The sequence below is a fragment of the Pleurodeles waltl genome, chromosome 9, assembly GCF_031143425.1.
Source record: "Pleurodeles waltl isolate 20211129_DDA chromosome 9, aPleWal1.hap1.20221129, whole genome shotgun sequence".
In the NCBI taxonomy this organism is placed as follows: domain Eukaryota; kingdom Metazoa; phylum Chordata; class Amphibia; order Caudata; family Salamandridae; genus Pleurodeles; species Pleurodeles waltl.
In genome coordinates this window covers 757,467,018-757,611,196 of record NC_090448.1, presented here as the reverse complement: position 1 = coordinate 757,611,196, position 144,179 = coordinate 757,467,018, and the positions used below count along the sequence as shown (strand labels likewise).

The window sequence follows — 144,179 nt, the reverse complement described above, 5'->3', positions numbered from 1 at the left end:
TTACGGACCTGGAATGGGAGGGGTTTGCATGGTCCGGTGAAACAAAGCAGAGTTTATGGATATCTGTGGAGATATGGAGTAGCAGTGGCATTCCTCCAAGAGACCCACCTTCAGTGGGACTGCATTAAATAGCTAAAGAGAAGGTGGAGGGGACAGGTATTTGCCATTTCCTATTCTGGATATGCTCGAGGAGCCTTAATATGGGTGGCCCAGGAGTCCTATTTAAACTCATGTGGGTGCAGACTGACAGAGAAGGAAGATATGTTATTTTGGCAGGAACACTGGATGCGCATGTGCTATGTTTTATAAACGTCTATGATCCCAACATAGATGATGATGATGATGCCTTTTTGGGTACACAGTTGGTGGCAGCACAGGTGTCCCTGATGAGGGAGGTACACATTGCAGGTGACTTTAATTTTGTTCTGGACAGACAGTTGGACAGAACGCCACCTCGGCAGGACACAAATACCACCAACACCCCCCCCCCAGACTTCAGCATTGTTACAGACTCTTGACGGGTTTGGGGATCATGGACATGTGGTAGCTGTGACACCCAGACACACAAGCATATTCATGTTATACCCCAGCAGCGAGCACACACAGCCAGCTTGACTATTTCTTTATACACTTGGAAGCTATACGTAGGGTGGTAGACGTGCATTATCTAACATATTCAATATAAGACCAGTTGCCCCTGGTGCTCACATACTAATTGGAGCGGCAAACACCAAAAGGTACCATTGTGGTTACTCCGTGCTTACGCCTTGACTGATCAAATATTTCAAGGTGCGCTACTGGAAGCCTGCAGTTGTTATACGCCACACAATGGAAGATGATTTGACGCAACAGGAGACTGCACTAGAGGTGCTTGAGATAGCGATGTCCACTAATCAGCAGTCTTGCAGGACAGGGAAAGACAACACCATAGGGTCTGTGCGATGTGGGACCGTCTGGAGAAACACATTCAACATACTAGACAAAGGAGGTGGTATATGAAGGGTGACAAGGCATATCTGGCAGGGCTCCCATTGCTGTGCCTCTCACTACAGGACTGGAAGTGCAGTTGACTCAGCCATTTTCAAGGCATCCACACCCCCCATCAATTCCTGCTAAGTCATCTGGGGAAGCCGGATTCCCAGCAGACTTTTACAAGGCTTTTTCAAGGACTCTAGTGGATAGGTTGTTACTGATATACGCTGAAGCATTGAGTGCCACCTGGACTCTGAGAGAAGGACAAAGTGTCTTAATACCGAAACCAGGCAAGGACCCCAGGTGAGGCAGGCTCTCACCAACTGCTTTCCATGTTAAAAGTGGATCAGAAACTCCTTAGCCATGGCTTTGCGACCAGACTGTTGCCCTGTCTCACCAGCTTAGTCCATATGGATCAATCAGGGTTTAAACCGGATCGGAATATGCTACAAAACCTGCACCAACTGACACGTCTAACATGAACCTGAACTGGATGATGATCCCTATGCGCTTACCTTTTGAGACCTAGAACAAGCATTCAATTCAGTACAATGGGTTTATATATGGCAGGTCCTGGACAGGATGGGACTGGCTCAAAATATTATCTGGTGGGTTAAATTGCTTTATAGCAGCCCAACAGCGAGGGTGCAAACTGGGCGTTACATGTTGCCAGGGATTCTATTACAGAGTGGTACACACCAGGTGTGTCCATTATCTTGATATTCACTCTTGTAATGGAACCACTGGCTTGTTGTTTCCAGCAAGCATTACATGTCTGAGGTGTGCAGACTGGCTGCACTGTGCATGTCGTGTTGCTGTATGCTGACCATGCCATGGTTTATCTGCACCAGTCTGACAAATCGACCCCTATTGTGCTTAATGTCCTACATGAATTATGGGAATACATGGGACCACAGGTTAACCCCTTCGCTGCCAGGCCTTTTTTCGGCTATTTGGGGCAGTTCGCACTTAGGCCCTGTACTGCCATTTGTTAAAGTTTGTTTTGACCAATGACTTTGTGTTTCACCACTGCGCATATTAGTTGCTCAATGTTCACCAGTAGCACATGGTATGTTTTGTTCAGTTTAGCCGCCTATGGGCTTTGACATGGCATTAGCCATTGCTTTCTGTATTCAGTTTAGCCGCCTATGGGCTTTGACATTGCATTAGTCATTACATTCTGTATTCTGCCTATTGGCTTTGACATGCTGTATCCAGTCTAGCCGCCTATTGGCTTTGACATTGCATTCCTATTGGCTTTGACATGATGTATTCAATTTAGCTGCCTATTGACTTTGACATGCTATTAGATATTCTGCCTATGGGCTTTGACATGATATTATATATTGCATTTTGTATTCAGCTTAACTGCCTATTGGCTTTGACATGATATTATACATTACACTTTGTATTCAGCTCCGCTGCCTATTGGCTTTGACATGATATTATACATTGCATTTTGTATTCAGCTCAGCTGCCTATTGGCTTTGACATGACACTAGACATTGCATTTGATATTTAGGTTAGCTGCCTATTGCCTTTAACATGACATTGCATTTGATATTTAGGTTAGCTGCCCATTGCCTTTAACGTGGAGTTAGACATTGCAGTTGAGAATCCAAGCTGTATTTTTCCAAGCTGTGTTTTTGCACCAGAGAACCAAGATGTTTTTCTCACAGTAGACTAGACATGATAAGAGAGAGTACATGGGTGTTGTTTTTTCTTCGCTTGAGCTTGGGAACAGGAGTAGTCTTGGAGACCTGGCCAGTCTCCAAAAGGCTTGCTCAGTTTCCCAGGTCTGAGAGGAGGGGGCACACCTTTGTAACGAATGTAACAGGCTGCAGAGGGTCAGATTCGAATCTGCCGGACCTCGTGCTGGAGCTTGGCGCAGGCTGCCAGCAATCCCGTGTGGGAAGATGAATCTCTCTTTCTCGCGGCTGACAGGGGTCATCAGCTTGCAGACCTTAGAAAGATGAAGCTGTAGATAGTTCCCACACGGTGAAGTATTTGTTTTGCTTTGCATTCAATATCTTATAAATATAACCTGCTGTGTATATTGCAAACTGATATATTTTGTTTGATTAACGCGGACTTGAAAGCTACTAATTCGTCATTCATAAATATTGTGGTTGGGGAAGAATTAACAACAATAAAAGTCTTCTTTGACCTCAGCAGTGCATTTCTGTTGTGTTATGTTAGTGCTTAGAAACTAAATAAGAGGAAAGCACTACAATTGGTACCAGGAGTCGTGGGGTCGGTCATTAAGAGGTGATTAAGAGGGTGTTGACGAGTTGGTAGATTTCTAAGTGCACACTTTAAAAGTGTAATTGTTTTTTGTTGTTTGGAGAATTACAGAAATTGTTTTCTGTTTGGGGAATCACAGTAGCACGGCAGACCATGTCTGAGACGTGTTGATAAACTGCCTGATGGTGCTAAGAAAAACTGTGAATTGTTTTCTGTTTGGGGAATTACAGAAGAAAATGCATGTGTAGCTAAAATGCCTGTGAGAAATAATTCCTGTTGTACATATGTAGAAAACGTGTGTTTTGGAAGTAATGATGACAGAAAGGTCTGGATACCTTTATCTGCTTACAGAGAAATGCAGGAGAAATGTAGGAAGTTGGAACATGAAAATAGGAATTTACGTGAGCAAATTAGCCCGACTGAAAGTTATAAAAAGGCTGTTTTTGAAGAATCTTTCTTGTCCCATTCCAGTAATGAGGGGGTTAAGACAGCTCCGAGCTGCACTGAGTTTCCGTGTGAGCCAGGGTTTTTGGCAGCCAAAATGCATTCCTTAACTGATAAGATGGACGAGAGAGACCAGAATGTGATTTACGAGTTACCGTTGCAAAATGCACAAGTAAAACAAAGGATTTTAGAGCAAGACACCCCGAGTTTCATTAGCTTGTTTGATTTTTGGAAAAAGAATAGCCTTCATTTGAGTGAAATCCTAACACTTTTGTATATGGTCACTGTGAAAAATTATATGCAGCTGCACGCTTGTGATTTGGCAAATGAAATAATGCAGACTTTAGGTTTTTGCGCAGTGCAAGAAGGAAATACTTATGTACATTTAAATCAAGAACAAGGGAAGAAAATAGTGCCCCTAGATAGAATCATTCAATGGATCTGGTACTTGCAAGACAGGGCTAGAGTACCACAGGTAAAAGAGTTACCAATGAAATTGTGTGCACCATTTGAATTCGTGTCTACTGAAGATAAAAAGCATGTTTGTTTTACTAATGATTCATTGACTGAAATGTTGTTTTCTGGCACAGGAGAAGGAACAGCGTTGTATAATGTGTGTCAGATTTTAAAGCAAGAGCTACGTGAGATGTGTCATTTTTACGCTGATTTTTGGTTAGCCACATGGCTTGTACCTAACTGGTTCAATTACCTTGCAGATGTTAATGAGAAAAATTCAGAGAGAGAAGTGTTCACCCAGAATTCTGCCTTAGTGGGGATGGCTAAGTGGGTGCCCCAGAAATGTGAACAGCTGAGAGAAAAAGCCACTTACAGGTGGGCAGAGATGAGAGAGATGCACATTCCCCTAGATTTGATAAAAACTGTGCAGCACGCACAAAAGCAATCTGTCATGCAAGCAGTCACAGAGCAGTTGGGGAGAGGAAAGTTACCAGGACAGAAATGGCAAATTGATCAGGTTTTAGGGAGAGTGATTGCTGCAGATTACCAAGGAAAAATCGACATTATGCTGATACCTAGAAAAGAATCTGATTCATTCATACAAATTGGAGACAGAATGGCCCAAATTGACAAAAATGCAGTGAATGGAGGTTTGGTAAAGAAGGAGTCTGCCCCAGCCCTTCTGACAGTGCAAGAAAAGGGAAGCTGTGGCGCAGCAGATAAAAACCTCAGTGTTGATGTGTGGGCTGAAGCCCCAAGTGATCCTCCAGAACCTGCAGTGAATATAACAAAGGGCCCCAAAAACGTCCTGCTGATTATAAAACAGGGAAAGAAAGAGGAAGGGTGCAGTTTAAATGAAAAATGTTATTTGCAAGAAAAGTCATACTTGTTTCTTTTGCAGATCCTACCACGTTTTGCCACTGTCCCGGAGTGTGCTGTGTGGTCCCCCTTCCGGTGTGTGCGTGTGGGGTCGGGGAAGGGACCGAATCCCCAACCTGAACCTGGCTGAGTAAAGTGCCAGCACCATGGATCCATTTTGCGCAAACTGCGCCTTCAGTTCAAGTTCAACTTGTTTGATTGCATTCTTCCACTGGAACTAAGCTGTGTTTTTTTGTTTTTTTTCCCTCTCGTATGGAACTCTGACTTTTGCTTACCTTCCAGAAAACCTTTCAGGTGGACCGTGCACCTTTACATGAGTAGAACTCATGCCACATCAAATTGCTAACACTGTTGAATTAGAGACTCATTCAGAGTATAAAAATTGCCCAGTCTTTTCTATGTAGATGTATCTGATGTGAAAGGTTATGAAATCAATGTGTTAATTCACTTCTATTGCTTTACAGGGATTGCTTTGATCATTCAAATGTTTTTTTGTTTGAAACAAGAGATATGTGAAACAAAAATTCATTGGTCAAAGGGCGGAATGTACTGCCATTTGTTAAAGTTTGTTTTGACCAATGACTTTGTGTTTCACCACTGCGCATATTAGTTGCTCAATGTTCACCAGTAGCACATGGTATGTTTTGTTCAGTTTAGCCGCCTATGGGCTTTGACATGGCATTAGCCATTGCTTTCTGTATTCAGTTTAGCCGCCTATGGGCTTTGACATTGCATTAGTCATTACATTCTGCCTATTGGCTTTGACATGCTGTATCCAGTCTAGCCGCCTATTGGCTTTGACATTGCATTCCTATTGGCTTTGACATGATGTATTCAATTTAGCTGCCTATTGACTTTGACATGCTATTAGATATTCTGCCTATGGGCTTTGACATGATATTATATATTGCATTTTGTATTCAGCTTAACTGCCTATTGGCTTTGACATGATATTATACATTACACTTTGTATTCAGCTCCGCTGCCTATTGGCTTTGACATGATATTATACATTGCATTTTGTATTCAGCTCAGCTGCCTATTGGCTTTGACAGGACACTAGACATTGCATTTGATATTTAGGTTAGCTGCCTATTGCCTTTAACATGACATTGCATTTGATATTTAGGTTAGCTGCCCATTGCCTTTAACGTGGAGTTAGACATTGCAGTTGAGAATCCAAGCTGTATTTTTCCAAGCTGTGTTTTTGCACCAGAGAACCAAGATGTTTTTCTCACAGTAGACTAGACATGATAAGAGAGAGTACATGGGTGTTGTTTTTTCTTCGCTTGAGCTTGGGAACAGGAGTAGTCTTGGAGACCTGGCCAGTCTCCAAAAGGCTTGCTCAGTTTCCCAGGTCTGAGAGGAGGGGGCACACCTTTGTAACGAATGTAACAGGCTGCAGAGGGTCAGATTCGAATCTGCCGGACCTCGTGCTGGAGCTTGGCGCAGGCTGCCAGCAATCCCGTGTGGGTAGATGAATCTCTCTTTCTCGCGGCTGACAGGGGTCATCAGCTTGCAGACCTTAGAAAGATGAAGCTGTAGATAGTTCCCACACGGTGAAGTATTTGTTTTGCTTTGCATTCAATATCTTATAAATATAACCTGCTGTGTATATTGCAAACTGATATATTTTGTTTGATTAACGCGGACTTGAAAGCTACTAATTCGTCATTCATAAATATTGTGGTTGGGGAAGAATTAACAACAATAAAAGTCTTCTTTGACCTCAGAAGTGCATTTCTGTTGTGTTATGTTAGTGCTTAGAAACTAAATAAGAGGAAAGCACTACAGGCCCTCATAACTTTTTGTCCACATAAGCTAGCCAAGCCAAATTTGTGTCCTTTTTTTCCCCTGAAGGAGGCCAAGAAATTAGCCAAAATACAGTGAAAATTTGGTTTTTTATTTTTTTTAAAAACAAATGGGAAAAAGGGGCTGCAGAAGAAGGCTTGTGGTTTTTTCCCTGAAAATGGCATCAACAAAGGCTTTGCGGTGGTAAAATCACCAGCTTCCCAGCTTTCAGGAACAGGCAGACCTGAATCAGAAAACCCAATTTTTCAACACAAATTTGGCATTTTACTGGGACATACCCCATTTTTACGATTTTTTTGTGCTTTCAGCCTCCTTCCAGTCAGTGACAGAAATGGGCGTGAAACCAATGCTGGATCCCAGAAACCTAAACATTTCTGAAAAGTACACAAAATTCTGAATTCAGCAAGGGGTCATTCGTGTAGATCCTACAAGGGTTTCCTACAGAAAATAACAACTGAAAAAAAAATATTGAAATGGAGGTGAAAAAAACAGCAATTTTTCTCTACGTTTTACTCTAACTTTTTCCTGCAATGCCAGATTTTTGAAAGCAATATACCGTTACGTCAGTTGGACTCTTCTGGTTGCGGGGATATATAGGGCTTGTAGGTTCATCAAGAACTCTAGGTACCCAGAGCCAATAAATGAGCTGCACCCTGCAGTCGGTTTTCATTCTATACCGGGTATACAGCTATTCATTTGCTGAAATATAAAGAGTGAAAAATAGCCATCAAGAAAACCTTTGTATTTCCAAAATGGGCACAAGATAAGGTGTTGAGGAGCAGTGGTTATTTGCACATCTCTGAATTCCGGGGTGTCCATACTAGCATGTGAATTACAGGGCATTTCTCAAATAGACACACTCTCTTATATTTGGAAGGAAAAAATGTAGAGAAAGACCAGGGGCAATAACACTTGTTTTGCTATTCTATGTTCCCCCAAGTCTCCCGATAAAAATTATACCTCACTTGTGTGTGTAGGCCTAGCGCCCGCGACTGGAAATGCCCCAAAACACAACGTGGACACATCACAATTTTTGACAGAAAACAGAGGTGTTTTTTGCAAAGTGCCTACCTGTAGATTTTGGCCTCGAGCTCAGCCTGCACCTAGGGAAACCTACCAAACCTGTGCATTTTTTAAAACTAGAGACCTAGGGGAATCCAAGAGTGGGTGACTTGTGGGGCTCTGGCCAGGTTCTGTTACCCAGAATCCTTTGCAAACCTCAAAATTCGACCAAAAAAAAAAAAAAAAAACATTTTCCTCTCATTTCGGTGACAAAGTTCTGGAATCTGAGAGGAGTCACAAATTTCCTTCCACCCAGCGTTCCCCCCCAAGTCTCCCGATAAAAATGGTACCTCACTTGTGTGGGTAGGCCTAGCGCCCACGAAAGGAAATGGCCCAAAACACAACGTGGCGCCAAAAAAAAAAAAATCCCCGGTGCCTAGTGGTCTGTCCCCTTGGGGGCAGATTGACGTAAAATTGTCCGATCTGCCCCCTTTGGTCTAAATACAATTTGCCCCCCAGGGGAGCGACCCTTGCCTAATGGATCACTCCCTATCTCTAAAAAAATGAACAAAAAAAAAAATTGCCCTGGCGCCTAGAGGTTTCTGCCCCCCTAGGGGCAGATCGGTCTAATAACAATAGGCCGATCTGCCCCCGGGGGCAGAAATGGCCTAAAATAAATTTGCCCCCCTACCCCCCCCCCCCCCCCCCACCAACCCGGGAGCGAGCCTTGCCTACGGGGTCGCTCCCCTTGCGTGACATTGGCGGAAAAAAAAAATAATAATCCCCGGTGCCTAGTGGTTTCTACCCCCTTGGGGGCAGATTGGCGTAGCGAAAATCGTCCGACCTGAAATGGCCTAAATACAATTTTCCCCTCCAGGGGAGCGACCCTTGCCCAAGGGGTCGTTCCCCATCCGTAAAACAAAAAACAAGGGGGGCATATCGGCCTAATTAAAATAGGCTGATCTGCCCCCTAGGGGGGCAGAAATGGCCTAAAATAAATTTGTCCCCCAGGGGAGCAACCCTTGCCTAAGGGGTCACTCTCCCCTTACGTGAAATTGAGGTAAAAAAAAAAAAAAAAAAACTACCTGGTGTCTAGTGGTTTCTGTCCCCCTTGGGGGCAGATTGGCCTCATAAAAATAGGTCAAATGGCCTAAATGTAATTTGCCCCCTAGGGGAGCGACCCTTGCCTAAGGGGTCGCTCCCCAACCTAAAAAAATAAATATATATATATATATATATCTCCCTGGTGCCTAGAGGCTTTTGCCCCCCCCCCCCCCCCCGGGGGCAGAAAAGGCCTTAAAAGGCCCTTTGAAGCCTCTCCGGGCCTCCTCCACGTGATTGGAAGAGAAATGCTTTGCATTTCTCTTTCGATCGCGCTGGAAGCTGAGCTTCCAGCGTGATGGAGGAGGCCCTTCTGTGATTGTCAGCGCGTGATGCACGCTGACGTCACGGGGGGTCGGGTGAAGGGATTCCCCTCCCATCCACGACAGGGTGGGTGTGGGGGGGGGGGAAGGAGTTCGGGGGGAGCGCTAGCGCTCCCCCCAGTTCCCAGGAGGAGGTAATCTCGTCCAAGGCACCTGGGAACCGGTGCCTTGGGCGAGATCACCTCGTCCAGGGCACCGTAGCAGTTAACAGTGTCAAATTGACTCTCTTCCTACAGGGGCAACAGAAGGAGCTGCAGATGGACCACCTACAAGATGCGGCACTGCAGTGGAAGATGAATAGTCTTATACTTATCATCCATGGATGTACGAAATGAATATGGGATGCATGATCACTAACCTGCACCTCCTCATTGCTTTATGGAACAGACTGAAGTTAAAGGTTTTGCTTTTTTTTTTTTTTTGTAATCTATCTTACTAACTGGATAATTAATATTATAAAAAGGCTATAAATATGTTTGTTTTAAATTTCATAAATCATTAATAGTGGTTTATGTTGTGATGCATGCTGAATTAATATCCCAGGGTTTCAATCTTTTAATGTGCACCCTATTTAATATGGCATTGTATTAGAGTATAGTAATGTGTAGTTAGTAAAGTGCAACTGCACCTGCTGCACCATTCAAATCATGCCCCTTTTAACTGCAATGTAGCCACAAGGTAACAACAATTTTGGCTGCCTGTTTAGAAGTAACATATGGCAATATGTGGTGTTTAGAGGACTTCTGAAAACCTTTGGCCCAGTTTCCACTGTACCTGCTGCAGCATTCAAATCATGACCCTGGTGCCTGCAAGATAACTGCACTAGTGACTGCCTGTTAATAAATCACTGAGAGAATAACAGTTCCAAATAAAAATGAGGCCCAATTATACAAATTACTTTTCTTTAACAGTGAGTGATAATCTAAGAAACAAACACAGAAATAATTTTAGTATTTACAACTATTATTCATCAGAAATGTAATTAAATAATAAAAAACACAACATATTGAGCCCACTTGCTGCTTGCTTTACATCTGCACTCAATTGCAAGTCGGCCAACATAGTTGCACACATTTCAATGCAAATTGATTTGCATTCAGTTCATCTTTTTGTGTACACTACTAAGAAGTAACCATTCAACAAAAACTGGAAGTGTACTTCAGGTGCGCTCCACACAACAGCAAGAGCAGAACAGATCAGAAGTGACCTGCTAGCCATAAAAAGCAAGTAAATTCAAGCAACGGTGGCGCGACGTGTGAATGAACAAATGGGTCATTCAGGTAAGTAAGGGGCGAAGCAAGGGTGGATTCTGAGTCCCTCTAAGGAACTTTTTTTCAGTAAAGTAAGACTTTGCAAGTACACCACAAGAGTTGTGCAGGCAAAAACTTAAAAATGGTGGTCCTGCCTCAATGTATATACATCATGCAGGGAGCCATGTCTAGGATTCCACACTGGGTGTTCAACTGCTTATTATTAGAACTCCTCTGGGTGGGTAAATGCTGTAGAATAAGCCAACATACCCTTAAGAGGGAATGGGACAGGGGTGGGGATAGAGGTTCCAGATCTGGAATATTATTTGGCAGCACATCTGCAACATGCCACACATTGGCTGGGTGGTGGGGGGGGGGGGGGGGGGGATAAAGAGTGCACACCTTGACGGTACACATGATGGATACCAACTTGAAACCCTGCTGATGAGATGTATGGATAGACCAACTACCTTGCCACATCCGATACTCCTTCTGGGCTGTCTCTGGGATAGAGTAGTGCAGAAGGTGATTGGGCACACGCTGTATGCCCTGGACCTAGACTTATGGATAGGGAGACTCTTTGAACAAATAGCTAGGAAATGGCGATCGACAAGTGGCAGGCGGGGCATTGTATCATGCTGTCTGATTTATCCAGCAGGCCTCTTTGTAGTGCTGCAGGATGTGAATGAGACGTATAATCTGGGGAAAAGTTCAGCATGCCGCAATAGTGCCCAGGGCGAGGCAGTTATGACCACCCTTTCTGGAGGCCCCTGAGCGCGCACAACACACACTAGTGGGACAGGCTCAAAATACATGCAGGAGTACGCTTAGCGTCGCATAGTGCGAGATTTAAGATGACCCAATACTATATGGCATAACTCTTCCCTAAAAGGCTCCACACTGTATATCCCAACAAATCTCAGAACTGCGGCAGATCCGATGCCTCAGTGCAATCTTCCTGCTTATAGCACGGCACTGCGCAGACATAGTCTACTGGAGGGCTACATTGCAACTCATTCAGCACACAATGGGCTGGTGGTACAATACATGACCAACAGTGCAAAAGTAAGTAACCTGTCCATCTGATAGACACCCCTAATTGCAGATTCCTTACATTACAATAAACACCCAAGAGATACCATCCCCAGAGGCGGGTCTGTAAACTAAGATCATATTAGAAAGTCCTGCAGGCCAAATGGGCAAAGTGCATGTCTCTATGGACCAGACTATCTAGGCAGTAGTGTTTGGTAAACATGTGTAGAAATGCCCACGTTGCTGCCTGACAGATGTCAAGAACTGGAACCCAGCATGCTAATGCAATGGTTGTAGCTTTTGCTCTGGTATAATGATCATGCAAAGCCTCTGGGGGTTGCTTCTTAGCCAGTACGTAGTACAGTTTAATGCAGAGTATGACCCATCTAGAGCTGGTTCTGTCCTGCACTACCCAACCTTTTTTAGCCCCGACATAACCAACAAAACGTTGATCATTCACCAGGAACTCTGGTACGATCAAGGTAGAACACCAATGGTCTTTTTGGGTCCAGGCAGTGGAACCTCTCCTCTCCCTCAGAAGGATGCGGGGTGCATAAATATTAGGCAAGGTGATGGACTGGCCTACGTGTAAGGGTGTGACCACTTTGGCAAAAAGGAAGATCTAGTGCGAAGCACCACTTTGTCAGGGTAGATGGAAAGGTAGGGCAGCTTAGATGACAATGCCTCAGCTCACTCACCCTGCAGACCGATGTGATGGCCAGAAGGAAGGCTGTTTTTAATGTTAAAAGCCTGAGAGGACAATTGTGAAGAGGCTCAAGAGGAGCGTACATTAGGAATGTGAGAACCAAATTTAAATCCTCTTGGGGGATAATGAATGGGGATAAGGGAAACATATGGATAAGACCTGTAAGGAACGCAATAGGAGACTTAAACAAAGAAGGTTTATCAGACAGCCTAAAAAAAGGCAGAGATTGCTGATAAATGACTTTTTAGAGTGCCCATCCCAGAAAAATGATAAGCAACAAAACTTCAGAGAGGGGCAGAAAGGTGTCAGACTTGTTTGTGCACCATGCCACAGACTTCTTCTGACAGACATACCATTTTGGTGGAGGGACACATGGCTGACAAAATGACATTACAGACTTCGGGCAGAAGGTCAAAAGTTGTCAACTGCGCAGCTCAATCTCCAGGCAAGAAGGTAGAGACTGGACAAGTTCAGGTGGAGTACCCTCCCCTGCTGCTGCGACAGAAGATCCTCCCGAAAGAGCAGTCTGATCAGAGGATCGATGGCCATGCTCAGTAGCTCAGGATACTAGACTCTTCGTGCCCAGTTTGGAGCCATAAGAATTACTCAGGCCCGGCTATTCTTCAGAACCCTAGGCAGAAATGGTATGGACAGAAAGACGTACACAGGAAGCCTGAGTTCCATTCAAGATTAAAAGCGTTGCTGTGCAATTGACACCTTGGAAACTCCAACACACAATGCAATATAATACAATACTGACATTAAGCGTTCTCTGTGGAGGCAAACAGATCTAACCAATGCTCTCCCCACTGCTGAAAGAGACCCTGCGCCACCTTCGGATGGCGATGCCATTCGTGATGGACTAAGTACTGTCAGACAAGATTGTCAGCTCTGATGTTCAGAGAGCCTGTCAGATGTTGAACCACCAGGGAAATGCCCTGTTGTTCCAGAGATGCCCAGAGCCTCTTGACATAGGGTCCACAACCCCACCCCGCTCTACTTGTTGCAGTACAACATGGTGGTGCTGTCCGTAAACACCTGCACTACTTTTCCTTTGAGAGAGGGAAGAAATGCTTTCAATGCTAGTTTGATTGCCCAGATCTCCCAACAAGGTTTATGTGGAGTCCGGATTCCACCAGAGACCAGATGCCTCTGATCTCCTCCTCTCCCAGGCAGCCACCCCATTCCATGAGTGACACATCTGTCACAAATGTCAGATGTGTTTGGGGAAGGGAGAGGGATCTGCCTCTGATCCAATTGTGGTTTGTTAGTCACCACTGCTGTTCTCCTGCAGTTTCCTCCGAGATCTGTAGCATGTCAAAGAGATTCCCCTGATGCTTCGCCCACTGAAACTTCAAGTCCCACTGCAGAGCCCACATATGCCATCTTGCATGTGTCACTAGCAGGATCAAGGAAGCCAGGAGGTCCAGCAGCCTCAGAGTCATTCTCACTGAAATCTAGGCTAGATGCTCAAACATCGGTATCAAAGCCTGAATAGCACTGACTCAGCTTGGGAGGATAAAGCCGAAACTGCAATGTGTTCAGAACAGCTTCGTAGAAAGGGATCGCGTGTGTGTGTGTGCGTGGGGTGCGTGTGTGTGTGTGTGTGTGTGTGTGTGTGTGTGTGTGTGTGTGTGTGTGGTGGTGGTGGTGGTGGTGGTGGTGGTTGTTGGGGGGGGGGGGGGGGGGGGCCTGGAGGGGGGTGGCTCAGTTGGGACTGACATGTTTATAGTGAACTCCAGCGAATGCAGGAGGACCACTGTCATCGGGAAGTAGGAGACCACAGCTTGGGGAGAGTCCTCTTTTAACAGCCAGCCATCAAGATAACGGAAGACAAACTCCTGATCTGCGCAAGTGAGCTGCGACCACCGTCAACTTGGCGAACACCCAAGGGGAGTTGGTAAGGCCAAAGGGGAAAAAGGTGAACTGAAAGTGCTTGTGGCCTACTGTGAACCTCAAGAAACATCTGTGGGAGGGCAGGACGGGAATATGAAGGTAAGCTTTCCGCAAGTTCAACGCTACCATCCAGTTTCCTGGGTCCAGGGCTGAAAGAGCCAGAGTGAGCATTTTGAACTTCTTCTTGAGAAAGAGTGAGGGACCAGAGGTCTAGGATAAGGCGGAGGACCTTGTCCTTCTTGGGCACCAGAAGAAGCGGGAATAACAACCACAACCTACTTCTGGCACAGGGGCCCTCTCTATGGCTCCCTTGGCCAAGAAAGCTGTAACTCCCTCCAAGAGAAGTGCCAAGTGATCCTCCATCATCTGATCGTAGGACGGTGGCATGGATGGAGGGGTAGTCCCGAAGGGAAGAGAGTAGCTCTTCGGACTATCTGCAAAACCTACGTATCTGACGTGATGGCGGATCCTGCCTCGGACTGGTCCCTGGTGGGGAATCAGACTAGAAAAGGTTTGGAGGCAGCTGCGCAGGAGAGGGGGTGTTGGAAAGGTGTTGGGGGCAAAATGGCCAGACCACTGGCTCCCTGATCCACTAAGGGGAAGTGGGGGGGAAGGGGTGGATCCCATGTCCCTAGCCACGCAGAAGCTGAGCAGCATGCACAGCCTGGTGACTTTAGGGGAAACGGATATGGCTGAGCGCTTCTTTGATAGCCACAAAAGGAGTGAAAAGGAGACTGTGTTTGAGTGCTTCAAGGATTCTGGTGCTACAGCCAGGTCCTTGCAGTGGCCCCTCAGAGTCTGATTTCTCTTCAAAGAGACTGGTGCCATCAAAGGGCAGCTCCATAAGATTAGCATGGACATCCCTCACACAAAGCTTGACGTCCTCAACCAGGTGTGGCGCCTTAAAGGCCACTGTTGAAGCAACTGCTCTTCCCAGTGATTCAGTCATGTCCAGTCCACATCAGATCGTGAACTTTGATGCAACTTATGTAAGAGTCTGGCCTGGTTTACAGTGGGTACTTACACCTTATACCAGGTCCAGTTACCCTTATTAGTGAAATGCAGTCAGTGTCTAGAAGCCAGGCTGTCTAGAGGTAGCTGTAGACAGAGCAGCCAAGGCTAAACTAGGAGACATACAAAGCACTTGCAATACCACTTTAGTCATACAGTACTTACACACAAGAAAGGCAATACTCCGTGTTACCAAAAGTAAAGGTACTTTATTTTAGTGACACAAGGCCAAAAATATCTTACGGCTCTACTCCCTTAGGAGGTAAGTTTTATACACAAAATATACACTAGTAACCAAAATTGGGTAAGTAAACAGTCATAAGATAGTGCAAATAGTGAAAATCACCATAGGTTACAATGGGCTGGAGGGGGGGGGTATACAAACCATATACTAAAATAGTGGAATGTGAATGTCGGTTTCCCACCCAGGCAAGAGTAGTGTGTAGAGGGGCGCTGGGAGTGTAAAAATCACCAAAGATAAGTAAAGTACCCCACCCCAGAGCCCAGGAAAACAAGAGTAAAGTAGAGCAAGTTTCCTCAGGACACACTAGAAGTGCTAAAGAATTATGCAAAAACCAAGCAAGACTGCAAGACACCAACAATGGATTCCTGGACCTGAAGACCTGTGGAGAGAGGAGATCAAGTCTAAGATCAGCTGGAGTCCAGGAGCCCCTGCTAACCCGGATGAAGGTGAAAAAAGTGGATTCTGTTAGAAAGAAAGTCAGAATCTGCACCATAGAAGGCAGCTGCGGGTTCCTGCTTGGTGCAAGAGATGTCCCACATCGAGTAGAAGAATGCAGGCTGGTTTTCATCGTTGGATTCTGCCAAAAAGCCTTAGCTCACGCAAAAGACGCATTTGGTGGGAAAAGACGCTACCTGGGCCCAGGAGGGACCTGGGGGTCTTAACTCAGACTGAGGAGACAGAGAGGGCTCTCAGCACTTCAGAGAACCCTCAGAAGAACAGGCAGCACGGGGACAAAGGAGTTGCAAATCGTTGACGTCACAGCACTACACAAAGGGGTCCGTGCCGCCGGGGAACAACTCAGGGAGCCGAGTATCGCAGGATAGTGTGCTGAGGACCTGGGCTACACTGTGTATGAAGGATTCCTTGGAGAAGTGCACAGAAGCCCTAGGAGCTGCAAAACACGCAGTGCACAGGGGTACTGTCTGGCTTGGGGGAGGGGGGCAAACTCTTAATTCCACCAAATTTGGGCAGTTGGACCTTTGAACAGTCTAAGTCACTTCAGTCCACCACCTGTATTCCTGGATCCACGCTCGTCGTCAGGAGAGGGGACCCAGAGCACTGGTCATCACTGCAGATAGGTGCCTGCTGAAGTAGGGAAGTGACTTCTTCACTCCACAGGAGATTCCTTAGGTCCTTCTGGTGCAGGATGAAGACAGGCAGTCCTTGGACTGTGCACAACCTGGAAACTGTTGCAGCTGCTGGCAGGAGCTGAAGTTACAGAGTTGCAGTAGCCTTCTTGGATACTTTGTTGCAGTTGTAGAGTTCCTGGAGCAGTTCTGCAGTTGATCCGACGGTAGAAGGTGAAGCCGAGGTTGCAGAGGATTCCTGCTGGAGTCTTGCAATCCAAAACTGAAGAAAAACCCAGAGGAGAGACACTAAATAGCCATTGGGGGGGGATTGGTCATCTAACCAGGTAAGCACCTACCAGGAGGGGTCTCGGACATCACCTGCTGGCACTGACCACTCAGATGCTCCCAGAGTTCCCTGGCCATCCTGAAAACAAGGTGGCAGAACCCAGGGACACTCTGGAGGAGCCCTGGGCACTACCACAGTGGGTGGTGATGGACAGGGGAGTAGTCACTCCACTTTCCTTTATTCAGTTTCACGCCAGAGCAGGGACTGGGGGGGGGGGGGGGGGGGTCCCTGAACCGGTGTAGACTGACATATGAAAGAAGGGTACCATTTGTGCCCTTCAAAGTACTTCCAGAGGCTCTTGCAGGGAACCCCTCCCATGCCTGTAACACCCATTTCCAAAGGGAGAGGGTGTAACACCCCTCTCCTAAAGGAAATGCATTGTTCTGCCTTCCTGGGATTGAGCTGTTCAAGCCCCAGGAGGGCAGAAGCCTGTGTGAGGTGGCTGCAGTGAAAACCTCAAAGGCTGGTATGGCAGTACTGGGGGTCCATAGTGGAGCCCGCAGGGTGCATGGAATTGACCCCCCCAATTGGGGGTAAAATTTCCAGTTCCTAGACACCTCACATGGCCATATTCGGAGTTACCATTGTGAAGCTACATATATGTATTGACCTATATGTAGTGCACACTTATAATGGCGTCCCCGCACTCACGAAGTCTAGGAAAATGGGCCTGGACGTCATGGGGCACCTCTGCTAGTGCAGGGGTTCCCTCACACACAGGTACTATGCGCCTAGCCTTCAATGACTGGAGGTTAGACATATAGGTGACTTATAAGAGACCTGGTGCAGTGAAAATGGCTGTGTAATAGGGCATACACTATTTTACTTAGGCTGCAATGGCCGTCTGAAAGACGTTTTTGTATGAGCTCCTTATGGGTGGCAAAATAAATGATGCAGCCCATAAGGATCTCATGGAACCCCAATGCCCTGTGTACCATGTACTATGGACTTATAAGGAGGGTCCAGTATGGCAATTTGGAGTGGAATACTGGTTTACCAGTATGTAAGTACAAATTTGGAATCAGAGAGAGCATAAGCACTGGAGTTCTGAATAGCAAGACTCCAGTGACACAATCAAGAATGCTGACAAAACAGTAAAACATACTGACATGTAAGCCACAAACTTTGAACACTGGGGTTCTGACTAGCAGGATCTCAGTGACACAGTAAAAAACACTGACAAACAGGCTACAAATTGGGGTAACCATGCTAGAAAGAGGCTACTTTCTCACATAACTCTCCCCCCCCCCCCCCCCCAAAAAAAAAGAGAAAATAAAGCTAATTTTGGCCAGTTGAGACTTTATTGTTTAAGTGGTGATAAGTGGAGAGTAGATCTGTAATAGAGTGGTTACTCCCTTTATCATCCACTGTATGGTTACTTCCCTGTGGGGATGTGAACCACCCTGTTTGGAGATTTTATTTGTAAGGTTTAAAGTGGGGCAGTGGGACTGTTCCACTGACCCTATGGTAAGACAGGGCTGCTGTCCTAAGGATGAGAATGCTAGACAGGGATGCTGTTTCAGCAAGGCTATAGCTGGGCAAAATGTTTGTCCAAATGGTTGAAAGAGAGAACAGGGTTGCTGTTTCTCATGGGTTGGAGCGGGACATGGCTACTATCATATAGGCTCCACACAAGGACAGGTGTTTAGAGGTAGTGCAGGGCTTTCAGCAATTGCTTGGGAAATTATAGCCCAGACCTCCTCTGGGACCTGTGGCAGCATGTGCACAACCATATTCAACAGCATGTGAGAATAATGGCCCAAAAGGCAAGAGGTGTTCAGGCTGATGGAAAACATTTTCTTCCCAAATGCGTCCAGCCTCTTGGGTTCCCTAACCAGGGGTGCGGAAGGGAACGTGCCCTGGGAAGTGGAGGCTTGGATGACCAAACTCTCAGGGGTGGGTTGTTGCATCAGAAAACCTGGGTCACCCGGTGCAGGGCGATGGCCGTGGGCAATTGTCCTGTTCACGGAAGCGCCTGTGCTGGGTTTGGACCAGGCACCCAATAGGACATCGGTAGGGGCTTCATTGTAGGTGAGCAGTAATTCGGAGGAGAAAGCCCCAGGCTGAAGCACCTCTGTCAGGAGGTTAGTCCTGACTGCCACAGAAGCCAGCTCGAGGTCCAGGACCTCAGCTACACTCCACACCACCACTGAATATGAAGTTCCCTCCTCTGTAACCACAGAAGGGAGAGAGAGCATGCTAGTATTCTGGGGAGGAGTCCAGGCCACTGGCTTCACCCAGGTCCGTACGCCAGCCCATGGGGTCTTAGAGCTGGTGTTCTAGAGTGTCCAGCCACCCCTCCACTCCTACCATAACCTAGCCGATAGTAATAATGCTCAGTATCCGACACAAGGGTCAAGGTCCTTACAAGCGCCAAAGTCAGTGTCATACAATCCCCCCAATCCGGCTCAGAGTTGGGGTTGGAAATGGGGGAGGGGGTGGCGCCATCCAGGTGCACAGGTGGTGCCAGAACCAGTGCCGGGGAATGTCGAAGTGGCACGACTGGCACCAATTCAGATCCAGGAATGGATACCTGGCCAAAGCCACCGGTGCAGAACTTTAAGGGGGCCCTTCTGACGCCATGGGGGCCCAAAGGCATGCCAGTGGAGTCAGACTGCCCAAAAATGAGGTGCATGGCCTCAAAACTCTAAGATAAGCAGGTGTCACTCCGGCTCCCGGAAACTCTGTAAAGCACAAAGTTGGCGGAGACGATGGCTCCGCAGACGGAGCCCTCGACTGAAGACGCTCCTGCTCCCTTGACTCGTCAGCTGACAAACTAGGTGAAGTCGAAGAAAGTTTCACATTCTTATGCCTCAACTTACTCGAACGTCCCAGGGACTTAGAGTAGGACAAAGAAGATCGGGGGCTCCTCGAACGATCCAGAGACCTTCCTCTAGATGTAGATCGGGACTTACGCAGAGCCAAGCCCAGGCTACCATCAGCTTTAGAGACCGCTCCCTCAAGGCCTTCGGATTCATGGCCCAGTACTTGGAGCACAACTTCAAGTCGTGATCACGCTCCAGACACCAAAGGCACATGAGGTGCGGATCAGTCACGATGGCAGGATCTGCAGGGCTTGAACCCAGTCTTTCGAGAAGACATCCCTTGATGCACCAGGAGTGGTAAACACTCAAACAGCTTCGACAAAAGTCGAAAAAAGACCAGTGACTGAGGGGTACTTTTTCTTCGGCTTAGCGCTGGCTGGCACGGAAAGAAAAGAACTGGTGTTACCATTTGGGGGTGGTGCCAATATATGAGACCCGCAACATCATATCCGGCGTGGACGACACAGCCAACGGACGTGAAGCTGATCAATGCCACCTAACGGCACGCAGGGGGACTCTTCAAGATGAATTTCTGGATCCAGACTGCCACCTGGGAGGAATTTTAAGATAAGGAATCTGCAACTAGATGTCTCTCTCAGGTCAGAGAGATTCGAGAAAGGACAAGCAGGAGTGGGCTGGTGCTGAGGAGGCACATATGCGGAGAACCCACAGGAATGAGAGGGTGGCGGATGACTTGATATCTTGGAATACTATGACAGGCGCTATGGGATTCCCCTGACCAGACTGAGATGGATGAATAATTGTGCAACGGGCTGGGGGCAGCAGAGAATAAGGGAGACTGACGACACTCAAGGACTTCCCATACTACAAGGAATGAGCAAACAATAGATAGTTCCTAGTGCTGTATATTTCATTTTGACCTGAATGTTGCAGTAGGATTTTTCATTTTTATCTCTGGGAACATGACAATCACGTGTCCACTGAGCATCTGCATCTTTACCTAGATTGAGACTTTGCTAGCCCCTTCAACCTTGGAGACAAGCTCTAAAGTGTACGCCTGTTTTACTGAGAGGGACTACTGCCCTTTATACCGAGGCTGTGGTATACAAACAGTGAAGGCAACATTAATTTATACTCAAAGGTATCTGTACCTGATATACCTGGCATCCTTGGCATGGATGTCCCTTTCTTTTTGCCTTTGCCTCTTCTATTGTTGACTATGTGCTGGATTTCATTTTGCTGGTTTTGGTACTCTGGGCACTTTAACACGGCTGATCAGTGCTAGAGTGCATGTGCTCCCTGTGTAAATTGTTATTATGACTGGTTATCCATGATTGGCATATTTGATTTACTGGTAAGTCACTAGTATAGTGCACCATATGTGCCCACGGCCTGTAAATCAAAATCTACTAGTGGGTCTGCAGCACTGATTGTGCCACCAACAGGAATAGCCCTGTGAACATGTCTCAGACCTGCCATTGTAGTGCTTTGTGTGCGCAGTTTTAAACTGCTATGTCGACCTGGCATGTGCATCCACTTGTCAGGCCCAAAATCTTCCCTTTTAGTACATGTAAATCACCCCTAATGTAGGCCCCATGTAGCCCCATGGGCAGGGAGCAATGTATTTTTAAAAAATAGACCACTTACTGGTGTGTTTTACATGTCCCGATAGTGAACTACTGCCCAGTTTGTTTTTCACTATTGCAAGGCCCAGCTCTCCCATAGGTTAACATGGAGAGTACACTTAAGAGATTTTTCAAGGCAATTTCCCATTGGGAGCAAACCGAGTTATGGAGCTTTGGGTCTCACCTCACAATTTAAAAATACATATTTTAGTGAAAGTGTTTTTTATCTTGTGTATTTTAAAATGCCACTTTTAGAAAGTGGGCATTTTCTTGCTCAACCGTTCTGTGTCTCTGCCTGGCTGTGGAATACACTTCTGGGTAAGGATGACAGTTAGGCTGTTTGTGAATTCACTCTAGACAGTCACACAAAGGGAGCTGTGGTTTGCCCTGATTATCCTGCTGGGTTTTCCTGGGCTAGAGTGGTGGGAGGAGCAGACACTTGCACCTGAATAGGGCTGTACCAGTCTCTTAGATAATGCAGTCTCTAAATCCCTAGAGTGTGTCTGTGACCAGGGCAGGAAAGGTAGGGTCTTGTGCACTACAAAGACTTTCCTTTGAAGTTTGCCTACTTCAAAGGCAGAAATGAGTATAAGTATTGGACCCAATACCCCAGACTTTTAGAACACTGCTGGATGAAGAGGATACCGGCAAGGAGAAGAGCTGTGAGGAGGAGTGCTGCCCCTTTGCTGTGTGTGCTTTGCTGGTTTGGCCTGCAGTTGCTGCTTCTGCTTTGGAGAGGACAAAGACTGGACTTTGCTGTGTATCCTGTTTGTGAAGCTTTTCCAAGGGCTTGGACTGAGCTTGCCCCCTGTTAAGAAGTCTCAGGGACATCAAAGATGTCAACCCCTGGGCTGTCTTGCAGAGGACCCCAACTTGCCAATAGGTGCCCACTTCAGTTCCGTGCCCCTTGGGAGTGACCTCTGGCATTTAACAAGAAGAGGCAAGCACATCGACTCCCGATGACTCCAAAACGGGTGACGCAGCCAGACTCCATGCCGCTGTCTGCACCCGGAGCCATGGTCCCGACTGAAGTGCGAAGACCGTGACCAACACAGCAGGCCCAACACCACTGCAGCACCTCTGAAGTACTGCAACATTGTAAGTCCTGAGTGCTGTGCCACTGATGTCCGTGACATCCGACTCCGCTGCAGTGCCTGTGATACAGTGGTGTGACCACAATCCCAAGAGGTTGCCCCCATCGCGCTTTGTCCTGCCGGACTCACCAAATCTGCTGGATCATAACGAACCACCGCTCGCTGCCACCTCACCTCTGCTGCCTCCGTCAAGGAACAGACACCTCACCTTCCCTACGTAGCAGTAAGGAACGGATAGCTCACCTCCTGCAAAGCAGTATGGAACGGACACCACACCGGCTCCAGCAACACCTCACCAACTCCATGCCACGTCTTTGACTCTGCCTCATTTCTAAGGTACCGTACCTTGCGACTCAGTGACTGGCGGACTCCCTCGCGAATGGCAGGCTGTTGGAAACAACTGTGATAGCACCAGTTGGAACTAGTTTGTTTCTAGGTGCTTTATTGGGATTTAATATTTTAAAATTCATATCTTTGCTTGTGTATGTTGGATTTGTGTTGTTTTGGTCTTGTTTTACTTAGATAAATATTAGCGATTTCTCTAAACTGGTGTGGTGTCCATTTGCAGTGTTTTCACCGTTTGTGGGTACAAACACTTAACATATTGCCTCCGAGATAGGCTTGACTGCTCATACCAAGGGGGTGAGCAGGGGTTATCTTAGGAATGTGACTCCCTTACCGAGGGTCCCTACTTGGGCAGAGTGCAAACTGACTGCCAACTAGAGACCGCATTAATAACAGTACCCTTTGGGAAGGGTTGCATACCAGCTTCCATTTGCCAAAGTATGTGCAGTCTGCCTTACCTAGGATCTTATTGTCTCTAAATTGTATGGCATATTTGTTGTTGAGCAACTGTTTTCACTGGGGGAACTATGGATTGGTAAGGCATTGGCTTTAATGTAAACTGAGCTGGTATTTGTGCTGCTAGGCATTCCAGGTACATATGCTTCTCCCTAGTCTTTGTAGAATTATTCGCTCCTATCAGTGTTTAGTGAGACTCTCTAATGGGGTGCCAGTCATCCCCGTGCTGGTAACTACAGGTGCAGAATACTTATGTGGAACATTTATAGGTTTCTATTGTGCTTATGTGTGATATGTCCGCCTTATCTGTGACAATTCATTGTGAGTCAAAATCAAGCACTTTTGGATGTTATGATACAGATCACAGATAATGCCTCCATGTCATGCGGTTGCTGCTCTGGCCTGAAGCATGCCTACACTCGCTTCACTGTCAGACTAGAGCTCTTAGCTGCCTGGGTAAGTCAGCGCCTGAGCTCAAATGATTCAAGCAAGACTGAGTTTTGAGACTTGGTGGTCAATGTGACAGCAACTTAGTACCAATCAAATCAAAACACACCCACCTCAAGCTTCTGCAAGCAGTGGTAACAATAAGAATCACAAGGGCAACCTATAGAACGACAACCACTTTAAAGCACAGTGAGATTCCAGGCAGCTGCTCAAGAATAATGATAAGCGCATTAACAAGGAGAATGGGTGAAGCTCCTTCCAGTCACTGAATCTGAGACTGCTTCATCTCCTATGCCCCCCCTCTCTCCAAAGCTCCCCTCACCCTGTGTTGTGGTAGCCTCAGGGTGCTTCCAGTTGCCATCTATGGTTTTGGAAGAGTGACTCCGGACTTTTCGTAGTCCTTCCTTGTCCGAAATCAGTAGGAGGCAATACCACCTCTGCAGGGTTACCTGCTGTAAGTAACTCTAGACTGACCAGTGGGCTCTGAGGTACAGACACACCCATTATCATCACATGAGGGTCAATGAGGCCAGGCATTGATAAGAAACTAAACTGACAGCTAGCTCAGTGGCTATTGAACTAATGGCACTTCTGTAACTGTGTCTGGACCCCTACCTCCACCAGAGATATCCAAGTAATGGTAGGCACTTCTGCAATGGTGTGGGCGTGTGTGTGTGTGTGTGTGTACCAGAAACATGTGACTTCAGATCAACTGCTGAAGCCAAATCATTGCAATACAAGTATTGATACTGTTTGAGTTCTAAAGAGTAACCCTGCACAACATAGTGGGTATATTCTAATGCGCACTGTTAATTTTCTTGTGTGTATTAAATTACTTTTCTTTTATAAAGTATAGCACTGACTAGGCACTGATTTTAAACCTGGTATTATGGAATGCATAATCCATTTCTTCTTGAATAAGCCCTGCACCGCTCGATCTCGCTTTCGTGAGAGATTCAAGTGCTGGAGAGGAGTACGTGGTTTTCCAGTTTGAGGTCAAATAGTAATGTGGTGCCAGAACATGAGTGGTGAGCAATTCCAATTGATTCGACAGGAGACAGTGACTGTTGGTTACCAGGGGGCACTAGGGCACTCAGCAGTGACATTGATTGGCAAGCAGTGCTGGATTACTAGACCCCAGATTCACTGGACCCGTATAGCATCTGATAAATCCAGTAAATACTCCTAAGCTATACATAAAATGGCAGACAACACTGGGGAGGAATCTGAATTTCAGTACCTGATCATAGAGGAAATAAAGCAAGTATGTGCTGACACGGTTTGAAGGCCCTTAGCTAGAAGGACAGAGAACACTTGGTTAGCCACATAAGGACATGTTTTGCTGGAGAGGCCATTGCAGGACAGGGTGAGGAGGTGGTAGGAAACTCAGAGACCACTTTTATTATTGGCCCTGAAAGCCCCTACAGCTTGCTCTAAATCTGCTCCTAGGGTTTCCCCAAGCCTTGCCTCTAGGTTTTCCCCTAGATCTTCCCCTATAATTTTACCTCCCCCCATTTTTAGGATTACCAATTACCCTGAAGAGGGTTCAGTTTCTGGAAGAGATCAACCTAGCAGAGACCTTGAAACTCCAGGAAGCTAAGGGCAAAGCAGAGGTGAAGGCAAGGGAATCTGAGAGGGGGAAGATAAGGATGGCCCACCAAGCAGATGAAAGTTGGCAAGGGTATAGACAGGAAGAGTGGGCCTTAAAGGAGAGGTAAAGAGCCTGGAAGAGGACGAAATGGGAGTTTGGAAGGGCAGCAGCAAGAGAGTGATCGAGAATTGGAGAAGTAATGGATGGTCCAGGGTATCAGCTGAGAAAAAGGTCAGCTATGGGGATAGCAAGCATCCCCATGCAAGGAATCTATCACAAAGGTACCAAAGGAACTGATGCACATGTATCTCCCGTGCAGTCTGAATGATCAGTCCAGGGCAGCAACTCTGTTTAATTGCCTCCCTTCGGAAGGGACTAACGTCACTGAACGGATGCTAGATAATAACAATGTGAGTGCATAAAAAATGCTCCAATTAGAAAGATTGGGTTGAAGCCAGTCCAACATTTACGGAGGTACCGTGAGTACAAGAAGGCAGATGGAGCTCCATTTGGAGAACTGGATCCACGACCTAGTATGTGATTTGAGTGAGTAGGTAAGAGATGGAAATAAATGATTACCAGCTCTAAATCATTTAGCAATAGCAGAGCAACTCAATGAAGAGTGCTGTAACTCCCTCAGACAGCACTTGTCTGACCATACTGAGAAAAATCCAAAAAACGTGCAATGTTGGCTGGCAAGTGGCTTGCAAATAGAGTGAACAAGGGGTAGGAACACAGTTCCAAGCTCGAGGAAGAGGAGTACTCCTAGCAGCCTTGCCATAAAACAGTGGGCACGGGCCAGAATAGTTCAAATGGCTTCCAGCCAGGACAGAAGTCCAGAGGAACGTTATCTCTAGTTAGCACCAGAAGGGGAGGAAGGTAAGGAGGTTTCTTTCACTTCCAGGGTACAGGAGTGCCTTAAGTGTCATTGAGAGGGACACAAAGAAAGACTACCCAGTGAAAAATGTAGGGGCGTTTTCAGTGAGCGGCGCACATAAAAGGAGGCCCAACAGAGTTTTACTTTATTCCCCAGGTCTCTGGTGACTGACTCAGAGACCCTTAAGCCTGCCACCCAAATTCAAGGGAGTATATGTGTTATCAATGGGAAGAAGAAGGTTCCTGCCATGTCTGATACTGGCACCTACAGGACTATGGTTGAGTGGAAATACCTCAAACACAGAGAACAGTCCTTGTCTGAGGATTATGGCCTGGTAGCTAGAGGCGATGTCATGGAAACCCCTCTTGCCAGAGTGAAGGTAGAGTTGAATGACCAGAAGTCTATGATCGACATGGGACTAAGAGAAATCGGATGCCGAGTGCTTCCTCAGGAATGAGCTTGGTAAACCTAGTCTTGCACAAGGCTCTGAGGCCTATACTGCCTGGACTTAATCAGCTGTGCTAACCAGGTGAAAGACTGTAAACCAGCCTTCTAATGAGATGGGGAACCACTCTACAGGGAAGCCTACGAGGAGGCACTTGTGATGGGTCTCATCCCCACCCAGATGGTCTGTCCTGGGAGGAATTTTGTAAGGCACAGGGAGAGTGCCCAATGCTTGTGGATCTTCTTAAGGTTGCCTGCAGAAGGTCTCTACTAGATTAGTCTGGAAACACAAAGTGGCACAGGAGGATGGAAAAATGTAGTGAGTGCCTACTATGAGCCCGGCACCATCAAACACACACACACACCAAAAAAAAAAAAAAAAACCCACACAAACAACAAAAAAACTTGTAGTTCCTCTGATGCACAGAACGTTTCTATTGCAGGCAACCTCTGAGGTACCCTTAGCAGGACACCTGGGAATTAGAGACCAAAGACAGGCTAGCACCTCTAATATACAGGGAGTGCAGAATTATTAGGCAAGTTGTATTTTTGAGGATTAATTTTATTATTGAACAACAACCATGTTCTCAATGAACCCAAAAAACTCATTAATATCAAAGCTGAATATTTTTGGAAGTAGTTTTTAGTTTGTTTTTAGTTTTAGCTATGTTAGGGGGATATCTGTGTGTGCAGGTGACTATTACTGTGCATAATTATTAGGCAACTTAACAAAAAACAAATATATACCCATTTCAATTATTTATTATTACCAGTGAAACCAATATAACATCTCAACATTCACAAATATACATGTCTGACATTCAAAAACAAAACAAAAACAAATCAGTGACCAATATAGCCACCTTTCTTTGCAAGGACACTCAAAAGCCTGCCATCCATGGATTCTGTCAGTGTTTTGATCTGTTCACCATCAACATTGCGTGCAGCAGCAACCACAGCCTCCCTGACACTGTTCAGAGAGGTGTACTGTTTTCCCTCCTTGTAAATCTCACATTTGATGATGGACCACAGGTTCTCAATGGGGTTCAGATCAGGTGAACAAGGAGGCCATGTCATTAGATTTCCTTCTTTTATACCCTTTCTTGCCAGCCACGCTGTGGAGTACTTGGACGCGTGTGATGGAGCATTGTCCTGCATGAAAATCATGTTTTTCTTGAAGGATGCAGACTTCTTCCTGTACCACTGCTTGAAGAAGGTGTCTACCAGGAACTGGCAGTAGGACTGGGAGTTGAGCTTGACTCCATCCTCAACCCGAAAAGGCCCCACAAGCTCATCTTTGATGATACCAGCCCAAACCAGTACTCCACCTCCACCTTGCTGGCGTCTGAGTCGGACTGGAGCTCTCTGCCCTTTACCAATCCAGCCACGGGCCCATCCATCTGGCCTATCAAGACTCACTCTCATTTCATCAGTCCATAAAACCTTAGAAAATCAGTCTTGAGATATTTCTTGGCCCAGTCTTGACGTTTCAGCTTGTGTGTCTTGTTCAGTGGTGGTCGTCTTTCAGCCTTTCTTACCTTGGCCATGTCTCTGAGTATTGCACACCTTGTGCTTTTGGGCACTCCAGTGATGTTGCAGCTCTGAAATATGGCCAAACTGGTAGCAAGTGGCATCGTGGCAGCTGCACGCTTGACTTTTCTCAGTTCATGGGCAGTTATTTTGCGCCTTAGTTTTTCCACACGCTTCTTGCGACCCTGTTGACTATTTTGAATGAAACGCTTGATTGTTCGATGATCACGCTTCAGAAGCTTTGCAATTTTAAGAGTGCTGCATCCCTCTGCAAGATATCTCACTATTTTTGAATTTTCTGAGCCTGTCAAGTCCTTCTTTTGACCCATTTTGCCAAAGGAAAGGAAGTTGCCTAATAATTATGCACACCTGATATAGGGTGGTGATGTCATTAGACCACACCCCTTCTCATTACAGAGATGCACATCACCTAATATGCTTAATTGGTAGTAGGCTTTCGAGCCTATACAGCTTGGAGTAAGACAACATGCATAAAGAGGATGATGTGGTCAAAATACTCATTTGCCTAATAATTCTGCACTCCCTGTACTGCCCAGGAGTTGGTCAGAACGTGGCTTTAACTTTCAGGAATGCTGAAGACAGGAAGATGTTATCAGTACTACTACCAAAAGACATTTGCCCTCCGAGAGTTTGCTAACTTGGTGTAAAAATTTCCAAATATACTTTGTTCTATAACACCACATTCAGCAGTTAAACACCTGAAATATTTTTGGGGCCCTTCGTTCTCACTCAAAAGACAGTCCTGTAGGTAATCTCACTGATGTATTACAACCGAGACGTCTACGTATAATCTAACTTTCTTTTGAAAAACCATAATATTGTGACGAGTCTTGTAGTTTGAAAAAAGTGTTTTACAGTCTCTGACATTGTTAGAAAGTGGGTATTTTGGACATCATCATTTGTTGAAAAACATCTCTACTACAGTCCGAGTAAATATTGTGAACAAAACTTCTTTGAAAACATTTGTTTTCAAGTAAATCCTTTGTTGGCACTTTTCTGATTACCGTTTAAGAACTTAGCATTTGAACCCTTGATCTCTGCGCCAGGACTTGCATAGTCTTTGTTCTTGCATATCTTGCACCATTAGCATCCCCATCCCCATGTGTGCCTTCATATTAGAAACTCGACTGTTAGGAACCTCTTATGTACTGCTGCCGCCCCCCACGACTTCTTGTAACTGGGGAGATTGCTAGTGGCTTTTGTGTGTTTTATTTACTTCCCAAATGTATGCCCAGATATAGATCCATTGCTCACAGTGCCACTGGATCCAAGATAAACCTCACCAGCAAGGCAGAATGTGGTCTGATGTTCCTTGGGTTTCCCTACTCAAGGGAACCTCACTTTGCAGTTCACGATGAACTGCTCCTGAGAACAGCAGGGCCAGTAATGATATGCATAAGGTGGCCTCTGTGTAGAGTGGCACAGTGGGTGTAAAACAAAGGGTTGGAATGGTACTCTGAGCGACTGCCAGTGGTTGGACTATTTGTAATCATTCCTCCCATCACTTTGTGTATCAGCGAGTACTGGCACCATACCCAGCCACTACCCTCCTATAGCTAGTCCAGTAGCTACTAGACTAGTGGAACTCCAGTAACTGTACCTAAACACCTCTCCCCAGTGTCCTTTCCAAGAAAAGTGGACACTTCTATTCCTTTCGGTGGTGGGACAGCATGCCAGGAACATTAGGCTTCATATCAACTGCTGATGTCCATTACTGCAATACAAGTATTGCTACCATTGCCCTAGCTTTGAACAGTAATCCTGTTAACATGGTCTGTATATACCAAAGTGAGCCGTTTTTAAAATGCTTGCTGCATAGGTGGCAAGTAATTTCTTATCAAGACTATTAGTGATGTGCTTGAACCATGCAATAAATAACTAATGCCCTTCCCTGGGACGCCAAGTATTATGATAAAACACCCTCTCCTCTCCCCCCTCCCCCTCCCTCTCTCTCTCTCTCTCTCTCAGGAAAGTGGTGTAATCCCAGTTAATCACAAGTGCTTATAGGTTGGGTCAGTTCGCAACAGTAATCTGGTAAAAATTAACAGATGGTGGGATATCCCTCAAGAACACCCAAAGAGACGGAGAAATAAAAACAGGCAAATGGATAATGTTGGGCCACTAAACATTTAAGGCACTTTGTACAAGGTGACAAGTTCATACTCCAAACCTATCACAAACCACTGGTTCGTAATTTTGTTTCCTGGTGGTGGTCTAAGCTCCACACCCCGCATAACCATGTTCTAGTTAAAGGTATTGTTTTGGGGTTGCACATGTACCTGGGAAGAATGGCCAACCATGCGATTGCCTTTCGCATTTACATTTTCCCTGGAGCGAAGCTGAAAAACCAAATGATTATGAATTTGATGAATTGATGGGTGGGAAGGACATATGTGCTGTGTGGAAAGGAATGGCTAACAGTTATGGCAATCAGAAGGCACCAAGTACTCCAACTTGTGAGAAAACACTTGTAAAGGGTGGCTACCAAACAGGAAATTTGAAGGCCCCTTACATTATTTCACCCACATTTCTGATAAGTTAAGAGTGGTTAATGGGTTTGTATTCTGGAGTGCGCAGTAGCACCGAGTAGGAGTCACTCGATCCTGTGACTTACAAATGCTTCTTCAAAGAAAAATAACTTGTAACACTTTGAAACCAACACTAGATGGCAGGAGATATGCAGAGCATGTTTATCTACAGCCACACATGCCATCGAACACCACTTTTCTAAATGGCCAGAGATCAAGTTTGTTAAAAGAGCCATTACGTTGGAAGTGCAAGAATTCCGTAAAGAATTTTTCAGTGAAGAGGGATTCCCAGAGATAATAGTCACAAACAATCATGAGCTATTTACGTCCTGTGGGATGCCAAAGTTCCTTCAATTGCCCAAGTTAACAGAAGACAACAGCATTTTCTGAACGCCATTGCGATGGCTTTATGGAGTATTTTCTAGCCAACTTAAAGATAGGGTACACATTGCTTTCCAAAACCACAAATCTTTGTTCCAGACCATCAGGAAGAGGTTGTGGTCATAACGTATCTCTCCATACTCTGTAACTGGCATTAGCCCTTTCCAATTAATCAGGTGAAGGCTTCCTGCCTCAAGCATTTGCCCGTTTGTCAGCCAAAGAGTGAAGAGTTTGACTTGGGCAAAATGAGATCAGAGGTTGAGTTTTATCAATATACAGTTAATGGCATCATGACACTGAACACAGTTAAACATTTTGTAATATGAATAGGTAATATGGTTAAAAAATAAGACTACCTGTTAGAGTTGAGAATAGAACTTCTATCAAACTTATTAGAATAAACAGAACAATCATCATCACAAAGGATGGAAAATGCTGGATCATAAGGAGGGTTGCCCAGAGTGAGAGTAAAGAGTCCAATTCCTTTGCAGAACCAGATAACGCCTTCTTCGAGGATTCCATTACTTCTGATATGAGAGAGATTGTTGATAATGAAAGATTGTATTAGGATGATGAAATAAAACACACTCTTAGTAAGGATGCTCAAGCTCCTGTTGATGAATCTGCTGTTAGTAATGTGAAGGTTCTATTGTTCTTTGTGGACCCACACTCCATGCTCAAGAATCCTCCAGTAATGATTTTGATTTACTCCTATTGCTATATTTTGCCATTTGTTTTTAATGAGGAAGATGTGCTATACCTTTCCTTCTCCCACTCCATCTCCATTGTGTACCTTACATGTATATACCAATCAATCAGCTTTTATAAAGCACAACTTATCACGGGGGGGGGATGCGTAAAAAAAAAAAAAAAAATGAGGAGAAATGAAAGCATTTTTTCTCATTGCGCCATGCAAATGCTACCACTGGGGTGGCGTTAGATTTTGGCGCTGCCTCAGGTTTATGAAAACTCGTAAATCTGGGACAGCATCAAAATGCAATGGGTGTTGCTGTGGCAAACCCATAGCAACACCCATTGCATGCCCCTTCCACGCAAAGTGCTGTGTGTGAAGGGGCCGTATTTACAAGGTGGTATTAGGCCACAAAAACGGTCTTAACTCCACCTTCGAAATACGGTGCAGTCACTAAAATTGACGCTGCAGTGGCGCTAGGGGCTCTTAATATGCCCCTTAGTGACAGTGGTCAGTTGCAGTCGTCTTATTCCTCCAAGAGGCCCCACCCATTAGCACCTACAATTGCCCTGAAAAATGTGCGGTGACCTTTCTTAGAGTGCATGTTCTAACACATAAGGTCCTTGGAAGTGGCTTGATCAAGGAGGTGGCAATCCATTTGTGAAATTTAAAACGATGGATAAGACTTAGATGGCGAGTATGGTGCATGCCCTGTTGCAAAGTAAAATAAAGGGAGAGGAGAGTGGAAACAGAGAAGGTGAGAGATTTGAAAATAATCACGAAAACAGAAGTCCAATGTGTAGGAAATAAGCGGTCAGCAAGCAGATTACAGTTTAAGGATTTGAACGTGGACAGGGCTGAATATACACTGCTCTGTATAAAGAACTATAAAGGTGGTAATAAGGCAGGCGAGTAAACTACTAGCAATTTTACTTTGAGCAAAAATGAACAAAGCTAGAATTGCGGAGATTACAGACTTCAGAGTGAAACTGAGAGCAGATATACTGTCAAAGAATTATGACAGATTTATAAGCATCTCTACACTGTGATAAACACCCCCAAAGCACGCAATAGAAACATACCTGCAGTACAGACACTTACACAATACCTAACAGTCTAGATGCAGCTATTATGGGAGAGGAAGTGATCTCGGGAATTTCTAGCCCTGAAGTTGCTAAAGCTCCAAGTCGCAACAACTTCACCTCGATGATTTATGACATTTTGACCTTATATAGCCTGTTATTAGCGTGCCTCTAACTCTTATGTAGATCAGGATTCCCTATGCATTCTATGAAAGAGGCAGTAATAACTGACTCCTACACATGGGAAGAGGCCTGTTAGCAGTGCATCATTTAGATCAATCGCCCTACAGAATGTAGATGCAAAACTTTTCACCAGAACATTAAGCAAGACGCCTTGACCCACACATGCAAGGGCGGATAGATCCTGATCAAACCAGGTTTATACCAGACTGGGATACCAGACAACAAACGTACTACAAGTACAAGATAACACTAAGCAAACCAAGGAAATAGCCTTGCTGCAGTCACTTGATGCAGAAAAGACAGTCTCCGTGAATTCGTCTTTTCTGAGACTTCTGGATGGCCACAGTATTGGCCCCAACTTTAAAACGTGTACCCAATGGAGGAATATGAATCCTAAAGCTAGGGACGAATGGGGCTAACAATTGCATTTGAAATGCTGAGGGTTATGAAGCAGGGTCACAGATTCTTTTTGTGCTACATCTAGTTAGAGATGATCCAAGAGTTAAAGATAGGCTAGCAAGAACACAAAATCTTACTATATTCAGGATGTTTTTGCCGTGCTTGTTGACCTTCAGGTCAATATCAGCTGTGCTAGGAGACCACCACACATTTGTTCAAACCTCTGGTTTCAAAATAAATATAAGGAATCTGAGATATGAAACATATGCGCATTCCTCCTCCGATACTTGAGTCACATTTAGTGGAGAAAAAGTAGCAATAACAAAAGTTTCATCTCCATGCCCTCACCATTGACCAGGCTGGTGCTTTCAATAGAATAAGTGTATCGGACTAAGAGGGAAAGGAGTGATAAAAGCAACGTTGCACTAGAATTAATACTGCGCACTATGCCACACCTGGAATACCTCCAAATCAACAGACTTCTGGGGTAATTTGGCCATCCTACTGGTCCTATTATACCTCTGACAAGTTAAAGAGGTGCTGGCAGGAAGTGCTAGAGAACGTTAACAAAATGTTCTGACACGGATATTCCACACTTCTCAGTCACACAATTCTAGGTTTTCCGAATCCTCAGACATACCCTCTTGTTGTCATCTAGAGAGAAATCTATCAAACTAGTGCTGTGTACAGCTAGAAAGGCTATTACTGCGCTCTGGGGTTTAGCAAACCGCTGGAACACCGGAACTGTTTACTCAAGCTTTAGAGCTACTGGGCATGGATAAGATCTCATCAGCACTATATACAGTACAGCCCAATTTGAGGCGGTGTGAGACCCATTTATCAGTTCTAGCTCAGGAATTTAGAGAATTAGCATGTCATAGGTATCCCGAGTGCGCAGACTCACAGGCGGTAGGTCCAAGTTCTAAAATAGGGCCTTCTCGCGGAGCAGGAAAATGAATACCGAGATATGAAGAAGGGCCCATCGGCAGATCCGGTCCATGTGGAGTATACAGATCAAAAATATGTAACCCGGAGCGGTCCTATATTTTGGAGTGGCAGGTGGGAGGAAGCTCTTTATAACTGAATTAAGGGGAGAAAAATCCAAGAAACATTCCTCAAAAATTCCAAACTGGACAACAGATGTAAGTGGAGTGTATGTATGCAGATAAACAAATAATAAGATAAATGGAGGAACCATAAAAACATAAGTAATACAATGCACCTCCTTGCCCACCGCCTCGCCAATGGACGCTAGGTTCCTGCTGACTGCGCCTTTACATATGACCGAGCTGAAACAGGCACTATTAACACGGTAAAAATGCTGGTTAGTAGTCAGCTGCGCAACTGCCAGAGAGAATCACTGATGTCCACAACTTCTGTACCTAATGCAGTTATAATCTTCTTTGTGCCCCTTTGACATAGCTGAGGCGTTTGAACGTCACCAGGAGAACCTCTGTGAACTGGAACACGCGGACAAACTAGATGCCGATTAGCATAGGGCTTTATTTGAATCCTACAGAATCTGAGCCTAAACCCAAAATACAAGGTCCTGCTTGAGGAGGAGGAGGAAAATGGCAGAGGCAATATCCGATCTCCCTACCTGCAAATCTCCAGGTAAAGACAGATGGGCAAGCTGCTCCTGCTCCCTTATTCTATGAGCATATAAAGAAATGGAGGCTCCTGGCACCTTGGGTTCATTCTCCAACAGTCACCAATTATCTCTAAGGATGTTAAACACCTGAGCAATTGTTCACGCTTCCACCTATCTCTATAATAAATGGTGACAAAGATACTGGCCAAAGTGTGGGCATACAAACAGTGCAAGGTAGTACCATCATTAATACATAAATCGTAAGTTGGGTCTATACCTACCTGCACATCCACAATCACCTCATGACCTTTGTGACAAACCCTAGCCCTTTTGCTTCATGTGGATAAGGTCTTCAACCGCATGGGAAGGGATTACCCTTTCCAGACTTTGGAAAGGACGTGCCTCCCCTCTGGCTTTATTTTCAAAAACTGCTGTATGCACAGATCACGGAAAACGAATATCAGCTGTAGTAGTTTTCTGTCCATCACTAAACGAATACTTCGGACAGGAAACAAGGTTGACGACTGAATATCGGGAGGCATGAAGGTCATTACTAAAGTGGGTGAATAAGTTAAGTCTTTTGTTAAAGTTGGCAATATCCTACTCAGGCAGACTATGTCCAGAATTACCCAAAAGGTTACCCTTTGCCGGTAGGCCTTGAAATGGGCAGCTTAAGGCCTTAACATTTAGGAATGCCGATTAATAGGAACCCTGATCAGATAGCTGAAGATAACCGGACTCCATTGATAACTAATACGAAGAACAACTTTAAACAGTAGTAGAACTTTAACATGCCTATGTGATGTCGGATGCAGGCGGTTAACATCACAGTAGCTCCCAGATACAAACAGGTCTTCAGAACGTTATAGATATTAACTTACAACACGTCACTACCACAAATGGACTCATATTAAGCTTTATATAAGGAGTGGAAAACAAACCTGGCAAACTAAAGAAAAGGTGGACTAATGCTACCACCAGTGGGCTCTAGGTCCCTCACATGATTTCATACTATATGGCCCGTCAGCTATTACAGGTATTCATTTTCTGCCGAACTAGGGCTGATACTGAACAAAGACTGCTCTGTTGACAGAAGACATACTGCTGGTTTACATACACAAAAGGACCCCCCTACCATTAGATAACCTGATTACCATATTCTAGAAGTAAAACCACTATTACACCTTTGAGGTTTCATCTGAAGGACTTTGGGTTTATTTATAGGCGTCAAACCAAACTGTTGGATGGCACAGTCTGCCAAGGGGGTCTTGCACCTAGACAAATTGAGCCTCGATTGTTCTCTCAGATTTCAATAAGCTCCAACTTGAACTTGCCCTGGAGGACACTCGCTCCTTACAATACCACCAACTGTCCAATTGTTGAGAACCCTTCTGAAATTCGGGAATTGCGTCACCTGGAGCACACAGGTTTGTTAAGGAAATTAAGCTGGACTTTCTGCACTTCAAAGTGATGCATGGCTGGCACAGGTCTCCCCTAAAAATGTCTAAGGTGGGTCACCACAACCACTCCTACTGAGCTTTGGCACAGGTGGATATTATGCCACACATCTCTCTAAGTTGGAAATGTGATTAAGAGAGTTATGCTCTATTGCACATAATGTTTAGGCATACCCCTTTATGCAACTCTACTGGTGAAACGTAGGGGCCTAGAGGTCACAAACTAATGGATTCTAGTGCACCATTCAAATACTTAGCCATGCTTCACGTCCTAACATAAGGCTACTTACTAGCCACAGCAGTAGGGAGACTGCAACATTTGTAGCTGTAGCCGCTGCCAACCTCAAATTTTACATCACTTGTGAAAACAGTGCCTCCCCTGACATCTGGTTGCCAAAGTTCTCAGGGGTAGCCAACTGCAAAACGGTCATATACAAGATCAATGATGAACAATAGGTTTTTGACCAAATGGGTCCCTTTGCTTGCAGAAGACGGAGATTATCAAAAGTAATCAACAGTTATGCGACTGCAAAGTGGGCACAAGGTCTTTACGTTGGACTGGACCTTCACTGACTGGGTATTGTAAGAATGGGCGTATGTTCTTTATTTACATTTAAAGCTGCCATACACCTTGGAAAAGTGGGAATCTTGTGGCACATTCAATTAACAATCATGGACTCCTTTATTGCAACTTATCCTCTCTGCCCCTGCGTCCCATGAGTGGAACTACAGAATAATCCATACTGCATTATTTGTTTTTCCTGCCCTACCTTACCAGAGCTTCAATTATCTAGTTGTGGAAACTTCTTGGTCATTGCTTTCAAGAAGTGAGCAGGTCCTCGGTTTTGTGTTTACTTCGTGCTTCCTGTTGCTCTTGTGTTGTGTCACTGATTTGCAAGGTTGCAAAGTCTGACTGGTGTACACATTTACATTTACCCATTGAAGAAATAACGAATTGTTAAAAAAATAAAAAAATAAAAAAAAAAAAAAATCCAGAATACATACCCCAGAATCACGACAGGCACGGTTACAGACATCTCATCCCTATGGAAAAAAGCCCACCACAGAGAGGCAGACTGGAGCGACGTAGCAATATTTTGAGGTGCACTTTTCTCTCCTGAGGTACAATAAGAATCAACACACAAAGAAGAAATATGAGAAAGCTGAAGCACATGGACAGTCATCCAGGAAGTAAGAAGCACTAGTCCCAAAAGCAGATCCTAACATCAAATAGCCTCTGTGAAGGAAACCCCAAGAAATCATTATAAAAAAATAAACAGATTGCGATTAAAGAGTCTCTGTATTATTGCACAATGATGATATAGTAATACAAGGGGAATGAAAACAAGTAGAAAAACAGGACATCCCTAACCAGGTCCTGCACTCAAAGCCTTAGGTTCATCTTGCAAGAAGTCCTCTGCCGCTTCGGTAGGATGGCTGTACCTTCCCCATGGCACTTCCATTTCTGTCCAAGAACCCTATATGCCATAATGCAAAGCTGAAAAAATCTTTCTGCTGCCAGGCTAGCTCTCATAACATTCCCACTGTCAGCTAGCCTCACTCATCGGATGAGGTGGTAGGTCAGCCAGTAGATTATTAAGGGTTGGAAGGCAGCTGCTGCCAAGGTGATGTACATCCGAAGGCGGTTTCTGGAGTTGTGGCTTCCACTGGCACCAATGCCATCTGCGGTCATGGTGGAGAGAATCTTCATCCTCAAGGAGCGGACCTGACAAAGACAAAAAGGTTTGTGAATTATCAGTCATTTTGGACATTGCATTGCAAATCAGGTGAAGAGTGACGAAGGAACAGACATGAAAAAAGTAGCTGCCACAAGCCGACCTCACAGAGCAAGGGGAGCATGTACAAGAGGAAAGCGAGCCTCCTTCAAATAAAGGACAGAAAAGAATCTGTGGTGATAGGGCATCTTGCAGTGCTGTACAGCAAAGGTCAGAACACTTCAGCTGCTCACATTCGTGCACAAAGAGAATGTGTACTGGCAGTCCAACGTGGACTGTTCCCTTTGCGCAGTGCCAAGGATGACTAGCAAATGCCTGGTCCAGCGGTACCTATACCAAGCTTAAAAAACGAAAAAGAAAATGTGGAAGAGACTGAACTACTGGTATTTTAGGTACAAATTAATTAAAATATTTCAGCACTTTGCGGCAGATTCAGAAGAGGTACACAAAGGCAGTACAGTATGCTCTCTGACTGACTAGGTACAGCAAGAGCAGCAACAGTGTAAAAGAAGCATTGGCGAAGCCAATAGATTTCGCCTTTGTTTTTTCTTTGGCTTTCTATTTTAATAACTGGATTAAAAATATTAGAAAAAGGTTATACTGTTTGTTTTAACCCCTATGGTGCCGTGGGTGAGCTGGTCTTGTCCAGGCACATGGTTCCCGAGTGCCTGGATAAGACCAGCTCGTCCTGAATTCAGCCCACGGGGTCCATGCCAGATTTTTTGCATAGCCACATTTAGAAAAAAGATGTTTCAGAAATTAGCATTTTTCTCATCTGGCATGGACCCGGCTCTCCAGGAGAGACTTTGCAGAACCCTGCCCTAAGTGTCTAGTTTTCAAAAATGCGTAGGTTTGGTAGGTTTCCCTGGGTGCCGGCTGAGCTAGAGGCCAAAATCCACAGCTATGCACTTTGCAAAAAAACACACCAGATTTCAATGTAAAAATGTGATGTGTCCATGTTGCGTTTCCTGTCACGAGCATTAGGCCTACACACGCAAGTGAGGAACCATTTTTATTGGGAGACTTGGGGGAACACGGAATAGCAAAACACTTTCAAAAGACTTTCTCTACATGTTTTCCTTCCAAATGTCGGACAGTGTGTACAAAAGACGTCTATTTGAGAAGTGGCCTGTAATTCACATGTTAGTATGGGCACCCCAGATTTCAGAGATGTGCAAATAACCACTGCTTCTCAACACCTTATCTTGTGCCCATTTTGGAAATACAAAGGTTTTCTTGATACCTATTTTTCAATCTTTATATTTCAGCAAATGAATTGCTGTATACCCGGTAAAAAATGAAAACCCATTGCAAGGTGCAGCTCATCTATTGGCTATGGGTACCTAGGGTTCTTGATGAACCTACAAGCCCTATATATCCCCGCAACCAGAAGAGTCCAGCAGACGTAAAGGTATATTGCTTTCAAAAATCTGACATCGCAAGAAAAAGTTAGAGTAAAACGTGGAGAAAAATGGCTGGTTTTTTTCACCTCAATTTCAATATTTTTTAATTTCAGCTGTTATTTTCTGTAGGAAACCCTCGTAGGATATACACAAATGACCCTTTGCTGAATTCAGAATTGTGTCTACTTTTCAGAAATGTTTAGCTTTCTGGGATCCAGCATTGGTTTCACACCCATTTCTGTCACTAACTGGAAGGAGGCTGAAAGCACAAAAAGTCATAAAAATGGTGTATGTCCCAGTAAAACGCCAAAACTGCGTTGAAAAATTGGGTTTTCTGATTCAAGTCTGCCTGTTCCTGAAAGCTGGGAAGGTGGTGATTTTAGCACCAGAAACCCTTTGCTGATGACATTTTCAGGGAAAAAACCACAAGCCTTCTGCAGCCCTTATTTCCATTTTTTTTTTTTTTTTAAAGAAAAAAACAATTGCTGTATTTTGGCTAATTTCTTGGTCTCCTTCACGGGAACCCACAAACTCTGGGTACCTCTAGAATCCCTAGGATGTTGGGGGGAAAAAAGGACGCAAATTTGGCGTGGGTAGCTTATGTGGACAAAAAGTTATAAGAAGGCCTAAGCGCGAACTGCCCCAAATAGCCAAAAAAAGGCCTGGCACCTGAGGGGGAAAAGGCTTGGCAGCGAAGGAATTAAAATTAGATAAACCATTAATAATTGTTTATGTTGTGATGTATGTAGAATTAATATGCAAGGGTTCCAAACTTGTAATTTGTACCTTATTTAATATGGCATTGTATTAGAGTATAGTAACGTATATTTAGTAAAGTGTCAATGCACCATTCAAATCATGCCCCTTTTAACTGCAGGATAACCACAACTGTGACTGCCTGTTTAGTAGAAAAATACAGTAACATTTGGTGTTTAGAGGAGCTGTCAACTTTTGGCTACGGTGCCACTGTACCTGCTCCACCATTCAAATCATGACCTTAACTGCACCTGTGATGGTATGTTTAGAAGAAAAGTTTTGTAATAACTTGTGTTCAGTGGTGTAAAGAAATGGCTCCCTGTTGCAGTTACCCCCCACTTTTTGCCTGATACTGATGCTGACTTGACTGAGAAGTGTGCTGGGACCCTGCTAACCAGGCCCCAGCACCAGTGTTCTTTCACCTAAAATGTACCATTGTTTCCACAATTGGCACAACCCTGGCACCTAGGTAAGTCCCTTGTAACTGGTACCCCTGGTACCAAGGGCCCTGATGCCAGGGAAGGTCTCTAAGGGCTGCAGCATGTCTTATGCCACCCTAGGGACCCCTCACTCAGCACAGACACACTGCTTGCCAGCTTGTGTGTGCTGATGGGAGAAAATGACTAAGTCGACATGGCACTATACCACAGGTGCCCCTACAGTGTCTAAGCAAAACCTTAGACATTGTAAGTACAGGGTAGCCATAAGAGTATATGGGCTGGGAGTCTGCCAAAAACGAACTCCACAGCTCCATAATGGCTACACTGAATACTGGGAAGTTTAGTATCAAACTTCTCAGAATAATAAACCCACACTGATGCCAGTGTTGGATTTATTAAAAAATGCACACAGAGGGCATCTTAGAGATACCCTCTGTATTTTACCCAATTGTTCAGTGCAGGACTGACTGGTCTGTGCCAGCCTGCTGCTGAGAGACGAGTGTCTGACCTCATGCGGTGAGAGCCTTTGTGCTCTCTGAGGACAGAAACAAAGCCTGCTCTGGGTGGAGGTGCTTCACACCTCCCCCTGCAGGAACTGTAACACCTAGCAGTGAGCTTCAAAGGCTCAAGCTTCGTGTTACAATGCCTCAGGGCACTCCAGCTAGTGGAGATGCCCGCCTCCTGGACCCAGCCCCCACTTTTGGCGGCAAGTCCAAGAGAGATAATGAGAAAAACAAGGAGGAGTCACTGGCCAGTCAGGACAGCCCCTAAGGTGTCCTGAGCTGAGGTGACTGACTTTTAGAAATCCTCCATCTTGTAGAAGGAGGATTCCCCCAATAGGGATAGGAATGTGACCCCCTCCCCTTGGGAGGAGGCACAAAGAGGGTGTACCCACCCTCAGGGCTAGTAGCCATTGGCTACTAACCCCCCAGAACTAAACACGCCCTTAAATTTAGTATTTAAGGGCTCCCCTGAACCTAAGAATTTAGATTCCTGCAACAACAAGAAGGACTGCCTAGCTGAAAACCCCTGCAGAGGAAGACCAGAAGACAACAACTGCCTTGGCTCCAGAAACTCACCGGCCTGTCTCCTGCCTTCCAAAGAACTCTGCTCCAGCGACGCCTTCCAAAGGGACCAGCGACCTCTGAATCCTCTGAGGACTGCCCTGCTTCGACGAAGACAAGAAACTCCCGAGGACAGTGGACCTGCTCCAAAAAGACTGCAACTTTGTTTCAAGAAGCAGCTTTAAAGAACCCTGCAACTCCCCGCAAGAAGCGTGAGACTTGCAACACTGCACCCGGCGACCCCGACTCGGCTGGTGGAGAACCAACACCTCAGGGAGGACCCCTGGACTACTCTACGACTGTGAGTACCAAAACCTGTCCCCCCTGAGCCCCCACAGCGCCGCCTGCAGAGGGAATCCCGAGGCTTCCCCTGACCGCGACTCTCTGAAACCTAAGTCCTGACGCCTGGAAAAGACCCTGCACCCGCAGCCCCCAGGACCTGAAGGACCGGACTTTCACTGCAGAAGTGACCCCCAGGAGTCCCTCTCCCTTGCCCAAGTGGAGGTTTCCCCGAGGAAGCCCCCCCTGGCCTGCCTGCAGCGCTGAAGAGATCCCTTGAACTCTCATCGACTAACATTGCGAACCCGACGCTTGTTCTAACACTGCACCCGGCCGCCCTCGCGCCGCTGAGGGTGAAATTTCTGTGTGGGCTTGTGTCCCCCCCGGTGCCCTACAAAACCCCCCTGGTCTGCCCTCCGAAGACGCGGGTACTTACCTGCAAGCAGACCGGAACCGGGGCACCCCCTTCTCTCCATTGAAGCCTATGCGTTTTGGGCACCACTTTGAACTCTGCACCTGACCGGCCCTGAGCTGCTGGTGTGGTAACTTTGGGGTTGCTCTGAACCCCCAACGGTGGGCTACCTTGGACCAAGAACTGAACCCTGTAAGTGTCTTACTTACCTAGTAAAACTAACAAATACTTACCTCCCCCAGGAACTGTGAAAATTGCACTGTGTCCACTTTTAAAAATAGCTATTTGTGAATAACTTGAAAAGTATACATGCAATTGAAATGATTCAAAGTTCCTAATGTACTTACCTGCAATACCTTTCAAACAAGATATTACATGTTAAATTTGAACCTGTGGTTCTTAAAATAAACTAAGAAAAGATTTTTCTATAACAAAACCTATTGGCTGGATTTGTCTCTGAGTGTGTGTACCTCATTTATTGTCTATGTGTATGTACAACAAATGCTTAACACTACTCCTTGGATAAGCCTACTGCTCGACCACACTACCACAAAATAGAGCATTAGTATTATCTCTTTTTACCACTATTTTACCTCTAAGGGGAACCCTTGGACTCTGTGCATGCTATTCCTTACTTTGAAATAGCACATACAGAGCCAACTTCCTACAAGTGGGGTTCCTAGAGCTTTTGGACCTGGTGCCACTGCGCCTGCTGCACCTTTCAAATCATGCTCTAATGCCTACAAGGCAACTGCACTTGTGATTGCCTGTTTAGTAGTAAACTTTAGCTACAATCTATGTTTAGAGGGGTTCTGACACCTTGTGGCACTAGTGACACTGCACCTTTCAAATCATGACCCTAGTGCCTGCAAAATAACTGCACCTGTGACTGCCGGTTTACTTGTAAGCTATAGCAATCAATGTTTAGTAGGGTGCCTAAAGCTTTTGTTCCCAGTCCCACTGCACCTGCTGCACCATTGAAATCATGACCCTAGTGCCTGCTAGTTAACTGCACTTGTGACAGCCTGTTTAGTAGTAAAATATAGCAATAATCTGCATTTAGAGGGGTTCTGACACACTGTGGCCCTAGTGCCATTGCACCTGCAGCACCATTCAAGTCATAACCCTAATGCCTACAAGGTAACTGCAGTTGTGACTGCCTGTTTAGTAGTAAAATATTGCAATATGTGGTGTTCAGGAGAGTTCTGACAACTTTTTGCCCTGATACCACTGTATCAGCTGCACCATTCAAATCATGACCCTAGCGCCTGCAACATAAATGCACTTGTGACTGCCTGTTACTTAGTCACTGAGAGAATATCAATGCAAAATAAAAAAAGTCACCCAATTTTACAGATGACTTATCTATGAAAATAGCAGTGGTAATTTAAGAAACTAACACAAATAATTACAACTGTAAATCATCAGAAATGTAATTATTAAGTAATGAAAAACAACATAATGAGCCCAATCGCGGCTTGCTGTGCATCTGCACTCTATGCTCCATTGCAAGATGGCTGACATCTTTACAAACATTTCAACGCGGATTGACTTGTGTTTAGTTCACCTTTTCATGTATAAACACTAACAAGTAATCAATCACCAAAAAAAACAGAAGGTGTACTTCGGCCACACTCAACATGATGGCAAAAGCAGAGCAGAAGAGCAGGAAGTGACCTGCTAGCCAATAAAAAACATATAAATTCAAGCGACGTTTGAATGAACAAACGGGAAGTTCAGGTTAGTAAGAGGCAAAGTAGGGGCTGGTTCTTAGTCCCTTTACAGAATTTTGTTTTTTGTAACATAAGACATCGCAAGCGCAGTGCAAGCGCTGTGCAGGCAAAACCTAAATATAGGTAAACCTGAAGCTGTGCTTGCCTGGGCACGCCACTTCTATGCTGCATGCATTGCAAGCAATGAGAAATATTGCATCCGCTTCATTGACCTAACCACTACATTTTAAGGTAACAGTAGATAAGTAGATTTAGAGGTAAGAAGATTAATTACACGCTTACCATTACAACATAGTGGTTAGAGTAAATGCACCCAGATAAGCATGCCTGCACTTCCAAATTGTCAAAAAGCAACGATTACCCACACAGTAAACATGATTCAAACCACTACGTTTAAGTAGGTTATCAACCCTACATTAACCTAGCCACTGTGTCTTCCTCAAAGACATAGCTAAATAAAGACACAAAAAGACAGGCACTTACTGTGAAGTACATGAGGGCACAGGAGGTCCAAGCCAGAGTGACATAATATCCATCAGTGCCAAAGATCAGCCCACCGAGGACCGAAAGTATCATTCTAGGAGGAAATTAAAAGGCAAAAAGAAACATTCAATGACAAATGAGACATGCATTTGTGAAAAATGCTAAGGTACTTAACATGTGAAGAGAACAAGGTTCCAAGATACAGCGGGGGCACAAGGGATATGGGGTGAGAAAAACAAAGAAGGTGAATTAGTGATTAAATACTTTAGGACAGTGTTTTTCCAACCTGTGGTCAGGGGACCCCTGTGGGGGGAGGGGGGGGCAAATTCCAATAAAGATACAGTGGGGTTCTACAGGCTACTGTAATGACAAAGTAGGGGCTCACAGAAGTCAAAAGGTTGGAAACTACTGCTTTAAGACATAATGCATTTGTGAAGACCAGAGGCCTGATGGACAGGTTCACTACATCAACACACTCACCCTACGTATTTATAGCCGCTGTAGGCAATAAGGTCAAATGTTGTGAGGTCGCTTTGCACAGTCACCAGGTACAAGCTGAGGAGGAGAGCAAACACTTCGATAATGACCCAAACAAGGGCAGTACTGGCACACAGCCCTAGCACCTCTGGAGAGAACCTGCAAGAGATAAAGGGGACGGGATCTGTGATCAAAAACAAGAGTCCAGCACATGTGGACAGAGCAGGTTATCTGCAACCTGAAAGCTGAAGAATTCCAGCACCTTTGGATGGAGGACAATGGAAGAGAGGGTAAGCGGGCGAGTTGGAGAAACAGATTTGGAAGAAATCAAGGAAACAATGATATGTTGGTGAGCACCCAGAAAATGCTTTATTTCCCTTTTTTTTTTTTTTGGCACCCAACAATTTCATATATGGTGTTTCAATACAACCCAAAAATCTATCTGTAAATCAAATCCCCAATAAAGCAGTTGATGAGTAATAATACAAACAAGGAGGAAAGAACAGAGTGCAACCATCGAATGAGGGAAGGGAAATGGAAGGAGGAAGGAAATACTTTTATGTGGGTATGTAGATACCAAGACTGTTACATTTGATGTTAAAGCTCTTTTAACCAAGAATCTCACGTTTTGGATCATCAGTCTTTCACTTTAGCTAGTTTGCAGAGTTGGGCATAACAGCATAGAGACTGAAGTGGCATGACAACCGAGAAATAGTAATTTGAGGGTTATAAACAAGTGGAAATCTCAAAACATGGCTGATGTGCTTCTACAGATCTTTTTCAAGTCAAGCAGTAGTATCCATGTGTATCTGTTTTTCATGAAAAACGTTACTTACCCGTAACAACTGATTTTCTGCTCCAGTAATCATTGATTCACATGATGTACCTATCCTCCCATCCATTGGTTTAGTCACAAGTGTATAGTCTGCTCAAGCGGCTTCTGAGGTTGTAGCTGTTGACAACTGGAATGTCTAATCAGACAAAAATAGAACACAGATTGGGGCACCACAAATTGCGACATCAGCCCCATCTTTCGTTGTGTTTTTCATTCTCTGTGGTGATGGTTGTATTTGGCCGTTTGTGATCTTTGGGTGGTCACCACCCTAGCCACAACTATTCATGTGAGCCAAGCAATTCGTTTATTGTGCAACATTATTCTGCTGTTTCGCATGCAGTGAATAAACGAGCAAGCAGTAGCTTATATTGTCAATGATTAGCAAATGATGCAGTGCTAGACATTTTAAGACCTGCCTATCCCACTTGTGATTATTAATGTTTGTGCATTGATAATGTAATATAAATATTTTTACACGGCTCAAATTACCTGCTGTCACAGAAAATGTAACTGCGGTCCCTTAAGCTGTTGAAGAATGGATTCTGTGTGATACGTGCAACTGTTTACCAACAGAAGTTCCATTCCTAGCTTTGCAAAGGCACTCCCCCTGGTTCCCATTCCCTTGTACCTCTGTCTTCCTAAAACCTCTATAATAGGAGTGTTTTTCTACAATCTGTTTAGAACATTTTCTTCGTTAGACTGAAGATGAGACACCACCTTCAATAAAAATCTTCGGTGGGTGGCAAAATATGGCTCATCAATATGCATGTGTATGAGAGGCTCTTTTAAGGTCTTAGGGCCGATTTAGATCTTGGTGGTGTTCTCGCCAAACCAGGGCAGCAAACCCAAGAACATCCTCAAGTCAACGGTGTTCCACCCGCCGCATTTAGATGTTACAATCCTGCAGTGTGTGTACTGGCTGCGGTTTGCTGACAGGTGAGGGGAGGGTGGGCGTGGGGGTGGTCACATCCCTGAACATCAGAAAACGGCTGTGGCTATGGAACAGAGTTACGTCTCACACACACACACACACACACACACACACACACACACACACACACTACCTTTGCCATATATGTCCCCCCATACACACTATTATCCATTGCCATTCCACCACAACATGAAGATGACACAAATCCAGTGATGTACTTCCATGACAACATACACTATTGACACTGCACCACACCCAACACCACTACACACATACACACACACCACAACTACACACTTCACGACGTCTGCCACACAACACACACCTGAATGTTGCACGCAGCAACACAACATACACTACAACATCAATGACATAGGCAAGTGGCACATACTCACACAGCCACATCACCCACTCCAGCTCCCTTCACCTCACCCAATCGCGCTCGTGCACACACATACACTTATTGAAGCCCCCCCAAAATCTGCCAAGCCAGAAGTGGAGATCAGATCGCCACATTTTGCTTGGCAGTAAGGCACCTCCAAATCTGCACGGCAGTAAGAGGGGTTGGGGGTACCTTGCCAGCCACAATTTCCTATAACACTATAAGCTAACAATACATCTCGATATAGACATTGCATGTGCAGTCTAGTAGGCAAGACCTAAACATTCCAATACCATGTTAAGACAGTGTCTTTTTTTAATCTTTTAAGCCTGCCCTTATAGCTCCAGTCCTCAATAAAGGACCAAACCGATGTTTTTTTACATGTATGCAAAGCTGCCAGGCACACACAGACTTAACAGCACTATCACTTAAATGCAGAAGTTGGTGGCTGAAGATAGAGCTATCTAGCCTATGTCCTAATTTTCAAGGCTAAGCAATGACGAAGTACATAATTTCCATTGTGGTTCACTATATGTAAATTTAAGTTATGCAAGTATTCTGAAAATCTGGTGGAGCTCTGGCCTTCCTCGACTTGCAATGGACACACAGGTTCTGGATTTCCTGAGTGATGTACCTTTGTAAGTGATAATTGTTAGGTACACGCCAGGTTACAAACCTCTGCTAGTTCTAGGAGTATCATTTTCTGTGCCTTCCTTGGTACTTGTGTGTGTTCTTTTATAAATGTAAATACTGTATTATGACTTCAGGAACCAAACTACTGAGTTACTAGAGCAGCAGTTTGTATGCAGGATCCTATCTTACCTCACTTATCATAGTACGGTTGCTTGGGGTTCCTGTGTAATGTATGGCCATCTGCACAAGTTGTGAACAACAACTGTGGCTCATTCATTAGGGCATTTGCCCCTCGACCACCATGTGGAGTTTTCAAAATGGGTTCAGCTGACCCTTGCTTTGAATAAGGCAGACAGACATGGAAGATGAGTTGAGGAAACCAAAAAAAAAAAAGAATTAAAAATACACAAAAATAAAATTAAAAAAAACCAGTAACTCTAGCCTTTTTTTTACTCATCCTAGGGTACGGTACGATGGGTCAGCTTTACAATCCAGCCCAACTAAGTAAATAGATGGGAAAGGGTTGGCTCATTGAGATGTCAGTCTTTCACTGAGCTAGACCTCCCTGTTATCGCCTACTTGTGAAGGACCGCACTGCTGAGGGTTTGAAATGGATTGTTAGAGATAGGCCGCAATGCTTACACTCCTGCATCACACTGTGCATGAATTCAAACACTAGAGTCACAAACCTTGAGTACACAATAGGTTAAGACCAGGATATAGGATTACATAGCCACATAGTAGAAGCAGTAACCAACAAAGTATATAAGTCATGTGATATGATGACCATACTCTACCTCAAAAGAATCATGGTACCCTCCTGATTGCTACAAAGTAGGCAGTTCAAGTTAGATTCTCGTAAGAATGCCCCTCTTTGGAAATATAATTTTTCTATTTGCCATAGAAATCAGTTAGCTTTAAGTCAAGATGGTAAATGCATAAAGTTAATTGTATCCTGCAAGAATGTTCTAAGGTTCAGTGGTTCTCATTGAACACAAGTTCTGGCCTAGATGATTTGTAGGAGAAACAACCCTTGCCGAATTCACCATTCTAACAACACATTCAGCTGGACAGCACAATCTCTACAAAAGAGGACCTCCCAGCACACTAACTAGCACTCTGACCTCCAGCTAATGCCTGCTGTAACAGAATGCACAGCTCTGCGTCAAGGTTCGTTGGGGAGTATGTAGGACCAAGTCCCTTGAAACCACCAGCCGAAGCTTTAAAAAAAACTGACATTTAAGGAATATTTTGGTATCCGCCAAACCCAGTTTTACAACAGATCATTGCTGGATCCAAGCTTCACTATTTTCTAAGTAACACTTCTTAGTCTGAGCCACGTCAAGCTGGACCACAAAAAGGTTCTAGTCCAAAGCCCGTGCAAAGCCAACTGAAATGACCAGCATCTGACAGATATTAGACTCCACCCTCTTTTCCTTAACAAGTCTGTGACGAGGACACCTTGAGGAAGCCCCGGGCTTGCAAGCCAGAAGGGGGCGAAACAAGACGTGGCTGTGTTGTACTGTGTGTGGGGGGGGGGGGGAGAAACAAGACACACCTACATCTTAAAGATAAGACTGAAAGAAAGATTTTTAAACAGAGTTGAAAGACTGAACGAAGACACACATCTGAACCAGATGGCAGAGAGTAAACAATCTCATAAAGGAGTCAACGCCCATACACAGCATCACCGAGAAGGTGTTACTCAGTCCTGTGACACAGAAAAATGCTTCTTCTTCGAAGAAAAAGAACTTGCAGCACTCCAGACCCAACACTAGATGGCAGTAATTGGTATGCAGAGCAAATGTACCTACAGCAACACATGCCAAATACTTATTTTGTCTCTTCCATCTGATTTTTCTTCAAACAGTTCTCAATAAACTAGTCACTGTCAGCCTTTGGGACTCTAGCCCGCCTGCATTCTTTTCAAATAATTTGTTTAGCTCCAAGAACAGTAGTTCATGTACTTGTAGTTAGAATATGGGTTTATCTTGATTAACGCTGGCAATATCCAGCTTCTTGCTAATTACTTCATACACAGATCATTGCATTTATGTTGCCACTAATGCTGGTCCATTTTATATGTGCAACTAAAGGGTCTATCTGTCTGCTCCCCTCCAGCAGATCAGGGAACCATTTAAGTATAACGCTAGAGGGTCATGACCACTTTGTCTCGCTAATACCATCATGTCTTTCATTGCATACCATAAGGGTATATTAAGTAGTACATCATTAGTGTTACATCTTTAAGATCCTCTCCTAAACCTAGGAGCCGCCATGCTGTCTGAAGGAGTGCATCCGCTACAAGCAAGACATTAAAGTATAAGGAAAGGTCATTTAATAGCAAGTCCAATTTTGAAGGATTCTTTCTCGGGGTGTTAGCAAATCCATTATACCACAGGAATCATTCTTTTCCTTGGCTACCTCCAAATAAATAAATTTTCATGGCTCGAATGAACTATTTGTAATTATAATTTAGGGAGATACTGACTTCCCTCTATGTGAACTTATAAAAAAATTCCCCAGATAGTTTAATGTTACTGACTCCAGGGAACAGGAAGTATTTCTATTCTATGCATGAAGTAGAAAAATGGTCGTCTTGATTTTTGAGGCAAAACCTTAGGGCTAATATGTTGAGACTCAGTGGGAGTTTGTTCTAGGGTGCAAGACAAAGATGTGTTAATCCATCTGCTTAGGCCACCCGATGGCCGGCCAACGTTTTTTTTTTTTAAGCAAGCACTTGATAAGTTTCTATTCCCAATATATGCCTCGCAAGTAACCAACGTTTCTTGAAACATGCAAACATCAAAAGAATCTATCAAAATTCACCAATCCTTGTCATTCAACTTTGACTTTATACCAGACCGATTTCAAGTAATCATGGCAACAGTTTATTTATGCAGTGGAAAGGATCTATAGATTTACCAACCTCTTCCCTATAGTCTAGAAGTGGGTCTTGTGGAGAGGCACAGTGAATAAGGGGAAATCCCATTGGACACTTGAATTAATCGAGGAGTCACCCCCCCTTACCAACTTTACAAGTTGTGCCCCTTGGCTCACCAAATTCATTAGGACATCCCTTAGACCCAGAACAATAGGATAGTACAAAATAATCGTATCTATATTGGACATATATTCTACCCACAAAATCCTACTTCTGATATTGCTATAATGGCTTTAGTCAGAGAGGTGTATGGGGGTGGGGTGGGGTGGGGGGGGGGGGGGGGGGGGGGGAGGGGGAGGGGGAGGGTAACTGCAGCGTTGATTTATTACATGGTTAATTTCCCCTTGGTTGAGTCACACTGGCCCAATATCAAGCTGCCTGGGACTGTTAGACAATGAAATAGCCGAGAATGTTTCAGTGATAGTTTATTTACAGTTTAGATAATTTTGTGAACTCTGGCTGCATGCTAGCTGAGTTCTATTCTCTTTCGATTGAGAACAATTGACACTTTGGGAGGAGAAAGATTGATGGCGGACCGAAGAGGTTCATTAAAGTAGGTCTCAATCATGTGATAATATCAAAGTTGATGGAGGTAACTGAAGGTGAAATCTCTTCCTAAGGAGACACTACACATCTGCAGCTGTGAAAAGGCAGGTTAATGAATGTTATTGCTTTGGTTGTGGGAGTCAGTATTGGCAAGGAATTTATTAGAAAAATGTTTTGCAAAACATATTCCTTCTGGGCTGGCACAGTTAATGGCATCTAGGTATAAAGAAAGAGGCACAGGTAATTATCTAGATTCTCAAGGGGTTTTAAGATTGCCTCCCTTTGTATCTTTAATGAGACCAAAGATCAGAGTGTGTGTATAAGCCAATGATATCAGATCTTATTGGGGAGTTTAATAGGTCAGTGTGGATTACTGACACCACATTCACAGCAACACCCACCACAGGTATGCTTCTTTCCATTAATTATAATTTGGCCATGTGTGCACTATGATTACCATGCAGACAAACGCTAGAACTTCCCCATCTACAAGGAAGTTTTATTCATCACTCACACCAGAACATTTTTTCCAAGTTTAATCACCTCTTGTTTGAGGATACTGTATTAAATTTCAGATTGCTCAACCCCTACACCCCCTTACCCTGCCAGCATTAGACTGGGTATGGCAAACATTATACAACAGCTTTGGCTTCAGGTAGCTGGCACCATCGGACAATACAGCTTTGGCCCACCTACGGAACTGGAGACACATAGGTGGCACCACTTTTCACAGACATCAGTTTTCACCATGATTATTTAAGCACCTTCAGACATTGAGCTTAACAGACAAAATCATGAAGTTGACCGTGTGCAATTAGCTTGGGCCCCTACTACCTCCTAAAATCCAATTCACATAATGAGGAGAAGGGCAGGAGGTAAGGATTCTGTAGTTAACTACCAGAAATAGCATTACCAAAGGTAAGCACCTGGTTCTTCTCTCTTCCAGGGATCTCACTATTTGAATCAGCATCAAAGCAGTAACACCCCGATGGTTGTCATGCAGGACTTCTGTAAAGTCCACTCCTTAGATGTACTGAGTGGTAAAATGAATGCTCCTGCAAACCAAAGTCGATATAGTAGTCCCTAGCAAAGAGAATGACAGACTCTGAAATAGTAGCTTGACAGATGTCCAACATCAGATCATCTTTAACCAAAAACATAGTCTCAAGCCTTTGTCCTGGTGGGATGAGCCTTCATGGGGCTCCTTTGGAGCCCAGACACCTTACACTGTGATGCAAAGGACAATCCAACTTGGCACCAAAAAAATAAAATAGTTTCATTCACCTGTTGCTCCTTAGTTTTATCATTGTTGTAGAAACTAAGCACATTGTTATGATCTAACAGGTAAAGTCTCTCCTCTTCCTGTAGAGGAATATGGCAGACAGAAAAAACAAGCTGTGAGGGACTACCCTACATGAAAAGGAAACACCCCTTTTGGAAGAAAGGATATACTAAGTTGTCTCTGGGTGCAACTGTGCAAAGGGTACACATAAAAAAAAGGTAAGAACCAAATTAAGGTCCCATTGTGCTGTGGCATAATGAAATAAAGAGCAAGGGGAGACATATGAAAGCCCTAATAAGAAACATCACAAGGGGTGACTTGAATTAGGAAGGCTGATGAGGTAAACAAAGGGCTAAAAGGGATGATAAGCAACATTCAATTATGCCCACAGAAAAGCCTTCAAAGCCACAGACAAGCCTAAGGGGGAGGGCGCTAGGGTAATAATCAAACCACTTGTGAGGATAGAAAGGTTGACCCTCTTAAACCCACCACAAAACAAGCCTAGACCAGGAGCCGGATAGATTGACTTGGTGGAAGGAACGTTAGCAGCTAAAATCATTGGCAGAATGTCAAAGCCACTAGTTTGGTTGTGCTCCGTTACAAAGCATGGAGGTGTACTTTTGAAAGGGTATGAATGCAATACTCTGCTGTCATATTGGGATAGTAGGTCTTTTCACAGGTGCAACCAAGGTGAAGAGAAGATGTTCAGATCGAAAACTTCATGGTATCAGACACTCTGAGCCCAATCTGGGGCTATCAAAATAAGCTGTGCAGTCCTTCCTGATCTACTTCAGTTCCTGCTGGATCAGCGCTAGATGCCAGAATGCAAAAAGGATGTCAAAGTCTCACCAAAGGCAGAAAACCTCTCCCAGAGAGCTTCAAGGAGAAAACTCCAGGGCAAAAAAGGCTGAACAATGAGCATTCCCAGCAATAGTGAGAAGAACTAATAACGGCATGCCCCACTGGGTGAAGAATACCTGAGGCACATCTGGGAGCAGTGATTGGCAAGAGGATGCCTGCTGAGTTAGTCCACCCTGACATTCAGGTGAACAACAGAAAGATCTTGTAAGACTCAGCCACATCATCAGGAGCCCTAGGCAGAGGGCAGGAGCCAAAACACTACAGTATCCTATGGAGCACCACATGGTGGATGAAGTGTCAGAATCTGGATAGACCTGCTCACAAAGGAAGGCTGAAAGACCTTGTGAGCAGGGCTGACTGGGAAACAGCAGGCTTCTGTAATCAAGGACCCAATCTTTAACAGTATGCAAGGTTATTTGGAAGGAAATGGGAGAACGGCATCAGATGTACTGATATTATAGCAGGAGCTTAACGTGGTCACTAGAGAGACTGTAGCACCTATATGGGAGAAGACTCAAAGATGTTATTTTGTAGATAACATTACACTGGACGTTCTCTAATGCAACATTAAAACATACAACTTCTGAGATGATTTTTAGGGGAAAATTGTTTACTTTCAAGAAACAACTGGGTAAATCAAAAACACAAAAGAGGAGCTAACATGCATCCCTGTTTTAGGGCATTATGAGTTAATATCTTTGGTGGTCAACCCCTTGTCTCCGCCCATAAGAACTCTGCACAAAGTACGCAGTGCAACTATTATCCTCAGTAAAGTGCTAGGAATCCCCATTCTCACAACTTTCCTCCACAAGGTGGGTCTATCAACCCTAACGAAAACGGTTGCAAAATCACACAGCATACCACTTGCAATTTGGTCACCACATACTTATCAATTAGTGATAGATAATTTGCAATCACTAACTGTTTGGTCCGAAAACCCGCTTGGACATTTGGTATCACATCCCTAGAAAAAGCCCAGGCCTTAACCTGATCCAGGATACTGGAGGAAAAGATCTTCCCTGTTGCATCAAGAAGTACAATTTGACAGTAGTTGCAAGGAGATCGGCATGTGAAGAGGGACCACTATGCTTCTTGACCATGAACTTGGGATGTTTCCAGTTTCATAGCAATAGGAAAAGAGTGGAGTAAGGAACTTACTCCAGGCTTCTGGGTCACTCTGTAGTACTTTATGGGTATCTTATCAGGGCCCATTTGCTGCGGAGGGTCTTGCTTTCCTTATAAATGACTATCAGGTTCGTACTGGGGGCTGTAACATGTTGGACGTGCTCCAGAGCTGGCATGCACGCAGTGGACTGCCCGCTGACAGGCTGGGAAGGATTAGTCCCATACAATTCGGAGAAGTAATTTATCCATTCCTTCTGCAGAATGGGAATTGCAGGTGCCTTTTTCCTGCTACCCATTAACTTGGAGATGAGCTACCAGAAGATTTTACTATTTTTGGTAAAGCTGTTTGATGCAGTGCAGTCCCGTTTTTATCCATGATGGCTCTACTAGTAGTCCAGCAATGTTTATTTTCTTTCTTCCGCAGAGCCCAAATGTCCTTGACCCCTGAGCCTGAGAAGGCAGTGAATTAAAGAGGTGAATTTATTATTCTTGCATGCAAGTTCAACTTCTGGGGACTCTCTTTTCTTGGGTGCCTTAAAGTTGGGAGTTGCGGACATTCTCTGAAGCACAAGACGGCTTTGGAAAGTCTCATCAAAAGTTAAAGCTGGATTACTTCTTTCAGATACTTGATACAACTGCTGTGAAATAATTGCTGCATTCTCACCTTGGTAATATTTGTGAAGCTCTATATAATTCTGCCCCGTTTACAGGCCATTGAAGCCTCTTCATTTCCTTCTGCTATGGGCCACAATGATGTATTGTGCAGATTTAGCTCACGTTCTGAATATAGCATTGGATGGTCACTACTTTGAACGCATTTTGCTATAAGGAACTGGAATTTCTGATAGAGAGCGTGGCTGGTTATGATATAATCCAATATGGAAAGCCAGTGACCCCCCACCCCCTTACTAGTGAAGGCTGCCAGAAAATGCCCTTCCATTTACTATCAATCCAAATATTCTGTTCTGTGATTCCACTAGTATTCTTCCATGTTTATCCGCCTTAATGATAGCCGGAAAAACTGGATCAGGGAGTGACCAGGCTTCTTCGTGATCCTTATTTTTATAAGCTTTTAACATGGGATTGGAGATTTTGGCATTGAAGTCACCCATTATTAAAGTTTGTGAGTTGCCGCCTGACTTGAGGGTAGATTCTATTAAATCAAACATCAATGTATATGTTAAATAGAGTGTCAGCTGAAGGATCACTTAATTTAGGGAGATTTATTTTGATGCACTGTATATTGCTTCATGGGAGATGGACTATTAAAATCTCACTGTATCCCTACTGTTAGTAGGACGTAAAGACCTCCCTTTGCATGTCCTTGTCTGACTCTTGTGGCAGGGATATCAATGATAAAATAACAGTTCCAGATCAATTTAGCTGTGGGCAAAGTCTCTTGAATGTAAATAATTACAGGGAAGAATATAGACAAGTCGGATAGCTTTGATGCTTCCCATCCGGCAATATTCCAGGACATAACTGAGATATTATTGTTAAAGGAGAGTTTAAAGCCCCCGCTTAAGTTTGTTTTAGTTCAGGAGCCATGCACAGGAGACGTCCGCTTTTGTTTTATCCTCTGTGGGCAGACTAGGATTCCAAATCTGTCTACCACCAACTTCAATATGGATGGTTAGTGAATCCGCAAATACATTGCTGTACTTGTCACCTGAATGACTATGCGGAAAAAACATGTGCTTTACTCCCCAGTCTGGCACATACATGATGCAGGAGATTTGTGGTGAATGCCCACTACGTCAAAGCATTTTATGTGGAGTCTTTCACTTTTTAGAAACACTACTCGAAGAAATCACGCTGGACCAGAATTCTACCAGAGCTGTGGTTGAGTCTTGGATATTGGGGAAACATACAAATTTTATTTCATAGGAAGTGAGAGATTGGAGTTGAAGATTATGCAGAAGGTTTACAATTCTTTGTCGATTTCAGGGATTATTCCCATTTGGAAAAGGTCCGATAACTCACGGACACAATACAAGTTTTTTTTGCTGGATTTGTTGACGAAGACCCCTCAATACAGCTTTTTGCCAATGCTGGTTGTGTAGGGCGTTGGTTTTCCTGTGAAGACTTACAACTCAAATGTTGGGGCCTGAGGATTTAATTGCTAGGGTGAAAAGACATGCTTGAATCTTGGGTAGCCTCTGTTTTCACCATATTTTTATTTATAGGCCCTCTTCGTCCCTTTAGCTCATCACTTGTGGGGGCGCCCTACTGCGCCAATTTTAATTTGCGAGACACCAGCTTTGTGATTCTGCAATTTATACTCATTTTCCTTGCAGGCTTCTTTGTTTTTGCCTTAGTATTGTTGGTGGACCGTGAATCAATTTCTTGTGTGGATGAACAGGACAACAGGAGACCTTTTGAGGACCCTGCTTCATTAGCTCGATTAAATATCGGGTAACAAGGAAGGGAGACTTTCCCAGAGCTAGTCTCCGAATCAAGTGAAGATTCTGAAAATAGCCTACGATGAGAATAGACTATTCCTGCCTTGTCCCCTTCATCTCCCCCCCCACACCCCTCCTTCGGGGATCTCTTACTTGTGAGAGTTAAGCTTGATTTGTTTGGGTATATCCCATAAGAATTGTGATTTGTGGCCAGCTACGGCCTCAATTGTGGGTACTCCCGCTCAGAGGTCATTCCTTGCGGCTGTGGACAAGCCACTTTGATGCCTTAGGAACTCTAGCATTGTGGTCTGCATTTCCAATGAGTGGTCAAAGTTTGAAAAAAAAAAAAAAAACACCACACAACCGCTAACACAGTGAGTATAGATTGAATTACCGATTTGCAGAGATTGGAGAAACTCCGATAATTACATGCTCGTTAGCAGGATGAAAAGGTGTCCGAAGACGAAAATCCAGATAGTGAGAAAGGTTGTCTTCAAGTTCTGATACCTTACTTGGGGTACTATTAAATATTTCAAAAGTCCCTTTCAATGGTTTGCTCCCAACTGACCAAGGTAGATGACTCAAGTTTATATCTGGTAGTGTGAAATCCGTTGGTGAAGTTTGAATTAAAGCAGCCTGGAGAATTGTCCGCTGGTTACTTAATTTGATGGAAAGCCAATACTGCTACTTTCTATATTTTCTTTGGCTTTTAGCTTGTGATCCGCTACGCCAGTTATTGTGGAATCAACTGGATCTTCACCAATCGCTGCAATACTTCCTTTTGTCGTTTGTCCATTTCCGCTGATTGAGGAAGAGATTGCAGGGAAGAATTTAGGGATCTCGGTTAGCCTTCAAGTACACCGATGTGCGCAGAGGTCTGCTTGCTTCTCCTCATTGATTGTGTTGTCCCCAGGCTCTTCACTACTATGATGAGGTTTCTTAGCTTTTTAATTGCCATAATGGAGTGGTAGCTGCCCCCCCCCCCCCCCCCCCCACCAATTAGGATATAATCACAGCATTCACTCACAGCAGAGAAGTGCTTAGAAGTCATTTGTGGGAAAGGGCAATTTTCACTAACTAAGAACTGTGTAAGCCTCGAAGATGAGCTTAGGTTGATTAGCACACAAGGCCAGTAAGTGAATGAAGACCAAGGGAGAGAGGCCAAGGGTAAGTGGGGCCGGGAGGGAGGGGGGGGGGGGGGGGGGGGGGGGGGGAAAGAGGAGAGCACGTGGCAGAGGTCAAGCCTCACAACAGACCTGAGCAGATATGTGGATCTAAATGGGTTATTCTTACTGCATTATTACTACAACCTGCATGTTATTCCCCATTCTGGACTCACCCTTACAGTGCACTTTTACCAGGCCACTGCAGGTTTTACCACACAATGAGGTATTAATGCACAATATTTGATTTCCACAACCTGTGATTAAGTTATTGTATAGAATGGATGGTCTTAAAAAAATCTTCTCAATAGTATTTGCTCCACTGATTTTGAACCATTAACAAATGCCAATGTTTTATATTTTGCCTTTGACCCATTGATTTCCTGCCAAAATCCTGATACGATCAATATCTCACATCATTTGCAAGTTGGGAGGAGCAGAAATGTATGAAACAATTCCGGACGCACAGAGCTTCCACTGTTAAACTGGACCGTCTCACAGACAACGCACAGTTTCTACAGTTAAGCAGGTATGGCAGGGTAAAGACAAAAAGATAAAATACCAAGTCATCATTCAGAAGGGACCAACCTTTGCTGTATCCCCAGAGCCATCCCAGCCAGCAAGATGTAGGTGATGAAGGCCATTGCTGAGAACAAGAGATAAAAAAAAAAACAATGTTGTGTTTGCATATGTTGGTGTAGAATTAAATGCATTTGAATTACACAGTGCCAAGTTATAACAAAAAAACAGCAAAAAAAAAAGGGCAAAGAATGAATCAATAAGGAAGAAAACTTAAAACAGGATGATAATGTTAAGAAGACCCAAACTGCATGCAGAAGAAAGACTTCAGAAAAAATGAACAAAAATGGGAAAATGAAGAATGCCAGTCAATAAAAGATCGGTGAAATGTCAGAGGAACAATGAAAACCCACTGGATACTCACTGGGGATGTACAAGTCTGGAGCATTTACGTCATTACGCGGCGTCAAAGGCGAGTCGCGGTTATATCGTACCTCCCAATTCTGAAATAATAAACATTTCATCAGACAACCAGAGGCAAATAGCTTCGAGTAACAATATGAAATGTAATATATGAAGCTTGTTAAGATGGTCTGCCAGTGGCGGCTGTCAGGTAACTATTTCCTGCATCATCAAGAATTATGGGATGTGTTTTTGTATCACCCAATACGTAAAGCAATCTGAACTGTATCTTGTATACTAACTGCAGCAGGCTTATTGTCCAGTTCTTTTTTGACATCCCAACATTAAAAACAACATAGAAAACTATTCTTCTTGCAAAGAGGATGTATAATGTACCTGCACTCTCAATCACTATTGTCTCTTAATTTTAAGGACTTCTAAGCCCTTAGTGTACCTTTGATTTTTAAGTCTACAGTTTACCTTTGATTACTACCAGTATCTTTCTTTGCATTGTCCCACAGTATGGCCGAACAATGTATAGTTAAAGAGATCAATACACTAGCACCCAACACAATGCAGAAATAGCTTTCACAGGGCTCAATTTTACACAAATACCACCTTCTACAGAGCTTGTTAGAGTAGAGAAAACTATTTTTAAGCAAGACAACAAATACATGCCATATAGTTGAGAAGGGGCATGCCTAAAAGCACAAATTACCACTAAACGCACAACATGATAAAGTAGAGAGAACACCCTTGAGCATCTCACATTCTTCTACAATCACCCCATACCAACACACAACAGAACACGTAAAAAAGGAACTCATAACTACCCTGTATAATCCGGATAAGCCTGCAGACAGATATTAGAGCTCCACAATACCGCTCAATAATACTCTAGTTAACATATACATACAAATATGGTGGACAAAGTGCAAGTCATAAAACCCCTTTATCAGAAATTAATCTTGAACAAACCGCCGGTCCACACCAAAAACCCTTATATCATATCCAGTTATTCGAAACAAAGCAAATGTCTCGACATTGTAAACCATAATCTGAAGGAGGCAAACACCACCAGACTCCAACCTGACATGGTATCCCTAAAACCAGGGCAAGAATGTATCAAACTCATTGGCTGTGCAAGGCCATCCCTTGGCAGAAGGTGTACCCTATAATTACTGTAACTTAACATTTTGTAGTATATATGCTCTGATATTTATAAAGGGCAAACCTAGTTGAAGAGTAATGAGAGGCTGAACATAGGGGGCGGTGACGATACAACAGCATTACATTAAGACAGTTTTACGTTGTTCTGATTTACATTTCACACACACACAACTGCATATTTTTGGCACAGACTCAAAAGTCTACAGGTGAATCATTGTCTCCATGTACAGAAATTAGGACCCCTTTTTCAAACTCAGTTATGTGGACACTAGACCATTTGCTATATTGTACTTAATCGTTTAGCCATCTGCTGCTTCAATAAGATGTCTTACCTACCTTAAAAAAACGCAGGTTCTTCTCCACTAAAGTAAAGGAAGCCAAGACTCGCTTGGAAAAGCAAATGGGCCATATTCATGAAGCTATATCTTGTTCCTTAACTAAACACTTAAATCTGTCCTACACTAAGGCGCCTCTACCCCCAGTGCTGAATGGAATCACCCACTGGAATCTTATTTCACTGAACTCTTAGTAGGCTCGTGACTCACTGCGACGCAGCAGGTAAATTGTGCAGTTATATCACTTTCAATGCATGTTCCTCCATATCACTTTAAGGATCAGTTAATTGCTCATTACCTTTCATCTGTAACTTTTGGTAAAAATAAACAATTACTTCTGAACAGATTTTTCAGCTGTTCATTTTTCAAACTCTTATGCTTGCATATTCTGCCACCACAAGGTACGAAATCAGGAGAGTCTACAAAAACAAAGTCCTCATGTTTCACTAAAATGGGGGTCAGTTAATCATACCATCACTACATGTAATTTTAAGTGATGGTTATGTAAAGCACATTCATTCCTTCAGGCGAGTTTGCGTTTATAAAACTGTAAAAACAAGAAAATAGTCACGGGGACTGAAGCTATTTGCCTACAATAAGGGGACATCAAGTTGGTGGCAAGACTCAAACCCAGTTTCCTTGTTTCAAAGTTGATAGCTCTGTTACTAAGTCACTGATCGCCCTAGTAGGGTAAGTTGAAGTTTTACTCTTGCATGAAGTATATGGCACATCACTTTGCCAACTGTATTTCATCAATAACATTAAGGCTAAAAATATTAACTATGGCCATTTCAATTATGCTAAACTGTACTGAAAAAGAAATGTTCATACACATGTAATATAGAGGCGTGGGTGACATGACCCATCAGGCCCCACAGTGTTGGGAGATCTATTGCAGACTAAACAGCATAAGTCCTTGACACCACACAACGTAAAGCTCTCTTCAGGCGATACCTACAATAGCTAGAAGGGCATCTTTTTCTTTTGTACAGCATGAGTGAAATGGCTGTGGAAGAAAAGCGCTGTATGGAGTGCCAAAATTCTGTGTGCTGGCAGCTGTTTCGTTCGTTGTTCTAGCAGCTGTTGTAGAGTTGATCGTAGGTGAGTATCGATCACTTCTGTTCAGGTTCCCCATGTGGTAAGCGGACATTTTTATTGGAGGACGTGCGACACCTAGTGGCCATTGCTGCCCTCTGCCATTGGCAAAGCCAATAGTCTTGTTCTTCCCATATGCAGATGGAATACGTTTGTCATACACATTGGAGAGCCTATAGTTTCTGTCTTGCATCTATTAGGAGAATGTCTGTCCTAGTGCCATTGACAAAGGCCATTGCTTTCATCCAGAATTCATTTTCTTTTTTAGGTTAAGCATAGACAGTGCATGCGCCAACCCTTTCAGACATGCTTGAACAGCAAGTGTATAGCTATTCAATCCCTGGCCGAACACCACCCAGGATAATGTGCTGCATTGCTAAAAAACATAAGATTCCAACAGCAAGACCTACTGGCTATATGCCAATGCTTGTTTTTTTACTGTGTGACAAACAGTTTTAAAAAGGCATCTATATGCTTCCAGTAATTGATTTAAACTGAAGACATGAAAACTTTTTAAGAGAAGAAAGCATACGTTTATCATCCGTCTGAATTGATCTAAAGACTCAAATGTTCCTGTTTTATAATAAGATGTGAAAATTAAAAGGAAGGGAATGAGTGAAGGAACATACTTAGATTTCTTAATACAGTTTGACCAACTGATGCATGTATGAGGGTATAAAAATTGCAGGTAGTAATACTGAGCAAAGTTGCGAAAAGCCCTACAAGGCGATGCTTTGTAAAGTGTATCTCAATTTAAAAACAGAGTACATGAGGTTAAATTCTAGCACTGGTTCACCATAAAGAGGAAAACAAGGAGGAAAGACATGGAAGCGGGGGTGGACGGACTGAAGAACAGGTCAAACCCCTTTGTTAAATGACAATAGAGACTGATCTTATATTACCTCTAAAGCCAAATAGTGGTTACTTGTCACAAGTGGGCACTGTGAAGACTTAAATTAAAATAAAAAATAAAAAAATAAAAAAAATACCCCACACACAACCCAACAACTAAAGACAAAAAAAGCAAATCCAAAACCACATGGTGTGGAAGCTAAAAGTGCCAAAAACTAGCAATATTTTGAAGCCATAATGGGAGCTATAGAAAAACAAGCATTGGCAAATCCAATAGGCCTTTCCATTGGGAGTGATTAGCTTTGCCAATGTTTTTTGGCGATGTTGTACACATTCAGCAATATACTAAAAATGTATTCAAGTGGAGGAGGAGATACAAAGCAGTACAAGAGTGAGAGCAACACAGGGTCAGTATGAGAAGCTCACATTGGAGAGACCAACAGAACAGGGAAGTTTAGTGCGGCGTAGTGGGTTTGGGTTATGGCAGAAGTGGCAAGAGAGCAACACTCTAGGGAGAAAGCAACAGGGAGCATGGGTGGTGGATATCTGGAAATATAACAAGGGAGAGAACTAGATACCACGCATTGGAGTGCTAAACCAAAGAGAAAAAAGTAGTTCCCTAAAAGTAAGCAGTGGAAGAATACAACCGGGATAATCAGAAGGTGTGATAAAGATGCTACATTCCAGGGGAAGGGCGAACAGAAGAAAAGGAAGGTAAGCCACTGAATAATTAAGTAAAGGAGGGTAATAGTAAAGCCAACCAATGGGCGGGCTATAAGCTTATAGTAAGTATACTGGAAGCTCAAAAACGGTGTTTTACAAGCTACCTTGTTGCTGAGATCTAAAAAGAACCCACCAAAACCTGAAAAGAAGGGTTGAAGTGACCTTTCTAGTGGACGGAAGGTGGTATTTTCTCTTGAAAACATCTCTTCAATGGGATCAATACTGATTCGCTGTGGTCCATCTTAGACCTTTGAGTTCTAAAAACGGAGGATAATTGGAAAGCTTATAACTGTTAGGAGCTCACCTTTAAGCGCTAAAGGTTACAGACAGACACGTAATTGTAAATTCCTGAGATGAGTCGCAACCACTACTCAATATCTAATAAAAATTAATGTGAGGACCAAACATCAGGTAAAATATCAAGACCAACTAGTTGTAGTGTTGACTATTTACCATTAATCTCACGAAAGCTGTATGCTTCTTTCTTTAGATGTTAGGCGTAAAGATAGTCCCCTTCACGTGGATTTGTGCACTCATTCTACAGTTTTTTTTTTTTTTAAGCTCACAAGTGTGAAAATATTTGAGTAGATAGTCCAGATGAAAAGGCTTGCTTATCTTAATAAAAAATAAATACATTAAAAAAAAAAATAGTTAGTAAAGTGCATCTTAACTTTAAGGTGTGTTCGCATCTAGTTTTAATTGCTGCGGTTTCATCACGAGGAGCGGAGATTATGATGCCTGTGTTACTGCCTCCCCCAATCACTCTACTCATCAATAAGAACAGAAACATGACATCACTTTTTCATGTTCTGGCACATTTTGAAGCAGCTACAGGAGGATAGTTCTCTCATACGCCTTAACTTCTGCCTCTGAGCTAAGAAGATTTCTCCAACTCCTGCAAACAAAAGGGGGCTTTAACCAACTATTGCACCTCTTCATTGAGGTCCCTATGAATCGTGGTTCTGGGACTCCTGTTTCAGACCACGTCTTCAGGGAGTCTGGCTAAGTTTCACCTTGTGGAATTGACTGCCACAAGGGATCCAAATGAGGAGTCGTCAATTGAAGATCGGCATATCAAGAACTTTCTGCGAAGCATCCAACTGGAAGCCAGACCAACACAGCAAGGAGATACAATAGCGGGTCTTTATCTAGTTCTTATGTACTCCATCTTTATTCATGATGTTCATCATTGTTTATCGCAATACAACCCTTGATTGGTTACCGAATACGAAAATGTGGAAGAGCAGCACTTTGTTTTGAGCTTACCCATAAACACAATATCAAAAACATGGAAAAATAACCATTCAAAATCTATTGTGTGTTTAAAAGCAAGACGGAGCTCTCGGCTGCTTCAAAAATAAATAGTGTGCTAATCAGTTTGTCCTTTCTTCTAGTCAAAGTCAAATTTATATATAATTAATATTGTCCCTAAGAGGTGGTGGCGGCGGCACTGAACAAATCACAGTGAAATTGGTATTCCTTATAATTTCCAAAGTGCCTCACTTGTTGAATTAATTTAAAGTCCATGAGATGAAACTCCTCATTTTTTTTGTGCTTGTTTGGTTTGACATAATTTATGAACAAAACTATTTAGACTTGGCAGTCCATGAGGGCAGCCATCTTGGTGCTATTTTTTTTTTTTGTAAGTATGAGGGGAAAAAAATAAAATAAACTTTCTAAAGTATCCATGTGTCTGTCCACACTTCCAAGCGCAAACAAGCATTTGCAATGCAAACAGTCTTGCATTTGTGAAAGTTAGAGGTCTTGGTGTTGAAAATGACAATGTTTTTTACTTTGTTTTTGTATGCAGTGGAGTGATGATATTTGCATAGCCATATTGCCATTCGTATGACCTTGTGGCGCAGGTGAACAAGAAAAATGGAAATAGGTTATGAGGGAGGGAGGCAGGCAGTAATATGCCGGCTGAATGAAAGAAAAAAAAAAAAAGTAACATCCTGCTGTAAAACGCAAACACGCAAAGGGAGTGCGAGATAAAGTAAAACGTGACATGTAAGCAGGAACAACATCATTACCTTAATGCTTTTACACTTATTATTCAGAAATAAACAAGTGTTGTTGCCTGAAAAGTTCAGGGCAAGACTATAGGGTCTGGAAGGGACCAGTTTCAAATATCCTTACAAAACGTAAGCAGTATGGTTTAAAAAGACCACGCCAGAACACAGAGACGCGGTACACATTTTATATACTAAAATAAGGAAAACATCTGATACAAATCATGCTAATTGTTTTACACTCTACGCATCAACCAGGTATTGCAGTAACTCCAGGAATGGTGCACTTCCCCACCCGGGGGAAAACAATGGTTATTTACAAGTCCTTGCGTCACCAGTATGTCACTTTTAATACAGGAAAAAGTGATGTACCAGTGGCGCAAGGGGCTTGTAAATGAGCCTCAATGTTGTTCAAAGAAAGGAGAAAACGAAAGTAGCTCCTTTCTGGCAAACTCTGTAAAGTGGCACTAAAATGTGTATTGGGAATAAAACCAATCTGCCCACTTTGCAACCACTGGGTCTTCCTTGGTTTCGTTTTTGTCCTGTACTTTGAACCTTTTTTTCCTCTTCCTCATGAGGCTGCACTTTGGTATAGAAAAATGTCAGAAAAGAGACATATGAAACCAAAATGTCATTTTATGGATCCATTTTACAGGGGAACAAACAAAGGAAAGGAGAGGAGAGGAGAGGAAAGAGAGGGTAAGAGCTGTTTGTTGAAGTCATGGTTTTCAGGAAGCGACAAGGAGTGAGACAGATACAGAAAGAGAGGGAATAAGAGGAAGAAAAAGAGAGTGAGGCAGCTGCCAGTGGCAGAGCAGCAGAAGTTAACACTGTAGAGAGGTGGGTGGTGTGAGATGTGTGGGGTTCATCATATTCAGAAGGGGGGCCCCTACAGTGTGGTGAGGCAGATAAATCCATGTGATCGGTTGGATTTATTGCAAGTGAACCAAAGAAGAGCCAAGGAGCAAAGATAATCGTTTTCCACTGTACGTATTAACCAGGTATTGCAGTACCTCCAGCCGGGGAAAACAATGTTGTTCAAAGAAAGACAAGACAACGAAGTAGCCCTTTACTGGCAAACACTGTAAAGCGGTGCTAGCGTGTGTGAATAAAAACCAATCTGCCCTCCTTGCGACCACTGTTTTGCTTTATTTCATTTTTTTCTCTCCGTCCAGAGGCAGCACTTGGGACTAGAAAAATGTCAGAAAAAGACTACATCTGCAGCCAAAGTGTTTTTTCTTTTTAGGATCCATTTCACAGGGGAACAAATAAAGGAAAAGGGAAGGTAAAAGCCGTTTGTTGAAGTCGTGGTTTTCAGCAAGTGGGGAGGAATAATGCCATCAGCTAAGCAAGGAATCTCACACCATGCTGATACACGAGCCAAAGAGCAAACCTAAAGGAGCGTGCAGGAAGGAACATACATAAATCAAGCAATGTTGTGGGAAGGTGGGTACAGCACAGGGAGATTAAGTGAGAGCACTGCAAATGAAGCAGTAATTTATAATAAATTAAAAGAAAAAACAAGCAGAGAGCTTGGAGGTGTGCTGGGGCGGAGGCAAGCAGTGTTGTGGGAGGGTCGAGGGGGTGGAGAGGCGGTTCACAGGGAGATTAAGTGACAGCACGGCAAACGGCTGCACTAGTGATCAGGAAGAGGATGGCTAACAAAACACAAACAAGGCTCCTAAAGTAAAAAAAAAAAAAAAAAAAAGCGCAGAGTGTAAAGCCCGGCCACTGCACGGCCCCCAACCACAAGGCACTCCATCCTCCTGCGGAAGGATTAAAAAGGAACTATTTGTGAAATTACCATTGGAGGGAACGAGACACACAAAGGAGGGACAATTCCATGTAATACACCAATGAAATGAGAGGGCACAGGGAAAACAGGCTGTCATGAGCAGGAAACAACCCGCAATGGTTAAAATGAAAGCGGGCGCATTGTTAAAAAGCGCAAACCTTCAATGCAAATGCTGATCGAAACATGAGACAAGGCACAGGGAGAGCAGGCTGACACGAGCAGGAAACAACCCGTAATGGTGAAAATGAAAAGCAGGTGCATCGTTAAATAGTGCATAGCCTCCAACGCAAAATAATTAAACCTGCGATGTAAACATGTAGGAGGGAGGAAAGACTTGGAATGCACAGCAAATGTGACCAGATAAGATTTACAACCCTGTTACAGCAGAGCTCGGAAAGCAGACTATTCTCCAGTGCTCCAGATGAAACAGCAAAGTAGACCCTGAACACATCTTAAAATGTTTAGCAGTATATTTAGATAGTAGCTGGTCTGATCTCCTAGGAGGATTAAAAAAAAAAAAAAGAGAGAGACCAGCATTTACAATGCAATAGGTCTTGCATTAGCAAGAGTTAGAGCCATTGTAAACGATAATGACAATCTCACCTTTGGGACCTTATAAATATTTAGCCATGCAGCACATTAAACCTTTATCAGAAATAAATTGTGCATTCCTTAATATATCTGGCATTAGACTGTAATGGTCCGAACTGACCCTACAGAGCACCACAGCAAAATTAAAATTTGAAAAAAACATGGTCATGTTACCATATAGTCAGCTCCTAGAGGGCATAATCACATAAAAAGAATGACAAAGAACATTGCAGTGTAACCATATAATTAGACCCTTGAGGGCATAGTGTATTAAATGATTTTTAAAAGGCCCGCTAAGCCTGGAAATATGTTACTTTGGAGTCAGCAGCACAAGGGTGCAGTTCCGCAAGTTGTAATTAGATGTCCCTGTAGAGTCAATAGCAGAAGGTGGAGTGCCACTAGTCATGGCTAGAAGTCCCTGTGAAGCAAAAAGCACTTAGAGTACAGTGTATTAGGGTAGCTTCTGACTCAGTTCGTTGGGCCTTGGGGCAGTCATCTTTAAGCCCAGTAGAGCATAGTGTATTACACATTTGTAGACCACGCAGGGCTGTAACACAAGCTCCTCTCAGCTGTAAAAACAAAAATTCCAGCTATAAGAGTTTAAATATACCCTGAATAGTGGAAGAGGTTATGATTTTGCCCCCCAACCTAATGTGACCCAGAAGCCTGGGCAGAAAGAGCACATAGTTCTGAATGTTCTGGTGGCGATTCCCTTGTCCTAGGACCACCACAGGTTGAGTTATGGCCAAAAATCTGTTGTAAAAGGAATGTCTGCAAAGCATTCTGGGGTGAGTTTTCCGGATTGCAGTGAATATTGTAGTATCAGCTCTCTCACTGTGCAGGGAGAGCCCCTTTTGAGGATTTAATACCGAGCCTATGTCATGCTATATAAAGCAACAAAAATTTTTTTTTACAAAACACACACAAGAAACAACTACATGAATTACTGATTAAAGACCAAGTGACAGGCAAACGCGGAAAACAAACTGCATCTGAGAACACGAGTGCTTACGAACACAAGAGGAAAGAAAACAATTTAAAAAAAAAATTAAAAAGTCTGTCCAAACAACAGAAAAACAATCCAGGTGTAATTAAACTGTACTTATCCGGTGCTCCACATAACAGGAAGTGATGTACATGCTGCCGAACCAGTTAGGAGGCAGCAAAACAAGAGCAACACTGCCTTCAAACTATGGTAAGCGGCAGGCAGTGGCTGGTGGGAGCAGTCTTACTCATTCAAATAGGTCTTGCAGACTCGCACGGTCTAGGCTCGACCTAAAAAAAGAAATTTGCTCGCAGTCAAGCGTATTGGCAATTGTGCAATTATCCATGTAAGAAGGTCGCTGTCCAAGGCCGTAACAAAATTGCCCCAAGGGGGGGGGACAAACATGAAGCATTTACTAATCGTAACAAAGGATTTTTGAAAGGCAAGCCATGGACGAGTGATAGTGATGGGTCTGCGGTGGAAATGGTTAAAACCCCACAGATAGATTACAACAGGTAGTTGCGCACTCAACCTAAAAAAGGGACAAAGAGTAAGATTACCCACTAGCAAGCAAGGAGTTCTAAAAGATACTGGCATACACACAAACAGCCTTTGGGTGGAGCTGAATTTCACAAACTATTTACAACAGATTACTAAGCAAAAGCGCAAGCGCTATCCAGGCTCTACCTAAAAAACTATCTTGGAATTTTTTTTAGCCTATATTTTATTATTAATTTACTCTTCCATGATGGCTGATATTTTGGAATAGTAAATGAAAAATAAAATGTGCAGAAGGCTGTGCAGGAGTAGACTCAAGTTTGAATATATCAGACTCAAAAGTAAAAAGTGGTTGAAAGAGAGTAGGAGTGTAAAGATAGAGTGGGACATCATCATATGAGTGGTTTGGGGGTGGGAAGTTGAGAAGGACAAGAGAGGGTGAAGTTGAAAATGAGGGAGAATGTATGAGTACCAGGGAGAGTAAGAAATTGTAATGCAAATATGGTAAGAGGCAGCAAGACGTACTAAAGTTTAAAAAGTTATAACAAAGAACATTCTCAAAGAAATCACAGATCATTAACCAGTAGAAACCAAACACATATTTCCATGGAGAGTGATGTTAATAGGGGCTGTGCTCTCGGATACTGCTCTAATCAAGGGACAAAAAGAGAGAGAGAGAGAGAGAGAGAGAGAGAGAGAAAAAAAAAAAAAAAAAAAAAAAAAAAAAAAAAAAATTCTCCTTACAACACATGTACAGGAATACAAATTTACACCAATAAAAACTGTTGAGAAAGCAATACTAAAATGAAAAGGACACAAGAAACTGAGAGCAAAGCCATCAAATGAATAAAAAGAACTGAACCAATAAGTCTTAGCAGTAATGGTGAACACAAAGCTCAATCTATGTATATTGTACACAGCAGGCCTTCGACAACACACAGCCAAAGCAGTCTGTATGCAAGCCCTACAAAGGAATTACATGGGATACATGTTTCAATCCCCAGTGCTGGAATTTCATTCTCATTGTTCTAATAATGCAATGCATTAAGTTGGTTAAAACACAATCCCTGCTTTTTGCCATGCGTTCTGTAGCTTGACATACTGTAGCAGAACCATTGTTTTTTAAATCATAGGAGGTACACGTCTGTGTGGATCCTTGGACCTCTATAGCAATCTCCCAGTCATGTTAAAGTGCCACATCACAACAAGCATTGGCAAAGCTAACACAGCCTACTTTAATGTGCCAAGATATGTTAAGGAAGGCATTCACAAGTGTTGGTTACATTTGCTGCATCAACAAATGCTTATCACATCAAATCCTGCCCTCCTGGCTTTGCTAATACTGTGGGAAAATAACTAATAAACCTTATTTGCAAAGAATAGATATAGAAATGAAATGACTAAATTTGATGAGGATTTGGGGAACTTTTCAGCTGTATAATAGTACCTCCTGCAGTCTAAAGGAAGCACTTTGTGTAACGGTGCACTGATAAACCAAACACGAGTTGAGTAATGCTTCAATGGATGAAGCCATTGTCCACTTTTTGCATGGTCATGCTAGACCCAAAAAAAATGAATTGATCAGTCTAGTAGATTGTAAAGCTATAAATCAAATGAGGAGTTATTCTATTAGTTTAAGATTTGTTTAGGAAACCAAAGGTTCAATCTACATAATACAACAGCTGTCACACTTGTCTACATTTTTGTTTTTTACAATCTTACTGGAGCCATAGGTTCATGACAAGCTATTCGTAGCAAGAGCTCTTGCAAACAACTAAAAAGCATCTAGCTACAAACTTCATCAAATATTTCATTTTTACTGTTTAACCTTCTTACCTCTGTCTTTCTACATTTTTATTTCAAAATGATCTATTGGACCTTTCAAGTACCAGTCATCAGAGAGTGGTTGACCCTTATTCACCCAATATTCTCATTGCAACTTTACCATTATTTTTATTTTGAAATTAAGAACGTCATACACAGCCATGTTGAGCATTTTTTGTCACTAACACTAACATTTATTCTGACATTCTGAAAAGAACACTGTATCTATGACAAGTATGTCAAAAGGCAATAGTGAGAACTGCAGTTAGGGAAGTGATGTATGACTGCAACAGATTTTCCAGCAGTGCTTCACCAATTCCAGGCTTATTTAAATTCAACCCTCAGTACAGGAAATGCATTTCTAAGGTAACAAACACCACCACTCCACACTTCTGTGAGGCAAATTATGGCAGAAGGATTAGGTTTCTTACCCTGTAAGAATCTGTTCGCGGCATTTAGTGCTGTAGATTTACATGCTCTGCATACTCCTGTCAGCTAGTGTGGGGTCCAGAGTGGTGCAAGTTGTTTTTCTTCAAAGAAGTGTTCTGAGTCAATGGATTGAGCGGGGACTCCTCTTGGTGATATTGTGCAAGGGCACAGACCTCTTTGTTAGATTGTTTTCCCGCAGGCGGGTGAGAAAGGAGCATGTAGGAAAAGGATGGCCATGCAATGTATAAATACATACGTACAAACATATACAAGGACACAGTAACTACATTGGCCACCGGTGGTTCAGGGAGGATGAAGGGCACATGTGAATCTACATCACTACATGCCACGAACAGATGCTTATAGGGCAAGTAACAATCCGTTCAATGGCATGAGTGGGTATAGATACATCTGCATAGACTAAAGCAGTCCTCCCCCATTCCCACCCCCCCCGGTGAAAGCAGTGGATAGCCTGTAGGAGATTGCAGTTGACAAATTGTTCGTAACACAGCCTGACTTACATTAGTTTGTTGGCGTGCTAGCACAACCACACAATAGTGTTTTGTGAATGTATGTGGTATTGACCATGTAGCTGCCTTACAGATGTCAGCTACAGGAATTTTTCCAAGGAAGGCCATGGTCCACCTTTCTTACTAGTGGAATGTGCCCTAGGGGTGGCAGGTAATGGTCTTTTAGCTTTAGCATAGCAAGTCTGAACACCTAACTATCCATCTGGCTATGAGGGATTTGGATATTGGACTCTTTGTGAGGTGGTGAGAAGTCTATAAGGGCTGCTTAGTTTTCCTAAACTCTTTGGTCCCATCTATGTAAAACATGAGTGCTCTTTTAACATCTAAGGTGAGGAGAGCTCTTTCTGCAACAGAGTCAGGTTGCAGAAGGAAGACTGGTAGCTCAATGGATTGATTTATATGAAACTGTGAAACCACTTTAGGAAGGAACCTAGAGTTTGTGTGAAGGACTACCTTGTTTTTATTAATTTGGAAAAAAGGTTATTCCAGGGTTAGTGCCTGAAGCTCTATGACATGCCTGAAAGATGTGAGCTACCTTCCAAGAAAGGTATTATAGAGGACATGAAGTGGCTAAAAAGGAGAGCCCATGAGCCTGGTGACCACAATGTTGAGGTTCCAGGATGTTGAAGGGGGTACCCTGGGTGGCATGACCCTTTTAAGGCCTTCCATAAAAGCATCAATGATTGGACTTTTAAACAAAGAAATACGCTGCTGTTCAGTAGATATGCAGCTATACCTGCGAGATGTAGGCAAATGGAAATGTGAACTAGATTTGCTTTCTGTAAGTGGAGCAAATTAACAATCTTTCAAAACAGTAGCTTTCATGTGGTCAATACACTTGGTTTGAAAGTAGCAAACAAACCATTTCCATTTTGCAGCATAACAGGCTCTAGATCTACGGGTTTTCCCTGAGAATGTCCATACATTCCGCAGGCAATCCTAAGTAACCAAACTCCATGACCTCAGTGAGTGACTGGCGGTCTGGATGTCTGATTTGTCCTCGATTTTGAGTGAGAAGGTCCAGCCTGTTGGAGAGCTTTTAGTGGGGGGACTACTGAGAGGTCTAGAAGTGTTGTAAACCATGGGTGACACACCCAATTGGGAGCTACAAGTATCATGGGAGAGATGCTTGCCTGATTTTCTGAACCAGAAATGGAATGAGGGGGAGAGGTGGAAAAGTGTAAGCAAATATTCCTGACCAGTTCATCCATATAGCGCTGCCCTTGGATAGAGGGTGTGGATAGCTGAAACAAAGCTTGGGCATTTTGCATTTTCTGGTGTGGCAAAAAGATCCATCTGAGGAGTTCCTCACTTGGCAAAGTATGATTGAAGGACTTGTGGGTGGAGTTCCCACTCTTGGACTTGTTGCTGCATCCTGCTGAGGAGGTCTGCAAAGTTGCTGTCCGTGCCTAGGAGATACTCTGCCACGAAGTGAATGTGGTGGTAGAGAGTCCACCTCCATATTGTCAGAGCTGTGACAACTGGGACAATTGTGTGCTTCCAGTTTCTGCAAATAGTACATGGCTGTCACGTTGTCTATGCAGACTATAAAACCTTTTGAGATAGGTGATGAAAAAAATGCTTTCAGGGCTAGAAACACTTCCTGAAACTGTAGGTAATTAATGTGTAGGATTTGGTGACTGAGATCCCAGAGGCCCTGTACTGTGAGGGGTTGAAGGTTAGCGCTTTAGCCAGTCAGTGGTTAATCTGGTCAGAATGGGGAATGATGGCAACACAAGAGAACATATCACCTACCAGTTTCATAATGGTCCTGAGTGGTTAAGTATGATTCTCCTTAGAATGAGGGAGGAGAGACTAAAAACTCTTAACGTGGGCCGGGTTGGGTTATCCTAACCCTAACTCCGCATTGAGGATGGCTCCGAGATAAAGCTGTATTTGAGGAGGTTGAAGGTGGGTCTTGAAGTTCAGAGTGAAGTCCAGTGTGTGATCCACTGTCAACTGGGTGTCATACTGTGTTGGAAATGGCCATTTTTGCAGGGTTATCCCCATACATTTTGCTTCTAACCTCCTGTTTTTGACTGTGTGCTGCATTTCGTTTTGCTGGCTTTAGGACTCTTGGTACTTCATCACTGCTGACCAGTGCTAAAGTGCACGTGCTCCCCGTCTAAATTGTATTGGTAATTGGCTTATTCAGGATTGGCATATTTTATTTACTAGTAAGTCCCTAGTGAAGAGCAGTGTGTGCCCAGGGACTGTAAATCAAATGCTACCAGGGGCCTGCAGCACTCATTGTGCCACCCATACAAGCCTGTCTCAGACATGCCACTGCAGTGTGTGTGCAGTTTTAAACTGTAATTTCAACCTGGCAAGTACGCCCACTTGCCAGGCCCAAACATTCCCTTTTACTACATGCAAGTCACCCCTAAAGTAGTTCCAAGGCAGCCACATGGGTAGGGTGTAGTATTTATAACGTAGGGCATGCACTGGTGTGTTTTACATGTTCGGATAGTGAAAAACTGCTAAATTTGGTTTTCAATACTGCAAGGCCTATCTCTCCAATAGGTTAACATGAGATTGCCTTTAAATATTTTAAGAGTACTTTCCCATTGGGAGCAGAAAGAGATGAGTTTGGCGTCTCAGAACCCACAATTCAAAAACACATCTTTTGGTGAAATTGTTTTTTTGGAGTTGCAAAATTTGATAATGCCACTTTTTAAAAGTGGGCTTTTTCTTGCTTAACTATTCTGTGCCTCTGCTTGTCTGTTGAAAAAAACGTCCGAGTCAGGATGACAGTTGGGCGGTTTGTGCATTCACTAGCAGACCATTACCAGAATGATGGGTCTTCCTGAGCAAAAAGTGGCAGAAGAAGCTGACACTTGCACCTGAATAGGGCTGTGTCTGCCCTCACACAAAACAGTCTCCAACCTCGTGGAGTGTGTCTGGGGCCAGGGCAGAGAAAGGCAGAGTCTTGTACACTACAAACACTCCTCTTTGAAGTGTGCCTACTTCAAAGACATAAATGGGTATAAGTACTGGACCTCTGACACCACATAGTTAGAATCCTTCTGGACTGAGTAAATTCTACCAGGACGAAAAGCTGGAAGCTGTAGGAGAGGGGACGATAAGGGGGGGGGGGGGGGGGGCCTGGCAGGTCACATGTTGCTTTGTTATGCTGGCCTGCTGCTCGCTGTTTCTGTCCTGGGAGTAAAAGGACTTGACTTTCTACATCCTGCTTCCAAGGGCTTGGACTCAGCTTGCCTCCTCTTAAGAAGTCTCAGGAACATCAAATGCATCACCTGCCACAGTGTATGGGCTCTTCTACGGAGTCCTAACTTGCCAAGTGGCGTCCTCTCCAGACGCTTGTCCCTTGGGTGTACAAGCTGGTAATCTGAAGGAGAAATTTCACACATCAACATGCCATGCCAGAAGAATCAACGCAGCAGCTGCAGAATGGATACAGCATCTGTTTCATAGTGGTACCATCAGCACAGTGCGCCTAGATTTTCCACGCATCATGTCTGGGTGCCAATTTTTCACCATATGCCCGCACCACACTAAGGAGCAGAGGCTGCATTCCCAAAGAAACGCATCGCATTCCTGACAGAAAAGAACTGGCACATCACCTCCCCTGCCAGTAAGGAACCAATACATCATCTCACCAGCGAAGAAAGAATTGACACGTCAACTCCCCTGTGCAGTAGAGACCCAACACATGACTTTGCTTTTCCAGCGCCTCACCTCCCCTGGGACCCGCAACGTCTTTGCTTTTGACAAACCACGTACTTTGTGCTGAAGAGTTTCATCCATTGATTCCTATGGTACAATATATGTCTATCTATATATATATACCCACACATGTGTTTATTTATTTTTTACTTGTGGGTTAGATTTTTGTCACTTTGGTCTTGTTTTACTCAGATAACTGTATGTACTAATACTGTACACATAGCCTTGGAGATAAACCTAACTGCTTGAGCCAAGCTACCAAGGGGGTGAGAGCAGGGATCATCTTAGCTGTGTGACTCCCTTACCCAGACTAGAGTGAGAGCCCCTACTTTGACATGGTGCAAACCACTGCTAATGAGACTCAAATTCTAACACAATGGCACGGTTGTAAGGTACTGGCTTTGATGAGCCAATCATCTAGATAAGAGAAAACACAGATGCTCTGCCTTCTGAGATGTGTGGCAATCACTGCTAAAGAATTTGTGATGACTGTGGGAGAAGTAGTGATACCAAAAGGCAGGATCTTAAACTGGTAATGTTTGCCTGCAATAATGAACCTTAGGTATTTTTGGTGTGCGGGTGAAAGGGAATATGAAAGTAGGCGCCCTTTGGATCTAGATCTGTTAAAGTTGCATTGCTGTAGAAGTGGAATCACATCTTGAAGAGTAACCATGTGAAGGTGTCGACGGGATGTAATGGTTTAACAGTTGAAAATAGGTCTGAGAGAACCATCCTTTTTGAGAATTAGGAAGTACAGGGAATATACTCCTGACCCTTGCTGTTGTAACAAAACTGGCTCAATGGCCTCATTGTGAAGAAGGGATTAGACCTCTGGTTTGAAAAGAATTAGGTATTCCGGAGATAGCTTGTGCGAGCGTGATATTGGGAGAAGTGGTGATGCACTCCAAACAATAACCAGGTTTGATAATGGAGGACCCAATGGTCCATGGTAATTTTGACCTAGCGTGAATTAAAGTTTTGAAGCTGTCTGGAGTGTGATGTAGATGCCTCGGAGGAGGTGGTTTTGAAGCAGCCTCTAAAACCAGGGGGGGACGAAAAGTGCCTCTGTGTATGCGAATGGGTGGCACCCACAGCCTTTGCTGTGTCAGTGTCCTTCTTGTGGTTTTCAAGGAAAGTATTCACTTGAGGCTCGAAAAGGTGCTCCTTGTGAAAGGGCATATTAAAGGACGGCATGCTGAACCTCTGGTTTGAAACCAGAGCAGTGCAGCAAAGCGCGCCTTCTGAGGACATTAGTATTAATGCCGGGTGCAGGTGTATTTGAGGTGTCGACGGGCACAAAAGTGAGTTGCTTAAAACTGGCTGCCCCTCTGCAACTATTTGTTGCCCTTTTTTTGGAGCTCCTCCATTTCGTCCCAGTGAGCCCCGTCGTATCTGCCCAACAATGCCTGCGATTTTCCTGCTTTCCTTCTCGGAGGAAGAGAGTCCCCAGTGGCCTGTCTGTTAACACGTTTCCGTGCTCTGGTGCAGCAATTGAGTCAGGAGGGACCGGAGATCTAATATATGTTGGGTCAGAGGGAGCAGGTTTATATTTCTAATCACCTCTAGGGGTGATAACCCTAGAGCGGACAGGTTCCTTAAAAATGTAGTCCGTGTGACAAAGCATTCCAGCGAGCAATGGGAGGAACTGAATATCCCTATGAGTAGAAATAAGTTTATTGAAGAGGAAGTCCTGGTCGATAGGGTCTTTAAGAAACTCTACATTATGTTAGGGAGCTGGTTGTGCCACTACTTGTTGGTAGTAAGTAGTGTCCTCTGGTGGGGACGGGCATGTGGGGTAGAGGGCTGGATCGTCAGAGGGGGATGGGGTCATGGTCAAAAGTATCACAGGGGTCTGGGTCATATTTTGGCCCACCCAAATCTCTCCCAGCAAATAAAGGGGAATCCTGAGGAGTGTAATTTCTTGGGGTACTTGAGGCAGGAGAATGGGGAGGGAGGTGGAGGAAGAGGTAGTGGAGAAGGCCTGCAAGGTAGACTTGTGGCCTTGTCCTTGGTCTATCTTTTGAGATGGAGGAATGACTAAAACTTCCTGAAAGCAAAGCCTCCTCTTCAAAAGTATAAGAGGTGAAGCAAAAATGCATTCTGCACACTCCTGAATTTGGAGGTGGTGCTGAAGAGAGTCTATGGTCTCCAATATAGGCTACGAAGGAGAAGGGGATGCAGAAGACTGGCTAGAGTCTCGTGGTCTGATGATTTCGGATCCATGTGTTTCGGTCGATGCGATTTTTTCAGCACTGAAGTGGAGGCGGTAGGTGTTCGGCTCAGAGTCGAAGCTTGGGTCGAGATGGAGAGGATCTTTGTCTGATGTGAAGAAGGTTACGCCGACAAATGGCTTGGTCTTGGCTGATGTTTTTGGTGCTGAGCCGGAAGATGTGGCAGCCAAAGTTGTTTCTGGTGGCAGTGGTGGACCGGTGACCTCCTAAGAGGCCCCTTCTTGAGTCTTGGGGTGGGCAGGAGGGGGCACGGTATCCGCAGGTTGGGCTGAGGTGATCTTGCGGCTCTAGCTCCAGCTGCACGTTGGAAGAGTCCTGAATGGAAAGGGCCTCCTCTTCCTGTGCAGGTTCCTCCAGTGCATGCCCCCCCCGCCTCCCTCAAAGGTGTCTGGGGTGTCGTCTGGACTCTTGTGTGCCACTTCCAATCGATGTGCTCTTCAGTCCAAGTGTCTTCTTCGATCGGAACGATTTGCAGGTGTCGCAGGTAGCTTCTTGATGGGGAGAGGCAGAGTTTACACACCAGATGTTGGTAGGTGTGGGGAAATTCAGCCTGGCACAGAAGGTAGAAGCGGAATTGAGTCCATCATCCCATCAGGTTGGCTTATCAGTCGGTGCCACGTGGTAAGGTAGGGCCGAGTTGGGCAAAGATGCCCTGAAGGGCACGAGGTTGCTGTAGGGACGGACGATTTGAAGCAAACGCTAAGGTGGAAAAGTGCACGTGGAAACAATACAGTCGAAAGAGGGTAAGATAGAGGAAAGATTTAGAACCAGAGCGAGTCAAACAACGGAGCAAAGAGGCACACGTCCGAACCAGACAGGGGAGAGAAAATCTAACAAAGGAGTTGGTGCCCATGCACGATATCACCTAGAGGAGGAGTCACCCGATCCCATGACTCGGAACACTTTTTTGAAGAAAATCTATTTGCACCACTCTGGACGCAACACTAGATGGCAGGAGCATGCAGTGCGTGTTCATCTAAAGCCACACATACCATTGTACATGCTTTATTACTTACTGCACATTTTTTTTTTTTTTTAGCATATTCAAGACTTTATTATGTGTGATCTGTTCTAAATTAGATTTTCCTTTTATGACTTCTATATGCCACATTTAAATGTTCTCTTTAACCGTATAATGAATATTTAAATAAACCTGGCATCTTATGATTAATTCTCATCTGCATGAACAACACTAAAATAAGTTTGAACATGGAGGACAGGCCAACTTGATCGTATTACAAATCTGTTAAAAAAAAAAAAAAAAAAAAACACAGGGAGAATCAGTTCTTCCTCAGTACAGTGATCTTACTGAGCAGGAGCTAAACTGGTATATATATACAGGAAAGACAACAATGATAAACATACTTAAGGAAATAAACTGGCAACACAAAAGAAATAAGATAAACATTTTGCCTCATAGTCAGAAATGTCATGTCTGCAAGACTCTCAAATATGTGACACCATACACCACATAGTGAAGGGTTTCCAGAGGCCAGTTCCACTGAGACAAAAGCCGACTATTGTCAGTAGCGGGCTACATTGTACCTACTCATTTGCCACATTCTTTGCCTGTGTGCTGTTTACAAATCTTATTTCTCTCTTGATCATTTAGGTGTCAAAGTGGGAGATGCACAGGATCAGAATAATTCCAGCTGAAAGGTTACAAGGCCAAGAGTCCCTTTGTCACTCTGTGGCCAGGAACAAAGCCTATACTGGGTGGAGGTGCTTCTCACCTCCCCCTACAGGAACTGTAACACCCGACGGTGAGCCTTAAAGGCTCAAGCCTGGTGTTACAGCGCCCCAGGGCACTCCAGCTAGTGGAGATGCCCACCCCTCCGGACATAGCCCCCGCAAGTGCAGAGGAGATAATGAGAAAAACAAGGAGGAGTCACCCAGTAGTCAGGACAGCCCCTAAAGTGTCCTGAGATGAGGTGACCCCTGCCTTAAGAAATCCTCCATCTTGTTTTGGAGAATTCCCCCCCCAATGGGATTAGGGATGTGACCCCACTCTCCAAAGAGGAGGCAGAAAGAGGGTGTAGCCACCCTCCAGGACAGTAGCCACTGGCTACTGCCCCCCAGACCTAAACACACCCCTAAATTGAGTATTTAGGGGCGACCCTGAAACCAGAAAATCAGATTCCTGCAACCTGAAGAAAGAAGGACTGCTGACCTGAAAGCCTCGCAGCGACAATGGAGACAACTGACTTGGCCCTAGCCCTACCGGCATGTCTCTAGAGAGAGAACCTGGACAGCGACGCATCCAGCAGGACCAACGACCTATGAGGACTCAGAGGACTAACCTGCACCTAAAGGACCAAGAAACTCCTGAGGACAGCAGCTCTGAGCAAATCTACAACCAAGAAACCATTTTTAACGAAGACTCCAGCCTCAATCCGGAAGCGCGAGTCTTCACACTCTGCACCCAACGCCCCCAGCACTTGTCCAGAGAAACCAACACCGCAGAGAGGACCCCCAGGCGACTCCAACAACATGGACACCCTGAGTCGACCTCCCTGCACCCCCACAGCGACACCTGCAGAGAGGATCCAGAGGCTCCCCCTGACCGTGACTGCCCGGTAACAAAGGAACCAAACTCCTGGACAAAGCACTTCATCTGCAGCCCCCAGGACCAAGAGGAACCAACCTCTGGTGCAGGAGTGACCAGCAGGCGGCCCTCATCCTAACCCAGTCGGTTGCTGGCCCAAGAAGCCCCCCTGTGCCCTGCATGCATCGCCAGAGTGACCCCCCCCCCCCCGGGTCTCTTCATTGTTTCCTATCTACAACCAGACGCCTTGTTCACACACTGCATCCGGCTGCGGAGGGTGTGTTGTGTGCCTGTTTGTGAACCCCCCCCCAGTGCTCTACAAAACCCCCCCCCTGTCTGCTCCCCGAGGACGCAGGTACTTACCTGCTAGCACACTGGAACCGGAGCACCCCTGTTCTCCACAGGAGCCTATGTTATTTGGGCCGTACTTTGAGCTCTGCACCTGAACTGCCCTGTGTTGCTGGCGCTGGGTGTTTGCGGTTTACTTGAACCCCCAACGGTGGGCTGCCTATGCCCAGGAGACAACTTTTAAGTGCTTTAATTACCTGAGAAACCAACTATTACTTACCTCCCCCAGGAACTGTCGATTTTTTCACTGTGTCAACTTTTAAAATAGCTTATTGCCATTTTTGCCAAAATTGTGTACATTACTGTTTTAATTCAAAGTTCCATGCTTACCATTGTGAAGTACCTTACAATGTATGTACTTACCTAAATTCTGAATCTTGTGGTTCAAAAATAAAATAATATTTTTCTATATAAAAACCTATTGGCCTGGAGTTAAGTCGGAGTGTGTGTTCTCAGTTATTGCCTGTGTGTGTACAACAAATGCTTATCACTACCCTCTGATAAGCCTACTGCTCGACCACACTACCACAAAATAGAGCATTAGTATTAACTAATTTTGCCACTATCAGCCTCGAATGGGAACCCTTGGACTCTGTGCACACTATCTCTCACTTTGAGGCAGTATACAAAGAGTCAACATCCTACAAATGTTGGTTTATGCATTACACAAAAAAAAAAAAAGTTAACCTTGTGTTGCACTGAGGATTGATCAAAATTGTCCGATCACCGCTTTGGCTTCAAACCGAATTAACTATTGTGCTCAGACATTTTCCACGATACGTGAAATCTTGACCTGTTTGAACCAAAGGCTCAAGTTCCTTGAAGTACAATTTTCGATGCTAGGTGCAGATTTTTATTTTTCTTCCCACTCTAAAGAAAACTCATAGGAGCCATACAAGTGAAAGAGCCATGCCATGTTGGCTTAGCAAAGGGACACAAGGTGATATAAGAGAACCGATTCATAATTACCCTTGCCAGAGTGTCCTTGGTTCTATCACCCTAGATTCGTCTTTCAATCTCATCTTCTGCGTTTCCGCATCTCATCTAGAGGGCAACGCAGACGAAAACTTCTACTGGCACAACTGATTAGTTCTCTATGCCCGGTCACAAACGGACACAGTTCTTTACCTGATGGGTGTATGGAAACATCAGAAGAGCCAGCTTCTTCATCACATATGTGGTGTCAACAGCGAAAAAATACTTCAGCCTATTGATAGACATGAAGCGGTTTATCTGTTCAAAAGGCAAAAGAAACGAAAGTGAGATTCCCTGGCAGTTTTTCACAATCTAAAATGAAACAAACAGTGTCAAAGCAAAATGTTCAATTCTTCCTCGGAGGTGGTTTTAAAAATGGGAGAGCTGCAAAAGAAAAGAGGCAAAGCCTTAGTTGGTTCCCACCAAGCCTGTTCAGTGTCGGGGAACAACACAGAAGTTGTTCTGCCCCCCCCCCCCCCCCCCCACGTACAGTGCATCTCTGGCAGTTGGCTAGGCCTGCACTGCATGAGTACTAACACTTCAACTTTTATGCAAGCCACTCTGCTTTCCAGAATGTGCACTAAATAATTTTTCAGAACTGATTTGAGGAGGGTTTTTTGGGGGGGGGGGGGGGGGGGGGGGGGGGGGGTGGTGGTGGTGAGGCCTAAAAACAATCTGCATTAAGTAATACACAAATGCAGCATAACAGTCAAAAGGCTGCATTAAAATGTCATGTAACATCATAAAACAAAATAAAATGATGGGAGTGTTGAAACTTTTCACTCACCCCCAGTCACAGATCTGTGTTTAATCCATTGTTATTTTGCTTGCCACGTCACTGATTTACATATGGCTGGGTCCAAACTGGGGTGGAATGGTGGGCAAAAGAACGATGGATTAAACACAGATCTGTGACTGGGGGGGGGGGGGGAAGGGGAGTTTCAACACATCAATCATCCTTTTGTTTTGCTTAAATTGTAATGCTGCATAATAGTTTAAAACATTTAAGAAAACAAAAAAAACTACACAGAGCTATTCAAGGAACCCCTGGGTTATTTAAAGAAGGCGGTCAATAGCAAACTGTAGAAATCGAATATCATGATCAGTAAAACATATACTTTAAAACAAGTTATCAGAAAGCATGACGTTAGAACCACGTATTCCATGTTAAACTGAACTTGCAACCCATAAAGACAGGTCCCTTGTTTGTTTCACCTTTTCTGGGTAATAAGTCTACATTCATGCACTTCAAATCCAACCCCGCCCCTAGCCCATAGTGTAAATCAAGTTCAAGTATAATCTGAAAACATGGGGCGTGGCTTGGCCACCGGGCAAGATGGCCGTCACATTGTGAGGCTCTGCCGGGGCCGGGCAACTTATGCGACATAATTTATCCTACCGGTGGCGGTGAAAGTAGCGGACCCCTGGGACTCCCCCCCCCCCCCCCCCCCGGGGACTCCAGCGAGGCTGCGCGAGCCGGTTTTGGCTGCTGCGGGCGCCCGGGGACTGGAGGTGCGCTGAGGGGCCTGTCGCCGGCTGTCTCCCGCGCGCGCAGACTCCTTCGGTGTGCGCGGAGGGGAGGGACGCTGCGGCCTCCCTCGATCGAGGGGAAAGAGGACGGGGGCGCGGAAGACCCCCAGGGGAGCCTGATCGGCGGCCGTTTCGGGCCGCGGCTCCCCCCACCCTCCCCTTCTTTTGCTGATTGGCTCCCGGTGCGTGCTGCGGCTAGGGGCGATAGAGAACAGATTGCACAGATGGAGCGTCTCCTGGAGGTGATACGAAACAAAAATGAGGATCTGGAGGCCCGGTCCCGACGTAACAACATCCGTATCGTGGGGCTGCCGGAGGCAACTGACATGGGTCGCATGGAGGACTTAGTCGAGAATATGTTACAAGAGCTGTTTGCTGGCGAGCTCTCTCGGCTGCTGGTGATTGAGAGGGCACATCGCTCCTTGGGGCCTCGGCCCCCTCCTGGCTCTCCTCCACGCCCAATTATTGCACGACTATTGAATTACAGGGACCGAGATACTGTGCTCCGGCTAGCTAGGGAGAAAAGTCCTCTAGTATATAAGAACTCCGAAATTAACTTTTTTCCCCGATTATACCCCAGGTGTACAAGCCCAGAGGCGGGCTTTTCTACCGAAAAAGCGCCTGCTCAGCCAGGCTGGAATCGGGTTTGCTCTGTTATACCCAGCCAAATTGAGAGTGCGACATGAAGGCAAAGTGCTGTATTTCTCGGATCCAAAGCAGGCGACCAAGTTTGCTAGACGATTACCTAGGCAGCGGGGGCGGGGACGCCGGGGGGGGTGGGCTCGGAGGACGCTTCTCTCAATGACAATGATTAAGTGACATGTGCGGGACTCCATTATGTTTGAGGCTGTGGGGGCGTGTGGGTCCGCTCCTCGATCTGGCCCCTGATGTGTAGCTGTTGCTTGCCCGCAGCCCCTCTCCCCTAGACATCTGGGTGGAGGGTTGCATGGCTGGCTTCTGCCCCCACGGATGAGTCCGGTTATTTCCTGTTTTATGCCTGCAGTGTGGGCTTTAGGGGTGGTTAGATGGGACACTACGAGGGTCCGATTGGGGGGCCTGGGTGGGTGGGGCTAATTGGGAAAGGTTCCTGGTTCCTTTTTTGTTAAGTTCTTGGCAGGTGGAGAGCTGTGTCCATGCGCAGTATTGTATGACTGTGGTTCGGGATGGGGGATGATGTTACCTCCGCTGTGAGATGCTTGACATGGAATGTGCGGGGACTTAATGATAATCGAAAGGCCCGGCTGGTGATGGCTTATGTTAAGCGGCATGGTATTGACATCTGTATGTTACAAGAAACGCATATGATGGTGTCGACAGCTGGTAGGCTGAAAGCTGGCTGGGCTGGGGAGGCTCACCATTCTACATACTCTAGCTACGCTCGTGGGGTTGCAATCATTATCCGTAAGGGGCTGCAGTGGCGCACGCGCAAAATTATTTCTGACCCCAATGGCAGATACGTAATACTGAGTGGAGTGCTACTGGACAGGGCATGCCGGCTAGTGGCAGTATATGGGCCAAATGTGGATGACCCAAAGTTTTTCCTGGAGGTAAGGCGCCAAGTAGAGTCGCTGGGAGCTGGAGCTGGAGCTGTGATCTGGGGCGGGGATTTTAATGTAGTCCTAGATGCTTGGCTGGACCGGGAGAGTGCGGCCAGGATGCAACATGTTTCTTCAGCAAGATCATTGACAGCAGTAATGGATAGCGGTGCGCTGGTAGATCTGTGGAGACAGAGACATATAGGAGTACGGGAGGGCACCTGCTTGAATTACTTCCATAGTAGTTGGTCCCGTATTGATAGATGGCTGGGCACTAGAGATGTAGAGGCTTGGACTAGAGCAATAGACCATCTTCCCAGTACGCTGTCAGACCACTCACCAGTCTTATTAGACCTGGCGATACCTTGTGAGCTGCAACCGATGGTGCTGTGGCGGTTGCCCAGTGGTGCTCTCCGGGATGACATCTTCCGAGAGGAAGTACGAGAGGCTGTTCGGTTATTTTTTTGAGGAGAATCGAGGTTCGGTGGACTCCCCTGGTACTGTATGGGAGGCATTTAAAGTGGTTATCCGTGGGGTGTGTCTTGCAAAACAGCATGGGATAGTGAAAGCTTTAAGGCGGGAGATGGCTGATATCGAAAGGAGGCTTGGTGATCTGGAACGGCGCTTAGAGGCGACATGGTCAGGCGAGGTGCTTGCCGAAATCAGGCGTGAGGTGTCACTATATGAGGAGGCCTCTCTACGAGAGGTTTGCTTCCTGGGGAGACATGCGCAGGCCCACAGGTATGGCGAGGGTGAGAGAGCCGGGAGGACACTAGCGGGATTATTGCGTAGCCCCTGGGCCAGTAATTACGTTACTGAGGTAATAGATACTGAGGGGGGCAAGGTGACTGGAACGGGAGGCGTGATGCAGGTATTTGCAAAACTTTTCTCGCAGCTATACGCGCCTCCGGTGGGTCTCAGGGAGGCAGATATGAAGGAGTACTTTGAGAGCATTGCGTTAGTATGGTTTGAGGAGGCACACAGGATGTATATGGATATGCCGTTCACAGTAGAGGAGGTGGCGGCGGCGATCCAAAGCCTACCCGGGGATAAGGCTCCGGGCACCGATGGTTTAACCCCTGCCTTTTATAAAGAATATGTGGACATCCTTGCTCCTTATTTGCTGGAGGTGTATGAGGAGTCTATGACGACTGGGTCGCTTCCGACCTCCCTCCGGGAGGCCTTAATAATAACTGTCTGAAACCGGGGAAGGACCCGACACGATGTGATTCGTATCGCCCACTTTCTTAGATAAACATTGATAACAAGATTCTCGCAAAAATGATAGCGACTCGACTGCAGCCACTACTCTCTAGAATGGTGCTTCCGGATCAATCGGGCTTTATTCCCGGGAGATCCACGAGCCATAATCTGCGTACTTTCTTTGCGGTGCTGGGATCACTAGAGACAGGCGATGAGGTAGCTGCAGTGTTTCTCGATGCGGCTAAGGCCTTTGATTCCCTGGCCTGGGAATATGTGTTTGCACTTCTGAACCGAGTGGGTCTCAGCGCGCGTTTTGTGAACTGGATCAGGTTGTTGTACACCCTGCCTACTGCCAGGCTGCGCCTTAACGGTGGTATATCGGACCCATTCCTGGTTTCGCGGGGTACGCGACAGGGCTGCCCGCTGTCTCCGCTTCTTTTCGCGGCTGCAATGGAGCCCCTGGCGGCAGGACTGCGACAGAAATATAGTAATAGCGGCCTACAGTTCCGGCAACGCCCTATCTTGATATCTTTATATGCAGATGATATTGCGATATACGTGCGCAATCCTGGGCAAAATTTAGATATCTTATTAGATTAAATTGTTCGCTTTGGAAACTTTTCTGGGGTCACTATTAATTGGTCGAAATCAATGATCTTGCCACTAACCCCTAGCGTGGAGAGATTTGATTCGCGATACCCATTGGTTTGGGCAGACGGGCCGGTGCGTTATCTGGGCATACACCTGTGCTGCGACGCGGAATCGCTTCGGCTTGCTGATTACGGGACAGCTCTGACATGGCTAGAGGAAAAGGTGGAGGTCTGGAAAGCGCTGCCCCTTTCGCTGACTGGTCGCATTGCTATTGCTAAGATGGTGGTACTCCCTAAATTCTTGTATTTATTCGTGAATCTTCCCCTGCCACTCACTAAGGCTTATTTCCGACGCCTGAGATCTGCGCTTGTGCGGCTGGCGTGGGCGGGACGACAGCCCCGCATCGCTTGGGAGAAATTGACGCTGCCGTTTGAGCGGGGCGGATTGGCAGCCCCAGACCTGGAGTTATATTATCAATGTGCACAGGCGCATTTCGCATACTATTGGCTGAATCCGACCCGGTATATGCCACACCTTGCACCGGAGAGTGAGTCTGTCTGGCCTGACGGCTTGATTTGTGCGCTCGGCAGGCGGGTTCTTCCCCGTTCTAGAGGAATTGACACGGTCTCCTGCACTGCGGGAGCATGGAGAGCGTTGAGGCAGCGGGCCGGGATGCCTGCACCCTTTGCTCCATCGCTGCCTGTTATGGCAGTGGCTGATGCCCAGATGTATCATGATGGAGGGGTGCGCGGGTTTCTACGAGACGCTGACTTGTCGGTGCTGGGAGACTGGGTAGTGGACGGTCGGCTGTTGGATGTTGCTGGTGCACTTTCGAACTGCAATGGCACCCCGCTGCAGCGTTTTTGTGCTCTCCGCGTCCGCGCTTTGCTGTGGGATCGTTTTTTTTTTAGGAACCGGATGCTCCCTCGGAGTTTCGGGCTCTGGAGGCACTTTGTAGCGCGAGATCCCCCTCCAAGTTGATAACTAAGCTGTATAATGCTGTTCAGGAGCAGGGGAGCGGCCTTGTGTTGCCTGCTCGGGCTGCATGGGAGAGAGATGTGGGGGAGTCTATCCCGGAAGCGATGTGGCGCAGCTGCTGTGCTCATATGAGGACATTGTCCCCGAACTATAGACTGCGCTTGCTGCACTTCAAATTTCTGCAACGCCCTATCTTGATATCTTATATGCAGATGATATCGCGATATACGTGCGCAATCCTGGGCAAAATTTAGATATCTTATTAGATTAAATTGTTCGCTTTGGGAACTTTTCTGGGGTCACTATTAATTGGTCGAAATCAATGATCTTGCCACTAACCCCTAGCGTGGAGAGATTTGATTTGCGATACCCATTGGTTTGGGCAGACGGGCCGGTGCGTTATCTGGGCATACACCTGTGCTGCGACGCGGAATCGCTTCAGCTTGCTAATTACGGGACAGCTCTGACATGGCTAGAGGAAAAGGTGGAGGTCTGGAAAGCTCTGCCCCTTTTGCTGACTGGTCGCATTGCTATTGCTAAGATGGTGGTACTCCCTAAATTCTTGTATTTATTCGTGAATCTTCCCCTGCCACTCACTAAGGCTTATTTCCGACGCCTGAGATCTGCGCTTGTGCGGCTGGCGTGGGCGGGACGACAGCCCTGCATCGCTTGGGAGAAATTGACGCTGCCGTTTGAGCGGGGCGGATTGGCAGCCCCAGACCTGGAGTTATATTATCACTGTGCACAGGCGCATTTCGCATACTATTGGCTGAATCCGACCCGGTATATGCCACACCTTGCACCGGAGAGTGAGTCTGTCTGGCCTGACGGCTTGATTTGTGCGCTCGGCGGGCGGGTTCTTCCCCGTTCTAGAGGAATTGACACGGTCTCCTGCACTGCGGGAGCATGGAGAGCGTTGAGGCAGCGGGCCGGGATGCCTGCACCCTTTGCTCCATCGCTGCCGGTTATGGCAGTGGCTGATGCCCAGATGTATCATGACAAAAGGGGTTATACTATACGCCTAGGAAACTACATTCCATGGGATTGCTAGCGGACACATGCTGCGCCCGTTGCGGGGCTCGGGATGCGGGTTTCTTTCACCTGGCATGGGAGTGTGCGGAAGTGTATAAGTTTTGGGAGGAGATAAGACGGTCGATTGTTGAAATGATAGAGGTAGAGATACCCCTCTCCCCTAGGATTGCGCTGTTGGGATATATGGACGAGGTTCATGGCCCGCATAGACGCTTAGTGGGCCTACTCATGCTGCTGGCTAAGCGAAGAGTCGCAATGTGCTGGGGCCGGGGGAGAGCCCCCCGTAGATCGGATTGGTTACGAGATGCTGCTTTTTGTCATGATCAGCTGTTAGTATTCTGGGAACTCATGCCAGAGGGATCCCGCCCCAAAGATATATGGAGCCCCTTAAATGAATATCTGGCGACGCAGACTGAGGGCGCTGAGTGACTGATGTCTCCTATCTGTGTGTTTCAATCCCCCCCGAATCATGCGAGTTACCTTGATGTGTGATAATTCTGCGCGATGTGGCTGTGTGCTCCACCTGCCTGTTTGTAGAGGTTTTTTGCATTGTTATCTTTTTGCAGTTCTCCCTGCTCGACACTGTTAGATTAATACCATCGGGCGTGTCTGTCCTTGCCCTTCTCCGGGGTGGCGGACTGTTGCACTCCTCCGATATGGAGGGTTTGTTTTTCCTTTCCTTTCTTTCTCCCGGAACGGACCTCTGGACATCAGCATATAGAGAGCGATACTGGCAGAGTTACGTCTGCGATATGGGATACCACAGTAGTTATATGATGTGTAATGGCTCTCATATATCCTTACTTTCTTGTCGAGAGATCTGCTGAATTAATGTATGTTTCTTTGGTTTGTGTTTAAATGAATAAAACAATAAAAAAAAAAAAAACTATAACTGGAAAAAAAAAAAAAAAAGTATAATCTGAAAACATGAAGAGTAATTTCTATTTTCGAATGTGTAACCTGTCATCTCTAAAACCCCAGTTTATTCATAGATAGGAGAGTCGATCTTCTGATTGTATGTAAAAAGTAAATTTCTATAAAAGAAAACAGAAAAAATGTTTTAAAAAAAAAAACCACTTGCATGTATTTTTATGTAATTTTCAAAACTGAGTGTTTATTCTTATGATCATTTGAATTTTGAAAACATGCATATTTATAAACTTGTTTTTTTTTTTAAATCGTGATTTTTTTTCGTTTATTTTACAAAGACAACTTTTTTTTTTTAAAACATAATAATCCTTTACCTCTGGAGTTGCTGATGACTGATTTATCATTGATATAAAATGACGTATTACAAGAAACGGAACGGTGAAAAAAAAATATTACAAAAAAAATACAACACACTGAAACGGATTTACGGAATCCAGTCGTCCGCACCTTGAATTGCATTCTGGTTCTTATTTGTTTCAGACTGGGGAAAAAAATAGTCACGAAGCAGATTCTTGTTTTTTGCCCTGGGTCACTAAACATGCCTACGGATGTCTGAAAGCTGTTTGCATAAACCAAGCAAGTTTGCATATCCGTGTCCTTGTAACGCTGTGTACTTTTGGAAAAAAAGACTTGAGTTCAAGTCACAAAACATTCAAGTTTGCTTCCTGCTTGGCTGGCATATTCTGTGCTGTATTACTCAATACGGTGTGCAGCTGCTTCGTTTTAGATTTCTTGAAACTGCACAAAAGCCCGATGCGTCCTGGCTGCACCATCGTGCTTCTGGTATAGTTTCCATTGGTTTGGAGTCGATTGATTAATTCAAAGCGTTCGTTCTAGATCAAAGGTTTGCAGTCCTACGCTCGTCAGACCAATTTTCCACCCCCTATTTGATTCTTTTCTAAATGTATTTCTTTTGTTCCAGCCACTCTAGCCAATGCTATAGACCAGCCTTTTCCGGCGGCCCTTTTCTAGATTTCTTTTCCTCCGAGCCCTCCCTGTAATCTAGGGAACAGCTGTCTTTTCTACCTGTCTGTAGCTTAAATGTGTATTCTATTTCTGTTGCCTACCTACCTTTTGTCTAGGGTGCAAGTAAGCCCATCGAAGAATTCAGTTACTTATTTAGGGGCTGCCATGAGGTCGCATAATCACGCAAACGACATTTACTCTTTTTTTCCCCCACAAATAATTTGGACGACTATATATGTAAAGTGATGGAAAGTTAAATTTGGATATGCCTGCTCGTAACAGTTAGCTCATGCAGGAAACAACTGTTTACTTAATAGATGCTGCCGTGTCATGCTTTTCTTTGTCCTATACCTCTCTGGTACGCACCGGTCTAGAAAGGCCATTCTTTGCTCCACTGCTCTTACTATTCTATTCTATTCAGCCTTATCAAACGCCAGTTGCCTCTAGGTTTAAGTATTATTGTTACACCTCAGTCCCTGTTGATCTTCCACTGCAGGTCAACGTCCTTTCCAGCAACACTCCCGTACCGTAGTGCGATCAACAGATACCACCTAGACTACTCCCAGCTGTCTTACTGCTCGGTACATACTAGCCACCATCTTGTTATTTATAAATCAACACTCCTTCCCAGTGCTTAGGAAATGTCAGATTCAAAGTTCCGAATGCATAATGGTCGTCTGCAAGCCAACTTATTCCTCATCTTGATCATTCTAGTAGAACGACGCTAAGTAAAGAAAGGCATTATCAATTTGGTGCTACAGTTTCAAAGCTCCCTCTCCTACTCGGAATTCAAAAGCCCTAATCATTCCATGAAGCTCCGCTGAAGCCACAAGGTTAAGAACCTCTGGTCTAGGCAAACTTGAAGACTCACATCTTTTCTGTACTGGCATATATTTCAGGAGATTCTCAAAGCAACAAAGTGCACCTAACTGTGAAGAAGAGTACACAAAGCCCGATCCATAGACAGGACCTGGATGAAAACATGGTGTCATCAGCAAGTTAATAAGCCAGTGACTCAAGTTATTAGCTGCAATAGTCAAAGAGGACACTTGCATGGCATATTTCTCTCACTTTTTCAAAGTGACTGCCCCTCTCTGATATCAGAAGTCAGCAACCTTAGCTTACAGGTACATAAATATCTGACTTTAAACCATCAAGTGCCTACTGTCACCAGCATCATTTTTTCCTACTTTAAAAGTGTGAGACTGGTGTCACCCTCAGATTTCTAGGAGAATGGTCCTATGATTCAGATTAGTCCAAAGAACTGGCCTGCTGGTTGGCGAAATACCTCATAATTTATCCAGAAGGTCCTGAACTCAACAGCAAGACAGATCACATGGATAAAAAAAAAAAACACTGCATTTCAGTGGCTTAGGATTTTGCTTAAAGTTAAAAAAATAAAAGATACATTCTAGCTTCAAATCCAGGCAAAGTCCACTCACAGAATGGGTGTTCCCTACTTCAGACGTGGGAGCTGCATAGATCAGCAATATGCTGTAGTCCTATCAATATACTTGCTCTCTGAAGCATCAAAAAGCAGCTTTGGAGGTATAAAGGGTGCTCGTTAACAACATAGAAAACACAATCCAATTGAAACTTCTTACTGAACCTATAAACCAAGAAAGAGAACATTCTCTGGAACCAACTCCATCATCAGGGTCACAAAATATGCAGAAGCACTGAAGAAGGTAAATCGTCCTTTCAGCTCTGCCTACAATATACTACCTCCAAATATGAGAAAAGGAGTTCAGTGCCTTTAAAGGGAACATTCTAAGAAGCCCCTTTTCACTCAGAGACCATAAAACATTACTAGGAAATCCGCCCCCGGTCCTCATTGGTTTAGGAATACAGGAAACCCACTACCTCTCAGAACATGTGTATTTAGGTCACTCCTAGTATTGTCTGGTGGCTCGTCATCTCCAACAAACTGTCAAAATAAGAGGATGATCAAAATTCACGAATGAGCTCAATTCTAAAAATACTTTATACTTTTGGCTTATATTAATCTTGTATTGCTAAAAGTCCAGTTCAGCCTTCTAGGCTAAGTCTGAAACACACCGCAACCAAAGCCTCAAAGAGAAGCAATGGCTGCCTTACCTCTTTGTGCATAATATCCTTGCCCTGAGTAGCGATGGAGGAGCCATATGTCATTGCAACATTGGCCATGGGATCAGTGAAGATGTTGTTGACGTTGAATCCCATGTCGATACCCGGGTTGCCATAGGCTGTGTGAGGGGGTGGGATTGCACCACTGGTGTCATCAAATAGCTGGTTAGGGTCTGCCATCTGTGGGTGAGGGCCTCTACCCCGGTGCTTGGATCCTAAACACAGGAGAGAACCATAATAAGTGACACTGTGTAACACAACAAGCTGCAGTTTGGCCCCCACTGTGGTAAGTTCACATTTAGAAGCACAATTTAAACTTTGGATGCACAAACTTTGAAAATCATTTTGCGCACAGAGATCTAGTCGTATTGATGGAAAAATCTCAAAGAACTTACCAGATGGAAACCGAAGAGAGTCCGCCATGCCGTACCATAAACCAAATTTACCCAAAGCTCTAGAAAGCTGATAATTCGATAGACAATGTTATACTTTCCCTCTTGGATCCGGTGGATTCACTTCCATCCCTGATGTAAGAAATGAGAAAATGTAGGTTCAGTTTTAATATATTCAAAAGTCAGTACCCATACCCACAAATCTTAACAGGGTCAACATTGCCCATCTACAAAAGACAGTCCTACTCCTCATATCCCAAAACTCTGTTAAATATATGGGAATTCTCAGGAAAACAGCCTTAACCGAAATGGGAGACACTCACCCTTCCCTATAAGCAAGGCAGCTTTGGTGCACCTTATTGTGAGTTGTAGTATCTTAGTGCCCAGGCACATTACGTACAGTTCTGGATGTTCCCTATCCAGTTTCAGTCACACATTGCAATAGAGGTGGACAGCACCGCACCACAGAGACTCCACACCCTCATTTACGGTCGACACAAGTGACCAGAGAAGGAAATGGACAATGCGGGCTGCAGTGTGGGCTTGGCATAGACACGTGGCTGGAGGTCATGTATGTTCCTAGTATTCAACCCTAGCCTGCCCATGACATGAGACTGAATGGTAAGTAAGCACTTGCAATCTCTCTGGCTCCCTTGCATGGGGGATCTTTACCCAGAGGGGAAATTCATAGCACATGATGCCTGGATCGAGGAAGGCAGCAAGTCCTTGATTATTTTCTCTACTACAAACTCAGGGAAGCCAGGGACAGATTTTCCAGCTCCATCACCAACATTTCACACACTTGAACATGCTTTGGGTTCCTCCTCTTCCAAGAAGCTAATTTATCATATATACCATTCGATCCAGAGCAAGCCTCAGACCCACCAGCCACACACCAGACATAAATGGAACAAGGAGCTACAAATAACACTCACAGACACACAATGGGAGTACTGCTCTGTTCACACCGATGATCCATCCCCGCCTAACTATAAACTGAAGCTCAAACAGTATAAATTCTCAGGATCTACTATACACCCAGGAAGATACGTAACAGGGGCCTAAGGAACACACTGCATTGTGATTGATGTAGGGTGACATAAGCAGATTTTCTGTAAACTAGCAGGAGACTGCTCGGCTATACAAGATTACTTGAGGGACGGGGGCAGGGCATTGTTGGACATGGGGTAGAGTGGCCATGAGATGGGGGCTTAAGATGTTGGACTGGCTTAACAACAGCATATTGCAACAAATATTTGGCTGCCTACTGAGATTCAATGCCCCCCTAACTCAGGGTCTAGAGACATATGGGCCCTCGTGTCAGTGTCATTTACAGCAAGCTCAACCGGCAGACAGGGAAGGTTTAGGCACTGTATCAGAGGCTGGCATGGATTGATGCACTGTCTATGCATATGCTGTGGGGCCACCAGGCTAGGAGACTGTTAAGGGCCAAGTCTGAACTCTGCCGTATGAGCTATTGTCATATGTATCCATCTGGGTTACTAGCACTGCTTTGTGGTTTTCAACACAATGGCAAATTGTTCTATTGAATGAGCACTTGCGATGAGGGGTTATGGTGAAAATGTACTGTTTATAGTCCTTGATGATATAATAAACTTTTAATTAAAAAATGAGAATTCTGTGACAAGATGTAATTTTCTTCACTAGCGTCGAGATATTAGCAAAAACCTAAATAGATGGCAATGCTTGTTTCTATTTCGGCTAGAGACAATCCTTAAAATGAATTTTGTACCACGCCTGCTATGTACATCTCGTAGGACCTTCCTATTAGAAAAGAGAGTGATTGAAGATCTTGATAGGGATTTACTGAAACTCACTTCAAGACAAAAGGCCGTAATAGGTTGCAACCCTAGTAAAAGCACCTCCGTGTGCTGGTACCAAGCAGTACTCTGCTTTTGCTAGGTGAATGGACACATACTTTTGTGCTGATGGGCCCAATAACAGAACTATCCATGATGCGGCTCTGCAGAGAACAGTAATGATATTTAGGTCTTCAACTGTGAAAGAAAGGATGGTTCTCTTGATTTTTAAATCAAAAGATTGGAGGCCTGGGTGAGGGGAGGCAGGATGGGGAATTTGTTAGATGGTGACTGATGTCTCCACTTTCCTCAAATCCTACATCAGAGACTGCATTTATGTATCAATGTTTTATTTAGGGTATCACCACACATAAAAAGTAGCCTTTAAGTAAAGACAATTTCACATAAAAATAATCAATTTTATTTCAGACTATAAGGTTGCATCTGGGCTGCATATTTTTTTTCCAAGACCAATGTGGACATTCAGAAAATGAAAATGTGGCACAAATGTGTGAGAAATGGATATGGAAAAACAAATACATTCTACCAGTTACTTCCGAAAAAGACTAAATACATTTAGTAGTAATTCTGCAAATTAATGGAAAGATTGTGTCCAGATGCAGTTTTCCACGTTTTCACAAGAAAAACTTGTTTGCCTTAAGTTATTTTGCCCAAAATATTTCAAACTGGAAAATTCAGTTTACTTTGGTATTTTCTATTTATTGAAAACATTATCTAATATCAGAATTTCAGAACAGACTTAAAATTATGTGCTTACTGCAAATAAAATGAGTTATTCAGTTCAAAAAGAAAATCTAGCTAATTTAACCATCACATAGGTGGAACTGATCTGCTTTAATAATTGCATAGATTGCGAGTGAGATAAAACTATTTATTTTAATACATGTCCTAAACGTTTTTGCCTAGCTAGTACAAACAACAACTAAACCAATAAAAATTACTTAAATAGGCTTTCACATTCAGATAAGAGATTAACAGAGGTCTAGAATCCCTATAGCCTGAAGCCCAGGACATATTGATTGGGGTCAAGGACAACCAGTTTTCACATTTATTTAGTCCTTGGGGCAAGTATGCAAAAATATTTGCATAAGCTTGAAAGAAAGATTGATGATTTTTTGCTTTCAAAATAAAATGTTCACAAAAAAAAAAAAATGCTACTAGGAAAAAAAAATCATTTTGCTAACTACTATGAAATTGGCACCATTTCTCTGAAGAATTATATAGTAAAATGTGTTGATGCGTGATAGTTTGTCCAAAAAAATATTCATAATGGAACGTCAGCCTAACCAGTTTCAACAAGATTATGGGAAACATGAATATAAAACAAGCATTGGCAAAGCCAATATTGCCGACATTGGTAGTCTTGATTTTGTAAATGCACGTCTTGTTTTGACATGGCTTTTGTAAAACTTTATTGTTGTGGGAGCTGCTGCGCCCTCACCATTGTAACAAGTTTTAGCAAAAAGCAAAAGTATTTTTTAGTTGCAAAACGAACACATTGCCACAGTAGTTCCTGACACCGAACAAAACTACTTTGTGTGCCAATATGCTCCTTGTGAAAGAGCAGTTTGTGATCATTGTGATGTAATACAAAATTGTCTAGCACAAAACTTGTCACAAGTAAGGGTCTTTGCATTAGTGCAGATTTGCATACTTCAGGAATTCACAAGGTATTTACAGAAGTAGACCCGATCATACTCCATTGTATTTTAGGACAAGCAAATATGTAAGTGTAGATTTGCTCACGTGAAAAATCTGTTGAGCGTTTACAAGTTCACTTTTCCTATAACCACTTTTATCCCAACACTGGGAGAAGTTTTACTACTGATCCTTATCAGGAGTAAATTTCCAACCTTTCTCTGTGTTGGAAATAATTAAAGAGCAGCTGGAGAAAACCCGTAAAACATGTAAGTTAGTAGGTTTGCACAGACTTAAAAGGACATTCTAGCCTTAGGTATTATTGCTTACCGCTACCTCCAGCCCCAGTAAGTAGATCTGCGGAGAGGTGGCAAAATAAGGAAGCTGCTAGTATTCAAGCCCTACTATAGTATCAGCCCAGCCATAATCAGAGAGGCTTCTATTATCAGAGCTCTTATATAATGGAATTGCTGCCATATTTGTTGACGTGCTACCTGTTACTAAAAGAGGCAACTAGATTTTTTTTTTTTTACAGGACAAGTAGATTTATGAAACAACCTGTCCCACGGACCAGCAGATATTTTATTGAATTCCACACCTTTGGAATAACCATAATTTGAAACTCCATCAACCCAGGTATTTGCCAAATTTGGTTCAACCAAACCTCAATGGAAGCACATCAGAAAGATATCTTATCTGAAAGATATATTTAATGATAATATGTATCAACACTCCAACCTCAGTGGTATTGAAGAATTTTCTTCAAAATTCATTTGATCTTGTGAAGAGTTTAAAGCCCTTGCTAACAGTTGTAAAAGTTCCTTAGGTTTTTGTTTCTATTGCGAGACTAGGAGGAAGGCACTTCGCACAGTCTGTTGGTTCAATTGTGGAACATAGGCGGGTTTAGGAAATTATTAACCTTAGAAATATTTAAAGAAATGTAGGAGATTTTCTGTCTACAAGAAGTGTGGCTCTGCAAAGAACCTGAACCAATTGATGTTTTTTTGCCCCCGATTTCAGAAAGAGCTGAAAACCCGGACCAATGCTATCGCTCGAGGAAGGGGGGAGGGGAAATTTACTGGCAGAAATGGGGCTGATAATGATTTCGACCAAAGTGGCAAAAAGAGTGAATGTCCTAAAGATACATTGTAAATGGACCTCTGCTTGCTTAGTAGAAATATATGGAAATAGTACGCAAACAGCATCTGTAGTAGTCATCAATATGCATATTGAGATATTGAATGCAGATGACTTAGTCCAGCAAATGCTTATGAAAGAAGATCTTGAAAGGATATGTACAAAACATCCCAGTTGGTATTACTATTAGGGGACTTTAATAAAATTGGATCCACAAAACAGTGACTTATGATACAAAGATATCGTAACAGCACATGCTTTAGTACTACAAAACCTTTAAGCATCACTTGGGCTATTTTGCATAAAGGGTCCTGTTAAATGCAATTGCCCAGCAAGACAAACTTTTTGGCATGGAACTTCGGGGTGTCCAATATATTACATCTTTGTTTATACGTGGTATTTTAATACACTGAGATGTTTAAGGTCTTAAACTTCTTAGCACGGGGGGGGGGGAGCAGCTGAGCCCTTTTTTGGCTATTTAGGGTAGTTCGCGCTTAGGCCTTTATAACTGTGTCCACATAAAACTATCCACGCCATATTTGCGTCCTTTTTTTCAACATCCTAGGGATTCTAAAAGGTACCCACAGTTTCTGGGTTTTCCTGGAGGAGACCAAGAAATTAGCCAAAATACACCTAAAATCTCTTTTTTAAAATTTTTACTATATATATATATATATATATATATATATATATATATATATATATATATATATATGAAAAAAAAAGGGCTGCCGAAGAAGGCTTGTGTTTTTTTCCCCCCTGAAAATGGCACCAACAAATGGTTTGTGGTGCTAAAATCACCATCTTCCCAGCTTTCAGGAACAGGCAGAGTTGAATCAGAAAACCACATTTTTTAACACAATTTTGGCATTTTACTGGGACATACTTCATTTTTACTATTTTTGGTGCTTTCAGCCTCCTTCCAGTTAGTGACAGAAATGGGTGTGAAACCAATACTGGATCACGGAAAGCTATTCTGAAAAGTAGACAAAATTCTGAATTCAGCAAGGGGTCATTTGGGTAGATCCTACAAGGTTTTCCGACAGAAAACAACATCTGAAATAAAAAAAAAAATTAAAAAACTGAAATTGAGCTGAAAAAAACAGCCATTTTTTCGACGTCGGTCAGATTTTTTAAAGCAATATACCGTTACATGTGCTGGACTCTTCTGGTTGCAGGGATATATAGGGCTTGTAGGTTCAAGATCCCTAGGTACCCAGAGCCAATAAATGAGCTGCACCTTGCAATGGATTTTCATTCTATTCCGGGTATACAGCAATTCATTTGCTGAAATATAAAGAGTGAAAAATAGGTATCAAGAAAACCTTTGTAATTCCAAGATGGGCACAAGATAAGGTGCTGAGAAGCAGTGGTTATTTGCACATCTCTGAATTCCGGGGTGCCTATACTAGCATGTGAATTACAGGCCATTTCTCAAACAGACGTTTTTTTTTTTTTGTTTTTTTACACACTGTCTTACATTTGGAAAGAAAAAATGTAGAGAAAGACCAGGGGCAAGAGCACTTGTTGTCCTATTCTGTGTTCCCCCTAGTCTCCTGATAAAAATGGTACCTCACTTGAGTGGGTAGGCCTAATGCTTGCGATAGGAAAGGCAATATGGACACATCACATTTTTACACTGAAATCTGGCGTGTTTTTTGCAAAGTGCCTAGCTGTAGATTTTGGCCTCTAGCTTAGCCGGCACCTAGGGAAATCTACCAAACCTGCACATTCGTAATAACTAGACACCTAGGGGAATCCAGGATGGGCTGACTTGTGGGGCTCTCACCAGGTTCTGTTACCCAGAATCCTTTGCAAACCTCAAAATGTGACCAAAAGAAACACTTTTTCCTCACATTTCGGTGACAGGAAGCTCTGGAATCTGAGAGGAGCCACAAATGTCCTTCCACCCAGCATTCCCCCAAGTCTCCCGATAAAAATGGTACCTCACTTGTGTTGGTAGGCCTAGTGCCCGCGACAGGAATAGATCACACAACGGTCAATGTTGGTCCTTACATGAGGCAACTGTTGACCCTGGGGTGATCCATTCCGGAGGCAGGCCCTAGGTATAGGTACTCAAGTGGGGTAGTGTTTTTTATCAGGATAGGTGAGGAATCACTGGGTGGTAGGAATTTTGTGGATCCCAGCATATTCCTGTAGTTTGTGTGACAGAAATGCAAGAACAATTGAGTTTTTAATTCATCATTTCAGCTTTGCAGGTTATTCTGGGTAAGAAAACTTTGGAGAATCCGCACAAGTCACTCCTCTGTGGACTCCCCCGGATGTCTAGTTTCCAGAAATGTTTGGGTTTAGTATGTTTCCCTATATGGCCACCGAACCCAGGACCAAAAACACAGGTACCTGCCTTACAAAACCAGTTTTGTGATCGATAATTCTGATGTCTCCATAATACGATTTGGGTGGTGGAATTTGGGGCTGAACTAAATTGGGGAGCTCCAAGAGAGCACTCTCTCTGTGCTTGTCGCTGCATTTACCGGCTCTCTGGGTTGGGCTAACCCACTTTTGCCCGTTGCACAGACTGTGCTTGCGAAGGGACAGCAAGACTGTCCTCATCACCTCCCTCATAATTTACTGGAAGAGGAGTTATCCAGTGGGACTTCTCCGACTGAAAAATCACTTCCTGAGTCTGCGCCATTGTCCTATCCCTCAGATGGGGTCTTAGTATCTGCTGTCTCAGTCTCTGATCCTATGTCAGACCTGGATATGGCCTTCCTGGCCAAGGAGTCCGATAGACCTGTGGACACGGATGTTCTTATTGGATGGGCTCAGCAAGCCATTTCCCATCTGGGCAATACTAATTGCGCTATTTCCTCTGAGGGCAAAAAATCTGTTCTTATGCGGATTGACCCGAAGTTAGTTTACTTATCCTCTTCTGAGGCAGGCCCAGCAGCAGATGGACTCCTCTTCGGTAACACTTTTATGAAAGAGCTGGCCAAGTTTTGTTCTACCTTTTCTTCTCTGGATAAGGCAGAAATGTCTCTTAAAAAGGTCTTCAGACAAGGCCTTTTTGTCCGGCCGGTCGTTATGGAGGACGAATGCGCGGCCGAGGTACCTTCTCTGGTCCTCGGAACTACTATCCCAGAGGGAGAGGGGGTTGGTTTGGAGACCAATCAGACCCCCACCTTCTATCCCACTCGTTCCAGGGAAGGTCGCTCCAGATATCGTAGAGGACAACAAGGAGCAATCCAAGAAGCTAGTTACTCAGGTGAGCATTATTCCTTATTCTCAGGTGGTTCTTGGAGGTAGAGTGTGATTGTTTATAGAAAACTGGAAAAATATTTCTGGGGATCCCTGGATTCTTCAGACAGTGTTGGGGTTTCATCTAGAGTTTATAGGCTCTCTGACGCAAGTTACCCCTCCTATTCAAATGACTTTTTCGCCCTCGCAGATCAGACTTTTATAAACGCAGAGGTTTGTGCCTCGATCACCAAAGGTGCAGTAAGTTTTTCTACCCTTTACCCCTCAGGGTTCCTCAGTCCCATTTTCCTCGTGGACAAAAAAAGAAGGGGGACATCACTTAGTATTGAATCTAAGGGATTTCAATTATTGGATCTTGTACAGACATTTCAAAATGGAAGGTATTCATATTTTTAGGGATATCCTCTTGGAAGGGGATTGGATGGTACGTTTGGACCTAAAGGATGCTTACCTTTTGATTCCTGTGTTTTCCCCTCACAGGAGATTTCTTCAATTCCTTTGGAAAGGTCAATGTCTGGATTTCAATGCACTCCTGTTCGGCCTGTCGTCAGACCCTTGGTGCTTCACGAAACTGTTGAGACCAGTAATGGAATGGTTGAGGGCCAAGGGAGTTAGACTGATCATTTACCTAGACGATATTTTACTGATGGCGCAGGACTCTCATCCTCTTCTGATTCACTTAGATTGGACCATCAGTCTTTTGCAGGACTTGGGTTTCCTTATCAATGTGCAGAAGTCGTTACTGAATCCGACCCAGGTGAAAGAGTTTTGGGTTTCAAGATAGACTGTTCGTGCTCAGCTAATTCTCTCCTCGCAGAAGATTCGCAATATCAAGAGGGAGCTGAGGTCTGCGTTAGTCTGCCTGACAATTTCTCTGAGGAATATTGCCAAAATAGTGGGACTTCTGGCCTCATCTATTCAGGCAATCTTCCCAACCCCTCTTCATTACCGTGCCTTACAGAGACTCAAATTCAGACATCTGGAACAGGGTCTGAGTTACTCAGAACAGATTCCTTTAACTGCAGAGGTCAAATCGGAGATTTTTTTGTGGCTCCAGCACATGGAAGCCTGGAATGGCAGCGCAATTTTTGTTCTCACCCAGAAGTGGTGATAGAGTCCAACGCCAGTCGTTGGGGTTGGGGAGCCCGTTGTGGTCCCCTCACGACCGGGGGTCGTTGGTCAGATTGGGAACAGACTCTTCACATCAATTGTCTGGAACTCCTGGCAGGCTCATTTGCCATAAAGTCTTTCTCCTCAGAAGACGGACTGTTGCATACTGCTGAGGATGGACAATATCTTAGCGGTTCAGTATGTCAACAAGCTAGGGGGTACGAAGTACAGGATCCTGGCAGAGATTGCCAAGGATTTCTGGCATTATTGTCTCAATCACTGCCTGACTGTCATAGCAGACTATCTTCCGGGAGATCTGAATACAATAGCAGACTGGAACTCCAGATTTCTCACGGATTACAGCGACTGGAAGCTGGATCCTATGATCTTCTTTCAGATAATCAGGGAGTGAGGTCCTTGCAAAGTGGATCTATTTGCTTCTCGCCTCAACTCTCAATTACCAAAATTCTTCAGCTGGCGCCCGGACCCTCTGGCACTGCTTTCCTTCAGGATTGGTCTCAATTTCAGGGTTATGCCTTCCCTCCTTTTCTGATGATTTCCAGGGTCCTATCTCAGGTGCAGAGACAGAAAGCAGATCTCATATTGGTGACTCCATTTTGGAGGGCTCAACCTTGGTTCCCCATTGTTCTGCAATTAGCTTGTGCTCGCCCGCTTCTCATTCCTCCTTTTCAGGATTTTTTCCTGAGCCCGGCAGGCCATCACAGCCTCTGATCATTTCAGGAAAACGGACGTTGATGGCCTGGCTGGTTTCGAGTCGCGATGGAATTCCCCAGGCCTTTCGACACAGGCTGCAGATTTCATAAAATGAGCTTGAGCGTCAGGCACGCATAAACGATATGCATCAGCATGGCACAGATGTCATAGTTGGTGTGATGGAAGGGGTACTAATCCCGTAGTCCGACATTGAGCGGATTGTAAATTTCCTAGCAGAATTGGCTGGGTCTGGTTTGGCGTACAGAACTGTTAATAATTTCAGGTCAGTCATTTCTGCTGGTCATGTTCATCTGGATGGTAAACCAGTGGGTAAACATCCTCTGGTCTGTAAATTGTTGATGGGTATTTGTTTGTCTAATCCTCCTCAAACAAGATATTCTGTAATATGGGATGTAAACATTGTTTTGAGATTTTTAGATGCATGGCCTTCCCATAAATATTTATCTCGTAAACAGATCTCAGCAAAACTGACTAACATCTGAAACTCTCTTACAAGAAATCAGACACAATAACAAAGTGTTGGATTTGGCTGTTACCTTTGCTATTACCCGAAGAACAAAAACTAATTGCAGGTCAGTAATTTATCCAATGTATCCAGATAATTCTAAACTATGTGTGGTTCAATGTTTGAAGGATTATGAAGTGGCCACTGATTAATTTAGACAAGCTGCTAACGGTCAGTTACTAGTTTCTTTACAAAACCCTTTTAAACCTGTATCTTCTGCCACTCTTTCAAAATGGGTGAAATGGTTAATGCATGAAGCAGGTATAGATACCAGTCATTTTGGTGCTCACTATGTTTGAGGGACTATGGCCTCAAAAACGTATGCCTTAGGTTCTCATTTGGAGAACATTATGAAGGCAGCTGACTGGTCTTCTGAATGTACGTTTCATACATTTTATCATAAACCTGTAGTAGATGTTGCTTTGATTGTAATTGGACAACTTTAAACAAGCATAATCTGAGCCTCCGGTCCTGAAATAGAATTTAAAAAAAAAAAATCCTAGCTTACATGTCAAGAATTTACAATTCTATTAAGGACACGGAGGCGAGGATTATCCCTCCCTTTGATATATGCTTATGTTATGTACATATGTTATATATTTTATCATCTGGAGAATGTTTTTTCCTTTTACCCTCCCACTTTTTAAATATGTTTGAAGTATTGTGGTCTTTTTTGACTGGCATGAGATATTACTTTTATTATTTTATGTTTATATGATCTGAACAGAAGAATTCTTGAATTTTCACTACATTGATTGATTGATGTCATCACCTACAGGAGGATCTACTCGTGTGGAAGTTTGTTGCTTTGGCTCCCGCTGAGCTCTGTTAATGTATCCAGATCTGGTTGGAAGATCACTGAAGTTATTCCTACGTAAGAAGTTTCAGTTCGGAAATTTTAGGAACTATCTGACTTTTGCAAGGAAGGAGGAAGGGACATTGGGGGTCATGGTATTTATGGACAGATGGCAATTGGACCATGCGATTATGTATCATGCATCATGGGTTGTGTAGTTTTTTTCTTGTACTGTTAACTGATTGGCTACTGTGTTTTGGACAGTAAAGACAGAGATAGCATATGTTCAGTCAGAAAGTGAAGGAGCAATAAAGACTCCATTAAATCTTGTTCTGTCACATTTGCTCTGTGTTCAGAGACAGAGGTCAAACATCAGTTTATCTTTTTTTCCCTTTTGACTGCAGAGTTCCAGGATTTTGTGAGGTGAACCGTCTAACCTCCTGTGAAACTAAAGGCTAAAGATTGTTTTTTTCCTAACAAACATGTGAAAAACTGACAAAGACAACTGTATAAAAATTGCAAAATATGCCAGTAGTTGTGAAAGTCCATTTTTGTACTTCTATGTGATGAAATTTTTTTAATAGGATGAAAACAAATAAGAATACGTTACTTGGTGATGTGCAAATGATAAATGTGTTTCCTAAAACTACATTTTCACAGATTGCTAATACACAATATAGCTTTCTTAGTAAAGCTGCAAGTTAGTGGGATCGTTTTTTGACATTTCTTGGAAATTTACTGTCTGTAAATTATTCAAGTTACTCGACCTGCAGGTCTAGTAAAAATTTTATGATTTTTCAAAGCCTGATAGAGACAAGGGAATATTTCTGATAGGGGAAGACACCGCTGGTTATGTCTGCAGTATTTAGGCTCTAGGTGAGCAGGCACCAAGAGGAATCTACCAACCCCAGCCACTTCTAAAAACTACAGACACCAGGGATTCCATTGTTAGGTGGCTTGCATGAATCCCAATGTGTTTTTAAATCCTAATTTCTTCTCATTTTGTATCGAAAATCCCAGAACTTCTGGCAAATGCGCAGGAGTCCCACCGTCCAATGTTCCCACTCTGTCCCAAGAAAAAAAAAAAGGTGCCCCATATGTGTGGACCTACTTATTGCACGGAATATGAACAGCCCAAATCCGTGACCATGTAAAGAATACACCACCATACGGATAACACACAGTCACATTATTAGCCTGTTTGTCAGTTGCTATAGGCCAACTCACACACGTAAGGTGCTATTTTTATTGTGTTGGGGGATCGGGTGGTGGGAGTTTTACTGTTCCCCATTGTAGGAAGTTGGCTCTGTATGCACTATTTCAAAGTAAGGAATAGTATGCACAGAGTCCAAGGGTTCCCCTTAGAGGTAAGATAGTGGCAAAAAGAGATAATACTAATGCTCTATTTTGTGGTAGTGTGGTCGAGCAGTAGGCTTATCAAAGGAGTAGTGTTAAGCATTTGTTGTACATACACACAGGCAATAAATGAGGAACACACACTCAAAGACAATTCCAGGCCAATAGGTTTTTGTTATAGAAAAATCTCTTTTCTTAGTTTATTTTAAGAACCACAGGTTCAAATTCTACATGTAATATCTAATTTGAAAGGTATCGCAGGTAAGTACTTTAGGAACTTTGAATAATCACAATAGCATATATACTTTTTACATAAAACACATATAGCTATTTCAAAAGTTGACAGTGCAATTTCCACAGTTCCTGGGGGAGGTAAAGTAATGGTAGTTCTTGCAGGTAAGTAAACCACCTACGGGGTTCAAATTGGGGTTCAAGGTAGCCCACCGTTGGGGGTTCAGAGCAACCCCAAAGTCACCACACCAGCAGCTCAGGGCCGGTCAGGTGCGGAGTTCAAAGTGGTGCCCAAAACGCATAGGCTCCAATGGAGGTAAGGGGGTGCCCCGGTTGCAGTCTGCCAGCTAAGTACCCGCGTCTTCGGAGGGCAGACCAGGGGGGTTTTGTAGGGCACCGGGGGGGGGGGGGACAAGTCCACACAGAAAGTACACCCTCCGCAGCGCGGGAGCGGCCGGGTGCAGTGTGCAAACAAGCGTCTGGTTCTCAATAGGATTCAATGGGAGACCAAGGGGTCTCTTCAGCGGTGCAGGCAGGCAAGGGGGGGCTCCTCGGGGTAGCCACCACCTGGGCAAGGGAGAGGGCCTCCTGGGGGTCACTCCTGCACTGAAGTTCCGATCCTTCAGGTGCTGGGGGCTGCGGGTGCAGGGTCTTTTCCAGCCGTCGGGATTTTAGAGTCAGGCAGTCACGGTCAGGGGGAGCCTCGGGATTCCCTCTGCAGGCGTCGCTGTGGGGGCTCAGGGGGGACAACTTTGGTTACTCACAGTCTTGGAGTCACCTGGGGGTCCTCCCTGTAGCGTTGTTTCTCCACCAGTCGAGTCGGGGTCGCCGGGTGCAGTGTTGCAAGTCTCACGCTTCTTGCGGGGATTGCAGGGGTCTTTAAATCTGCTCCTCTGTAAACAAAGTTGCAGTATTTGTTGAACAGGGCCGCTGTCCTCGGGAGTTTCTTGGTCTTTTGGAAGCAGGGCAGTCCTCTGAGGATTCAGAGGTCGCTGGTCCTGGGGAAAGCGTCGCTGGAGCAGTTTTCTTCTGAAGGAGGGAGACAGGACGGTAGGGCTGGGGCCAAAGCAGTTGGTGTCTTCTTCTCTGCAGGGGTTTTTCAGCTCAGCAGTCCTCTTCTTCGTAAGTTGCAGGAATCTAAATTCTTAGGTTCAGGGAAGCCCTTAAATACTAAATTTAAGGGCGTGTTTAGGTCTGGGGGGTTAGTAGCCAATGGCTACTAGCACTGAGGGTGGGTACACCCTCTTTGTGCCTCCTCCCAAGGGGAGGGGGGGTCACATTCCTATCCCTATTGGGGGAATCCTCCATCTGCAAGATGGAGGATTTCTAAAGGTTAGAGTCACTTCAGCTCAGGACACCTTAGGGGCTGTCCTGACTGGCCAGTGACTCCTCCTTGTTATTCTCATTATTTCCTCCGGCCTTGCTGCCAAAAGTGGGGCCGTGGCCGGAGGGGGCGGGCAACTCCACTAGCTGGAGTGCCCTGCGGTGCTGGAACAAAGGGGGTGAGCCTTTGAGGCTCACCGCCAGGTGTTACAGCTCCTGCCTGGGGGAGGTGATAGCATCTCCACCCAGTGCAGGCTTTGTTACTGGCCACAGAGTGACAAAGGCACTCTCCCCATGTGGCCAGCAACATGTCTTGAGTGTGGCAGGCTGCTAAAACCAGTCAGCCTACACGGGTAGTTGGTTAAGGTTTCAGGGGGCACCTCTAAGGTGCCCTCTGGGGTGTATTTCACAATAAAATGTACACTGGCATCAGTGTGCATTTATTGTGCTGAGAAGTTTGATACCAAACTTCCCAGTTTTCAGTGTAGCCATTATGGTGCTGTGGAGTTCGTGTTTGACAGACTCCCAGACCATATACACTTATGGTTACCCTGCACTTACAATGTCTAAGGTTTGGCTTAGACACTGTAGGGGCACAGTGCTCATGCACTGGTGCCCTCACCTATGGTATAGCGCACCCTGCCTTAGGGCTGTAAGGCCTGCTAGAGGGGTGACTTATCTATACTGCATAGGCCGTGTGAGGTTGGCATGGCACCCTGAGGGGAGTGCCATGTCGACTTACTCGTTTTGTCCTCACCAGCACACACAAGCTGGCAAGCAGTGTGTCTGTGCTGAGTGAGGGGTCCCCGGGGTGGCATAAGATATGCTGTAGCCCTTGGAGACCTTCCCTGGCATCAGGGCCCTTGGTACCAGTTACAAGGGACTTACCTGGATGCCAGGTTGTGCCAATTGTGTAAAACAAAAGTACAGGTTAGGGAAAGAACACTGGTGCTTGGGCCTGGTTAGCAGGCCTCAGCACACTTTCAATTCAAAACATAGCATCAGCAAAGGCAAAAGGTCAGGGAGTAACCATGCCAAGGAGGCATTTCCTTACACCCATCATTCAGAACTTTGTCACAATAGTGTGGGGAAATTATTCGTATTATTATTTACTAATGCTTGGCTTTTTTTTGGAAATTCTTGGTAAGAACAAATGGTGGCATCCACGCAGTCCACACACCACCCAGGACTACTCATGGTGTTCAGAAATGTCTGGAACTGGTGGGCTTCCTTTAGTGCAGGACAATCAAAGGCCCAGATATGCTCTCATCTGTCCGTGTAAGGAGCCAGAGCAGTTTGGATTTTTTCCTCAGACTAAGAAAAACACCCAAACACTGCTCAGTCTCTTTGCTGGGTACAGACGTATGTCTACACCCCTGCGAGATGTGAGGCATAGTTAGGATTTATTTTTTTAGTCTAAAGAAAATCCAAATAGCGTCTGTCTCCTTGTTGTGTTAGACACACAGCTCCTTCCCCTTCCAATGCTGCTCCTGGAAGAGGAAGCACTGGAAGATCAAAGACTTGTCTGAAACCAAATTAGAAGTTGAAACTGTAAGGCAGTGGTTTTCAACCTTTTTACTTCTGTGCTCATTACTGGAACCTAGGGACCCCCAATGAATCATCATTGGAATCCCACCTCCACCGAGTTATTGCTGAAAGCTGGGGACCTAATCTATTAGTATTATTTAATTTTCTAAGCAGTTGCCGATCCCCTGAGGAGGCTTCGCAGACCCACTGCTGTAAGGTGAGGGACTAGGAACAATCGCAGTTCATTTCCTACTAATCCCACCCACCTCCTGGATCATTTCTTCTGTTTATGGGGTGGTTAGGGGTAGGGCTACTCCTCCCATTACCCCTTCGACCTCCCACCCTGCCTGCAACAGAAACAAGTGGCTTGAGTAGGTGCGCATGTGTAGGAAGGAGCTAAAGGAGCAATTAGCTGTCCGGAGCCCCATCCACCAGCTCTATTCATACAAAGCCCTGGAAAGGACAATGCTCCTATGCCCATCCATTGGGTGTGATGTCACACGCATTAAGGTTTAAGTCTTCTCAAAGTTTGACTGACATGCTTTTAATGAAACCACAATGGAGGCCACATCTGGAAGTTGCCCACACCTGGGAGGGATCAAGTGAAGGACTAAATACTAATTTTCAGTGGAGGAATATTGGTGTCAAACATTAACCCCCACTAAAAACATAGAAGTTACCATTTCAGTTAACAATAGTAGGGGATCCAGGCCGAGATGGCATTCTAAGTTTGGTTATTAAATTTAGCAGCATGTTGTGTGCACAGACACACATACCCATGTTTAAACAAACTACTAAGACTGGTAGAATGTCCGTTACTTGGAAAGGTTCTCCAGGAAGCCTATTTTTAAAGGCAATGTACCAGAGTCAGTGGCCTACTAGCAGATATCGTTATCAGATCAGTCAGCTAAAAAACAATTTTTTTGAAAAGCTTGTCCTTAAGGTCCTAGACCAATGAGCCTCAAACACTAGCCTTCTAACTTTGGAACAAGCAGGTTTTAGGCCAGACCTCTGCATGGCGCACCAAATCTAGAGCAGACGTACATAAGTACAGGATACATAGGTTTACTTTGTACAATTCTGCACAGGTCTTGACTCAGTCACGTATGCCCAGCTGTGGAGGAAACTTGCCTTTCTTGGCATCGCTGATTGACTATCCATTACACAAAGATTGCATTACAGTGCATGGTGTCAGGTACCACTACAGGTAAACAAGATAGAAACAGCCTTAAACTAAGCTGTGTTTTAGCCCCTGTATTTGAACTGTTTTTATTAGCTCTCTCCAAATCTTTACCATTTATTAATGATAAATGTTCCTAAGGCATTCCTAAGCAGGTGGGGGTAGATGTAAAGTTCTTCAATAGGGTAACACTTTTTTTTTTTTTTTAAATATCGTACCTCAACTGGCCTTCAGCACCCAATTGGCTTGAAGGACTACTGTAACTTTAGTGAACATAACATTAGTAAAAACATAAATTATGTGGTTAGGGAAGAAAAGGGCTAGTTGTACAAGAAGGCTGTGAAATGAAAAACTGAGCAGAGTGGAAAACAATATACGAGTATGGATGGTATTGCACGAGAAATGGAGATGATGGGAACACCACTGCTATACATCTAAGTGCCTCATTTAGAGTTTGGCGGAGAGGGATACTCAGTCACAAATGTGACAGATATACCCTCCGCTGTATTACAATTCCATTACAACCCCTCCGCCAAACTCTAAATCAGGCCTTAAGTGTTCCATTAGCACCGAAAATTGGTCTTTGTGGTTTTAATCATGAATTTCTGCATGACGTCAATACAGCCCATATTAAAATACAACACATTGATGGTTACTCAATATTTTGGCATGGGGTAGCTGATCAGATTATGAAGTATTTGAGTATAAGGTCCTTAAAAAAAAAAAAAAAAAAAAAAAAGTTTGCATGCCTATAGCTACAGGAGCACACCACAGCTTGGCATTTGAGCTCCTAAATAAATTAAAAGCAGAAGCATTGGGAATTAACTTTATTGCAAAACCAACAACCTTGAAAATGCCATTAGTAGTACAAGTGCTTCTGAAGGATATACTTCAAGCCAAAATGCTTTATTTGGTTTATAAAAAAATAAATAAAAAAAAGCCACAAACACCATGCCAAATACAGTCGAAATTTTAGAAAGTTTACAAGCAAGAGATTCTGGCTCGTCAAATCATTAAACACATTATTTGATTCCTCAGTCAGACAGTACAATTTTAAATAACCGGTAACCGACTGACAAAAAGATCACTAAACAACTGTGGAAAAAGCAAGGAAGGGGGGGGGTAATTTCTTCCTGCTACCAATGGCCTTAGAACAGAAAAAAGGTGCTAAATTGAACAAAATAAAGTGCATAGAGTCTTGTTTTGATATTGAATCACAAATACATGGCAGGTGTTCAGCATCAAGAGTCCATCCCCTAAGGATGCTAAAAAATGAGCCATATGTAGACTGAAGCATCATGGTAATAAATAACAATGTGAGTTGGGAAGAAATTGTGTGCTAAAAAAAAAAAAAAAAAAAAAAAAGAAGAAGAAGAAGAAGAAGAACACAAGAGTGCTTGAACTCCACACAGCTGTGACCACTTTATTTACACCGCAACCTGAAGTTGACCTTTCAAAGGCCACACATGTATCCAAATTGTCTTAGATTCCTAGCTAACTTCTAGCATGTCAAGAGCAGAGATAGGTAGAGGGTAGTCATTAGCCTACATGGATGTTTAGGTCTGGCTTGACAGTGTAACTGTCACCTGACATTTAAATGTACTCCATTATTTGATACAGTTCTTTGCTTCTACACAAATACATATCCATCCCAATGCTAACTACTTGTAATGCATCATGTTACAATACAAGATTGTTTTAAAGCCAGTCCCCTTGGCATTGCCGATGCTTGCTGAAAGTTTCCAGTGCTGCACCTTGGAAAAGATGGATGAAAGTTGGGTAATTATTAAACAATAGACAGTATAACTCCCATTACTTCTAGTTGATAGGTTTAAGTGTAGTTTTACTAGAACAATTCAGATGAGTTGACACACTGACCATGTATAAGAATGAGCGTAATTTACATTTCAAGTCTTTGTTTAAACTAGTGAGGACTACACAAATGAGAAACTAAACTAACAGCAAGTAGTTGGATAGTATTTTGGCCCTTTCTTCTTTTAATTCATCAAGCAAATTATTTAATTGTAGTTTATAGGTATGCTTTGTAGACTCTCAATAGCATTTGATTGTGCAGATGTTACCACTGTATGGTAAAATTATTAAAATGGGAATACCACGAAGAAGGCAACTGGCAGCTCAATTGCTGTATTCTGACACCTGGGGACAAGTAACATTAGAATGCCATGGCAACTTAAACAAGATCAGTGCCAATGAGCGTGTCAATAGAGCGAGAGGGCAGTAATCCACCACACATAGGGTATAAGCATATGAACATATCATAATATGGCAATTTTACTATAATTGTGGACCATTAAAAAAGCTTAGTGCTCAACAAAAGAGGAAAAAAAAAAAAAAAAAAAGAGTCTTAAAAGTAAGCAGTGTAATGCCAAGTAATGAGGACATGCTATAAGAGAAGGACAAACACAAGAAGAACGAAAACCAACACAACCAGTCTTTAAAAGCATGGTTGACTTGGTCTGTAGGTTCATTTATTAAAAGCGTACCACGTAATGGGACAAACACTACATTTTCTTATTACCACTGCACAGCAATTAAAACATGCAAGGCAAGCAAATATGAACTTTCACAAATGGGAATCTGCCAAGCAAGTAATCGCCTTAGGGTTCACAGAAACATCCTACCATACAGTTCCTTCTCAACATTTAGACGCTGATTTTCACAGATAAGGCAGACAAGTCAATAGATAGCTATAGATGAAATGTAAATGTTTCCAGGCGAGAACAGGTTACTTGAAAGTAAGCAAATGCAAACGTAGGCCACAATTTTCCTTGAAAACAACAAACAAGTATCGAAATGAAAATGGCTACTAAAAAAAAATAAACAAATAAAATAAAAATATAACCTTCAACAGGAATTGAGCAATGTTGGGTGAAAGGCTGGTGGTGGTTAGGGTAGGGCGATTAGGGTTTCGGTGGTGACAGTGATGGTGGGGAAGAAGGGGGGAGGGGGGTTGTGGTAGCGAGAGTTGTGTTGATCAGGAAAGTGAAGGTTAGGGTGGCAGTGGGTAAGGTGGTGGTTATGGTAGAGCAGGGGGTCTTCAAACTGGGGGGCGGGAAGAGCGCCAGGCTCTGGCCAAAAGAGGCATTATGCAGATAACACTTGTTTTTTTTTTAGCAGAAATATTTTTTTTGCATTTTTAGAAAGGTAACAGAACTTAACTGCAATGTTTAAACAAGTCTAGACACAGGGGTGTGGAATTTATTAAAATATCTACTTGTCCAGGGGACAGGTTGCTTCTCAAATCTACTTGTCCTGTAAAAAGATCTACTTGTCCCTTTGGTGCCATGTAGTGTGGCGACAAATTATGGCAGCAATTAATAGCCTCTCTGATTATGCCAGGGCTACTACCATAGTAGGGCTTGAATACTTGGAGTTTCAATCCCTACTGTAGCAATTTCCTTATTTTGCCACCTTTCTGCAGATCTGCATACTGGGGCTGGAGGAAGCAGTAAGCAATAGTTCCAGGGCTGGAACGCCTTTGAGTCTGCAAACCTACTAACCTGCATATTTTAAAGATTTTTACCAGCTTCTCTCTAATATTTTCCCATAATAAGAAAGGTTGGACATTTACTCCTGACAATGGCAGAATTAGAACTTCTTCCAGGGTTGGGAAGAAAGTGGCTGGAGGGAAAATGAACTTGCAAATGCTCAATAGATTTTCACATGAGCAAATCTACACATCGTATTTACCCACGCTAAAATACAGTTCACAAATATTTTATAGGGGTACGACATATACCATGGGTGCACTTTTGTGACTTTAAGAATTTGGGGCCATAAGTAGGTAGGTTCAGATTTGTGACCTGCAAATTGCGAGTCGCAAATCCGAATGTAGGATGGTGTCCTTGACACCATCTGTGATTCGCAAGGGCTTCGCAAATGCCCACATCATGAATAATCATGAGGTGGGTCGCAATTTGCGACCCCCTCACGAATGGTGGCCTGCTGGAGACAGCAGACCACCAGGTCTGTGACTGCTTTATTTTTTTGTAATGCAGCCCGTTTTCCTTAAAGGAAAACGAGATGCATAACAAAAACGAAAAATGAAACGTTTGTTTCATTTTTTCAGAGCAGGCAGTGGTCCACAGGACCACTGCTTGCTCTGAAAAAATGTTTACAGTGACATTCACGATGGGAAAGGGGTCCCATGGGGATCCCTTCCCTTTTGCGAAAGTGTTAGCACCCATTTGAAATGGGTGCAAACTGCGATTGGTTTGCGTTCGCGGTCACAAAACAATCCTACATTGCACTGCGAGTTGCAATTAGGAAGGGAACACCCCTTACTAATTGCGAGTCGCAAACCCGTTTTGTGATTCGGTAACCAGGTTACTGAATCGCAAAACTGGGTTTGTGCATCGGAATGTGCTTTTTGCACGTCGCAAACAGTGAAAGTCGCTGTTTGCGACCTGCAAAAAGCTACCTACATGTGGGTCTTGGTCCCTAATTAGGTCTGGTGTTAACAAAGACATTTTGTTTTTATTAAACTTCTATTTCTCTCTCTTTCGGCTGGCTTTACTGTAAGTGATCACATTCTGCTCTTCCACAAGGAGCATATTGCCACACAAAGTAGTTTTGTTCAGTGTCAGGAACTACAGTGGCAATCAGTGACGTAACGAAACTGGAGGGTGCCCCTTTGAAAAGAACATGGAGGAGCCCCCTCTCCAGACTCACTCAGGGCAGGTGCTGTGCTGACGGGGCCCCCTGGAGGGCGGCTGCGGGGCCTTTGTTATGCCGCTGGTGGCAACGTGTGCTTTAAGAGTTCAAAAACTTTTTGGGGGGGGTTTTGCCAATGTTTGTTACAATGTTGAGGTCCTGGTAGCTCCCACAACAATAAAGTGTTACAAAAGCCATGTCAAAACAAGACACGCATTGATGAAACTAAAAGACTTATAAAAATATGTCAGATCAGTTGGCTTTGTCAGTATTTGTTTATTTTCATGCTTCCCATAATCGTGTTGAAAATGGTTACACTGATTTTCCATTAGAAATATTTTTGGGAAATACTAGCATGCATCAACACATTTTACTAAATGACACTTCATTTGCATATAATCAGAGAGAATTCTGGGAGCATTATACTTAGCCTAAACTTTTCAAACATGTGTGTACACGTTTTTTTTTTTTGTACTGGAACCAACGTCAGTAGTGAAGTGTGACCTTAAAACATTTATTTACAGCACGCACCCTAATAATGAAGGCTTTCAAATAATGAACCATAAATACAAGTTCGAACAGCATGATCTTTAGGAAACATTACCTCAACTGCAGAGAGTTCAACTCTCTGTAAACAGGCAGCCAAAGGGTTTGTGCTGCAGGGGGTTGGGCCTACTTGTCCCAAGGACAAAGTAAACATAAAAACTTGTTGCCCTTGACCCCAAACAAGATGTCCCGGGCGATAGGAATTCCACATCCCTGTAGACATATTTAAACATAGCCAACTTAGAAGAATAATTATGAGGGGGGGCCCAGAATTTTTCCCCACGGTGGGAGGGGGGGGGGGGGGGGCCCACAGCATGAAAAAGTTTGAGAACCATTGGGGTAGAGTGTGGTGGTGGTGGGTAGGGTGGCAGTGGTCAACACTGGATGGGGGGTGGTTGCGGCAGTGGTTAGGGTGGTGGCTTTGGTTATGCTTGGGTGGTGTTGGATATGGTAGTGGTGGTTAGTGTCATGGTACGGATAGTTGTGGTTAGAGAAGTGGTGCTTAGGGTGGTGGTGATACGGGTGGGATGGTGGTAGTTAGGAACCGGTGGGGTAGATAGGAATAGGTGGTGGTGTTTTAGTAGTGGTTAGGGTGGTTGTGGTTAGTGCAGTGATGATTGCAGTCCGGTGGTGGTAGACTACTGAGGGTGGTAGTGGTTAGGATGGTGGTAGTTAAGGTAGTGGTTGTAAAGTTAGGGTGTCAGGATAGGGTGGATGGGGTGGTGGCACGTAGGATGGCTGTGATGGTAGTGTGGTGTTAAGCGGTTTAGGGTGATGGGGATGGCAGTAGGGTGCTGGTGGTTAGGGCGAAGGTGGTATTAGTAGGGAGGTGGTAGGTTGCTTAAAGTGGTAGCCGTTAGAGTGGGAGGTAGTAAGGGGTGGCGGTAGTGAAGGGTGGTGGTTAGGTTAAGGTTGGGTGTTGGTAAGGATAGGGTGGTTGTGGTAGTTAGGGAGGGGTGGAGGTGCTTAGGGTAGAGTGGTGGTTGTGGTTAGGGTGGTCGAACATATTCTGATGCAGGATGGGGCAAGCAACAACACGGACAATAGGGGAAGAAGAAAGAAAAGAAAGAGTGCCTCAATTCCCACACAAGCAGTAAAACATCATTAATCTAAAAGAAGAACGAGTTACTTACCTTCGGTAACGACTTTTCTGGTGGATACATTAGCTACCTGTGGATTCCTCACCTCATGAATACTCCCATGGCGCCAGCATTCGACGGAAATCTTCTTACTAGTCTCTGCACGTCGACGAGGACGTCACTGTCTCGCACGCGACGCCGTCTGACGTCATACAGGCAATAAGAGGTCCTCGACGACGTGCAGACGTCAGTACCAATCATTTTTTACGTGCATGAGAACAACCAGGCAATGCAATGAAAGAGCAAGGCAACATCCATTATATTGTAAAATACACCACATTGTATGAATAACTGTAAATCTTTTTATGTACACATATATATATATATATATATATATATATAAAACTCTCTCTTTTAAAATATATACACACACCAAGTATATACATAAAGATATATACACATATACATATATATATATATATAAATATATTATATATACATCTATTGCACCCTCAAAGACCAAGAGGAGCGCACTCAAGGATTACTTGGCAAGACCATAAAGGCAACGGGGAGGCGGGTGGGACCGTGAGGAATCCACAGGTAGCTAATGTATCCACCAGAAAAGTCGTTACCGAAGGTAAGTAACTCGTTCTTCTGATGGATACAACTACCTGTGGATTCCTCACCTCATGAATAGAGTCCCAAAGCAGTACCACGCCCGGCGGTGGGTGCCTAAATGGTCAAACCAAGAAATCCTGCAGCACTGACCGTGCAAAATGGCCGTCCCTTCTAACCTCAGAATCTAAACAGTAATGTTTTGCAAAAGTGTGAAGGGACGACCAAGTTGCGGCCTTGCAGATGTCGACCACAGGAACACCTCTGGCTAAGGCCGAAGTGGCCGACTTAGCTCTGGTGGAATGAGCTCTAATGCCCTCAGGAGGATCCTTCTTTGCCAAAGAGTAACATATTTTAATGCAAAGAACAACCCACCTGGATAGTGTTCTCTTGTGGACTGCCTTTCCTCTCCTCTTGCCCACGTATCCAATAAACAGCTGATCCTCCAGCCTGAAATCCCTTGTTCTATCGATAAAGAAGCTCAACGCTCTCTTTGGGTCCAGACGGTGCAGTCTTTCTTCCTCTTTGGAAGGATGAGGCGGAGGATAGAACGAGGACAAAGTAATTGCCTGAGCCAAATGGAAGGGTGAAACAACCTTCGGAAGGAAAGCAGCCTTGGTCCTCAACACCACCTTATCCCCATAAAAAGTTGTATAAGGGGGTTTTACTGATAAGGCCTGCAACTCACTCACTCTCCTTGCTGATGTTATAGCTATCAGGAAGACTGTTTTTAAAACCAAATACCTCAAGGGGCAAGAATGCATAGGTTCAAAAGGGGACCCCATAAGGAAAGTCAGGACTAAGGACAAATCCCATTGCGGCATAACGAATGGCTTTGGAGGATATTGATTTAGAAGACCTTTCAAGAATCTGATAACAATAGGGGATTTAAATAAAGATGGTTGGCCTGGAAGACATATGAAGGCTGACAAGGCCGATAAATAACCTTTAATGGTAGCCACTGCACAACCTTTCTGCGCCAGAGATAGAGCAAAAGACAAAACGTCCGATAGATGAGCATGTAAGGGATCAATCTGCCTCTCTCCACACCACGCAACAAATTTAGACCACCTATTAGCGTAGATAGATTTAGTGGAGTGTCGCCTGGCCGCTAATATAACATCCACTACCTCAGGCGGGAGAGAGAAGGAACTCAGGTTGCCCCGTTCAATCTCCAGGCATGTAGGTGCAGACTCTGGAGGTTGGGGTGTAGAACCTGCCCCTGCGACTGAGAGGAGGTCTGCCCTGAAAGGGAGATGGAGCGGCGGGCACGTTGAGAGTTGGAGAAGGTCGGAGTACCACACCCTCCTTGGCCAATCCGGAGCTATTAAGATTACTAGAGCCCGGTCTTGGCGAATCTTCCTCAATACTCGAGGAATCAAGGGTATGGGAGGAAACGCGTAAAGCAACTGGCCGCACCAGGTCATTTGAAACGCGTCCCCCAACGCTTCCTGCATCGGATACTGAAGGCTGCAGAACAACGGACAATGCGCGTTCTCTCGAGTGGCGAACAGATCTACCCGAGGAAACCCCCACTTCTGGAAGATTAAACGGACTTGATCTGGATGGAGACGCCACTCGTGGTCTGCCGAGAAGTGGCGACTGAGACTGTCCGCACGCACGTTCAAAACTCCGGCCAGATGGTTTGCTATCAAGCAAATCCGATGGTCCTTTGCCCAGGACCATAGTCGAAGAGCTTCTCTGCAGAGAAGGTACGACCCCACTCCTCCCTGCTTGTTTATGTACCACATCGTGGTAGTATTGTCCGTTAGGACCTGTACCGACTGACCACGAAGGGAAGGGAGGAAGGCCTTGAGAGCCAGACGTACAGCCCGTAACTAACAGATTGATGTGAAAAATCTGTTCCTCTGGAGACCAAAGACCTTTGATCTCCAGATCCCCCAGATGAGCTCCCCACCCTAGAGTGGAAGCATCCGTTATGACTGTGGCCACTGGTGGCGACTGCTGGAACGGCTTTCCTTGTGAAAGATTGTTGCTTGCAATCCACCACTTCAAATCCACAGCAGCATCTCTGGAGATCTTGACAGTACCCTCGAGATCCCCTCTGTGTTGAGACCACTGCCTTCGGAGGCACCACTGAAGAGCCCTCATGTGCCAGCGAGCGTGCGTGACCAACAGAATGCAGGAGGCAAAAAGACCGAGCAGACGAAGGACCTTGAGGACTGGAACTACCGCTCCATTTCGAAACATTGGAACCAAATCCTGAATATCTTGAATCCGCTGAGGCGGAGGAAAGGCCCGACCCAATGTTGTATCCAGTACTGCCCCTATGAACAGGAGGCGCTGAGAGGGCTCTAGGTGAGATTTGGGCTCGTTCACCGAAAAGCCCAGGTCGAACAACAACTGGGTTGTTGACTGCAGATGACGCAACACAAGCTCCGGGGACTTGGCTTTGATCAACCAATCGTCCAAGTAAGGGAATACTGCTATCCCCTTCCTTCTGAGCTCTGCCGCAACCACCGACATCACCTTTGTGAAGACTCGAGGTGCTGAAGTAAGACCAAACGGAAGGACCGCAAACTGGTAGTGTTGCGATCCCACCACAAACCGGAGATACTTCCTGTGCGACTTGAGTATCGGGATATGAAAGTAAGCATCCTGCAAGTCGACAGACACCATCCAGTCTTCCATATTCAACGCCAAAAGCACCTGTGCTAGGGTCAGCATCTTGAACTTTTCCTGCTTGAGGAACCAATTCAAGATCCTCAGGTCCAGAATTGGTCTCAAACGACCATCCTTCTTGGGAATCAGGAAATACCTTGAGTAAACTCCTTGACCCCTTTCCTGCTCCGGGACCAACTCCACCGCGCCCTTTAAAAGGAGGACTTCTACCTCCTGTTCTAGCAACAGGAGGTGTTCTTGTGAACAATACGAAGGGCGGGCGGGATGAGGGGCGGAAACTCCCGAAAGGGAAGGGTGTAGCCTTTTCCCACAACACTGAGAACCCAAGTGTCCGACGTAACAGTCTCCCATTTGGTGAGAAAATGCTGTAATCTTCCCCCTACAGGAGAGGAGTGAGTGGGAAATGGTGGAAGCCTAAGGCTGCTTCCCCTGCTGCACCCCGCCAGAGGATAAGGAAGAGGCAGAGTGCTGCTGAGAAGCTCCCCTGGTGCGGACCCTACCCCTCCTCCTAAAAGATCTATAGGGATGGGAAGAGGCAGGTTGCTGATATCTTCCCCGAAAGGAAGAGGAGGAAGAGCCACGCCCAAATCCACGAAACCTCCTGAAGAATCTGGAAGAGGCCGTGGAAGAAGGAGCTTGGAGTCCCAACGACTTAGCCGTGGCCCTGCTCTCCTTAAACCGTTCCAAGGCCGAATCAGCCTTAGCCCCAAACAGTTTGTCCCCATCAAACGGGAGATCCAACAATGTGGACTGTACATCTGCCGAAAAGCCCGAGTTACGGAGCCAGGCCTGTCTCCTTTCCACCACAGTTGTGCCCATTGCTCTGGCTACCGAGTCGGTGGTATCCAGTCCCGTCTGGATAATTTGGGTCGCAGCAGCCTGGGCATCAGAGACAAGATCCAAAAGACCCTGGGGAAGCTCTGTAAACGAAGAGGAGATGTCATCCATCAGAGCATGAATATACCTCCCCAGGATACAGGTTGCATTGGTGGCTTTTAATGCCAGACTGCAGGACGAAAAAATCTTCTTCGACTGCGCCTCCAGCTTTTTTGAGTCTCTGTCCCCAGGCACCGTCGGAAAAGAACCAGGCGCTGACTTGGACGAACAGGAGGCCTGCACAACCAAGCTCTCCGGCGTAGGGTGCCTAGATAGGAAACCAGGATCAGTTGGAGCCGTCCGATACCTCCTGGCCACGGCTCTGTGAACTGCTGGGGAAGATGCCGGCTTCTTCCACACCTCTAAAACCGGATCCAGCAGAGCGTCATTAAAAGGTAATAGAGGCTCCGCCGCGGCTGAGGCCGGATGCAACACCTCTGTCAAAAGGTTTTGTTTCGCCTCCACCACCGGCAAAGGCAGGTCCAAAAAACTAGCTGCCTTCCGTACCACTGTATGAAAGGAAGCAGCTTCCTCTGTATATTCCCCCGGGGACGAAAGGTCCCACTCAGGGGAAGTGTCCAGCCCACTGGCCGACTCCAGTCCACGCAGCCCATCACCCGAGTCCTCTAGCTCTCCTTCCTCTAGGGCTCGTTGGTCCTCCTGCTCTTATAGTATCCGGAGAGCACGCCTCCTTGAATGCAGTCGTTGCTCAATCCGCGGAGTCGACAATACCTCCGCCGAAGTCGGAGATCGGCGCCGATCTTCCGAAGCCACCGACGCCGCATCCGGCGCCACAGGTAACTTCGGCGCCGACTGAAGAGCAGTTGAAACGGATGGACCCACCGGAGTCACAGGCCGAAATCTCGACGTCGACGGGATGGAAATCCCTGGGGCCAATCCCTCCGAAGCCGCCACCGGCGCCGACACTGGCGCCGAGCCCACGTTCCCAAACGGGAGAAAGGACATAAAGGGTGCCGGCCGAAGAGGCGCAGGATCACCCAAAGAAAAGGCCAAAGGCCCAGCCGGAGCACCCCCTGGAGCCATCTGTTGGAAGATGGCATACATCGCATTCAAGAATGCGAAACTATCGGCTCCAGGGGTGGGAAAAGCCAGATACTGGGGTGCCTGACTCTGAGGCGACCCCGACGCCGGCCTCGGCGTCTGCGCCGGAGAAAACACTTGAGGCTCCAATACCTCAATCACCGACGCCTGTCCAGGCGAAGTTGGAGACGCCGGAGAGGGCAACGGCGTCACCGTGGGGCTGACCTCCCATGTCCTTCGGCGCCGATCCGGAGACCTGGAACGAGCCTCCCTTGAATGACGCCGAGATTCTCTACGGCGCCGGGAGTCTCGATGACGCCGATGTCTTGGAGAAGACTTTTTCTTGTGATGCTTCTCCTTTGACTTGGCCATAAACAGCTTCGCCTCGCGTTCTTTAAGGGCCTTCGGATTCATGTGCTGACATGAATCACAAGTCGAGACGTCGTGGTCGGAGCTCAAACACCAAAGGCAATCGGAATGAGGATCCGTCACCGACATCTTGCCTCCACACTCACGACAAGGCTTAAATCCAGACTTTCTCTGCGACATTATTTCCACAGAGAAAGAGTACGCAGCAAGATATACACTGTAACCGCAAGAGTAACAGTTGCTCCCTCAAAGATAACCGTTTCGAATGCACGGAAAAAAGGGAACTGACGTCTGCACGTCGTCGAGGACCTCTTATTGCCTGTATGACGTCAGACGGCGTCGCGTGCGAGACAGTGACGTCCTCGTCGACGTGCAGAGACTAGTAAGAAGATTTCCGTCGAATGCTGGTGCCATGGGAGTATTCATGAGGTGAGGAATCCACAGGTAGTTGTATCCATCAGAAACAATCATTACTTGATCCACGCTCCAGAGAAGGGCGAAACAAAGGGAAAGTGAAACCTGAGGTGAACACCAATTAGGAGCCAGCAAACTGTAAGTAATAGGTGGGCTCCAATACCTTAGTAAACAAAATCTCTCTCAAGTGCTGCTTCAGGCAAGACCTAACAAGAGTTATTCTACGCCGTGGAGCTGATTTACAGATCACTCTGAAAGACCTTCAGAGGAAGAAAGGCACCTGTGGCAGGCCCTCAAAGTGCTGCTACCATTACCATCACAGCACTAGTAGAAACACAGATATGCGTGGCAAGAAGCAGAGATTTTAGACCAGTTAAGAATTTAGAAGTACAAAAAGGTAGCAGGCATTTGTAATGCAATAGGTCTCCAATTTGCTTGAGTAAGAGCTATTGGTGTTGTAAATGAATAGCCGGACTTGCCTTGCCACATAAATTGGTCAGCCTTGCCGCATAATTTGGTTCTCTGCCACAATTCCAGCGGCACTGTATATAATTAAAGCACTTGGCAGCAAAAATTGAAATATTGTTATTATTTATTTATTATATTTTTAAGTTATTTTGGGGTCCCCCCCCTCAATCTAGTGTGGGGGCTCAGATGAGCTAGACAGAAAGAGCAGGTTGTGCGGTGATTACGGGCAAAAATGTTAGTGCAGTGTATATTGTATTATCTTGACTAATTTTCAGAACAATCCCTAGAAAGCACCACTATAAAAATAACATTGGTAAGAAGAAACATGGTCATATAACCATACAGTCAGCCCCTAGACTAACAACATTGAAAGAACTGCATAAAATAATGCAGTGTAACCATATGTGTAGCCCTTAGAGAGCATAGCACCTTACACATTTTCAGGCCAACTGCAATACTATTACAAATGAGGCCCTTAAAACTCAAAGTATTCCCAGCTATAAAACTAAAGGTTCAGCCATTGGCGAGCTTAATAAGACATTGAATTGTGGGGGTCGGGGGGGGATGATGCTACACTTTTGCCCCCCCCCCCCCCCCAAACACACACAACCAAGTGTGTGACCCAGAGATGCTCTAGATCGAAAGGACGTGTTGCGCTGAACATTCTGATATTAGTCCAATTGTCCTAGGACCACCACACAGTGTGTTATGGACAAACATGTTCTGCAAAAGGAATGCCCTGCAAAGCATTATGATTTTCTGAGTGTAGTGCTCAAAACAGCCCCTAGAGGACACCATAATAAAAAATAGCATTTGCAAGAAACATGGTCATGTAACCATATAGTCAGCTCCTAGAAAGCATAACGAAATAAAAACAGAAAAACAATAAGTAATATAGTGCCTTACAAATTTTCAGGCCTACTATAATACTATCACAAACAAGGCCCTTAACCCCTTCGCTGCCAGGCCTTTTCCCCTCTTGTGCCGAGCCTTTCTTTGGCTATTTGGGGCAGTTCGCGCTTAGGCCCTCATAACTTTGTCCACATAAGCTATCCACTCCAAATTTGCGTCCTTTTCCCCCCCCCCCCAACATCCTAGGGATTTTAGAGGGACCCAGAGTTTGTGGGTCCCCTGTAGGAGACCAAGAAATTAGCCAAAATACAGCGAAAAATGTGTTTTTTTCAACAACAAAAAAAAAAAAAAAAAAAAAAAAAAAAAAAGAGAAAAAAGGGCTGCAGAAGAAAACTTGTGGTTTTTTCCCTGAAAATTGCATCAAAGGGTTTGCGGTGCTAAAATCACCATCGTCCCAGCTTTCAGGAACAGGCAGAGTTGAATCAGAAAACCACATTTTTCAACACAATTTTGGCATTTTAAAAGGGACATACCCCATTTTTACTATTTTTTGTGCTTTCAGCCTCCTTCCAGTTAGTGACAGAAGCGAGTGTGAAACCAATGCTGGATCCCAGAAAGCTAAACATTTCTGAAAAGTAGACAAAATTCTGAATTCAGCAAGGGGTAATTTGTGTAGATCCCTCAAGGGTTACCTACAGAAAGCAACAGGTGAAATGAAAAAAATATTGAAATTGAGGTGAAACAAAACAGCCATTTTTCCGCCACGTTTTACTCTAACTTTTTCCTGCAAGGTCATATTTTCAAAAGCAATATACCGTTACATCTACTAGGCTCTTCTGGTTGCAGGATGTATAAGGCGTGTAGGTCCATCAAGAACTCTAGGTACCCAGAGCCAAAAACAGATGTGCACCTTGCAACGGGTTTTCATTGTATACTGGGCAAACGGCAATTAATTTGGTGAAATATAAAAATTGAGAAATGGGTATCAAGAAAACCTTGGTATTTCCAAAATGGGCACAGGATAAGGTGTTGAGAAGCAGTGGTTATTTGCACATCTTTGAATTCCGGGGTGTCCATACTAGCATGCGAATTACAAGGCATTCTCAAATAGAAGACTTTTTTTACACACAGTCTTACATTTGGAAGGAAAACATGTAGAGAAAGACAAGGGGCAATAACACTTGTTTTGCTATTCCGTGCTCCCCTAGGTTGCACGATAAAAATGGTACCTCACTTGCGTGGATAGGCCTAACGCTCGCAACAGGAACCGCAACATGGACACATCACATTTTTACATTGAAATCTGACAAGTTTTTTGCAAAGTGCCTAGCTGTAGATTTTGGCCTCTAGCTCACCCAGCAACTAAGGAAACCTACCAAACCTGCGCATTTTTGAAAACAAGACACCTAGGGTAATCCAAGATGTGGTGTCTTGTGGGGCTCTGACCAGGTTCTGTAAACCAGAATCCTTTGCAAACCTCAAAATTTGGACAAAACACACTTTCCTCTCATTTTGGTGACAGAAAGTTCTGGAAACTGAGAGGAGCAACAAATTTCCTTCCACCCAGCGTTCCCCCAAGTCTCCCGATAAAAATGGTACCTCACTTTTGTGGTTAGGCCTACTGCTGGTGAAAGGAAATGCCCCAAAACACTATCTGGACACATAAAAATTATCAAATACAAAACTATCTGGTTTTTCAGGGGCGTGGTGGCACCTGCATTTTTGGTCCTGGGCCATCAAGGGTAACCTACCAAACCCAGACATTTCTGAAAACTAGACACCCAAGGGCATCCAGGGAGGTGTGACTTGCGTGGATCCCCAATGTTTTCTTACCTAGAATCCTCAGCAAACCTCAAATTTAATTTAAAAAAATAAAAAATAAAAATAATTCCCCCCCACATCGCTATGTGGGAGCACCGCACCAGGACAAATTTCAAACCACCCAACGGTCCCTTCAGTCTCCCGGTAAAAATGATACCTCACTTGTGTAGGTGGGCCAAGTGCTTTTGACAGGGAAGAGCCAAAAACATGTTGAAATAGAGGGGGTACCAAAGCGGGTCCAAAAGGGCAGTTTGAAAAAAACATTTTTTAGGCTGACAAGTGCAGCAGGGTTTTTTTAATCTGTATAGATGAGACAATGCTGGGTGGCGGGAATTTTGTGGATTCCTGAAGATTCCGAAAGGTTCCATCACAAAATTGTGGGAAAAATGAGTGATTTCCAGCAAAGTTGGAGGTTTGCAGGGCATTGTGGGTAAGAAAATGGCACGGGAGGCATGTGAAACACACCACCCTGGAATCACCCAGCTGTTTAGTTTTCAGATGTGTCTAGGTCTTGTGGATTTTCCTACATGGCAGTGTCCCAAAGTCCATAAAGTGCAGCCCTCACAATTCCAAGTGGGACGATTGAGAGTAAGCCAAGCTCTCATGGCCCAAATGTAAAACCAAAACCCAAAATAATCAAATGTCCTCTTGCTTGCCGTGTGATAAGATGTTTTAGTGTACGGAGAGAGCTGGAAGACCCCCTTCAGTTGGGGTGGGGGCATAACGAGGTCCACACTGGTTGGTAGCCACCACCCCACTATTTTTATTTTTTTAATTCCCTGGCATCTAGTAGACGTTGTGTCTTGTAAAGGGAATGCCCAGCAAAGCATTATGGATCAATTTTCCTAGTGCGGGGAATATTGTTTTATTTTGATTGTAATACTGAGAAGAGCCCCTAGAGGACACCATAATAAAACTAGCATTGGTAAGAAACATGGTCATGTAACCATATAATCAGCCTCTAGAGGGCCTAATGGCATGAAAACAGAATGGTAGAAAGTAATTCAGTGTATGTATGTAGCCCCTAGAGGGGATAATGCCTTATGCATTTTCAGGCCTAGCAGGCCGACCGCAATACTATTACAAACAAGCCCCTTGAAAGATTACCTAGAAAGCATGTCGTGCTGAGCGGTTTGGTGGTGGTCATAGGACCAACACAGGCTAAGTTATGGGCCAAAATGTTCTGAAAAAGAAATGCCCTCAGGGGTGTGGAATTTATTAAAATATCTACTTGTCCAGGGGACAGGTTGCTTCTCAAATCTACTTGTCCTGTAAAAAGATCTACTTGTCCCTTTGGTGCCATGTAGTGTGTCGACAAATTATGGCAGCAATTAATAGCCTCTCTGATTATGCCAGGGCTACTACCATAGTAGGGCTTGAATACTTGGAGTTTCAATCCCTACTGTAGCAATTTCCTTATTTTGCCACCTTTCTGCAGATCTGCATACTGGGGCTGGAGGAAGCAGTAAGCAATAGTTCCAGGGCTGGAACACCTTTGAGTCTGCAAACCTACTAACCTGCATGTTTTCAAGATTTTTACCAGCTTCTCTCTAATATTTTCCCATAATAAGAAAGGTTGGACATTTACTCCCGACAATGGCAGAATTAGAACTTCTTCCAGGGTTGGGAAGAAAGTGGCTGGAGGGAAAATGAACTTGCAAATGCTCAATAGATTTTCACATGAGCACATCTACACATCGTATTTACCCACGCTAAAATACAGTTCACAAATATTTTATAGGGGTACGACATATACCATGGGTGCACTTTTGTGACTTTCTTTAAGAATTTGGGGCCACAAGTAGGTAGGTTCAGATTTGTGACCTGCAAATTGCGAGTCGCAAATCCGAATGTAGGATGGTGTCCTTGACACCATCTGTGATTCGCAAGGGCTTCGCAAATGCCCACATCATGAATAATCATGAGGTGGGTCACAATTTGCGACCCCCTCACGAATGGTGGCCTGCTGGAGACAGCAGACCACCATGTCTGTGACTGCTTTTCAATAAAGCAGTTTTTTGGTTTTTTTTTGTAATGCAGCCAGTTTTCCTTAAAGGAAAACGAGATGCATAACAAAAACGAAAAATGAAACGTTTTTGTTTCATTTTTTCAGAGCAGGCAGTGGTCCGCAGGACCACTGCCTGCTCTGAAAAAATGTTTACAGTGACATTCACAATGGGGAAGGGGTCCCATGGGGATCCCTTCCCTTTTGCGAAAGTGTTAGCACCCATTTCAAATGGGTGCAAACTGCGATTGGTTTGCGTTCGCGGTACATTGCACTGCGAGTTGCAATTAGGAAGGGAACACCCCTTACTAATTGCGAGTCGCAAACCCGTTTTGTGATTCGGTAACCAGGTTACTGAATCGCAAAGCTGGGTTTGTGCATCGCAATGTGCTTTTTGCACGTCGCAAACAGCGACAGTCGCTGTTTGCGACATGCAAAAAGCTACCTACATGTGGGTCTTGGTCCCTAATTAGGTCTGGTGTTAACAAAGATATTTTGTTTTTATTAAACTTCTATTTCTCTCTCTTTCGGCTGGCTTTACTATGAGTGATCGCATTCTGCTCTTCCACAAGGAGCATATTGCCACACAAAGTAGTTTTGTTCAGTGTCAGGAACTATAGTGGCAATCAGTGACGTAACGAAACTGAAGGGTGCCCCTTTGCAAAGAACATGGAGGAGCCTCCTCTCCAGACTCACTCAGGGCAGGTGCTGTGCTGACGGGGCCCCCTGGAGGGCGGCTGCAGGGCCTTTGTTATGCCGCTGGTGGCAACGTGTGCTTTAAGAGTTCAAAAACTTTTTTGGGGGGGTTTTGCCAATGTTTGTTACAATGTTGAGGGCCTGGTAGTTCCCACAACAATAAAGTGTTACAAAAGCCATGTCAAAACAAGACACGCATTGATGAAACTAAAAGACTTATAAAAGTATGTCAGATCAGTTTACTTTGTCAGTGTTTGTTTATTTTCATGCTTCCCATAATCGTGTTGAAAATGGTTACACTGATTTTCCATTAGAAATATTTTCGGGAAATACTAGCATGCATCAACACATTTTACTAAATGACACTTCATTTGCATATAATCTGAGAGCATTCTGGGAGCATTATACTTAGCCTCTTAGCCTAAACCTTTCAAACGTGTGTACATGTTTTTTTTTTTGTACTGGAACCAACGTCAGTAGTGAAGTGTGACCTTAAAACATTTATTTACAGCACGCACCCTAATAATGAAGGCTTTCAAATAATGAACCATAAATACAAGTTCGAACAGCATTATCTTTTGGAAACACATTACCTCAACTGCAGAGAGTTCAACTCTCTGTAAACAGGCAGCCAAAGGGTTTGTGCTGCAGGGGGTTGGGCCTACTTGTCCCAAGGACAAAGTAAACATAAAAACTTGTTGCCCTTGACCCCAAACAAGATGTCCCGGGCGTCGGGCGATAGGAATTCCACATCCCTGGCCCTGCAAAGCATTAAGGGCAAAGTTTTCCGGGTGCAGTAAATATTGTAGGCTCTCCCACTGTGACAGGTGAGCCTCTGAGGATTTTTGTGTGTATTTTTGCTGTAAATGCTCCAGTTTGTATATTTTTCAACAGCTAAACTTGTAAAGTGGCCCTCTTGAAAGCCCTCCTCGGATGGAGGTTGCGCTTTATGAAACTTCACATAAAGTGCTTCTCAGATCAAGTTTGCTCTATATGAAAGTTCAAAAAAGAAAAAATATATATCTTTAATAAATTAAAAAGAACCCCCTCCAGCTTGCAGCCTTTGTGCGCAGACAGTGGAATGCCTAAAACAAGGAAGGGGAAGAAACAGCATATGGCCACGCAGCGGGAAGCAGCAAGGCAAAGTAAAAGTGCGCCATACTAAGGTATCTGGCCGATGGTGCAATAATCAATGTAACATGGCCAGTCTGCAAGGCGTAACTGAGCAGCGTCAAGGTGGGACAAACGTAAAGCATTTACCTTATAAATCAAGGGAATTTTGAAAGGTAGGCAATATCACAAAATAAAATGATGACCGAGGGTTGAAACTTTTCAAACACTCACCCCCTGTCACAGATCTGGGTTTACTACATCATTATTTTGCATGCCACGTCACCCCAGTTTGGAACAAACTAAATGCAAATCAGTCTTGACCCTGCTCCCAGTGGGAGCAGTCCAGCCTGTACTGCCAAGCCAGGTCTTCCTTAGAAATGATTCAAGCATCCTGGAACCGGTTTCACAATATCACCCTTCAGCCGCCAGGCTAGCTTGCATCCAGTGGCGCAGCAAGCAAGGAATCCACATCTGGGCATACCCTAGCCACTTAAGGTGCACAAGGCACCATCATAAAATAAAATAAAATGATGGACGGAGTGTTGAAACTTTTCAAGGCCTAGGAACGTGATGGGCGTGGTTAAACCCCACAGAGTAGATTACAACATGTCAAAGAGCAGCACTTGCGCACTGCTAAAGTCGACCAAAAAAAAAAAACACGAATTGCCCATAGTACTAAAAGAATTAAAAAAATTGCCAAACTACAGTGGAGAAAAAAAAAAAAAAAAAAAAAAGAGAACTGAACGAGGTAAAAGTGCCTCGGTGTACTTTTCAGAAGTGAAATGGTCCCTCACACATTGCATTAGCATACTCTATTGGAGGCAGCATGATATGCAAAACTTCCACTAGCATAAGGTGAGGGATTACTACCCGGGGGAGTGACAAGATGAGATTGACAAAGTTGCAAACCAATAGTCATGAGGACTGAACCAATTAAGCCAATAGTGGAAGTAGGCTGACCCAAGGCCCAGTCGGTGTACTGGAACAAGAAATCATACAGACAGTTGCATTTTCAAGCTATACCCAACTAGCATTGACAAAGCTAAACGGTCTGGGTTTAACGTGCTAATGCATCACAAAAATATTAGCACATTAGAGCGAGATACAGGCAGGTACCAGCAGGAATGGATAGGGAGGTCTATGGTTATAACGTAGTCCCTTGTGAAGTTCAATATACACACTTGGATGGAGATGAAACGATACACCCAAATAGCCAACATCATAAGGGCGGAGATATACTCTGCGTGTCTGAGCCAAGATATGATGGACAGAGACATAAGCCAATGGCTGAAAGAGTTTTTTTTTTGGCTATAGCTCTGTTTGATGGCTTCCCTGTCAAAACCTAGACAAAAAAAAAAAAAAAAGAAGAAAGAAAAAGGAATTGCTGCACTGTACCAATGAGACAATGACAGGAGGTACTAATTCAAAAATAATGTTTTTTAGTAAAAATTTTACTTTCAAATACCTAAGCAAAAACAGAAGAATCATATCCTACTGGGTCAAACTATGAGATAGAAGAAACAACTGTGCTATATCTAGCAAAGTGTGAAGTGTGAAAACAAAGAGGTACCTAGGGCCAAATGTATGAATTCCCGGTAGCAAATTGTAGCTAGTGTTGTTATGACCACTAAAGAACTTTATGAAGCAACCTATGTACCAATAAGTCTGTTCTTTAAATTCTAACTCTTAGACCTACCTCATGAATATTAATGAGTTAGATCACAAATGAGAGTCACTATGATTTGAGGCCATTACAGGGATGATGGCCTGCTGGGGTCAGCAGACCACCACATCTGACTGCTTTTGATTACAGCATTTATTTATTTTTAACGCAGCCGATTTTCCTTAATAAAACCACTGCCTAATGGTAATTATTTATTTTATTTTTTTATTCAAAGTGAAAGGGGACCATTTCCCTTTTGTGAATACAATAACTCCTCATTCAAGGTGTTTGCAAGTTTTTGATATTTTACAACCAGATTTCAGTTACAAAACATTGTTACATTAGATACTGATTCATTGTTTTAGAATTAACACCTACAACGAGACCCTTCCAGATACCAAATCGTTGTCCATATGGAACCCCATTTTAGAAGTTGAAAAAAACTTCACATTCCTAAAATGCTATGAGTACATAAAAAAAAAAAAAATAATACACATTTTAAATGGGTGCAAATGCCGAACTGGAGGGCTTTTGGCCAAAAACATGCTTAGTTTATATGGACCCTACAACCAGTATCGCACAAGACCCCACATCAATCAGACGTTAGAAGACCGCACAGACCTGTCAATATCATTGTATCACCCGCATTCAGGACTATTAATCTGCACATTCTCAATATTACGCTGTCTACCGCAAGCGGAGATAAGAGTAGGTCAAGTACTGTGGGAATTGAGGGGGGTAAAGCTTTTGCAGAGAAATAATTTCAATGTGTATTTGCTCGCTCGATGAGGCTAGGGTCCTTCTTTCATTGGCTCACCTCTAAATTACACTTTTTGAGGTTTGACGGTCTAGTTCCTTAACTTCCAGCGTAGGTTTCTCCAACCAATCACGAGTTACCAGTAGCTTGCAGAAACTGCCAGAGTAGCTCCCAGCCTGGAGTTATTTTTTAACTAAGTACTGCAATACCTATAAACAAGTGTTGCTTTTTCTTTTTAAAGATAAGGGAAGGCTGCGTTTATTTTACATTCTCATCAGGCTGCAAACAGCAAGGCCGGTGAAAGGCAGTGCTCCACTCAGAATTAAGACCCAGGTGGGTCACAGCAGTATTTAACTCTTAAGAGTTGCTGTCAACTCAATATTAGAGCGTGAGAACAAAATGTTTTAACTTAAGAAAAAATTCAAATGAAGAGTTAACTTAATGATTAAGTTAACTATTCAATTTAATTTTCTCCCATTTCAAAGTGTCACATTTACAAACAGGCATCTTGCTCTCCGTGGCTGGTAGACCGTGCCATATTTATAACTGAAAAGTCTTTTTTTTTTAAATGAGAGATATTGAAAGTGAAAAAGAATGTTTCTAGGATACATCAATTCTTAATGTTTTTCCCTACTTTCAATTAAGCCAATCTTTTCAGTGTTCAAGCAAGTTTATTCACTTTAAAATTCCTTCCATTTTAACAAATGCACGGCATTGTGAAGGGAGGAGGCGGCAGCATTTGCAAAGGGGCAGGAGCCCTTTAATTTGATCCGAAGGGCAGGAGCCCTTTAAATTTGGACTACCGCGTTCCCGCCCTGCGGGAAGCGCGGCATTGTGAAGGGAGGCGGCGGCAGCATTTGCAAAGGGGCAGGAGCCCTTTAATTTGATCCGAAGGGCAGGAGCCCTTTAAATTTGGACTACCGCGTTCCCGCCTTGCGGGAAGCGCCGCACTGTGAAGGGAGGCGGCGGCAGCATTTGCAAAGGGGCAGGAGCCCTTTAATTTGATCTGAAGGGCAGGAGCCCTTTAAATTTGGACTACCGCGTTCCCGCGCGCGGGACGCACCCGGGCGAAGGGCGGGCCCGTCGTGCGCCCGTCAGCGCCTGACAGAGGCTGGGCTGGGCCACCCCCCTGACATCCTTCTATCGGTCACTACTGATATTGGCTTCCTCAGGTCTATTAAGAGTTGCTCGAACTCAGACTTGCAGCCGGGTTTTTGGTGATGTAGCCAGAGTAGAAGCCCAAAATAACTTTTTGCACCGCTGCTTCGTGCTCACCAGAGCAGGAGAAGGCTGGGCACTTCTTATTGTTTTTCTATTGTTATTTGTTTTTAGGAACTATATATACCCTGTCTACAACTAGCTAAGAGTGCTTTCCATAGTTAACCCCTCATTCATAATGGGGAAGAGAAAGCAAAACCAAATAGGGAATGATATGAACACCACAACCCAGAGAAGTACTAATACAGTCACTAATTACCTTACAGACGCCATGGGAAAAATAAATGAAGAAATCATTAATGCTGAAGCACGTCTAGTGGCAACAAAAAATGTTTTACATGTGGCCATCGCCGAAGTGAGCTCTGAGGCTGCAGGCCTAACTTCTGAGTTGAAAGCCTCAGAAGGAAAAACTATTGGGCCAGACTCTAGGTTCTCTTTAGGTCCCTTACTTCCTACAGTTACAATAGAGGAAAATGACTCACCAAATAGTACAGACGACCAAATCCTTTCACCACCCAAGAAAAAAAGAAATGTTCAGATTACCAAATCTAAATCCATGGTAGTACACTCACAGCTTCCTAAGAGTAACAAAAAAATTACACAAATGCATGGGGGTCAGGCAGTAGCACTACCATCAGAGAACGATGGTCCCCTTCAAAAAGGCGTGGAAACTCTTTTTAAAAAACTGCATGGCAAACTAGATCATATAGAGACAAAAATATTGTCAGAATTTAAGGAGATAAAAGAACGCATAACCAAGATAGAAGCAAGTGTTAACTCAATGACCAAACCAGAAACTCTATCTCCTAGCAGTGACCTCACATTAAATGAGAATCAAGAGGCTGCTGCCCTAAGGGATAGAGCAATGATAGGGGCTGTAGATTCCAACAAAAGGAGCATGAAATGTCAGCATCCCACACAGGAAGAAATCCCCCAGTACAAAGCACCTATGACCTATTGAACAGAGTCCATAGATAGAAACCAGAGACGCAAGTCCTTGATTAGGAATAGACCCATGAAAGAGGTGTTACAACTACCACCAGATGCAACCCCATATACAATTGTTTTGAAAAATGTTCCCAAACTTGGCCCATATATTGTCGAGACCTGGCAGGATATACTTAACAAGGTAATACACTGGATGTCAGGGAACATATGTACTCCAGACACATTATTTCGAGAGATCTTATATGCAAGGAGAGTTGACTGGGTGGGAAACTTGGAGGAAGAAGAGGGAGATTGTATCGTGGTCAACTTTCGTAATCCCCGTTTTGTGGGCAAACTACTAGCAGACCTGGATATAAGACATCGGAACTGTAAACACCTGAGGAGGGAAATTATGGCTGTTCCCCTAGGATACTTTTACAGAATGATGACCACTACAGGCATAATAGAAAAAGGGGTGACAGAATACATCCAGTATTTTGATTAGGCATAATAAACGGGAGTATTCCAACTGTTTTGCCCCCCTGAGTAACATGGAAGACCTAGATTGACTGCAGGAGAACCTGAGTGGGAAAACAATTCCGATGCATAACAAAACACGACTTACCACTATAGTGCCCATATCCAAACTTCCAAATGGTAATGGCGACATTGAGCCAGATGGGGGAGCTCTAGTAGGAGACCTAATTACACTCATGTCATGGAATACAGCTGGAGTAAAAACGAAAATAACTAAGAAGGAATGGCAGACTATAATAAGTTCATCACATATAATCTGCCTACAAGAGACATGGCACACGGGATCCTTCTCTATGGACGGTTATGCCACATTCTCCTCACCAGCCTCGGCTTCAGTTAGGGGTAGGGCAAAGGGAGGTCTAGCAATCATTATTTCAACATTGGTACCCTACTTACTGGTGAAATCCTCCCTCGACTCCCCCTACTACCAGTTTCTATACTTCTGGATAGATGGGACATTAGGAATTGTATTAATAAACTATTACAACAACAAATTTGATGGCACTAATAGAGTAGTGGCATCGAGTCTTCAAGATGACTTACAGGCTTTTGTAAACGATATAACTTCAAGTTACATAATAATATGGGCTGGAGATTTTAATATCGGGATATGCAAGAATACCATAGGGGAGACATGCGGATGTACTCAATTGCACTTTTTACACAATAACTATGGAACTGCATTGAATGAAATATTATTTAGACATGATCTAGAGTTGATGGAACAAGATGGGCATAAAGGAGAGAAGCTCCCATCGTTTGTAGGAAGAGGGCATTTCTCGACAAATCGACCACATATTAATGTCAAAGAGCTATTTGGATATGGTTGTTTCACTGAAGATTGAGCCCACTATATATAGCGACCACTACCCCCTGATACTATGAGACTAGCTAAACCCTTTAATATAGGTGAACGACTAGCAATGGATATAGGAATAAGAAGTGGAAAAGGATTTGCGATAAAATGGACTGGGATAAATGAAACAGACGTGATGAACAAAGTGGTGACACAACACCGCCAAGAAATCATCATATGTACAGAATATAATCAAAATTCACAATTGATACTAGGGTCCTTTAATCAACTTAGAATTGCCATTGCAGGAAGTTTACTGAGATTTTCGGGGGGTAAAAAGAGTGGTAAAGTGGGGTGGTTTCATCACAATTGCTCATCAGCCAGTAAGGAATTAAAACAAGCCCTGCAGGCCCGACCAAGAAACAGAGAAAAAGTAATTATTAAACGTTCTAATTACAAACACGCATTAGAAACCAGGAAGGCACATCTGAGAGCTAGGGCATGGCCAAATCTTGAACAAGCAACGACACTAAAAGATAGTACCCTATTCTGGAAAACAATCAACCAGCCTTTCCTAAAAGATAGTGATGCACTCGAAATAACAGTACATGTTCCTTTATTGGAATGGCTTTCTCACTTTGGATCAATTTTTAACCCAAAGAATCTGACTATTCACCCGCCAAATAATGGGATAATTGAGATCAACCCACCCTTCTTGAAACCAGTCAGTCTAGAGGAAGTGAAATTTGCCATGGGAAGATGCCCGAAAGGGAAGGCGCCAGGCCCTGACGGGGTGCCAGTAGATGCCTATTTGACACACGTTGATTTATGGAGCCCTATCTTGACCCAAGTCTTTTTGTGTGTGACAAAGGGATATATTTTAACATCATGGAGTGAAAGTATAATTGTCCCTATTTTTAAAAAGGGTCATAGAGGCGACCCCAAATGTTATCGGCCAATCTCACTTTTGGATACCTCTGTTAAACTGCTGGGAAGAGTACTTGTAGAAAGACTAGAAACCTGGGCAACAAACAATCATATACTTACAGAGGCTCAATTGGGGTTTAGGCCTGAGGTAGGCACCCTGGAACAATGTATAAATCTTAATTTAATAATAAGTAAGTATACAATAGCAAAGAAGGGTCATGTATTTCTCTGTTTTGCAGATCTTGGTAGTGCCTTCGATCCGGTGAATCATGCTAAGTTGTGGAAAGTCTCAATAGATATGGGTGCACCCTCTGATATAATAAGCTTCTTGGCACAACTATATAATAATCTAACAGCACGGGTGAGATATGGAAAAAAATGGAGAATGCACGCCAGGCTTTAGGATAGGGAGAGGAATACGCCAAGGTTGTGTCTTAGCGCCGCCCTTATTCTCTCTTTATATAAATGGTGTAGATGCCCACTTAAAAAACTTAAAAATTGATTGCCCTAAAATAGGAAATTGCTCTATCCCAATTCTTTTATATGCAGACGATGCAGTTTTGTTGTCACGAACGGCAAACGGGCTACAGCAACTAATGGAGGGCTTCACGGAATTTATGGAGGAAAGAGATATGATGTTGAATCTGAGTAAAACAGTGGTTATGACATGTGTACAGGGAAAGGCTAGGAAGAAAACTTATGTTATTAAGGGCCACAAATGCGAAGAGGTGAATGGATTTACATATTTGGGTATACAATTCTCTAACACGGGACACTGGAAACAACACTTAGAAATTACCAAAATGAAGTATATTAGGACAACGGAGGCAATCTTTAGATTCTCCAATAAAATTGGTAATAAACCCCTAAGGGAAATGCTGCAAATTTACAAAAGTAAATCAATCAGCAGCATTATATATGGTTCTGCCCTTTGGGGCTCGATACCCGAGATCCATTCATTACAAGTGTTAGAGAATACATTTTTTAACAGACTACTTGCAGTCCCAAACACCACTTCCACATACATGGTACATAAGGAATTGGGTAGTCCCTACGTGGAGGATTCAATATATATAAATGCGTTGTCGGCTTGGCATGGTATTTGGTCAAAGGAAGGGGCGCATTTCACCCGTAAGATTATTAAAGATTGCCTTACATTAGAACACCGGGACAGAATCCCATGGTTCATGCACATAAAAGATCTATTGAGAGGTATAAATCTAACACCTAACTTAGACAACCCAGGCACAGTTCTCCAATTTAGCAAGAAAGAACTGAAATATCATTTAATGGCTTGGAGGGCTAGCGAAAGAGGAAACGGAGAATGCATGAAATCAACGGTAGCTCTTTACATGATCGAAAACAATGAGGTTATACCAAATTATTTATTGACAGTTGTGAACACTCAGCATAGATTTTATTTGACCCGATTACGTTTTCGAATGTTAAATTTTTTAGTAGCCTTCCCAAAAATGAGAATTTGGAGTAAAAGCCTACCGAAGTGCCCCTGTGTGGGACGATTTGCACAATCTACAACGCACTTTATTTTATCTTGTAAATTTTATCATGATATTAGGAAACAATTCTTAAAACCACTATTTATTATTAATAAGTTATTTTATTGCAGAGAAGCTTTTAACTATTTATTTAAACTGGATACGAATGAGAAATGCGAAGCAGTGATAAAATTTATCTTACATGCAATTGAGCAGAGGAAAAAGTTGTCCTATTTAGAAAAACTCCGATATGAGAATGAGTAATCGCATAACTTGTCACAACAAAGATTTTTACCTTCTTTATTAGTAATGTACTTGGAATTTTTTTTATTGTATATCCTTTTATTTTAAACAGACTGTTCTTTTTTCCTTTCTTTTTCTCTTTTATGGAGTAAAATCCGAATAAAGATTGTTTTGAATCGAATTGACTATCTTTCTGTTATGAACATGCATCATGGCTACAGGCCACTACGAACAAAATGTCTGCTGTCCTTAAATGTGACACTGTAAATGTATAGAAAGATCCCCACCGGGAAAGCTAAACCAGTCACAACTCACTCACACAGACAATGAAACTCTATTGATCAGCTTAAAATCAAAAGGAATCAAAAAGTAAGTATTTAATAAAATTCCTGAACAAAATCCCAGATCATACAATAGCAAGACAATCACATAAGTATTAAAACATCAATGACATAAAATCCACATCAAGTAAAATTCAATAAAAGGGAAACAAACAAAAGACATATACAATTGTCTATAAAAATGGAACTGTCCCGATATTGATAGGAATCGGCCTATCGATAATGATCAATACTCTTTATTCGATAAAAAGCCTCCTTCTATGGGTCCAGCAAAGGTTTACCTTTCTATAAATTTACTGTGTTACGGTACCCTGTTCCCCCCCCGGTATTTTGGATAAAGGAGGGTCCCCTCTCTATTTTTGTTGCTACTTAAATGTGACACTAACATAGAAGAAAATGCTTTTTTTTTGTTTTTTATGAAATACACATAAACAAAGTTAACTCTTCAGTCGACTTTTCTCCCATTTCAAAGTGCCTCATTTACACAAAGCAGATATCTTGCTCCTAGTGACTGGTAGAAACGCTGCCATATTTATAACTGAAAAATAAAGCCTTATTTTTTAAATGGGAGAAACTTTAAATGCAGCAAAATACTCTATCAAGCCCAGAAAAATGTTGTTTATTATGAACATTTTTGCAGGACATTTTTTTGCACTTTACATTTCTCCCATTTGAAAACAAGCATTTGCAATGCAATGGCCCGCGCATTTGCTCCAATTAGAGCTATTAGCGTTGTAAACTCCTAAGCAGACTTTTCTTACCACACAAATTACAGGGAAAAAAACAGTGCAATTGCGCTATGTAAAATGCAGCGCAATCGCGCTGAAATTGAAAATGGAAAAACCCAGCCCGACTGTGCTATGTAAAACCTAGCGTGATCGTGCTGCGTGGAAAATAAAAAGATACAGTAGTCCAGAAACCATGCTGAAAACATCGAGCCTCTAATGATTTCAGTAGTTTACCGGTGCTGTGTAGGTGGGCTAAACACCAGAAAAGGCATGACGTATGCGTGCCTTTCACAAATGAAAGCAAGGGAATTTTAAAAGGCAAGCTCACGAACCAATGAAAGTGAGTGATGTGACATGGGTGTGGTTAGAAGCCCAAAGAGAGATTACAGCATGGGACTGATCGCTTTGCGCTCTCCCATAAAAACGGCTGCATGTTTGTGTTGTACATGTAATGGTACCACATATTGTGAAATGTGGTACAGGGTCGCAGTCACCTGTAAACATACATTCATTCACACATATTTATACATCTCCACAGACCATACACTCACTGACACACGACAGCCCTGTCATAATACTCCTACTCACCGTATTTTGTTCCAATCATAGTAGCGGATTCCAGGGACAATAAACTGGGGGAAGAGGGGTGTCTGGTAACAACGCGTGAATTGCTTGGCCTTCAGTAACTCGAGATGATTTTCACTGATCAGAAGTAGCTCTCATTAGGTTGGAAACCCCTACTGTAGATATTGCTGTATTTTTTTTTACCTCGCTGAAGAGCAGCCTTTGCCAACAACAGAACCAAACTAGGCCAAAGGACATGACACTTGTTTTTGTAAACAACTAAGATGTCACTTTTATTCCCAGTCTGTCTGATAGCCGACTAATTCCACATAGAGCATAATAATTCATGGATGCTGCTTAGCTGCCCACAACTTCAGTCAGTGTTTAACGGAGTCCATATATTTTTCTTTCGTGTAGGCTCACTCTCATTGCAGTGGGGTAAAGGAAATGGGTTGTTCCTTGGACGACGACAAACATATTTGTGCAATTATGGCTTAATCTCTCACGTAACTGTTTAATCAAAGAGAGAGGTACCCCATATTTTTTTTAATGTATAGAAACCCCATTACCAATAACATGATAATAAAGATTCTCTTTCAGTATATAATGTGTAGCCCTGTGCATTTGTCAGAGACTCTCGGGGACTTTTCAAGGGGCAAACGCAGTAATTTAGATGCAGTAGACAGAGGGTAATTTAGCAAAAGTACCACAGTGGTTTGAGTAAGACGGCAAGTGTACGGGTTAACGTAGCGTATAATTTGATTCGGTTAGCCGTTGTTCAGTTGATGCAGATTAGATCATAGAGTTCAAACGAAATTAAAACAAATCCATGTACCAACAAAAAGGAAGCAGGTGTCCCAAGCTTTCAAACCGGTATGTAAAAATAAAATAATAACCACAACAGTAGAATTATTTTAGGTACTCCAACAGTTAATGGGTGGACGAACACATACCGGGAACTGAAAGTGGTATGTATGTATATATATATATATACACACACACACACACGCACACACACACACACACACATGAAGTGAAAAGTAACCGAGTGACGTTAGTAACAACCTTTTCAATTAGTTAGGTTTTACAATATGCTTCCCTCAAATTTGCCTTTGAGAGGACCGCCACCTGAAAAATCCCAAATTCTCAGCCCATTCCCCCTGTCGAAAAATATGCACGTCTAGCTACCGGCTTTAAAACACAATTTCCCAAATAATTTCCATATATGAGTTGTGGAGATCCCACCGGAATCTTTAAGCCGTATCTTTATGTCACGTCAACTCTCGACTAAGATATTCACCAAATCTGGTTCAAATTTAAGTATTTCAAACTAAAGGTCAAACGAGCTCCTAGGAGATACCCGTCAATTCCATAGGTGAACTGTCTAAAAGTAATCACTAGACACTTTCAACTTCACTTCAATCTTCAAAAGTTCACAGGTACTACGTGGCACTACTTACACGCACAGTCGCTGAAGGCATCCTTCTGTCCGTCATCCGTTGCTGATCTTTTCGCGGATATCGTTTTGTCCGTACTTTTAGCACTTCCAGGTCGCACAACAACCAGTCCCGCTGCTGTACATATTCTGGGAGTCGTTTAGAAACAAGAGGGCGTTCCTACTTTGTAAGGTGTCCCTTGATTGGAACTTTTTAGCCACCGCAGCTAATCCTAATACGCCAAACAGAGTTCATATGTGCCGATTGGCTGGGTAGCCTATAGCTGGGATTGGAGTCCAGGTTAGGTTGTTGTTGCTACTGCTTTTCTTTGTTGTCGTGCTGGACGACGTGAAGGGATAGGGTACGATGTAGGGCGAGTGTGTGTAAATTGTAAAAACGATACCCTGTTTTCCGGACAAGACCGTGCCTTGAAACCCACTCGAGCGTGATACTTTATGTGGCGCGGTCGACTCGGCGCGTGGCCTAAGAAACACTGGATAGCTGTTTCTTGACGTACATGTGGGCAGTCTAGAATTTACTGACACCGGATGTTTCCTTTGTTAGGCGATACTGGTTTATTTTGCATCCTGCTGCAATACTAGTGTAGGGTGACTAGACATCCCGGATTTACTGGTTTTCAGAGGACTGTCCTGGTGTCCCGACGAATTTGTTAATTTTAAATAAATGTCTCGGTTTTTGGGGCAAAGGTCAGGTCAACCCGAAAACGCTTTTGTTAATTTTAAATAAATGTCCCGGTCACAATCTCTCACACACCATATAAAAGTGAGACTAAAGGCTTTAGTCTTACTTTTATGTCTAATCTGCCCCAGTTTTTTTCCTTTCTAATTCTGGTCACCCTCTAGTGCTCTTTGGCATGTCAGATAGCTGGTCAAACTTTTGTGGCATGACTTACTGGGAAGGTCCCATTTTTGAAGTCAGGGTCTTTAAAAAAAAAAAAAACAATGAAACAGCAAGTGCAGTAATGAAAATGTTTCTAGCTTGCTTGTCAATAACTTTCAATTCTATTAAGGACATGGAGGTGAGGATTATGCTTTCTTTACTGAAAGAATATTGCAGCTAATAAGCGTTCAATTAACCAAAAAACTGTGTCACCCAACTTTACCAGTAGTCCAACCCGACCAATCCCTGGTCAACAGTCCTTATAAATGTCCTTGAATCTTAAGACCTTTCTCTTTAATTGCAATAACACCACAAAACAACCAGAAGAATCTAATCTTAAATCCAACCAAAAACTTTGTCTAGGACTCCAACAAGCCACAATCAAACTGTTCTGATCGTTGAAACATCAAATCCTTATGCATTCTTGTTATCAGTACCTAATAAAGAAAAAAACAGATCGGTAGTGTCTCATAGAATGCCTAAATGAGAATGGAAATCATGTTTGATACAGATATCAAATATGCATTTTTTGATACCTTAATAAATGAACTAAATATCAAACATATTACTTGAACAACATATCACATAAGAGTGGGATAATCCTCGCCTCCATGTCCTTAATAGAGTTGCAAATTCTTGATGCGCAAGCTAGAATTTTTTTCATTCTATGTTAGGACCGGAGTCTTCAGATTATGCTATTTCAAAGCTGATCTACCACAACCAAAACTACATCTACAATAGGTTTATGATAAAACACTTTAAATGTACTGTCAGAAGACCAATCTGTCATAATGTCTTCCAAACGAGAACCAGCTACAAAAGCCTTAGAGGCCATAGCATCTCTCACAGAATAAGCCCTAAAGGAGGAGACATCAATTCCTGCTTCACTCAACAACCATTTAACCCATCTAGCCAAAGTAGCTGAGGAGACTGGTGAGAATGGTCTCTGTAAGGAAATGAGTAATTGTCCTCGAGTATCTCTACGAAATTCACGAGTACAATCTTCATATGGCTTTATGCATTGAACTACACATAATTTAGGGTAATGTGGAAAAGCTGGATAAGATATACTTTTTGAAGCAGTCTTAGTACGTCTTGAAATGAAAAAAGAAACCCCAGAAGGAGTAAATACTCTACCAGAATACCTTAACAGACCAGAATACCTCAACAGACGACTCTCCTTCTACACCCCGACCCGGCATCCCTGCTTCGCCGACCTCGCCCTCGCAACCGCCCCACGCATCCGCAGAACTACAACCGGAGGTTGATCATTCTCGCACCTCGCCGTCAAAACGTGGGACACTCTTCCCACCCACCTGCGCCAGACCAAAGACCTTCTTATGTTCAGGAAACTTCTCAAGACCTGGCTGTTCAAACAGTAGCAGCACCTGCTCCCCCCACCCCTCCTCAGCGCCTTGAGACCCTCACTGGTGAGTAGTGCGCTTTACAAATCCCCGATTGATTGATTGCTAAGTCAGGGGCTCTTACATCCAAAACCCTTCTGCGTGAAATAAGACATAATAAAATTGTGAGTTTGGCCAACAGTTGCTTACGCAATAAATCTTCATTACAAGGCCAATTTCTTAGAAAATAAAGTACAATGTCAACATCCCGTAAAACTGAATATTTAGGCTGAGGGCGTTTTACCATCAGGATGCCCCTTAAAAGTTTACAAACTAATGGGTGTTCGCCCACCAGTTTGCCGTCAACATGAGGATGCCCCACTGAAAGAGCTGACCTAAAATTATTGATAGTCCTATAGCTTAACCCCTGCATAGCTAAATCTGATTAAAAAATGATAATCATGCTAATGTGGGCCCTCAGGGGATTAATACTCTGTTCACTGCACCAACCCACCCATCGCTTCCAGGAAGCCTCATATCTTTTATGGGTGGAAGGTGCCCAGGACTGGGATAAGCAGAAGATAGCTTCTCTCGAAACATTCACCAGTTGCCAACGTCCCCTGAAAGTCTCCACGCCATAAGGGACAACAGGCCCTGCAGTATTAGAGGGTGAGGGAGGAGACCCGGATCCAGAAGCAACGAGGGGAACAACAGCAGATGGATTGGACGGGCACAAGATAGTGCCATCGCCACCTGGAACCACGACTGAGCTTTCCAAAGAGGTATTATCAAAATGATTTCCGCCCCCTGTCTCCGAACCTGAGAGAGTACTCTCTGAATCACGGAGAAGGGGGGGAAGGGATGCGAGAGAGAGGTCGTCCAGACCTGATGAAAAGCATCCGTCACCAGGCCTAACGGATCCGGACTCCAGCTGTAAAAGAGAGGGAGTTGAGAATCAAGGCGAGACGCAAAGAGGTCTATCGCACACTTTCCCCAATGTCTCGTAATTGTCAAAAACAAAGACTGGTGCAGCTTCAAGTCGCTGCCGTCCCTCAAAAACCGAGAGTTCCAATCCACTATCACATTGGAACGTTCCGGAATGTATTCTGCCATCATCGAAATCTGAAGACAAAGGCAAAAATGGCAAAACTCCTGGGCAATCTCCGCTAGTATTCGGGATGTGGTTCCGCCCAAACGATTGATATACTGCACCGCAGAGATGTTGTCCATACGTAACAGTATGCAACAACTGGCTTTGTGGGGAGAAAGAGAGCGAATTGTGATAGCTCCCGCCAGAAGTTCCAAACAATTGATGTGGAGGGAGAGTTCTGCTGGATACCACCTTCCCCCCGTCTCTACTGTTCCACATCGTGCACCTCAGCCCCATTGTCTGGCATCCGACTCTATAACTATCTCTGGAACAGAGGTAAAAATCGCTCTTCCGTTCCAAGCATCCATGTGCTCCAATTACCAGAATATCT

At 44.1% G+C, this 144,179-nt stretch overlaps 1 protein-coding gene across 1 annotated transcript; it reads right to left on the bottom strand.

The window, feature by feature from the left end:
- Positions 1 to 37,597: 37,597 nt before the first annotated feature.
- Positions 37,598 to 140,610, bottom strand: YIF1A (Yip1 interacting factor homolog A, membrane trafficking protein). The gene is made up of 9 exons (XM_069207923.1): positions 140,480 to 140,610; positions 93,016 to 93,144; positions 92,612 to 92,835; positions 81,903 to 82,007; positions 59,147 to 59,225; positions 58,792 to 58,849; positions 45,103 to 45,258; positions 44,623 to 44,716; positions 37,598 to 38,042 (listed from the first exon to the last, which is right to left on the bottom strand). The coding sequence occupies exons 2-9, from the start codon at positions 93,041 to 93,043 to the stop codon at positions 37,878 to 37,880; spliced, it is 909 nt and encodes a 302-aa protein (XP_069064024.1). The 5' UTR covers positions 93,044 to 93,144; positions 140,480 to 140,610; the 3' UTR covers positions 37,598 to 37,877.
- Positions 140,611 to 144,179: the final 3,569 nt, after the last annotated feature.

Bases quoted from the DNA above. Each gene is read 5' to 3' on its own strand.
- YIF1A (XM_069207923.1), bottom strand. From the start codon at position 93,043: ATGGCGGACTCTCTTCGGTTTCCATCTG. The intron at 82,008-92,611 runs GTAAGGCAGCCA...CCTTTTGAACAG, and splicing joins AGGATATTATGCACAAAGAG to ATAAACCGCTTCATGTCTAT. The intron at 59,226-81,902 runs GTAAAGAACTGT...TTATTATTTCAG, and splicing joins TGTTTCCATACACCCATCAG to AATTGGGAGGTACGATATAA.